General features: G+C 40.6%; 2 protein-coding genes and 1 non-coding gene across 3 annotated transcripts; all 3 read right to left on the bottom strand.

The window, feature by feature from the left end:
- Positions 1-7646: 7646 nt before the first annotated feature.
- FAM170B (family with sequence similarity 170 member B) lies at positions 7647-34141 on the bottom strand. The gene is given in 4 exon segments (XM_054572392.1): positions 7647-8086; positions 8089-8184; positions 9915-10034; positions 34024-34141. Coding segments are annotated over 4 exon segments (774 nt in total).
- Positions 27990-28096, bottom strand: LOC129069698 (U6 spliceosomal RNA). The gene has a single exon (XR_008529051.1). It is a non-coding gene; the product is annotated as a U6 spliceosomal RNA (small nuclear RNA).
- A 1879-nt stretch (positions 34142-36020) lies between the features above and the next one.
- Positions 36021-69119, bottom strand: TMEM273 (transmembrane protein 273). Its single transcript, XM_054572390.1, has 9 exons — positions 69100-69119; positions 67023-67158; positions 66651-66759; positions 44237-44314; positions 43237-43362; positions 42336-42347; positions 42008-42038; positions 40730-40753; positions 36021-36045 (listed from the first exon to the last, which is right to left on the bottom strand). The coding sequence occupies exons 1-9, from the start codon at positions 69117-69119 to the stop codon at positions 36021-36023; spliced, it is 561 nt and encodes a 186-aa protein (XP_054428365.1).
- Between the last annotated feature and the right edge of the window lie 54671 nt (positions 69120-123790).

The raw sequence follows: 123790 nt of genomic DNA, 5'->3' as shown, positions 1-123790 counted from the left end.
ACCTAAAATGACATATGGTGTGCTCAAATGTGATATTATTATGTTACAGAATTACATGCTTATGATTTTGTAATAAAAAAGAGGCATTATTTGTGCTGGACCCTGTATTCCTTCTCCATCTCTTTATCTTTCCTTCTTCTCCTTGTATGGCTGTTTCCATTCCCAGCTTCACTGTCTTTCAACTGAGCTTCCACCACATTGTCTCTCACGATCTTCCTCTTGCTTACAGGTTTCAACCTGCATGAGAAATAAAGAGATACCACAAAAAGAGCTTTGTAATTTAACTAGCTTGAGTTGACTTTGTCCCCATCCACTATAAAGTACATTTAAAATCAAAGTTAATTTAATCCAAAGGACAAAGATTAAGGTATTAAGTAAAAGCTGGGGTTATCAAAGCGTTGTTTATAAACCACAAATGTGGATAGGGAAGGCCCCTAAAGTCATTTCTAACCTGAGGTAACGTTTGATTTAATGTTTTATTGCAAATTAAAGAAAAATCAAAATTTATCAAGTTATCAACTAGAGCTAATCATTTTGACAGTTAATTGTATATGCAGTATTTCTGTGAATACCAGTTTCTCTAGTGAATGGAATACTTTCCATGTTATTTCCTAATTAGTAACATCTAATATACAAGAAAGCTTTTAATATCCATCTTACATCTCAATCCTTTGATTGCCTCTCTTTTCAATAATTTTTAGTTAATTCATTTGAGCTTTCAAATTGCCTGTTTCTGTAAAATCATAATTTTATATGTACTATATATAAAATTTCTGTGTTCTGATTTTATTGAACTGGTTGTAATTTCCAGAACAATGTTAAATAAAAATTGTAATCAATGACATATTTTACCTAATTTCAGTGGAAACACCTGTAGGGTTTCTTTTTTTCTTTATTTTTTCTTTTTTTCTATTTGGTTTGAGATTAATACTCCACAGCATCTGAAAAAATTTCTATTCTTTGTTTCTAAAAATTTATAATACAAATGATTGTTGTTTTATTGCATGCATTTTTAAATTGAGATATATTTGCATAGCATAAAATTCAGCTTTTTAAAACACACAATTCAGTGGTTTAGTTTATCCACAAAATTATGTAACCATCCCTGTTATCTAATTCTAGGATATTTTTATCACCCCAAGAAGAAACCCTATATCCATTAGCAGTCACTCTTCATTACTTTCTTTCCCTGAATCTTTGGCAACCACTAACCTGCTTTCTGTCTATTCAAATTTGCCTATTTTAATATTTCATATAAATAAAATCATACATTCTGTAGCTTTTTGTGTCTGGCTTCTTTCAATTACCATAATATTTTCAAGGTTTATCCATGTTGTACATGAATCAGTACTTCATTTCTTTTTATAGCTGGATGACATTCCATGCTATGGATATACCACTTTAGTTTATCCATTCACTTTTTGTTAGACAAGTAGGTTGCTTTTACTTTTTTATATTTTGAATAATGTTGCTAAGAATATCCATGTACAAGTTTTTGTGTGGACATATGTTTTCAATTATGAGAATTGCTGGGTCGTATGATAGCTCTATGCTTAACTGTTTGAGAAACTGCCAGAATGTTTTTTGGAAGTGACTGTATCATTTTACATTTCCTCCAACAATGTATGAGGGTTCAAATTTCTCCATTTCCTCACCAACCCTTGTTATTATGTTACCTTTATTCTAGCCATCCTAGTGGGTGTGAAATGTTTTCTCATTATGGTGTTGACTTGAATTTTCCTAAAGACTAATGATGTTAAGCATCTTTTTATGTTTATCATACATTTGCAAATCTTCTCTGAACTAATCTCTATTCAAATCTTTTGCCCTTTTTTAACTTACTTATGTTTTATTGTTGAGTTATTTATATATTTTGGATACAAGACCCTTATCAAATATATGATGTGCAGGTATTTTTTCCAGTTTTGTGGATTGTTTTTTACTTTCTTGTTAATGTCCTTTTAACAAAAAAGTTTTTAATTTTGATAAAGTTCAATTTTATATATTTTTCTGTTTCCTTGTGTTTTTGGTGTCACATCTAAAAAAATTACATAATCCATGGTCATGAGGATTCATATGTGTTTCCTTCTAAGAGTCTTAAAATTTTAACTGTTACATTTAGGTATTCTTCATTTTAATTTTTATATATGATGTCAGTTAGGAATCCAGCTTTATTCTTTTGCATAAAGATATCTAGTTCCAGCACAATATGCTGAAAAAATTATTCCTTCACCCCCAACATTGAGTTATCTGGGCATCCCTGTTGAAAAAACAAATGACCATAAATGTGTGGGTTTATTTTTGAAATAATTATTGTTGAGATAATTATAAGATTTGTCTTTCAATATGAAGTATTGTTACATTTAATAATTTTTGTCTTCATAGTCATGAGATGGCCCAAACTCAATCATGGTAAATTGCTCTTTTCATACTCTATTGAATTTGACTAGCTATTATTTTGTATTTATAAGTGAGATTAATATATTTTTTACTTTTTAAATGCTATCTCTGTTAGGCTTTGTTATCAGGTTTGTATAATTTTCATAAAATGAGTTACATCTTTTTTTATGGTTCAGGAAAACAAGGGTCTAAAGTGGTTCAAGATCTGGAACATTTGATGTCCCTTGAACCCTCTGGAAGGGTTCCCCTTACTTACCCTGACACTTGTCTTTTTTGGTGGAGGTCTCCAATCTCTGCAAAATGATGTGTTTAAACCATAAATAAATACTTAAGTCAGCTGAGTTTAAGTTATGTTTGAAGAACAAGTCACTATCTTAATAACAATTTATTCTCTTCCTCCCCCATCCACATCAGCTAAAGTTATTCTCGAAATTAAATTTTTTCCTACACAATGTTCTTGTTATCTTTCATTTGTCTTGAAGGCCCATCATTTTTCCTGATTTCCAGATGTTGCTACTTAATCTAAAGAAAATACAGCCTGTGGAGTTAACATGTTTGATTTTCTAAATACTTTGCATCTGTCTTTACATTAAAATTTTGCTTCTCTGTATGATGATTAGAGCATAGGCTCTGGAACCAGGAAAGCGACTCCAGTTTATGCTAGCTGAATGACCTTGGCAAAGTCTTAGCTTACTCACCTGTAACACAGAGCTAATCATAGGGACCATCTCATTGGATTGTGGAGAGTATAACATGACTCAACATTCGTAAAGTGTTCAAAGCCATGTTTGATCCTTAGAATACCAGAGTTTAACACATAAATACACTTGTCTTTCAAAAGCCAAAATTCTAGAGTTTCGATGCTATGCCTCATTTTACTTCCCTTGCACACCTATTTCTTAATAGAAATGCCTCCTTCTCACTAGTGCTGTTTGTGGTTCAGCTGCCTCCCCACCCATCCTTAGACTGTTCTTGGATTTTACCTGCCCACTGAGGTCCCTCAAACACTAGATAATGCTTCTAAGAAGAGATTGACAAAGTTTGGGTCATTGTCTTATCCTTTTTCTCTTCCTGAAGATGCCCCAGCCCCTTTCACAGTAAATTTAGAAAGACTGTGACTCTGCTGCTTCTTGAAAATGGCGGTAAGATATCATCCCCATGGCTAATGTTCCTTCTAAGATGATCTCATGGCTTCCTTTGGCACCAGGACCAGCGAGAGAAAGCATCCAGTGAGGCCCATGGAATGCACATGGGCTTAATCAAACACACAGATACAAGCAATTGCAAATCTACCTCCATCCCATTTAACATTCTTCTAAACCCCATATCCTTCTGACTGGCTCCTTCTGAATGTTTTTATCACAAATTGAGATTATTCAAAAGGTGACTCATTGGCGTCTAGCAAATCTTTGCTTCTGGTGTTCCACATCTGTGAATGGCATCAACATTCACTAGCAACCCAGGTAAAAACCTGAAAGCCATTCTGATCACTTTCCTCTCACCATCCTCATCAAACACCAGCCAAAATCTATGACTTCCATTTCTTCAATGGCTCTTGAACTCACCCTGCCTCCAACTGCTTAACTGTACTCCCTGTCACCAGTGATGCTCTCTCATTCACTCATACCCCTGCTCACAAGCAAACCTGACTTACTTAAAATTCTTCAAGACCTCCTTGAAGTTTTCAGGGGGAAATTCATTTCCATAATTTTGGCTTCAAAGCCCTACTTAATCTCAATACCTATGTGAGTATAACAGAGGCGCTATGTGACAACCAAAAGGTGCTGTTGTCAATCACCAGCTTCTCCCATATCTGCTCAGGATTCAGCCCTCTCTCACCTGCTGACTCCTCAGATCTTTCCACTCTTTTCTTGCATTCTCAGTACCCTCATCTACACTGCCTCATTCCCATTAGCCTATAAACTCACTTTCTCCTCGTCTTTGTCTGTTTTTAGTTTTTTTAATCTAGCTTGTCCAACTAGAGCCATTGTTGGTTTCCTTTGTGAACAAGTTTGCCTGCAGAGTTGTCTGATGTTTGCGTCCAGTGGTTTGTTTGTGTTCACTCTGCCCAACTCAGAGCCACCAGCAGCCTCTCTATGCCAAATTAACATGGTTCATTGCCGGGTCACTCTTACTCTCCTCAGTCAACACTGCTTGTTCCTCCCAGAAACAATCTTTCTTAGTTTTGTTGACTTTGAAGAAAACTCTTAAAAAATACATCCCCCACCCCATTTCTCCTTTCTTCCTAGACCACACTAGCTTTACTCCAGCACCCGAGTTAACCTTATTGACCCCCTATTGTGGTCTTAAATATGGTTCCACCCACATGCTCTTAACTTCCTAATTTACCTGCATTTTTTTTGTATAATGTGCACGTTTTTGCCCAAATTTTTGAGAGAAAAATAAGGATGCACATTATACATGGGAATTAGTACAGAAATATGGGTGTGCATTATACACAGGAGCACATTACACATGGAAAAATACGGTACATTTACAATCTAGACTTGTCTTCTGAGTTCTGATCATAAGCCACTCACCACTCAACATCTCTATTTGGATGTGCTGTTAGCATTTAGCATTGATCATATTCTAACTGACTTCTATCACTCTGCACTCACAGCACTGAGGCCAGTCCGTCCACACTCAGACATAGACACATGTGAGTACACACACATGTATATTCACACGCATAAACATATGTGCACACACATATCTGATCTTCCTCCAATTACCCTATGTCAGTTACTATACACCCACCCACCATTTGCTCCTGCTAGGAACCTGGGAGTTCACCTTGACAAGCCCTTTCCTCCACCCCTCATTCACACATCACTAAGCCCTGTTGGATCTATTCCCCAGATATATTTTTAATGTATCTGCCCTTCTCCCTCTTGGCTTGTGACCAGCTTTATCCAAACCACATTGTCCCTAGTCTGGACTTCTGCAACATCCTCTTACATGACTTTCTTACTTCTTTTTTCTCTTGCTATTGTATGAATCCATACTTCACATGCAACCAGAATGAGCTTTTTGAAACATAAATTGGATCATGCCTCTCCTCATCTTAAAACCTCTTATACCTAGAAGAAGGCATATACTAAGGCAGCATGATTTGAAAAAGCAACAAAGCTAAAACTTCAAAGATAAACAAGGTGGTCAGCCAGAAGAGTGACGGAGATGTATTGTGCTCTAATTAGAGGACAGAGCAAGTGCACAAGGCCATGAGGTATGAAATCTTGGAGCATTTAAGAACCCCAGTGGGACTGAAATGAGGCAGCAAGTGCTATTACATGGTGATGGAGCAGTTAGCAAAGGCTGTGCCATGCAGGGCATTATGTCATGAAATTGTTTCTAATTTTACATATATAACATATATATTACATACTCACACACACACACATTCTATTATTGCCCACTGGCCGTAAGTTCCATGGAGAAACATCCATGCCTGTTTTGTTCATTTTATTCCCATGACCAGTATAGTGTCTGTCACATAGTGGGTGCTAAATTTAATGGAGTATGGAACCGGAGAGCATTACGCTAAGTGAAATAGACCAGGGGGCAAAAGACAAATACCATATGATCTCACCTATGAGCGGAACCTAACCAACAATACAAAGATGCAAGGAGACTAAGACCAGCAACACTGAAAGGAAAAGAAATCAACAGAGACAAGAGGGAAGGAGGGAGCGGGGGCAGGGAAAAGGAAGGGAAGGGGAAAGTCAAGGAACATATAGCAAGGACTCATGGACAAAACCAAAGGGGAAGAGCTGAGGGAGGGAAGGAGGAAGAGGGCAAGGGAAAGTGGTAGGGGGGAGGCAGAGACAAATGTATTTGAAAAAATAAATTAAAATAAAATTAAAAAAATAAAATAAAAATAAATAAAGTAGAAAAAAAAGTCTAAAAAAAAAAAACCAAAGAAAGAAAAGAATTATCTCCAGGATTCTAGCCAGGCTAAGTGGCTGGCAATTGCCCAAATATATTGTGCCATTTCCTCTTCTAAGAACCTTATTTTTATCTAGCTCAATGATTCTCAACCAAGGGGCAATTTTGCCTCCAGGGGACATTTGTTAATATTTGAAGGCATATTTGATTGTCACAATAGTAGGGGAGGAGGTTTCACTGGCATCTAGTAGTTAGGTGCCAGAGATGCTGCTAGATATCCTATAGCAGACAGAACAGTCCCCTGACTCTGACAAACAATTAATTATTCAGCCTAAAATATCAACAGTGCTAAGGTTGAGAACCCCTGGTCTTGCTAATCCTACCTGTCTTCCAAGCCTATGTGAAAGTTTTATTTCCTCATTTACCAGCAAGAGGTTGTCCTCTGCTGTGCTCCCCCAAATTCCTTCATATCATTCATCCTTTTGCCTTTCAATTGCCTGTTATATTTGCCTCTTGCTAGAAGGTTAGGGTATATGTTTCACCAGCTTGCCTAGCACAGTGGGCCATCCATGCATTTTCTTAAATGAATGCAGTCCCCTTAACTAGTACTGAATAAGAAAGTGAAGACAAATTTTGTAGCAACATTTTAAAACATGTATTTGACATACCTGAACTCATGGGTCTGTAGGACTCAGCCAGCCCCCATTTCTGCCTATTATAAGCTACCTGTCTCTAGGTGTCTGTGGTAGTGTGTGACTGACAGAAATAGCAATTTCCTATAGGTCTAACCCATTAACATGGTGCACTCAATTAACCATTGCCTTAAATTTTGAGTTATTCAGGTTTAATCTAACTAAAATAAGGCATAGAACTAGCACATAAGATGGGCTCCTAGCAATGAAAAAAATAGAGCCAAATCTTCTTTAGTAGTTGTCTCTCCTGTGAGTCATGACCCGCTTGATCCACCAGCAAAAATAGAAATCCCCATGGCCACACACTTGTGACCTTCAAATCTTGCTCCTTCCATCAGAAACAACTGAAGCCCTCTCTTCTTTGGATTCAGGCTATGAAATGCTATGTTGGAAGGTTCCACTCCCCTCTCTTCTCATGGCTCCTGCAATCTATGCTCAGCTGGTTTCCTTCCCTTCTATGCTCATCCTCTCTCCCTGCCCTGGTGGCCCTGATCTTACTGGCTGAGCTACAGGAGGTGAGGGCAGGGCTGGGCACACCATATCAAGCTCACTGCTTCTGTGGCTGTCATGAAAGCACCTACTGTGGGGCCTTGGACATCTGCTGCTGTTCCTCTTCCTCCTGCTCTTGGCCCTGCACTCAGCTTCACTCCAGGGTCTCCTCAAAAACTATCTGCAGCTGAAGCTTTCTTGGCTGCCATACTGAGCATGCTTCAGCAGCACCTCTAGCATGAGGAAGCCCTGGCAACAGGCCACACAGCTCCTGTAGGCAGCTCTCTGAAGGCCCAGTAACTTCATGTCATCCTGTTTGCGACAGCAGTTGTTCTTGCTGGCTTCCAGCTCCCAGCACAGGATGGTGTTGGAAGTCATCTCAAAGGAGAATCTTTTCCTGCTCTGCTTCTTGATGAACTTGGCTACCTGAATGCAGGGCTTCCTGCTGACCAGCTGGAAGATGGCCTCTGTCTCCCAGACCATGGCTACACTCTGCACAGTCTGGAAGTGAGTGTAGAAGGCACTCATGCTTTGCTGGGCAGAGTCCTTGTCACCATACAGGCAGGAGTTGCAGCACTGATACTGGGAGTAGGACTGGGATGATGGAGAGCTGCTCTGCCCAGCATTCCCTGGGCCATGGAGGCAAAACAGATGTCCTTTTGGTAGGGGATGGCTGGCTCTGGTTGTGGAGATGACGCCTCCCTCTTTACAGTCCCTGAGAGGTGGAAGGAGATTTTCATCAGTGTCCCCAAGGGATCAGTGCCAAACCTACATTCAAGACTCTGAAAGGGTGCTGGCTCCAGGGGCCCTTGGGAAGGTCCCATCACCTCCCTGTTCGCATTTCCTCATAAAATTGGAATAATAACAATGCTGACCTGATGGGGCAATGATAGGGATCAAATAATGTAGAGACAGATGTACATATAAGTTGTATAATGATAAAGATCAAATACTGTATGAATGGGATCACCGAAAATAACCAAATTCCAAAAGGCCATCCACTGGTAAATAAACAGATTGTGGTACATCCATACAATTCAACCTTATTCACCGATAAAAAGGAATGAACTACTGATAAACTCAAAACATCAGTGAATCAGTAGTTCATTCTTTTTATCAATGAATAAGATTGCATGGTATAGATGTACCACAATTCTGCTCAATGAAAGCAGCCAGAATGAAAAGTCCATATACTATATGATTCCATTGAGATGACATTCTAGAAAAGGTAAAACTGCAAGGAGAAAGAACAGATCAGGTGTTACCAGTAGCTGGGGACAGCAGGGGAACTGACTACAAAGTGTCACAAGGGAACTTTAGGGAGCCATGAAAATGTTCTGTATCATGATTGTGGTACTGGTTACACAAATGTACATGTGTCAAAATTCTTCAAATTGTGTACTTAAAATTGATGAGATGTGCATATGTAAATTATAGCTCAATAAAGCCAGTCTAAAAAGCCAGGCATGGGAAATGTTTTGGCCAGGTCATCAAGCCCCAACTTCCCCTTTGGCATTGGTGATGTGCCTCCATCTTATCCCAGGGGGCATCTTGCCTTTGCCTTGAACACTCATTGTATCCCCATTACCATGTAAGTATTTGCCATGTGTTTAACTCCTTTAATACTAAAATATCCTAAGAAATTGCATTGTTAGATTCCCCCCGACAGATTAGGAAACTGAGGCACAGTGCATCTATCTATATATTTATTTATTTTTTATTGAAATTATTGGTGAGGCTTTGGTTCACAAAACCATACAGGTTTCAAGTGTACAATTCAATAAAACTATTGTCTGCACACTGAAGCATGTGCTCACCGCCCCAAGCAGTCTCTCCATCCCAGTTTTTCCCCTCTTTGTCCACCTCCATCCACCTCCCTGTTCTTCCCTCTGGCTAACACCACAATGTTGTCTATGTCTATCTCTGTGTGTGTGTGTATGCATGTACACACACACACACACACACACACACACATTTCTACATTTTTTTTTTTTGCTTAATCCCTTTGAAGCACAGAGCATTTAAATGACTGATGGTGCTAGAACTGTTGCCAGGCACTCTGCCCCGAGAGCTGTATGTTACCCTTGGGTGCTGCCCATTTCATGGTGGTCTTCAAATTGATGTTCCAGATTAACTTTGACCAATTTATCGTAAAGGTATTTTTATATCCCTCCTGTAATCAGAGGACTGACATGTCAACAGTTTTTCCCAATGCACATTGATTGACAATAATGATTGACATTTTATATCTTTATCCTCATATATTCTGAAATCACCTCACGAACTTACAACATTGGCCTCAGTCATACCCACCATCCATTTTTATGGCCAATACAATTCTGTGGCAACTCCAAGGGGTGACCTGGTGCCCACGCTTCCCCCTTCAGGACCTCCCTCCCAGGGAACATACCTGGCTACAATCTCCAGCTCTTTCATTCAACCTACCTGGCTAGCGTACTTCTATACTCTCCTCTGTGGACTCGGGGTTGGCCGAGCTGAGAGTGGCCCTATCTGTTGGTGACTGTTTTTCCCTATGGTCTGTGAAGTAACATTTCACACTTGACACTGGGCCCAGGGTGTTCAGTGTTCCAGCTGTTTACTGAGAGTCCACTTGGGCTATGCTTAGCCCTCCACTGGCCCCAGCGTGAGTGGCTGCTGGGGTTTTAGTGGTCACTAGGATACTGGCTTTATTCTTTGACCCATAGCAAAGACAGAGACCTAGCTGGGATGCCAGGAGAGGTTTCTTACCAGGATCTCATTTCCGTTTTGGACATACAACACATAAAGATGCAAACACATATGCATATATATACCCACCTAGAAAATTATACATATATAAACATTCATATATTCATACCAACACATACATACATAATCAGACACATATTCAAACATGCATAAATATACACAGTTAAACACACACACATATTCCTTCAACCACTCACATACATTTATACACATATGTGTACAAATCACACCAGATTCACATACACTCTATACATACTCTCATAACCCAATATCAAAATGGGCTTACTTTGCACTGGTGAAACAGAGTGTAACCAAAAATCTTCCCTATTATTCCAAAGTTCCTACCTCAGCCTCATTTAAGCCTCTTGGCTCTCAATAGCCTGGGTCTCCAGGCCCTCTGTCAGGTTGCCTCCCTGGACACTCACCCTCACTCAGCTTCTAGGACTCAAACAAACCAGGAATGCTCCCACCTGGGGCTTTGCAGTTGCCCTTCCTTCTGCCAGGAGCACCCTCCCCTAGGGCCCCTGGGATTCACTCTCTCCCTCCACTCTCTATTGATACAGCACTTTATCAGAGCAGCCTGCTTGGACACTGTGAACAAGCTAGCACTCTTTAGCCCTCCATCTCCCTCTGTTACCCTATCCTGCTTTATTTCTACTGTAGCATGTAATACCTTTGGGTGTGTATATCTGCAAAATGGGCTTATCAATTTAAGTTCCATGTGGAGACTTCATTCGTTTTCTCAGTTACATCCTTAACATCTAGAATAGCATTCGACACATTAACAAGCACTCAAGAAATAATTGTCAAATTAATGAACAAATATATGACAAACACTTTTGGAGCTGCTGAGAAAGGTGTGCTTACCTAGCTGCATTGTCTTCCCTCTGAACCTCAGATCTCAGCAGACCCTGGTAGGCTGGTTCTCACCCAACTCTGAGATTCCCCTCCTGTTTCTCTACCTGCCCAAACCTCACTCCAGGCACATCCCTCTGGCACACCTTCCTACTGGCCCATCTCTCTCTACTCCAGGATATCCCAGTGTTGAAACAGTTCAAAAAAGTGATGGAGTACAAGTTATCCAAAAGGTAACCCCCAGAACACCTACAGGAAACACCTAGGAATATACTCCTCTCCAGAATGAGAGGCCAGTATGTGGAGATAAACCCCAGAGAGCTTTACAGTGTAATGAAATTCACAGTTGCACCAACAAAGACAGTGTTCCTTTGTGGGAAGAGAACATCCTGCAAATATGTTCTTTCTTACCAAATAAATCCAGAGACTTGCTTTATAAAAACAAGAGGGTAACAACCAAAAGTAAATAGATCAATGGAAGATAAAGGTAGCTCAGAAAAAAAAATCATATTATCTATTCAAGTTTTTAAGGGATATAGTAAATAAAAGTCTGGAGGAAAAGAAAACCCAGTCAATAAACAACAGTGAAAAAATTTATTCACTATTTTTTAAAAATCAACTTTGTTCTCACATCATGTGAAACAACTAAGAATACTTTTATACTGTTCACAATTAAGTTTTAATTAAAAATGTTTACAAAGGTGGAAACATTATTATAAACATGGCATTTTAAAATGGAACCAGAACTGCCATCCCAGAGGAACTGCCTTGCACTTCTCAGGCCCCAAAACTTAGAATGTTTGGGGGCCTAAGAAGTGCAAAACAGGGCAAAATAAACTTTGTACCAGAACTAAAGCCACATTGTGTCTCAAAAGAACTACTTGCAAAAATTGCAATAGAGCACACATTATGACTATTGGACTGATGACTACTAGACTGAATATTAAAAGCATTGTTTTAGAATTAGCATTACTACACTATCCTGCACCAATAGAAGTGTCTTTTTCCCTTCCCTTTCCCTTCTCTTTCTCATAAATATCCACCGCCTTTGTCTCCTAATCAGAACATTATTTGGGCTTCTTCCTGAATTAATGATTCTAAAAGTTATTCTTATTGATCTCACATATGCTCAATTGGCTCACTTAGAAAGGTCTTTTTATTTTTAAGTTAGCAAAGAAAATATAAGTTAACATTTGTAATTAAAGAGTGGTTTTTTCCTAAACTTAAGTAATATCAGTTTTCATAAACATCTTTGAATCTTTATCATTTTTTTGAACTTTATTGCTTTAAAACAATCTCACTGTTTCAATTTGCATGTCCCTGCTTTTTAGTGAAACTGAAATGAACAAGTCAGGAAAGAAAATAAATGGGCAATCCCCAGAAGAAGAAATGCAGAAAGCTGTTAAATATATGAGATATTCAACATACTAGAATAAGAAAACTACAAATTAAAAAAAAATCATGATATACACGATATCATTTCGCCCCATAAAATAAGTGAGAGTTTAAAATGTTGACAGTACTAAGTCTTGGTGAGGAAAGACATGAGGAAATAAATACTTCTATACTCTTTTGGTAACAGTGTACCTTGCTGTTCTCAAGGGGAATTTGTTAGTACCCATTAAAATTTAAAGTGGGCAATGTTATTCTTTTTTTTTTTTAAATAAAGTACAGAAGTTCATTGAGTAAAATTCACAGCACAGGTAATCACCCACTATTACCTATATTTGTGGTTCACTTTCTTAGTCCATTCACCTCTTTTTCTTCTGGCAGGATCCTGATTTTCCACTGGGGTATTTGCCCTCTCAACCACTCAAGGAATATTGAGCTAAATCCCAGCTCCGGAGACAAACCCAGATTGGTTTGAAATCAATCTTATTTTCCTGGCTACAATTATGGTTCAGAGTTGGGCACAAGCTTCAATCTGGGTGTTAGGTATAAGACGAGGACTTAAGCAAGAACAATAGGGAGATACCCTTTTCTTTCTCTGAATGGGCACAGGAATGTTGAAACATATGGCTTTATGAGGGTACCCCTAAGGGCCAAGGGGCCCCTTGTGTGGGCAGAAGACGAAGAGGACCCTGGAGAAGGGCACTTTACTTGTCATCTTTTTCCTGAGAAAAATTCACATTTTGTGCTATATGGGTAAAATGGCATGTAGAGAAATATTTATTGTAGATATTCAGTATTTATTGAAATATTTATTGTTCATAATAGAAAAAAGGAAACATTTTAAAGATTGAGCAAAATAAATAAATAGTTAAATTACCACATAACCAAATTGTGGAATACTATGCTGTAATAAAGAGGAGATCTGCATGTACTAATAAATGAATTTATAGTAAGTGAAAAAAGATGCAAAGTAATCCTATTTATGTAAAAATTAAAAATGTTAACTTCTCCCCGCAAAAGCCCCAAACCAAGTTCTAGAGTATCTACATATGTAAAGGCGCAGAGCAGATCTGAAGAAATAGGAACAGTGGTGACCTCAGGAAAGGGAAGAAAGATTAGGTGGGAGATTGTATTTTCCAAAGGTGGCCACACCAGTGTATCTCTCACTCCATGTGCTCTTTTTCAGTGTGAAGTTGACGCTCCTCTATTGAGAATGACAAAGTGGACTTGCCTCAACTAATAGGATGCAAAAAATGCTTGGAGATGATCAATGATAGTTCATAAAAAACACTATGTCTGCTTGGTTCTCTATCTATCCATTATCTATCTATCTATCTATCTATCTATCTATCTATCTATCTATCTATCATCTCCTTTCTCTCTCTAACATTATCCACTCTCCTTTGGACTCAGCCACCATGTTGTGAGTAAGCCCAGCCACTTGGAGAGGGTGATACTGGTGTGGTGCCCCGAGTGAGGAAGGGGCCACAAGAAGCAGTGCACATGAAGCTAGGCTGCCTGGGTAAACAAGCTAACACTGTGCATGATGACAGATTTCCCCACATCCAGGGAGAGACATGGCAGGAAGAAGCCTTGCACAGAATGTGCAGAGGCTAGTGGAGTGTGTGGATAAGGGAAAGTCCTCCTACCCCACTTCCGGTACCTGGGTGTGGGTGGGACTAGGGGATACAACAGCACTTGTACCATGAAAATCAACATGGCAGCAGGGGGAGATCCTGTCTTATCAGTCTAGTCTAAGAAAAGGACAGGATTGGCTGGGGGTAGGAGGCAAACTATTCTGGAATGCACGGAAGTTTGGGCTAGGAGATTTAAACCAAGAGAGGGAGAAACATGTGCCTCTTTCCTCTGGGACCCACCAGCACGGATGTGTAGGCTAGACCATTTGTGAAACAAGCTAGGCCCTGGAATCCATGGGACAATGACAGTGTTGGCCCCATTCATGGACCTCAGGAGGGAGCGTGAAGCCAGAGAGCTGTCCACTTAGCAGCCTTGGGCTCCAAAGGACAGGTAAGGATGGAGTGGGATTTCTGGGCACTGTTTCTGGTTCTAGAGACAGCTGGGTTTTGTCTCGGTCTTGAGGAAAAGATGAGCCTGGAGCTGGGGGGTTCCTCATCCTCCCAAATTGTACAACATTTTAATAAAGACCTCTTTCCTTCTCCACCCACCTTTGTCTTTTGCATTTGCCTGTGGGTGACAGTGGGCAACTGAACCCTACTTTTGTTCAGTAACAAGGCCACATGGAGGTGTTCCAGCCAACAGTTTCAGCAGAAGTCCCAGCCAACCGCCATAGGTATGAGTGAACAAGCTTTCAGATAACTCTGCCTTCCAGACTTTGAGTCTTCCAGCTGGGACCCCAGACATCCCAGAGCAGAGACTAGCCATCCTTGTAGAATTCAGCTATCTGTCCTCCCTGAGTTTCTGATCCTCAGAAACTGTGAACATAGTAAAAGGTGTTTTACACACTAGGTTTGGGGTCAATTTGTTATGCAACCATAGTAACTCAATGGACTGATTGTCCTTGTTCTAGTGAGGCAGCTTATTGATCAGCATCTGTATTGTAGTGAGCCTTCTGGGCCCAGCTGAGTATTGTGGCTCCCCACCACCCATTATGCATGTACTTACATGTTCAATCCTATTATGCATGTGTAGCAGTTACAAAATTGTTAACCTGCACCCTATGGGAGACTAATTTACAGTGTTTACATTTTTGTCTTTAGCCTGAACTTTTTTAGTCAAAATATCATTTTCCAAATTACCTGGGTCATCCCTTTTTTCCCCAAGACTCTACATAATTTTTCCTCAATCCTCTCAACATTCCTACCAGGTAGGTAGTGATAACCCTACTTTAAAGAGGGAAGTTGAGGCCCTGAAGGTTAGGGAAGGTGAAGGGGGAAGGATGAGAGACAGGGCTGCTCTGCCAGGCTGTCTTATGCTGTCCCTGTGGCTACTTCCTGGGGGTGGCTTACAGCAAAACCCCATCAAAATATGTAATGTCCATCACCATCATGTGGCCTCTTAGCTGCTTCTGGCCAGGGCCATAAGAAGATCTTCTGTCCTCTCCTCTTGCTCATACAAACATTTAGCTGAGGCCATCCATACAGGGTTCTTGCCCTCCAGGGGAAGTGAGGAGAGGATGGCTATGGCCAGGTGGCCCAGACCACTGTATCTGAGCCCCGTAGTTTTCCAGCTGGTCCACAAACCATGCCAAGAACCTTAAGGCTTCACTGCCACAGCCAGCAGGGCTGGTGTGCAAAACCCCGAAAGGACCAACACAGCACTTTCTTGGAGCACTGACTCCTGGCCAACTCATCTCACATATAGCATGTAAGCACTAAACCTCATCAAGAAGGCTGGAGTATTTTCTAGTCTCAACTCTTCTTCCAAAACTCTTCCAGAGTTGCCATCTCTTGCTTCCTTTCCCTTCTGATTCCAAAGATTGGCTTATGCTACAGTCGAGGCTACAGGGAGAATCAAATCATCCCAGAGCCAATAAAGGTCCAGAAATAGCCTGTCTACTTGGCCAAGGAGCCTGATGTTACCTGGGGGGCATATTTATGGCTGAGCCACTGTTGTGAAGTGTTTTAAATGGGCAACACTCTTCTCTTCAAACTGGAAAGGGGAGAACCATCTACCCTACCATCCCTCCCCCTGAAGAACTCTTATTGTCAAACTTAATAACACGGGAGGGAGGGGGAGAAGTGGTGAGCTGCCCAGATGATGCCAGCTCAGTATAGGGAGGGTTATGGAGTGCAGAGCTTCTCCCAGTGAAGGCCAATTTTCAGGACTCATTCATGACCTCAGCCTTTGTGCTAAATCTACAAAGAAAGTGCCAGAAGCTGTCAGACACATTGAGGATTACAGTAGGAAAGTATTTTTTGTGTGTTTATTTTTGTTGCTTCTTGTACCTATTTAAAAAGAAGTGAGTCAGTGGGCCATATAAGGAAAAGCTCAGCCACAGAGAAATGTAATACAAAGAGCTCTTCCTCAGCCCCCCAAGCAAATGGGAAAGGGATTTTGCTTTTGTTTGCCTTCTGACTTAATAACAGGCTGCTTCTTCTCTGTGGTTTGCTTGGAGCTGTCTCAGAGTTTTGACCTTAACCTCAGGACACCCACACAAATAGCCCAGGCCTTCTCTGTCACCAAGGAGGAGGATGGTGGGGGCATCCCTCAGCCTGTGCCACAAGGCTCATCAGTGGCTGTGCTCCAAGCCTCAGAGTCCCTCGTTGGCCCAGAGCCTGGCTTCCTCCTGCTCAGTTCGCCTCATGGACCAGGAATGTTAAATGAGAGTTCTAGAGGCAGAAGCACCTTTTTCCAACATGGGCTTCCTTGGGAGGGTGATCTCAGCTGGGAAGGACTTCTGGCTGGAGGCCATGCACGTGACCCAGGATCTCCAGGATCCCAGCAGCTGGCCACACCCCTTGTATGTTCTTAGAGAGCCACGCTAGGAAGATTCTGTTTAAATGTGCTGTTTAAAATGTGCTGGCCACAGGCCACCTTGGACACAACTCTCAGGCCACAGGTTGTTAACTCATCCTGAGAGAGCCTCTGGATGCATTGGCTTCACCTTGGAAGGTGAGATCCCAGAAACTCCAAGGCCAACAGTGAGTTACCAGAATTTCTAAGTGTGCTGAACTTGGTAACACCCAGCCCTCCGTTCACATTCAAGGCATTTTCAACGCTCACTGGAAAGCAGCATATGTGCTCACATTTAACCAGGGCAGGACTAGGATGATTTCATTTTATCCCCACAATTAGAATGGCTGTCACAGACCCTCACCTTCAGACTTGCTTCTTCCTATTTAGTCATCAGAGAAAGTGTCTCTTTTGTGAGATGATGCAGTCCCTTAATTTATGGTAGAGGGAGAAAGAGGCCAGCTACTGTCCCTTCCCCAGCACACCACTCAAAGCCTTGTAGTTGATTCCAGGCCCTCCAGGAATGAAGCAGGGGTGACGTGGGGATTTCTGGGAAGGCTGGATAATGCTTTGTGAATTCCCCCAGGAAATTTCTCAAGAAAGGAATTTGAGGCCAAAACTGAGAGGCCAGAATGTGAGGCAATCCACCCAGACACGCAGTGCAGAGAGACTGGCTCCAGCTCCCCTGCACACCTGGGTTGGGGGGTATAGTTTTCATGTACAAAGCTTGCCCTTCCTTGGTGAATTTTATTCCTAAACATTTCATCCTTTTTGATGCCATGTAAATGAAACTGTTTTTAAATATCTTTTTTGGACTATTTATTACTGTTGTTCAGACATACAACTAATGCTGAATATTCTTATTAATTCTTACAGCTTTTTGTCATCTGCAAATATAGTTTTACTTCTTTTTCATTCTGGATGCTTTTTGTTTGCTAATTGCTCTGATAAGAATGTCAGTAAAACATTGAAATAAAGTAGCAAAAGACTGGCTTCCTCTTCTTATCTCTTAGGAAAGCTTTCAACCTTTTGCCATTGGGTATTTTGCTAGCCTTGGATTTTTATATATGGCCTTTTTTATATTGAGGAAATTCCTTTCTAATTCTAGTATATTGAGTGCTTTTATTATAAAAAGGATGCTGGATTTTTTTGAATGCTTTTTCTGCATCAGTTGAGATAATTATGTATATGGGACTTTTTCTCTTCAGTCTGTTCACCCGGTACATTACGTTGCTTGATTTTCAAATGGTGAGGCAGTCCTGCCTGCGTTCCCAGTATAAATATCACTTGGCTTTGCTTGAGTAGGGCAGTCTGGTTCCAAAGACCACTCTTGCTCCATGTGATCAGGTCGATGAGATGGGAGGAGCTCATGGTGAGGAAATTTACTTCCGTGAGACACAACTGGGCTCTGGCACACCACAGTGCACAGGGAACAGGCAGAAAGTGGCTGGAGCAGTGTTCCTCTCCCACCGCCTGGCACCTAAACCAGACAGCATCGTGGACACCCACTTCTGGGGAGGACAGAGAAGTTCTGGCAGTACTGGTGAGAAGGAGATTAGCTTTACCTAATTCACTTCATAGGGGAAATATAACTCTCCTCTAAAGATGTTCCCAGTGCACATGCCAGTCAGAAATTCACCAAATACAGCAGTCCCCCATCTCCATGGCTTCACTTTCTACAGTTTCAGTTACCAGCAGTCAACCACAGTTAGAAAACATTAAATGGGAAATTCCAGAACTAAATAAATTAGAAGTGTTAAGTTGCATTCCATTTTGAGTAGCAAGATGAAAGTTTGAACCATCTTGCTCTGCCATGCCTGAGGCATGAAACACCCATTTGTCCCGTGTATCAGTGGTGTATATATTACTACCTCTTAGTCACTTAGTAGCCTTCTTGGTTATCAGATCACCCGTTTTCATATTGCTGTGCTTGTGTTTATGAAACTCTTATTTTATTTAATAATGGCCTACAAACACAAGAATAGTGATGCTGATAACTCAGATATGCCACAGAGAAGCTGTAAATGGCTTCCTTTAAGTAAAAAGGTATGTATGTATGTATAAAAAAAACAGAGTGTATATAGGGTTCAGAAGTATGTTCAGTTTCAGGTATCCACTGAGGATCTTGGAACATATCCCCCATAAATAAGGAGGAGACTACTGTGTGATAAAATCAGAGGCAAGCACATAAGATTAATTTATTATTTATAGGAGAAGACTATAAGCATCTGCATTTTGTAAAAATTTTAATTGAAGTATAACTTACTGTAAAGTGCACAAATTTTAATGGCATATAACTCAGTAGTAAATTTTTTACTTATATAATATAAAGCCATATAACTATCAACAAGACCAAATATAAAAATTTCCAGCACTCCAGAATGCTCCCCCCATTAATACTGCCCAAATTTATATTACTTAAATTTTGATTTAAGTTTTAAAACAGTTTCCAAAACTTGAAGATAACCCAGCAAATTCATTTTTACTTTATTGGATAAAACACAGAATAGGCTATTTACATAGCACAAATTCATAGGCAGTGGTATGTTTCAGTGAAATACCACTGTAAAAGCCAAAACATTTTTTCACATTATTTGCACGCCTTAGTGAGAAAGGTATGATTGGCTCTTAATTGAACCACAGCACAAACACAAATTCAAGTCAGCTTATTGGAAAATTACAGCCTACAAACATTAGTAATGTGATAAGGAGCAGTCACACTGTAGGATTCACCACCCAACCCACAACAAATTAAATTGATCATAATAAAACCAAACTAAGAAAATTAAAAGGCAAGAATAGCAGCAATTGAAAACTGATCTCTCAAGACCTCACTGATGAGGTTCTGGAAACAAAGCATGCTTCCCCAAATTGCCAGATTTCTCTCTGCACGAGTCATGTGCAGGGGAATTTGGCTTCACTGCATGAGAGCCAGATGTCCTAGCAGGACCCCACGTTTCAGTTCTTGGAAAGCCTAATACTGGACTATTTTATTATACAAATGCCAAACATCTGGAACCAAAATAATTCAGATTGCCAATGTACCACCCTCAGCTGAATGTAAAAAATGAAATTAGTGTAACCATGCATTATTCCTTTATGAGGATGGAAAAGTGACATTAATGAGTTCATGACCAAGAGAGGCCCCCAGTGGTGTGCTGGGGCCAGTGAGAGCGAATTATTGAGTCCTTCAATAATTTTTTGCAAGCCAGTTGTTTAATACAGTCATTATCAAAATTAAAATCTTATGTACTTATAATTAAATAAATTAAACACAAAAGTAATAAATACTTAAATCTCATCAATTCCTAATTATTTTTACTACATTTTTTAACACACTGGCAGCTCATAAGAAGGAATAGAGGGAGAATAGGCAAAGGCTAAAATCAAGGCTTTTTGACCCACCCCCATCCTGGCAGGGAGCGGGTTGTGACACATTCAGCATCACACTGCTCCCCTGGGGCTCCCGCACTTCAGGAGTCACTGAGCCCACAGTTCAGGCTGTAAGACAAGCCCTTTAGGTAACTTTCTTCCCAAAACTCTACTTTCTGTAAGTTTCCACAGTACAGGCTGTATCTTACTCCTTTGGAGTTCATAGGACCCTCCCAACTACATGTGGGTAACAATTTAGGAAGGCCACTCCCATCCATCATTTTGTAATTTCACAGCAACCTAGAAATGAGAGCAAGGAAGCATTCTTTCCCTTTTAATAGGCGAAGAAACTGAGTCTTAGAAAGGTGAAAGAGGTTTCCTGGGTTCACACACCCTGTAGGATGGGAACTTAGCTTTCTTGACTATATTAGATGAGGTAGGCACAGTTTTGTTTTGTTTTTTTAATTTAAATAAGCACAAGGTTCAGAACTGGTATTCTTTGGTAGAAAACTAAATTGAGGCAAATTCTCTGGCAATATATATCAATCACCTTAAAACTAAAATACCATCTGTCTTGGTAATCCAGCTTCTAGAAATTCATTCCTAAGGAATTAGGGGCATGCCAAAGATTTTACTGGCCCTTTTTCAGCAGTGTTATTGATACCCTTGAACTCAGAAGCAACCTGTGTTCCAAAGCAGGAAGTTGGGCTAAATTGACTGGATTGTATCAGCCTTGCCTGGAAATTTATTAGTAATGTAAATTATTAGGCTCCCAGTGTGAACAAGCAATCCATGTTTAAATAAGTCTTCCCTGGGATTGATTCAATGCCTGCTAGAGTTTGAGAATCCCTAGGTTAAATAAATTATGGGACAACTAAACAATAGAATATAACACAGTTCATGAAGAACATGGGAAAATATGTTCACAGTGTAATATGTAAAAACATGTATCATGTAAACCCAGTTTTGTAAACTTACTACATGTATATATTCATGCTCACACCAAAGGATACATACCAAAATGTGAACAACATTTATCTTTGGAAAAGGGGATTCCCCATTCTTTTGTTTACCTTTATTTCCTAATTTTTTTACAATAAATTTAAGAAAATGTTTTAAGAGCAATAAATTACTTTTAGTTTTATTTACATACTAATAATTTTTTTAAGTAAAACATAAGCTCACTTTACAAAGCTCAGTGACCCCTGCCCATCCATCTTTAGGATGCTGCACACCAGGTCCTGTGAGTACTCCTTCAGCCCAAGGTGTTAGTCTCTGGGTCAGAGGGCAGCACTGGCTCGCTGGGTGCAGAAGACAGGGCTGGGGTGAAGAGGGCTGCACCTGTCCACACAGGGTTAAAATAAACCAGCTAGAAAGAAACTCTGTGGGAAAGACATGACATTTGTTTGCAAGGAAACATGAACAAGGACAAATGAGAATGGAGGAATGTGGTTCCGTGAGAGCCTGATTGAGGCCAGCTGGGCAAACAGGGCTAGGGGCAGGGAAGAGAGGCACATGGAAGGAAGATCCCATTGTGGGCCAGGTGGATCCAGGAACAGGGCCAGCTGTCTTTCTATCTAGTGTGGGGGGGCTGCTTAAGAGAGTGTGGCCTAGGACACAAACATAGCTTGAGAAAGTTGGGTACGATTGGGCTTCCTGTACTTTGAGACATGAAGGAGCTGTTCCAGTTGCCAGGATGGGAGGAAGGCCCACCCAGATTCTGTCTTTTTAGCCCCAAGTTTGTAGAACGAAAAGAGTCAGCATTTATCTGCCATTAACTCTGTGCCAGGCAGAGCAGAGTGCTTCATTATGTCAGTTAATTCCTCTGATGGTCCTAGAGGAGACCACTGCTGTGACCCCAATTTTCTAGGCTAACTTGCTCAAAATCAAAAGCTGCTGTGTTCAAGCTGGGGCCCGGGTCTACCTACAAAGCACAGGCTTTCCTCATCACAGCAAGCTGGATTGTTATCAGTGCCTGCCAGCGTCCTCCAAATGCCTTCCCATGTCCCTTCCACCCTGCTCTGGACACCTGCCCGAGGCCATAGCTTCTCCACCTACTGCTATCTACCAGTCCTGAGCAACTGAACTCCTGAAAGAGCCAGCAAGAGCCCCAGCTTTGGCATTACTTCAATCTTGTAAAGGTGAAGGAAGTTTTACAATGTTTATGTAAAATTGTGGTACATTTACACAATGGAATACTACTCAGCTGTAAAAAGAAGGAAATCTTACCTTTTGCAACAGCATGGATGGAACTGGAGACCATAAGGCTAAGCGAAATAAGGCATCAGAGAAAGACAAATACCATACGATCTCACTTAGATGTGGAATCTAACTAACAAAACAAACTGAGGAACAAAATAGAACCAGAGGCATAGAAACATGGAATAGACTGACAGGTGTCAGAAGGGGGGAGTTCTGAGAGACTGGATGAGAAAAGATGAAGGAATTAAGCACGCGCGCGCGCGCGCACACACACACACACGAGATCTGTCCAGAAGATATCCAGCCATGTAATAAGAAAAATAGAGACATTTATTGAAGAAGATACAAGATACAACAAACATTGCACATAGGGCAATGATACCTCAGTCCCCTTCCAAACAGGCACCTTGAGACCTCACACAGTTCTCCCAATCACCATAAGTTTCCCTGTTGTATTTTCTTGAATTTCATCAATGGTCTGAAATCTCTTCCTTTTCAAAGATGATTTTAGTTTTGGGAAAAGCCAGAAGTCTCAGGGCACCAAATCTGAGCTGTCGGGGGGCTGAGTGTCCTGGGTGATTTGAGTTTTGACAAAAAACTCTGCATGAGACATGATGCATGAGCAGGTGCCTTGTCATAATGAAGCTTTCAATCACCAATTGCCCACAGCTGCAGTCTTCCAAATGATCTGAATAGTTTCTGCAGAGGAATATTCAAGCTTAACACAACATTTGATGCAGATTTGTTGTTCTACTCATTCATTTTCAATGCGATGGCCACAGAGTATACATGCTCCCTCAAGGGTGTCTACCATCCTCACTAACTAGTACAGTGAAGTCATCATTGTTCATGTATGCACATTCCAGTCCACTCTCCTTGGCTGCCAGGTTACACTGATGTTGTGCAAACCATTCTCCTTATATTATCAACGGTTAGACTTTTTTCAGACAGACCTCATATGTGTGTGTGTGAGTGTGTGTGTGTGCATGACCCACAGATTTGAACAAGTGTGATAGCCAAGGGGAAGGGGAAGAGTGGAGGGGAAAAGTGGAAGTGGGCAAAGAGGAATAAATGGGGATGGAAATAGACTTGATTTGGGGTCATGAGCACCTGATGCAGTATGCAGATTGTGTTTTTTTGAGTTGTACACTTGAAACCTGCATGGTTTTATTAACCAATGCCACCCCAATAAATTCAATAAAAAATAAATAAATAAAATAGAATTGTGCCAGAAAAATGCTAAGTGCATATTGTAATTTATCATTAATATGAAGAGATGTTCCCCTCTGGGAGGCAACCACCTCACTAATTTCATGAATAATAGCTGAAGCTTAGAAGTTACACTATCTTTGAGTTTTCTCAATTGGTCTTGGCCTAAATACAACTTTTGTTACTTTCATTCATTATTTTTAGAGCACAGATACAGGCTCCCTTCTCAGAACAGGAGAGAGGGTAGAGGAGTTCCTGTCAGGACCTCGGTGACATCTGAAAGCCTGACTACCCCACCTAGTCCGAGGTGTCAGTCACCTCCTGTCACCACCCTGGGATTGTACAGGTTCCTTCTCTCCCTTCTCACAGTCACTTTCCTCATCTTGTGAGTCACTACCATCTTCCCGTTGGAAGTCAACAGGAGGAGATGATTTTAGCCTGCCTGAGCCCAAGTCATGCCCATACTGACTAGCACTCATCTTTCCTGATGGTAACATCAATGGTTTTACATGGCTAAACTTCCAAAAAATCTTCTTTCAATGTTATTTTCTCTCTAAAGAATTTCACTGTAATGGAAAAACTTCTCTTTGAAGGCAAATTCCATTCCTACCTTTCTGCTTTCCTGACCAACAACGCCCCCTTGGGGAAGTGGAGTCAGCCCCTCAACCTGGACCTCATTGGGATGGGAGGGACAGAGCCTTAGGTATTTGCCAGGGCAGGGCAAACCATGTCGCTGGGTTTGACGCTGTCTGTGGGAGAGGGGTCCCAGAGGGAACAATGCCATTTGCTCAGCTCTTGGCTGGCTTTCAGTCACTTTCCCCACTACCCACAAGCAAATTGGGCCCTTCTAGTGCTGATTCTCAGGTGGGTGGGTTTGTGTATGTTCTAGGACCCCGTGAGTCTCTCCAGTGGATTCTCCTGTGAGGCTAGGGGTTTTTCCTGCCACTGCAATCCCCACAAGATTTTGCAGCCAGAGTTCTGAGGCTTTCTTTTCCCACACTGGAATCCTGAATTATGCAGTCTGCCTCACTCCCCAGCTGTTCCACCAGTTTATCTGAATGCAAATGTGGGACTGCCTGGTCCTCCAGCTGCCACCTTGCCACATGTCCTCTCCGCCCCAGCTGCCCATCTCTGCCCCTCCTACTGGTCTGGATAAATTGTTTCTTCTTTAACTCCTTGGTGGTCAGACTTCCATGCAGTTTGATCTTCTGGAATTTCTGGGTATTTTTTGTACTTAAATTTGTTGTCCTTTTGGTTGTGCGAGGAGGCAAATTGTGCCTACTTATGCCTACATCTTGACTGCAAATTTTCATTAAGTGTGGTTTACAGTAACAAAAATTAGAAAATTAGAAATGCCACACACTTAAAAACTGAGTATAACATTGGAAATAATGTCAATCAATAAAAAAAGAGAAAATGTTTGAAAGACAAAGAACACTGGTGAGAGTATGGAGAAAGAACACTGTGTACTCTTAGTGGGAAAGTGAATTGAGAGAGACTAATTAAAGGACATTTAAGCAGTAACAACTACAACTTTCATTTTTAACTCACCCATGGTAATTAGCCTATTCAGTTTTTAATTTCTTTTTGAGTCACATGTATTTATTTACATTTTCTGGGAAAACAATCCTTTTTATGTAGATGTTCAGATTTACTGCTATAAAAGTGTTCTTTGTTATACTCCTTTAATATCTTCAACATCTGTACATCAATAAAAATAAATGTTTATTAAACACTTATTTTCTGCATGTCACTGTTTTAGTCTCTGGGATACAACAGTGAAAAAAACAGAGAAAACCCTTGTCCCCAAGAAGTCAGCATACCCATGAGAGATAAATAGCAGATAGATAAAGCATTTTCTTGGTATACTTCTTGTTTGTTTTGTTTAAGAGTCACGTATTCTTGCTACTTTGAATACGTGGTATTGTTCCATTAAATAATGAACATTTTGGATGGCACATAATGGAGACCCTGAATTCTGTTACCTTACTCTGAAGAGTGTTTTATTTTATTTTATTTTATTTTATTTATTTACTTTTTAAATACATTTGTCTCTGCCTCCCCCCCACCTCTTTCCCTTGCCCCCTCCCACCTTCCCTCCCTCAGCTCTTCCCCTTTGTTTTTGTCCATGAGTCCTTGCTATATGTTCCTTGACTTTCCCCTTCCCTTCCTTTTCCCCTGCCCCCCGCCCCTTCCCTCATGTCTCTGTTGATTTCTTTTCCTTTCAGTGTTGCTGGTCATATTTTCCTTGCATCTTTGCATTGTTGGTTAGGTTCCGCTTATAGGTGAGATCATATGGTATTTGTCTTTCGCCCCCTGGCTTATTTCGCTTAGCATGATGCTCTCCAGTTCCATCCATGCTGTCGCAAAGTTTTGTACTTCTTTTTTTCTTTCTGCTGCGTAGTATTCCATTGTGTATATGTACCATTATTTTTTGATCCAATCATCTACTAATGGGCATTTAGGTTGCTTCCAAGACTTGGCTATTTTAAATTGTGCTGCTATGAACATTGGGGTGCATAGGTTCTTTTGCATTGGCGTTTTGGTGTTCTCAGGGTATAGTCCCAGCAGGGGAATTGCTGGATCAAAAGGCAGTTTCATTTTCAGCTTTCTGAGGAAAATCCACACTGCTTTCCACAGTGGCTACACCAGTCTGCATTCCCACCAACAGTGGACTAGGGTTCCCTTTTCTCCACAGTCTCGCCAGCACCTGTTGTTTGTGGATCTGTTTATGATGGCCATTCTGACCGGTGTGAGGTGGCACCTCATGGTGGTTTTGATCTGCATTTCTCTGATGGCTAGTGATGCCGAGCATCCTTTCAAATGCCTCTGGGCCCTCTGTATCTCCTCCTTGGAAAAGCGTCTGCCCAGGTCCTTTGCCCATTTTTTGATTGGATCGTTTGTCTTCTTGGAGGGGAGTTGTGTGAGTTCTTTATATATCTTGGAGATCAAACCTCTATCTGATGTATCATTAGCGAATATATTTTCCCATAAGGTTGGCTCCCTTTTCATTTTACTGATGTTTTCTTTCGCCGTGCAGAAGCTTCTTATTTTTATGAGGTCCCACTTGTTTATTCTTTCCTTTATGTCCCTTGCTTTAGGAGACATATCAGTGAAAAAATTGCTGCTTGGGATATCTGAGAGTGTCCTGCCAATGTTCTCCTCTAGGACTTTGATGGTGTTGCGACTTATATTTAAGTCTTTTATCCATCCTGAGTTTATTTTTGTGTATTGTGTCAGCTGATGATCCAATTTCAATTTTTTGCATGTAGCCGTCCAGCTCTCCCAACACCATTTGTTGAAGAGGCTATTATGGCTCCATTTTATGCTTCTGCCCCCTTTGTCAAATATTAGATGCCCATAGAGACCTGGGCTTATTTCTGGGCTTTCTATTCTGTTCCACTGGTCTATGGGTCTGTTCTTGTGCCAGTACCAGATGGTTTTGAATATAGTGGCTTTGTAGTAGAGTTTGATGTCCAGTATTGTGATCCCTCCTACTTTGTGTTTCTTTCTCAAAATTGCTGTGGCTATTCGGGGTCGTTTATGGTTCCATATAAATTTTTGAAATGTCTGTTCTATTTCTGTGAAATACGTCATTGGTATCTTAATAGGGATTGCATTGAATCTATAAATTGCTTTGGGTAGTATGGACATTTTGAGGATATTAATTCTTCCAATCCATGAGCACGGTATATGCTTCCATTTATTTGTGTCTTCCTTAATTTCTTTTTTCAATGTTGTATAGTTTTCTGCATACAGGTCTTTTGTGTCTTTGGTTAAATTTATCCCTAGGTACTTTATCTTTTTTCGTGCTGTATCGAATGGTATATTTTTCCTGATTTCTTCTTCTTCTATTGCATTGCTGGTGTACAAAAACGCTTTGATTTCTGAATGTTGACTTTGTATCCTGCTGTTTACAATGTTGATGTCTTCTTGATAGATTCTTCCTTTAAATATTATAAAGTGCCCCTCTGGGTCTCTCTTTATAGTCTTTGTTTTGAAATCTACTTTGTCTGATACAAGTATGGCAACCCCGGCCTGTTTCTCATGGCCATTTTGGTATATTTTTTTCCATCCCTTTACTTTCAATCTGTGTAGGTCTTTTGCTCTGAGGTGGGTCTCTTGTAGGCAGCATATGTGTGGGTCATGTTTTCTTATCCATTCAGCTACCCTGTGTCTTTTGATTGGGGCATTTAGTCCATTCACATTGAGAGATATTACTGATAGAAACTTACTCATCTTTTCTCTTTGTACCTGTGTTCCTCTCTGTTTCATTCTTTTCCTTCATCTGCTTAATCCAGTCCCCTTAAAAATATGGAACGCTTCACGAATTTGCATGTCATCCTTGTGCAGGGGCCATGCTAGTCTTCTTTGTATCGTTCCAATTTTTGTATATGTGTTGCCGAAGCAAGCACCACCTTCCGTTTAATGGAGAGCAGTCTTTCAGGGTTGAGCAGTCTTGGTTGTAGGCCTTTGCTTTTCATTACTTGGAATATTTATTGCCATTCACTTCTGGCTTGTAGTGTTTCTGTTGAGAAGTCAGCTGCTAGCTTTACCAGGGCTCTCTTGTATGTTACTACCTGTTTCTCCCTTGCTTGCTTTAGGATTCTCTCCTTGTCTTTGATAGTTGACATTTTAATGATGATGTGTCTTGGAGTGGACCTCCTTGGGTCCCTCTTGAATGGGGCCCTTTGTGCCTCCTGGATCCATGAGACCTTTTCTCTCCTCAAATTGGGGAAATTTTCCATCATTACTTTTTTGAGGAGGTTCTCTATCCCTTGCTCCTCTTCTTCTCCTTCTGGTATCTCTATTATGAGGATATTATTGCATTTCAGGTTGTCCTGCATTTCCCTAAATGCCTCTTCATTCTTTTTGAGTCTTTTTTCCATTATTTGCTCTTTTTGGGAGCTTTTTCCTACTTTGTCCTCCAGCTAGCTGATTTGATATCTGCTTCATCTAGCCTGCTTTTGATTCCGTCTACTTGTTCTTCAATTTGGAAATTGTATTCTTCATTTCCTCTTGTCTCTTTTTGATAGTTTCTATGTCCTTTTTCATGCTGATATAGTTTGCAGTAAGTTCCTCATAGTGTCCCTGTAGTTTTTCATAATCCTCTTTGAACTCACTGAACTTGTTGACCTTCCTTAGACCCATTGTTTTGAATTTAATGTCTGATAGTTTACCTGCCTCTATTTATTTATTTCTCTCTGTGGGGATTTCTCCTTTCCCTTCGAGTGGGGCATATTTCTTTGTGTTCCCATTATTTGTGAGACTCTTCTCTTTCACTTCTGCTTCTTAAGTTGATCTATCTTGATCTCGTGACTTTGCGGTGTGAACTTCTATGGTAGTAGATGGGTCTTTTTTTTTTCCTTTTATTTCTAGGTCTGCCTCTGATGGTGTCAGATGACCTCCTCTGACCTTTGGTAGTCTGTTTGAGACTTCCAGGAATCTACTATCTGTGTCTGTCTCCTGCAATTGTTAATCTAGACACTCTGCCCTTAGCTATCAGGCTTAGACACCACAGGGTGGGGCATTGCCTCCTGAGGGTGGGGCTATTGTTTTGTTTTGGACTGCTGCTTCTCTTGGACGTGGCCTGTCTGAGCAAGACGGAGACTGTGGATTGGGAGAGGAGTCAGCACCAGGATCCCCAGCGTCTCCTCTTCCCGGCTACTCCCTCAGTTCTCTTCCCAGTGCCTCTGTCTCCAGTCTCTCCTCAAGTGTCTCTAGGAAGCTCTGTGTCCCCTTTAGCCAGGGATCCACTTTCTATGCCGGGTGCTCTGCACTCAGTACCCAGGCCTGCGTGCCACTCCTGGCTGTGGCAGAGCCTCCTGAGGGTGAGGTTATTGTGTCCTTTATGCCTGAGCGGGACAGAAGCTGCGGAGTGGGAGGTGAGTCATCACCAGGGCCCCAGTGGCTACTGTCTCAGTGTCTCAGTTCTCTCTCCAGAGCTTCTCTCACCAATCTCTCCTCAGGCGGCTCCAGCCCACCTGCCCCCACCTCTGCCCAGAGACCGAGGTAGGTGGCTGCCACTGCAAATTTTTGCGTTGGCTCTTTACATGGCTCTTTGCGTCTCCAGCCACCTGTCTCTGGCAGTGAGCACCACTACATTTTTCGCAGCTGTCTTTTGTTTGTATGCTTTTTTGGGTTCTGGTGCTGTAGGCTAGAGGTTCCCATTTATGATTCAGACCCTGTTCTTCTTAAGGGGATCCAAATGGTCATTTCAATATCCCTCTGGTGCTGGCGCCTGTGGGAGCCCAGCCCACCCTCTCGATTCTCCACCCCACTTCTAACCTGTTAGGCTGAGCAAAAGCCGATTCCACTGTCTGTCCGAGGTTTCAAGGCTCCTCTCTCACTATTGTTCCGTTGTTTTCCAGGTGATTTCTCCACGATTTAGTTGCAATTCCAGTTTGGTCCTGGGAGGAGGTCAGTGTGTCTTCCACTCACTCACTCCACCATATTCTGATACCTTACATTCTCATATTTTTATAGGTCATTCCCTTTTCTGTGTTCTTGGTCTTCTCAAACTATACTTTGATTTCTTTGGGTATAGTTGGCTTTGCATTTATCTCACTAAATCCTTCCTTTTAAACTGGATTTTGGTATCTTTCTGCAGCTCAGGTAATTTATGCTCTTTTTTGATATGTCTTTTCCTTGTTCTTCTGTCTGCTCATTTCTTCTAGATTACCTTTTAAATGGGTACTAAAAAATCTGGATCTTTTCTCTATGTCTCTGAACTTCTACATCATATGTTTACTTATTGTCTTTCTGCAACTAACTTTGTGAAAGACTAAACAGATTTCACAAAATCCAGACAAAGAAGTGGCTGAACATGTTAGTACCTTGCTTGTGTCACAGGCCTACTGACCCTCCCTCCCTGCAGCCTAAGCCTTGGGTGCAGTGGCTCTCTTGACCTTCCTTTATGACATTCTTCTATACTCCTTGGTTCCGGCCTATTAGGTTCCAGAATGTTCTGCCCTCTTCTCTGACTAGAAACTCCTCATGTCCAGGGTGAGACATCCCTCTCTGCTAGTAGTTATGATTTTCTTTTATTTTTTCCTGGGCTCTAAAAATACTCTGTTCATACCTCTAAAATAACATGTGCTTACCCTGCTTGCCTGCAGTTTCCTCTATTTAAGGATCACACTTCTCTGTTTTTCCGTAGAGGCTAATGTCATACCTCATAATGGATAACATGTATAGAGCATTTACGAGTTCTGGACACTGTTCAAACTGTTTTACATACAATAATTCACTGGAAAATCACAACAATCCTCTGTAGCCATTGTCCTCAGTTGACAAATAAGGAAACTAACACAAAGTCAAGGGACTGGTCAAAGTCATGCAGAGTAAGTGGCAGATGAATTAGTCCCACTTTGTCCATCTAGGTTAGAGCCTCAACCACGCTGAGTGAATTATTCTGTCAATGAAGGAGCACATGGTTTGTCATGGTGAGTGCAACTATGTCTAAAAAAGTTTGACTTGGAGGTACAGACAATTTCAATAAGTAAAGTATCCATAAGGTCTAGAAGGAGGTGGCTAGTGCCTCAGCAAGTTTTCTCTAGTTCTGTCATCTCTTATTTTCCTTCAGAGACCAGCCATTTTCTTATGGACATCAGCCCCCCTTATTCCCAACCTGAATAAACCTAGATCAAGGCCTGATGGGGGAGTACGAGTTGTTCATGTAACCTGACTTCAGAAGGGCAAGGAAGCTAAGAGAATGGAGCATCATCTACCTCAGCAGTAGGTAAGGTCTTCTGGATGATGTGGGCAGAGTTCACATAAACTATCTCCTTGGAGGGAATCTACTGGTGTCAGGAAGCACAGCTCTACTACTGGCTGAAAATGTCCCCCTAGAATACATTTGGGGTGATTTTTAGACCTGGTTTTAAGTCCTTTTTGGTCAGTCAGTAGTTGTGTGTAATTCACAATATGTTGCCAATATATAAGAACCACCTCTTGATTTAAATTCAAGAAAGGACAAAAAAAAATCAAAACTGCATTGTAAGGCTTCTTTATGGGTCATTATTTTTGCTAAGAAAAATAGTGGGAAGCTCTGAGATGCTTCTCTGGAGAGCTCAGGCCATACGACCAAGGGCTCCCACTAGTCCACAGAGTGAGCAAAGGCAGGATTGTTTTATGTAGGGTAGTGGGGAGAATGGTGTCAAATCTTCACTTGCATTAATAGGGCCCCAGCATTTTCTTGGTCTCTGCTGTGGATCTAACATGCACAATGGTTACATGATGCTAATCTCAGCAGCTGCTCACTAATTAGAAATACTTGCTTTGTTTCATTTTTAAAAAAAAGTTTTCCTTTATACTGAGCCTACCCAGTTCTAGCTTCAGTAAGATTTGTCAGCTATCTGGCTAATTTTATTTATATGAGTAAATATTAGATTTTATTATGAAGATTAAATTTTATTATAAATACTTTATATATAGCAGTAAAGATTAGTAAAGTCTTGGTTTATTGTTTGATTATAATCAATTTTATGTTACTCAAAAGAAATTTATCATCATTAGAAAATCATCAGACAAATCCAATGTTGAGGGACAGCCTACAAAAACCTGACAAGGGCTCCTTAAAAATGGCAAAGTCATCAAAAACAAGGACAGTCTGAAAAACCATCATGCCAAGAGTAGTCTCAGAATTTATGATGTAATGTGATGTCCTGGGTGGGGTCTTAGCACAAAGAAGAGATATTAGGTAAAAACTAAAGAACTACAAATATAGTATGGACTTTAGTTGATAATAATGTAATTATATTGGCTCATTAATTGTGACATATAAACCATACTAGTGTGAGATATTACTTTAGAGTGGGGCTTATGGGAACTCTTCAAACTACCCTCACAGCTTTAAGGAACAGCTAAAACTGTTCTAAAATAAAATTTATTTTAAAAATATATAAAGAAATTATATGGTTCTCCTGAAATTTCACTAAGAATAAAAACTTCCTTAATCTCAAAGCCTGAGTTTTGGAATGGGGTAAAAATTGACCAAATTTTAGGTAATAGATCATATTTTATGAGTGTCAATTACATGCCTTATTTAATGGTGACAAAGACCCATGGTAAGGAGAATTAATTCATTTTACGAATGAGGGAACTGAGGCACAGAAAGGTTAAATAGTTAGTCCAGCTCACAAAGAAGCATTCGGCAGTAGAACCTACATGCCCTACCATTATTCTGTACTGCTTCAAGTGGACCTCAAGTGAAAAGTAAACCTAGGTCAGGTGAAATTCAAGGACTATGAACACTCAGATATAAAATACACTGAGAAGTGAGTCTGGAATGGTGACCTGAGTAACATCCCGGCACTTTGCCTAGGAAAAGCACCACTTATTTGTCATCCAGTGAGAATGTACATTTCAAAATCATATGCTTTGAAGGATGGTTAATTTCTAGAACACATCTGTGATTATGACAAATCACCCAGGAGGGAAAGAATCTGTCAGCAGGATGGGCCCAAAGCAGAGCCTGGCCTGGCCTTTTAAGATTCACATCACAGGCATCAGCCCTTCTGCTGGCAGCCTTTTCCCCACCTAGCTCAGCTTTCATCTTTCTAAGCCACCCCTCTGCACACCCTGTATCATGGGAGAGGAGCCTTACAACTCCTCCAGGTAATTCTCCCCTGCTTTCTCTCATGGATTCTGTAGCACATGTATGAGAGATCTCTAATATGTGTATTTTTAACAACAGTTCACAAGCTTGAACACTTGCAGGAATGTGGGTTCACTCTCTCTCCAAATGCAGCCCATTCTCTGGCTCCTTAATAGTTGCTATAACAGATCCAAGACAAGCTGTCGAACTTTCCCAAGACCAGGACTCCTGTGCCCTCCACTTTCTGGGTAATGACACCAAACTCCAGGAGTGATGATGCTGAGTTTGCCTTTCCCTCACCTCCAAATCTATCTGTCTACAAGTCCTGCATCTCCACCTCCAAGCTGCATTACAAACTCATCTGTCTTTTGCACCTTTGCTGCCATCACTCCAACCCAAACCACTCTTACCTCTTGTTTGAATTGGGGTTGGGACACCCAGCAGAACCCTAGGGCTGTAGAGCAATAGTGACATGTCATGCTTCATTTGAAAATCACAACTCAGATATTTTTCATCTCTATCTGCTTAATTTGTCTCTTAACTATTTGTAAATCTGGGTTATGAAGAAAGCTGTCATTTACTTACTTAATCAAACCCCATATATTCTAGTATAGAATATATCACATATATTAATTTTTATATATTAATTTTAATTTCTACATTAACACATGTTAAATTTGTAGATATAGAGATTAATACATACTTAATTTGTTGATCTTGTCAGATAACCCTTTCCCAGCTCACCTTGTTCTCCTTCAGGTACTAAATCCTGGAACCAACAATCCTCGGCAGTAGCCAGCCAGTATCTGGAGTGCTGCACTCCAGATTCTGGCTGGCTACTGCCATCTGCAGCCTGCTTCATCTATGTAGTGAGAGTTCTTCCTCTGGTGTTTTAGTGTCATCTGCTCCTTTGCTTTGGGCAGGAGTCCTGTCCACCCAGATAGATTGTCTGGGACTTGCGTGTGTTCTGGAGTTCCCAGGGTTCCTATGGTTTATTTCAGCCCCTGGCCTCTGCTAGCATGCTCCCAAACCACAGCTTGAGGCAGTTGACATGGCCTTCACTGAAGACATTTCACCCACAGACACAATGACTTCTTGTGGCTGTTTCCAAACATGTCCAAGAAGATCTGCCCACCGGAAGCTCCATCCCCAAGAGCTGGTCTTATGGAGAAGGGCTGTTAAAAAGGGTATGATAGAGCTCCTGGGAAAATTACAACACGAGGATGTCACTGAGCTTGAATTTGTATATAAGCCAAGGAGACCCATTGCAAAGCATCCCCAGCCTCTTTTTTATCCTGGGCATATTAGCCTTTATAACCTAAGAAGACAGCATTGACCTTCACTGTAATTCTCTCTGTTTTTCATACAGGAGAACCTGTGTGGTGATCAAACAAAACGGGAGCCCAGAAGTGGTCCTAGGAAAATATGTCATGATGTGGGGGTGGGGGAGAGAACCCTATGGTTCTGTTGTGTCTATAGAAAATAAAATGATTACTGAAAATCCAGAAGCATTTACCTTCAGTTCACAAGTGTCTCTGCCATTCACAAACCAGATGTCTTAATTAAAATGCTGCTAAAAGAAACAAATCAATTAACAGATAGCTTACATGATGGTTTATTCTATCTTACACACAGAAAATTACTTATGAGTATTGCATTACTGCTTTAGGTTATCAGTTAACAAAGGCTGCTAATGAACTGCATTATTATCAAGTCAGATGAAAGATGCCCTGGGAATCCAGGCAAATTATTGTAACATAACACTTTGTTTTGAAATATAGCTCATTGTTCATTACACACAAGGAGAATAACTGAACCCAAAGAGAACCAGTCCATATAACCATCTGGTTCTGTTGAATGGAGAGGCAAAGAGTACTCCAAATGCAGCCCCATAAATACAAGGTTGATATAATAGGGCAGAGAAATGTTAACAGGGGCTGTGCCACAGAACCTTAGGTTTATGAGAATATTAAAAATATGTAGATTTCCTATGCCTCTCCATGACAAGGTATACACATTGTTATAATAACCACAAAATAATTCTATAAGCATAACAATACCCACTTACATTTGTATAGCTTTCAACAAGGCACAGCATCTGCTTTCCCATTTAGTCCTTTGTTGGCCCCATCATTTTAAGAGCTGCAGAACTGCAGGCCCAGTCCATGGCTATGAGACCCCCTCCTCTCACTCTAGCTCAGCATGTCATTTCTTCTATGGAAGATCAGTGTTTCATCTATAGGAATAGAGACTACCCCATGGCCTCCATGTATCAGGACTCCCAAATGTTCACAGGTGGACTCTTCTGGCAGCTATGAAGGTGAAGCCAACAGTTCTGGAAAATGCTGCTTACCTGTTGTAAGATGGTGGTGCTAAAGAGGCTGTGTTCTGAGTTTGGTTCTCATTCCATGAGCATTGCTGTGGTGGAAGCAATGCCATCACAGAAGCATAACAGCTCTGACATGGGGACCAGGATAGGCAGTGAGAATTTAGTGGCTTCACCCTAACTACTGGATTAAGTGCTCATGCCTCCTTCTATAGAGCAAGCTTCTTGCAGAAGAGAAGTGATATTTTCCTTCAGGACAGAAGCACCATAGATTCTGTTCATTCTGTTATTTGCCCTGGATATTGAATTCCATGTGAAGGTCCATCACCAGATTTTGATATTCAAATTCAAGACATCTCCAAAACTGTAGTGGGCAGTTGTCTCAACTGCAAACCCCTCCAGAGTGGCTGCTCACTTAGAGTTCAATCACTTGTGCATCTCTGGAAAGGAAGAGAACCACCTGGGAGACTTATTGACAGAATGACTATGCTCTAACCATGACACACAATTAAACAGGTGTGAAAAAGTTCACCAGCAAATGTTAGCAAGGTAGGACATTTCCTCATGCAACATAGAAAAGAACTTGAAGACCACTGGCTTCTAGGTAAAGAGGAGTTTTTAATGTAGAGTTCAAGCTGAAAGTTGTTATCTGCCTGCCAAACAAATGCCACAATACTTCATGCACTTTGATGACAAAAAGGGAAGAAGTCATTCCCCAAGGTTAACAGGCACACCTAAGGGAATAGTGCCACTTTGTATACTTGAAAAATTTGCCCAGATCTTGGCATATGCTAAGAGAAACAAGGTAGACAGATCTATGGGACTGTAACTGGAAACTGATACCTTCAAGTTTGAATCACACACTGTTAAAGAAAGTGAAACTTTGCTGTACTTAGGGTATCAGCTCTGACAGGGAGGATGGCAGCATAGGTATATATTAAAAAACAGGAACAGAGAAGAAAGATGAGGTTACCAAACCAGATCTCAATACAGGAGAGCTTGGGCTGAAAGTATGGCAGAGACCCTGCTGCGGGTCCTCTCGGCTAAGGACTTCACCAGCACGCTGCATGCTGAGGCTGAACTCACACCAACACTTTACTTCAGCTTCATATAAACATCTATAGTTATAATGGAATGACATATTTGTGCCTACACTGCATACTTGTTTATACCATTCCATTGTGTATATTCACTCTTAACATCTTGATATTTAATTAACAGCTCCTCTTGGGAGAAGGTGCAGCAATAGCAGAGAGATAGAGCAGAGTAAAACATCAATGGACAAGCCAAGTCAACGGCCATAAAAGGGACAACACATAACTTATCTACCCATGTGTGGAAAACCAAGAGCACAGGTTGAGGTTGGGGTTACACAGCTTAATGGTAGCAGAGTTGACATGGAAAACAAGCAGGTTGGAAACAAGCAAGGATAATAAGAAAAATAAGTGGAGAAAGGGATTCCAAAAGAGCGCCTAAATGTGCTTCTTTTTTAAAGTATGATAGGGCCAGGAGAAGATCAAGTTTAAGTTGGTCTAGAGGTTTACTCTTCTATTGCTTTTAACAAATCTTGAATTCAAAGAGCACCTTCAAAGGTGAATTAGGCTGCAGACCTGGATGGTGTATCAAGAGAAAGAGTATTTTGGAGACTGTTAGATTATGGTGGCTGCCTAAACCTAAATCTTCCACCACATCCTACAAAAAATTATATGGGCCAAAAAGAAAAAAAAGAAAAACAAAACAAAACTAATAATAAAGGTGCCTGACTATACCTCTTGATTTGCTTAGGATGTTCCCAGGGTATATCTGCCAAGGATAAGTTAATGCCTGCTAATGTTGAAAAGTCTTTTGTCCAAATCCAACACACATTTCTGATTTTAAAAAATCAATAAATAAGAATTGATGAATACTTTCTCAATGTGATAAAATATACATACTGCAGTCCTAAAGCCAGCTTCTTACCTGACAGAAAGCACTAGTGTATTCCCCACCAAGATCAGGCACAAAACAAGTCTACACACTGTTTCTACTATTGTTTAGCATAGATGGTCTTAGCTGATGCAATCAGACAGGGAAAAACTATTATAGGTATAAGAATTGGAAGGAAGATCTACAGTTTGGCAGATGATATGATATCATAAAATTTAGAACATGATAAAGGTGGCAAGTAAAAGATCAGGAAGAAAACTAACACAAACAATAAAAGAATTTAAGAAGGCAGCTGCTATACTGTTAACATGCAAAAAAAAAAAATCCATAAACAATCAATGACCAAGTAGGAGACAAGCTAGATAACTCCATTTACAAAGCAACAAAATCACAAAATATTTAGAAGTAAACTTAACGAGAAATGTGAAAAACCCATGAGAGTAAATTTCTGAAAATTCTTCTGAGACACACAAAAACAGACATGTAAAAAATAAATCTCTTTTCTGTGAATGACTGCTTAATATTTCCAAGACATCGTCAATTGAATACATGAATACAAAGCAATCCTCCCAAAATACCAACATGTCTGTATCTCTAGATAGATTCTGAAATTGATTCTAAAGTTCTGGAAATATGCAAGAATAGCTAGGAGAGAAGAGCCAGAGTATGCCCCTAAAAAGGAAACACAATGAATGGAGGACCAGTCCCTCCCACAAAGCCTCCACAGAACCTATATTAGCACCTGAATAACCTCCAGTACCATCAGAGAGCAAGATAAAGTCTAGAAACTGTCCAAGGACATATGGAAGTTGAGAATATGATAAGGGTGGCAAATAAAACACTGGGAACAATAGCAGGGGTTAAAAACGATATTGAAATAACTGGATTGTCATTTGAGAAAAGACACAATTAAGTCTCCATCTTATACTACACTCTACAATAAATGCCAAGTGATCAGATTAAAAACAGAAAACCCACACAAGGACTAGGAAAAATTTATATTTATGTGCATATATGCATATAAAAACTTTTCTTTAATTTTATAAAATATTGTATATATGTAAAATTTTTCAATTAAATATATTTTTTAAAATGAACACAGAAAGGATAAAGCAGAAACTATTGGAAAGATCGTTAGCTCAAAGTACGGTGGAGTGAACACATTTGTCTCTGAGTTTACATACTTACATATTTTATCCGAACCATAAAAACTATATACATGTTTTACATACTCAAAAAGTAAAATTAAACTAAGTAGTATGAAAGAACACATGAAAACAGCAGACTGAAACAAATGTTTCTAACTATATCAAACTGATAGCATAACCACACAAAGAAAATAAATTCAATTTAAAAACAATGCTCTACACACAGAGAAGGCTCAATTCTAAGAACAAAAAGAACTGTAAAGAAATATTCAAGTTACTAAGTAAGTTTGTTGTTGTAATCCTGGAAGTACTCTGTATGTATAATATGATAGAACAAACAAAAAAAACCTTCATATAATTGAGAAACAGTGTTTTCACTTTGGAGTAGGCCAAATAAAAATACAGAATAAGAAAAGCTTAAGAACATTAAGGTATTGAGTTTGTGGTTTTAATATAAATTTCCTGACTGTCCCTTGAGGGATGTAGAAGCAATAATGCCCCAGTAGTTATGAGCACACATTGTGCCCAGATTTTAGTTTCTAAAAACTATTTCACATCAAGAAAAGGAAGCAAGGAGGGAGAGAGGAAGGGAGAGAAGAAGAAGAAAGGGAGGGATGGAAGAAAACAAGGAACCTAGGGAAAATGGATAATTCCAGGTCTGAGCAGGAACAATGCAAGGTGAACCTGGGATATTGTGTTGTGTTGAAGCCTAGGAAATGCTCAGTGAGTAATGGGGTGCTGTCAAAAACCACCAAGAAGTGACTTGTACTGGACAAACTTGGGGCAATTAGAACATTAAAAATTTCACGATGGTGATGGATTAAAATGCATTTAAGTTCATAGGAATAATATTCAACAAGGAAAAGAAGAAAAGTGGGGGAAGAAAAAGTATTTTTTCTAGAAGAATGTCAGCTATTAAATGGAGAAGGAATACTGGAATTAGAAACTCAATATTTTGTAATTCCCAATGCAATAACTGATTCAAATATAAATCATAAAGGGATATTAAATCATTGGGTGAAGAATAGTTGAGGGTCAAGATGTTCACATGGTCTCAAAGTTTTACCCCTACCCCCCAGATTAATTACTGGTTACAAAGGGGAAATTTTATCTCAACAATGCAGAGATGAGCAGTCACTTTCTTGACCAAGTGATCAAACACAGCCTCTATGTCAGCGAGAAAGCCTGACACCACGTGCTTCCTGGTGCAATGCAAGAAAAAAGAAACACCTTGACAAAATTCTCCATCTGAATTTATTCAAGAGGACACCATCAGACAAATCCAAGAAATGGGACATCATACAAGACAACAGGTTTAGTTACCTCAGAAATGACAATGTCATAGGACAGCAATTTTCACCCAGTGTTCCACGGGAATTTTTAAGACATGCAATACCTGATTGTTTATTCGGGGGTACTGACCTCTCTTCCCTATGATTGCCAAATAAAAAATTGACAACAGCCAACACAACAATAGCTGTCCAGTGTGAATGAAGCAAAATTATACCTATTTTTTTGTCAGGTTGGCAAAAAATATGATATACTTTTTGGTGTGCAGCAGAATTTTAGTAATTAGTTTATGTGTGCCGCGAGATGAGCAAGATTGAAAATTGCTGCCATAGGGGAAAAAAGCAGATGCTTAGCCAAACCGATAGCTTGATAGCACAAAGAAAAGTTATGAAATTTTTTTTCATCAAATGGAGTAAACTGGCTAACTGTTTGATTGGCCTCTGTCAAGACAAGATCTTGGTAAATTAAAAAAATTTAACTATCTTGCTGTTAAAACCCAATTTTCTAACCTCTAATTGGGCAAATGTCCCACAGTTTCATTTCACACCTTGCCAAAGTACTGCCTACCAGGATTTTCTGCAAATGTCTAAAGAAGATGCTGATTCCTGGTCTCATATCCATCCTGCACATGGACTTTTGGCCCATTGCTAGCAGCTGCCTCCACTTCTGCGTGGGGGCACACAAGAGAACCACCAGCCACTGCAGAGGAGAGACTGTCTCTCCTCCTTTGGATAACTAATGACTCTTACAACTGACTCACCTTTCAGAGAGGTTGGGGATTAACCTGCAAAACAGAAGAACGGGAAAACATCATTTATCCTATTTATGAGCACACGTAATACTTTATGAAATTATTCCTAGATGACAGAAAGTACATGCAAAGTTTTGCTACAAGAGAACAACTTGCTCATCCTTTGCCTTTTCTTTTGGGTCTAAACTTCTTCCTGACCCAGCTTGACCCCATCTAGAGTTAGTTTCAGAAACTTGAATTGTGTCTCCCTTCTCTTCAAAAATCCTTGCATTTGTAGAGGAGCTCTGATATGATCCATGTCAAGAGCAGTTCCCTATGCCTGGTGAGGGAATATATCTTGGGGGGAAGGTCCTGCTGGCCAATAAGGCCTAGCCACCCACCTCTCCCCGTCTCTCATTTCTTCCTTCCCTTCCCACCTGTCTTCCTCCTGCTCTCTTCACACGTCTTTTCCTGTACTCCACTTTCACAGTGTTTATTGTTGAATGACAACAGTAGCCACCTTGCCTGGATTGTGGAAATGGCTGCCTATGGCTCTGATGTGTCAGAATAATCCAGAATTCAGACACACAAAACTGAAGCTCCTCTGACACGATCATACATAGCAACACAAAACCACAACAACTACTCATTTGTGTTGTTCTGTTCATAGCAGCATCTTCACAGACACAAACATATGTGTGTCAGTCATTCGTTATATATCATCACAGCTTCTCCCAGCCGCTCATCCTGCTAGTACACCACATGCATAGATACACGCACCAGAATTAAGAATCAGGGTTTATGAAATCTTACATTTTTGAGAATTCCAGTACTAAGACACCCCTGAAACAAAGTCTACAACAAGCTCTGGAGACTTTCAGAGGCACTGGAGTTTCCAAAACCAAGTACCTTAACTCAGAGAGTACCTCTCAGAGTGTGTGGGTGGTTTGGCTGGCCAGGGGAGCATTGCTTACCCATGGGTGACAGTAAGACCACTACGCTAGAATTTCCATCTGGACACTCGATCATCCTGACAAAGGGCCAGAACTGGCCACATAGTCTGTAGCCACGTGCCCAGGATACATAGAGGCAAGCTCAAACTCTTTTGGCTACTATACTTTATGCTGTACCCTCTCCTCTCATGACTCCCACCCACTGGCCCAAAGGAGCAGAGAGTGAGAGGAGGGGGCCATTGGGTGCATCTTAGTCCCCTAAGAAGCATTTCAGAGTGGAGAAAAGGCTAGGATGACAGGAGGGGAGGAGAATAGATAAAACAGTAGGGAAAAGGTACGGCAGCAGTGACCTTACCTTGGGCTTGTCCTCTTTAGTGCAATGGAATCTAAACAGAGAAAGCAGGGCATTAGGAGGGAAGCAGCGATCAGTGTGCAACTCACACTCAGTGCCAGGCAATGAGGATGGGGTCAGAGCCAACTAGACTTAGGCAGGGCTGAAAGGTGCCCTGGGCTGGGGCCACTGGAGGTGGTGGTCTTGGGCTAAGTGCCCTGCCCCCACCTTTAACACTGTCTGCATTTCTCTATTCAGATCCTGTCAATGAGAACTCTTAGTTTAGCATGCAGATGAGACTGAGCCTTCCCTGGAACACCCCTTCCTGCCTCATTCCTCACCTCTTCTCCACTTGCAGCTCCTGCTAGCTTCTGTCCTCAGGTCTGTCATGTGCTTGGCTATGTGATAAGGCAGTTACTTGCTCTCCCTCCTTCTTTGTTATTAGGGATATAGAATCAAAGGTAAACAATCTGTTATGACTAATTAAGCCTCTCGTGCCCTTGCACATGCTAGCATCCCGGGAAGCCCTCCGAGTGCTGCTGCTCCCCCTCCTCCTGGCCCAGACACCACCCCACCCAAGCCTTCTGCATATCTTCACAGATATCATCAGATCTTCCAGAGATGCAGTAAGGTGCCTTCCTCCTCATTCTCAGCAAAACGTCATGGAAAACTGTATCATCATTCCATTATGCTTTATATGGGGGTCATTTTTGCAGGTCCCACCTTGAGAAAAAGGGGTATGAATCACTGTTGCATTTTGACCTCAAAACTGACAAACAGGCAGCTTAGCATCTTGTGTGCGATATGCCACCCTGAAGATGCCATGGGACACTGAGAACCATGCGGGGTTCATGAAAGCCCAATTCTCCTTGGATCAATAGGACTTTCCCAATTTATTTTTAAAAATGCAATTTGGTCCACATGATCTGTGCTGGCAGCACCTTCCACACCCCCACACCCATGGTAGGACAAGCCTCATTACCTCCAGGGATCAATTTTATCTTTCTCACCCTTCTCCAGGAAACCTGATTCTTATGAACATCAGAAGCAACTAAATAGAAAAAGCAGAGAGATAGAGAGACAGAGACATGGGATGGGGGTGGGCAGTTACTGTATTTCTTTTTGGCTCATGGTTTTTTATTCTTTCCCTACCAAGTGTTCTAGAGTGGCTCTCAGTGCCTTGTGCTGGGCAGCTGTCAGGAACATGTCCTTGTCAGAGACAGAGCCTGGGCTGAGTGTCACTGTTTGCTTACCATTGAATCTCAGGTCTGAGGAATCAATATCAAACAAGTGCTTCTTGATCATGCAGATCTTCAGGGCCAGGAAGCCAGCTAATATGGCAACACCAAGGGCCATCCCAATGATGGCGTATTTGATATCTGAAGTGCAAAGAGGAATTGAACAATGGCTTCAGTGGATCTCTACCTTGCAAAGGTCTTCTATTGCTCCCTTTCCATTCTGGATGAAGTCTAAAATCATGCATGTGGACCATAAAATTCTACACTTGGACCCTTTGAGGCCAATGTAATTTTCCACTCTTCAGAGGGAACATTTGCACCCCTGCTCCTTTACCACACTCCCTCCTCTCTTCCTGGAACTCTGCCCTTCAGTTATGGAACTCACTTCCACATAGCTCATTGTCCACTTTTCTGGACTCCTATATCTCTTCCCCACATATACTTTCATGAATTCTTGTTATCAAATATGTGTTAATTTTCAGCTATGCGATAAGCGCTGAAGGCAAAGTAATGAGATCTGCTCCATCTTGGGGAACTTGGAGTCAGATGGGGACTATAGGGCTCACTCCAATGCCAGGGGACAGGGTTGGGCTGGCTGACATGGAGTCAGCAGCTATCCCAGAGGAGCTTACAATGCAGATTGCACCTTGCCCTTCTAGATGAGCTCTGAGGTGGAAAAGAGCTGGGACTGTGCAGGCAAGGAGAGAGAATGGGTGAGGTCACAGAGAGTGGGTAAGGGCACAGAGCATGGCAGAGGCTGATGTCTGGGGATCAAGGACACAGTGCAGGGCACTCTGGGTGCTGGAGCTTCTCATCTCACCAAGTGTGGACAAAAGTGGCCCTGAAGACTCACATTTCCTTTGAGGACAGGCTCTTGGACAGGACAGTAACCCCGGGATAAAGGGAAGGCCTAGAGGTGAGTGCTTCCCTTCCTTATTCTGTGATGACTGGCCTTTTGGAGTGCCTTTTTCTTGCCCCTTGCCTCCCATGCAGAATCAACTGGACACTGACCTACCAGCTTCAACCCCAGCAGACTTGCCCGTTGCCAACACTCGAGCTCCTCCAACATCTGCAAGGAAAGAAAACCCGGAATCTGGTTAAAATAGAACTGTTGGCCAAGGCCCTGTCCCCAAGAACCCCTCCCATACCTCTGGGAAAGCTCTGCCATACATGCCCCTCCTGCTTGGCCATCAGCCTTAGGAGTGCAGAGAATGTTTAGGTTGCCACAGAATGTTTTGGAGCCTTGCTGGGATGTTGGAGCCCTCCTCAAAACCCAGACAAGAAGAGAAGGCTCTGTTGAGTTCAGTAAAGCCATCTCTTTGACATGGTTTCCCAGACCCACACTCTGACCTTGCCTGCTTCTTCAGCCACCTCCATCTCTCCCATGAGCCCCCATTCCAGTCAGATTGAACTGCTTCTAGTTTCTTGCACAAGCCAGAGATCTGCTGCCCCTTGGCCCTCTGCCCAGACCCACCTTCTCTCTTTTATTCCTGTATCTTGTCTCAGTTCCATGTAACTTCCACCTGGCTAAGCCAACCCCCTGTGTGCTCCACAGCAACAGTACTCACCTATCACAGCTGACCACATCATTTATTGAACAACTTACATAGCACAGCTGTGTGCCAGATGCCCTTCTAAGAGCTTCTTAGCTATTAACCCACTGACCGCATCTTCTGGCTGGTCTCCCACTGGTCTGTGCACTGCCCTGTGGGGTGTTCTACCCGCAACGTTTGACACAGTGCCTGGCACATAGGAGATACTGATACATATTTGATGAGTGAATGAATGAATGAATGAATGAAACAGAGCATGTTGCAGGGATATCTCACTCTTCTAACCAGGGCTTGAACAGTTAAGACAGGAGGTGTGTCTCACAGGTGGAGCCGAAGTCCCTGCAGACAGACCCTAGGAGAGTTAAGGCAGGGCTGCGGGCTTCAAGAGGAAGGCACACATTAATTGACCATTTACTTTGAGGCAGGTATTGGTGCAGCACTTGCATTAATACATTTAATACTTGTGGCAACAACTCTGTAAAATACATGCTATTATCATTGTCACCTGATGAATGAGGAACCAGAGGCATTGAGAATGCAATGATGTGCTCAAGAGCCAGAAGTAGAAAGTGTCAGGGCCCAGGTCTGAACTCCAGAGAGGCCTTCCAAACACAAGTCCCAGGGAGCTAAAAGAATGATGCCAAAACATTAAGGCCAAGGGCTGAAGGGGCTTAGGCAGGGAGTGAGTGGATGGTGAGGCCCAATCCTGATACTCAGGTTCAAGCTTTCAAGCAAAGTCGGAAGCAAAAAGTACAATAAACCTTGCTCCTCCTTAAAGGGGGCAGGTGACTTTGTTGGGAGGAACCAGATCATCCCAAGCTTAGTTTGAAGAGACGTTTGCTTCCCTACTCCTGACCTCCTGGAGGTTGAACAATGGCTGAGGCACTTGTTCCCTAAACCAGAGCTGACCACCTGTGCTTATCATGCTCAGTGCTGCCCAGGGAGATGTGCTGGGTTGACACGCCACAGAAGGCATCATCTTCACTTTATGTGATTTTAGTGGGGAAGGGACCATCATAATAAAGTTTAGGATTTGTCTGGTGGCCTCACTTGGTAAGTGAATAAAGCTGGGGGATTCTGAAGTAAGAGTACACAGCTAATTCTATTCACAAATCTGCTTGGAAATTTAGTGACTCCTCAGTGCTTGAGAAGGCTTGCCACACTGCCCCCCAAACCTATGGGGCCTGTCCACTTACACACACACTGTAGACATTCCTGTGTACCACATGACCCTGGTTTTGCCATTTCTCTGAAACCCCCACTGAGCTTTCTTGTTTCTTTACATAATTCTTTACATTAATCCTGCTGCTCCAGCAAGGATGAAAACCAATGGAACAAAGCCTTGTATTTTGCACATAGCCAAACTGAGTTTACTAAACCAAGTGGCCATGGCTGGGAGCTGACCTGCAGACCACTGCCCAAGATCAGAGCTGTATGTGCTGCATGTCCACCCTATCTCCTTTCCCAGCACCAGCCTGGCTGTGCTCTGCCTCCACTGGACCAAAGGCAGGGTATTGGTGAGTGGTCCAGGCTCACTAAGAGACAGACTTTCCCATGCCCCCTCACAAGCACATACACACCTTTCCTGGTCTTCACCATCACTCTCCATATGAAAGATGCAGCATAAAACTTCATACAAGCTCAAGATGAAACTTGGACAGAGAAAGAAGAAAGGATACAGAACAGAGTAAGTGAGACAAAAAGAACCAGAGAGCTAGAGAGAGAAACACATAAAGATACTCCAGGAAGCATGCACACACAGGCATATACACGGGCAGTGCCAAAGAAGCTCAGCCTGCTATCAGAAAGGTCAAGAAAGGAAGAGGGGAAAAAAAATATCTAGTCAAATAAGGGCTTGCTGCCCAGCATCCTTCCTCAGCCTTGCCCACCAAATAATAGTCCTAAACTCTCAGCTCCTGTCTCTCTCTGGCCGGGAGTCCATGGCAGGGGCTCAGTGCAGTCCGACTCCTTCCCCAACTCAGGGTCAGGGCCCTAAATCATCACCATCTGTGCTCCATCCTGTGTCCACCCGTATTCCTGACCCCAAAATGGCTCTCCAGGCTCAGCTGCTTCAGGTCCAGGGTCAGAGACTGAGGAATGAGTGATCCTCAGGAGGGAGTCCATGGGACCTCTGCTCTGACAGCCGCAGGCAAACAAAACCTGGTGTAAGATCACCCTGTGCACTCAAACAGGACACATCCTCTCCCAGGAATCCCTGCTAGCTAGCCCATGGCTACTTGGAAGCAGTGGCAGGTTTTTCCCTTCTAGGAGAGGGAAGTACCTCCATACAACCCAGCCTCTTCCCTATACTCTGCCTCTCTGCCTTGAGCTCTACTAAGCCCTTGGATGAGGATCCCTTATGAACACACCAGCCCAACCACCCTACCCCTGCATCTTGCCAAGATCATGAGCTGTGGATTCCTTCCTGGGCCATAGATCTCCTGAAAGCCCCCAGGTGCTGCTTTTCCTTGGCTCTGCAAAGTGGCTGGAGGATGGGTGGTCCTGGCAGGGCTGTTCTGTGAGCACAACCAGAGGACTCTAAGTGCTCCCAGGTTCAAATCTGTGAGAGACCCAGGAAAAAGCCAGAAACCACTGCACTTGGAATTCTCTGGGTTCTCTTGCAAACAGAGCAGGGCAGAGCTTTGTATTCAGAAGACAGGCTCTCAAACCCAGGGGAAAGTTGAAATGGGCTGAGCAGGATCCGCTGTCCCAAGGCTGGCTTCCAGGGACTCTGCTAGAGGTAGATGCACAGGGCAGTAGTTGGCACAGTGCTGGCCAAATCTGACTTCACTGCTGGCTCTCCTTGGACTATCCATGCTGAGCTGGGTGTAGAGAGCAGGAGCAGAAGCCCCTGAGTGCTGCCATTGCTCCTGCCTAGAGCAGAGAGCTGGGGGTTGCCTCAAGATGGGCCTGCTAAGGTTCCAGGGTGGCTTCACCCACACAGTGTCTGCATGTATCCAGGTTGGTCCCTGAACCTAGGAGCTCTCACTAAGCACATGTTGGAGGCTATACCTGTCCAGAAGCTGGTTTCTTTTTCTAAGGTGCACAAGGCACTTACACCTCTGAGTCTAGGGTCTCTGCTTGCCTCTCATGCCCATGTGGACATTCTGTTGTCAGATGACATGATACTCTACCTCCCTTGCCAGCCCCTCTCTGTACCTCAATCGTACAGTGTGCAACCTGCTTTCTGCAAGTGGTTTCCCAGCAGGAAAGAGCTTCCTGCAAGAGTAAATGTCCCTACGGCTAGGCAGCTCCCTGGATCCGGTGCCCCTAGGATAGAGAGCAGAGGAGAGCAGCAGGCAGGACTCTTTGGGAGAGTGAGCTGAAGGTACAATGTGTCTTTGGCCTGTCTCAGCTGAAATCTGACCCTCTGAGAGCCCATTCCTGACATTCAGACCTCCCATGTTATACGCATCTGTTGGGCCCACACTTAGTGGGAGCTGGAAGTCTTCAGCACCCTTATTTGGGCACAATCAGGCTATGTGGTTCCAACGTAGGGCAGTGGGAGTACACGGCACTCAGATGTCGTTCTATATGTATCTGAACTAAAAATAGGGAAAGGCTACCCTGAGTGTTTGTCAACTGATGCATGGCCATTTTCATCTTGGAACTTAAATATTGCAGAATGGCTTCTAATTTTAAATTTCATGAATTCCAACAATCTCAGCTAGAGGAAAAAGTTTCAAATATCTAGGAGAGGCATCCATCATCTTCTAACAGAGTTCACACACAGAAATGAAGTACCTGAAGTGTGCTCTGAAAGGCCCTGGTCCCCAGGGGGACCCCAAGAGCAACTCAAGACCCCTGTCTCCCATGAAGGAGCCCATAGGATGACAGGAAAGACCAGGTTTACACTAAAGAAAAGATCGGCATGTCATTGGTGATGTCCAGCACCTTGCAAACCTTGATCTCCACAAGCTGAAGGAAATCTGAATGGCTATGTGGGGTATACACTTGTGTGTGTGGCTTGCCCACCTCCCTTGACCCCTCAGCTGCTGGCAGCGCTTAGATTTTCCTTTAGGGAGTCACCTGCATGTGAGTCCCTCAGGGCTGTCTCCAGGATGGACCTGTGACCCATATATAAGAAATTAACACATTCCTTCTTCCTGTCAGCCATAGTTGGTCAAGGGGGCAAGGCAAGTGATCCAATTCAAGTCAGTAAGACTCAACTCTGGGACTTCAGGGAAAATATTGAGAACCAGAAGTGTTTTATAAAATTGGAAATTGTGGAGCTGAGGGAGGCCCAGTGCATGGAGATAGGCCCCCTGGGTGGAGGGAAGCATTCCCAGAAGAAGGTCAGGCTGAGACCAAGTCCTAAAGATAGTTTTTATGCTCCTGAATGCAGCTGTGCCTAAAACACCTATGAAAGGACAGAAAAGGGCCTTTCAGGTTCTTTTTACCAGTGCTAGCGCTCTCTCTTTTCTTAAGTCTGTCGGGCATAATTAACTGTTGTTTCTCTGAGCCTCTGTTCTCAGGACTGGGAAGATTACTAAAATCATTCCCTCATGTAGGTGTTTTAAAACTCATACAAACAGGACATACCAAACCGGAGCACCCGGACCCTGAACCCAGAGATAACAGCAAAACAAACTGAAGCCTGCACTATTGACCTGAAACCTCCTGATTTACAACTAATTGCCATGACTACCCAGCTACAACCTTCTTCCCCTTTTTGGATCCAATAACTCACAAAAGCTCACAGCCCCTACCCCTCAGGGGTTGTACATTTCTCTACACCTAGCCCTTTACCTCTCTTGGGAAAGCAAAAATAAAACTTTGCTCTCTGCATTTTCTCTTGTTTGTGAATTCTTTCACAGCCCATGTCACTGACCACACTAACAACCTCTTCTTGACTTTTCAGTTGCCTCAGTAAGAAAACACCTTTATCTTAATTTTATCTGAGCCAAGCAGCAGTCATCTGCAATCTGAAGAGCACTGATGACTTAGAAGGCAGGTCCTTCATAGGTTATCAGGTAGAAATCAGGTAGGCAAGGCAAGAATGGGAGAGAAAATGTTGGCTGTAAAAAAGGAGCTCAGAGCAAAGCCCCAATAATCTGACTAGGATCTGCAAGGTAAGCAACTCATGCTCCTCCATGCCTTTGTATGTGCTGCTCTCTTTGATGCAAAACCTTCCTTGTCCTTGTGGAAAGCTCTTACCTATCCTTGAAGACTCATTACAGAGCAGTCTCCTCTAAAAACCCCCTTGCTCTCTGTTGGTCCAGAATCACCCCTACCACCTCTTTACACATTTGTCCCTGTCCATTTGCACTGCCCCATAATGTATTTTGTGGCTCTAGAGAGCCCAGGGTGAACCGTTTCTCCCGGGACCAGGATGACATGTGAGACTCCTTGGAACTTAGTTTCTCCTCTTGAGAGGTGCAAGGAGAAGGTGGAAGGGAAGAACCCTGAATTGATCTAAAGTTTACCCCTAAACAACTGAGCATTACACCAGAAGTGGTTTGAAGTGATAAAATCAAGGTTTTAGTATAGAGAGATAAAGGAGCTCAGGAGGGAAGTAAAGTTTAGCCACAAAGAAATGAATTGAGTGACAACATTTCTCCTGAAACTCTGAGTGGAAGCACTCATACAATACTCATGCAATCATGTGGAACACACATGGAACACTCACACAACTGTGTGGAACACACACAACACACCCATGCAACCACATAGAACGCACATAGAACACCCATGCAAACACATGGAGCACCCATGCAACTGCGTGGGACACACATTAATGCCCATGTAACCGTGTGGAACACACATGGAACACTCATGACTGCCACTGCTGTGGATGCCTCTGTCTTCTCCGCTTGAGGCCACAGACTAAGCACCACCACCAGAACCCCAATGGGAGTGAGAACTGGGAAGGGAATTGGAGTGCAGAGTAAAAAGGGACAGTCCAATTATGCTTCATGCCATGGTTTAATCCTGGGCCTCACTTTTTTCATCTGAAAATGGGGATGTAAGACTCTGACATATAGAAAGCACTCTCACCAAGATAATTCCTTTCTTTCTGCTCATTTGTTCTTATCTTCTCCATAACCTAAGCTGACCTGGGATGTGGGGTTGGTCTCAGAGGAGCACAAGGACTGTTTCTCTCATTTGTGCTGGTTTGGGTGCTGTGAGTGCTGACAGCCCTGTTTCTTCCTCAGAGCTCATGGATGGGTCCACCTCTCAGAAAAGCAATGTCAGAGGCCCTGTCCACCCCTATGCTCCATTGGGCTCTTTGATGTGGAAAACTGAGTATACAAAGTCCAAATGTGGAAGGGAGACTATAATCTACTCCAGGGCAGAATGCTAAGCAGGCCTAGGTTCTGCAGAGCTCCTGCTCCCAGCAGCTGCTGGGTTTGCACTGAGGTCTAGAGTCTCCCTTTGACTCAGCTAGGACTTGCAGAAACCACAGCCTCCCTCTTTGCAAGCATAGAAACAACCTGCAGTTGTTCTTTCTCAATATCCTCTTCCAGTTTCATTAAAGAGACTGCAACTGCCAAACTTCAAACAACCAGATCCCCAGTCAACCACTGGTGTTCCTTTCTTCTTTTAAAAACACCTAGACTTGAGGCAGAACCCACAGAAACTGCCAGAGCTGTACAGTTTTGAGAGGTAGAAAACAAAGGAGAGAGGAGAGCACAGCAGAGATGCTCCAAGAGGAACATGGGGGTCTTGGGACACGTCCTTGGTTGCCATGGATCCCCACCCAGGGCGAAGAGGGCACACTGAATCAGCCAGAGCACATCCTCTCCATCTTTCTCCATGCTACCTGGCCCTGGCCAGCAGTGGCTGGAATGTCCAGAAGATGGGCAGCTAGTAAGGAATGCCATGCATGGGACCCCTGTTAACACATTGAAGTACATAGTCATTATGAGGAGGGCCAAGGGGGACATAACCCAGCCTGAGGGAGTCAGAGAAGGTCATCTGGAGTATTATTTAAATTAAAAATAAAAGGATAACTAGAATCTGGTGAAAACAGTGAGGGAAGGATGAGAATGGAGACAGGCAGTATAGGTACCCAGGTAGAGGCCAGGAGGCCTGAGGGAACACTAGGGCTTCAGAATAAAGAAAGTAGCTCAGTGGGTCAGAGAAGCTAGGGGACACGGGTAAATTGAGGCTCTCGGGGCTTTTCAGAGAAGAAAGGGGACTGCCAGTCAGGAAATGGCCACTCTGGGGAGGAACTGAACACAGGAAGCTAGAGAGAGCCACCAGGAAGATAGAGAGGCTGAGCTGAGGTTATGAAACATAAGTGGAAATGCCTCCAGCTTCCAGAAATAGCATCATAATTAATATGAAAACATTAATGGTGGGTGACCAGACAGTATCAAAACGTGTGCCTACTTTGTTTTTCCTGAACAATCTTTGCTAATTAATTCTTAAAGATTCACACCCTAGAATTAAAATACTCAGCTATAGAAGCCAAACTGATCAATACTTTCCCAGGATAATGGAGGGACTTGGGGCAGGGAGCTGGCTTCAGCTTCAGGTGGAATCAGAGCACTCCAGACTCGGGGAGTGTTCCCAAAAGGGGGTGTGCACAGTGTTCCAGGTCCCTGTTGGCTAGGACCAGGAGGTAGTGACATGCAAATGTTGTCACACCTGGCAGAAGAGCTCACATGTCAAACCTGTCCAGAGAGCTGCTAAGCACTCGAAGGAGGCAGAGGTGTGGAAGCTTGAGACTGCCTTGGTGGGAGGGGAGGTAGTACAGGGATCACTGGATCAGCAGGCCGACAGCAGAACACACAGATAACCCTGCTTCATCTTGATTATATCTGTGGGGACATGAAACCTTCCTATGAGCCCACTGTGGGTGGGAAGGACTGAATCTTGCAATCAGAACATCTGAGTTCTCATCTGCTACTGTCCAGCCAGATGTGATGTGGCTTCTATCTCTGCGGCCCCCATCTCTGCGGCCCCTCTGCAATGGGCTGATCACAAGAAGCCTGCCCAGCCACACACACAGTGTGGCTGTGAACCCCCTAAATGTATATGGGCACGGATTCAGGTGACCTCCACAAGCACTCACACACCTGCTTGAAATGGTGTCCTAGGATTTCCTGGGGTCATAGGAGATCTGGAGAGCAGAGCATACCAGAGGGCAACTCTCAGGAGGTGGTTATATCAGAAAAGAGATAGGCCTCCTTATCAAGGGCTCAGGTCTCCAATGTTGGGACAAGCTGCAGAGCCAAGCAGAGGCCTCTGCAAAGCTGCATGATTCCAGGAGGGGGCTACCCAGCCACCTAACATCAGGGCTTTAGACCAGAAAAGGCCTGTTTTCAAGAGCGAGACTTTGCAGAGGGAGCAGGGACAGGGATGCTGGAAACAGTGCAGAATAGCTAATTAATGCTGCTGAAGCATTGTGGATGGGGGAAGGCAGTGCATAACCGCTAAGTGGTGGGGTTATTATTATTCATGCAATATTCATACTGTGCTATTCAGCCTCTGGGAACCTTCGTTCAGTGGTCCCCCACCCCTGCCGGGCCTGGCAAGAAGCATGTGCCCAGGGGCGGGGCTGTGAGAAGACAGCTGGCATGGCCCACAAAGAAGAGACTATGATGTTGCAGAGGAAGCAGCGACATGAGCCAACACAAGAGCCCTAGACTTTGGCAACTCAGAGCCACTGCCTTCATCTACCAGGAGAGGTTCTCTGAGCTCTACTGTAGGCCAGGGTATACCTGGTGTTCCCATCGTAGTTACCTGCTCTAAGGCAGTTTCTAACAGTTGCAGAGCCCAGGGCATGCCACATGTCTAAATATTTAAAAGTTGTAAATCAAACCATACACAGGGCCCTGCTCACTGCCCTCCTGGGGTCCTGCAGTCCACACTCTAGGGTCACATTTCTCAAGGAGAAGCTCAGCTCTGCCAAAGCCTCAAGAACTGGCAGGGTCTCCTGGACAGAGCAGGAGGACACTGGGTCTAGCTGGGCCTCCTGGAATGAATAGGCCCTCCAAAATTGGGAATGGGACCTGGCCCAGTCAGACTACCAGCAGGCCCTCTTACCCAACAACTACTTACCTGGAAAATGGGTCCGCCTAGGAATGCTTGTGGATCATTGAAATGACAGCTCTTCTTCACTCACTCTCATTTCCTTGGCCCCGAGCAGACGGTGGTTCTCTTTCCGGGAGACACCATTCTCATGTTCAGCTGCCCAGTACACATGCAAGTCCCTTTTTCTTATACCCATGTGCTGGTGCAGTTCCTGAACTCCTTAAAGGTTTTCTGGCAAGACCCACAAGAAAAAACATCTTCGTGTTTGGAAGTGTGTGTGTGTGATATGGAGGCCTCGAAGGGCAGGGCAGGGCAGGGACAGTGGCTCTCTGCTGGGGACCAGAATCCACATTTCACCAGCAGACAATGTGCCCTCTCAGGATCACATACCTGAATCGGAGGACTCTGGGGTTTGAACCTGGGTTAGCCTCGCTCCATATAGGTATCTCATGCCAGCACATGAGGCAGACTGTGGCTGCAAGCTGACTGCAGTTTCATGATGTGTCATGTGTGACTCATCTGATGTTTAAGAAAGAGTCTGTTCTTTGTCCACCGAGGTCACCTCAGAGACCCTCTCTGAGTGTCTCCAGAGCCTTCCTTGGGTCAGCTTAACTGCCCTGTTCAACACTGTCTTCTGTGGGGCTGAGGATGGGGCTGGCCAGACACTGTGACAGACATCTCAGCCACATCCCTGGACCTCAGGACACATGCTGCTTCCAATGGGATAGCTGGAGGGAGCTATGCCCTCCAGCCTCAGAAGCCAGCATAGGCCCTGTTGGCATGGCCTTCAGCAAATTTAGCCTGCCTTCTACCTACAAAACCTCCTTGGTGCTGGCTACCCTTCTACTTGCAGCTGGGGAGCCTCCATCCACAGCTGCTTAATGGCCCTTCAAGGTAAGACCTACCCTCCTCCACATGGCTCACCAAGCCCTCCTCCACTAGCTCTTGCTACCTCTCAGCCCCATGTCCCATTCACCTCTACTCCATGCTTCCCTCACCTCCATCTCTTCTGTCCCAACTAGATTTGCTCCTGCAGACTGGCTTCTGGAGGCTGAGGTTCCCCTTTGTGCACTAATCAACTCACAAACAAGTCCAGTTACTGGATATTGCTGAAGCGGTGGCTTAGCAAGACCAGATTCCTGCCAACAGAGACAACAATACCGGGGGAACAAGACTCCAAACAAACATGCATGAGAATAGAGCTGCTACTAATATTGTGAGGAGCACTGTCAGGTAGCATCTCTGGGGCCCTGGCAAAAGGCAGCACATATTACACACAGGGGACATGACATGAAGAGGTCTTGAGTTTGGACAAGAATTTGGAGATTGGTGGAGTTGGGGAGCTGGAACACTAAGTAGGCCACTTGACAGGCTGGGGGAACCTGTGTACAAAGTAAACACTTTGGTCTGTCCTGGCAGCGGCAGGAAGCTGCTGAAGGATTGCAAGTAGGCAGAGGTATAATCAGTTCAATCTTAACAAAATTTCTCTTTCTCTTCTGGGTGGAAGCCCTCCCAGATACCTTAATTTGGATTAAGGACTCCTCTGTTTCTTTCTGTGTTTCATTCATCTAAGCACTTAACAGGTGTGTTAAGTGCCACATTGCAACTGTCCTCCTGCAACTCTTTCAGCTTGGGGCTTGACTCACTTATTTCTGTGTCTCAGAAACACCTTGTGAAAATCAGTATTTGCTTAAGGTAGGAGGAAGCCTCTGTATCCATGTATCCCAATCCTGTTGGATAGCCCCCAGCTCTAGACCCTTCACCACTACCCCTGGACACCGACTCCTTAAAAATGTGGTCCGAGGGTTTGTACCGGCTCACCCAGGTCTCTGAGCTGGGAACAGGTAAGTTCTAGACAGAGATTCCCTAGCTGCTCATCTGTTTCATTCAGACAAGCAGGGGAGAGTGAACCTTGTTCATCTTACTGAGAACGATTAGCTTATTATTTTGTGAAATCAAATTTAATAAAAGAAGCAGTTCAAGCAATTCTGGTGTATTAATGAGGGTCTTGGTGTGACAGAAATGCTTATAGTGACTTTAAAGAAGCACATGTGGTCTAATTTGGAAGTGAGTGAGAATTCTTTACAGGCCTCTCAGCCGTGGCTCTATCCAGGGTGTGAGGACCACAGGGAGTTCCTGGTAGGTACTCTGACCAAGTTCCTCCTCCGTCCTTCACCTCATGGGGCATTTTCTCCCCTTCTGGAGCCTTAGGATCAAGTATGTATGTCTAAGAAATATTAGGTAGCCCAAACCTGTCCCCAAAGAACACTCCCCAAATCACCCATGCCCCCAGGCTGTTAACAATTCATTTAGAGGAAGATTGGAATAAGCTTACTTTTCTCTAACCCTCTCACTAAGTATAGCTAAAACCCTTATTATTATATTAAAAAGCAGAATAAGAAGCTCCTGAAAGGTGGGGAGACAAAGTAAACTGACTGAGGATATTGAGAGCTCTGCTGGAGACAACAGTGTCCTGAGATCAGGGTGTGGTTTAGTACTTGATGTCTATCACAGCTCATAAAAATATGAGTCAATAAATAAACTTTCATTCTCCTCTAAGATTTCTAAATTGTGTGTTACAGTTAAAGTTAAGAAATGATAATATGTGTGATCTAGTTCCCAATATATATTGAAGAAATATTTTAAGAGAGTAAAGTGACATAGGGGCACAATTTCCATATTTCCCTTGAATGGTTAAAATGTTGACATCAATAGGTTGTGATACATTATGTGTACACAATGTGATATAGCAACCACTATAAAAGCTATGAAAAGCAATACACTGAAAAATGCTGCAGACAAATCAAAATGAAATTCTAAAAATAGTTCTAGTAATGCACAGGAAAGTAGGAAAAAAAGAAATGACAAAGAACAAACAGAAATCAAAATAGAAATTGGTAGACTGAAAGCTCTATTATATCAATAACTACATTAAATGTACGTTACATAAATTTGCCAAATAAAAAACAAATTTTCAAAGTCAGTTTGAAAAATGACTGAACTATATGCTGTTTACAAGAAACTCATTCTAAATATAACACAGGTAGATTAAAAGAAGAAGTATAGAAAAAGAAATGTTATGCAAACACTAATTTAAAAAAAGAGTGGCTATACTAATATCAATAAATTTCAAAGCAAATGAAGTTATCAGAGCCAGTGATATTATATAACATTATATTATATTACATAATGATGTCAACTCACTGAATAGACATAGTAATTTTAAATGTCTATATATCAAACAATAGCTGCAAAGTATGTAAAGCAAAAACTGATAAAAAAATAGACAAATGTATGATTATAGTTGAAGGCTTCAACAACCTTCTCAATAATTAGTGGAACACTAGATAGAAAATCAGTAAGGATATTACAAAATTCAACCATGCTATCAAACAACAGGACTCGACACTCGCAGAATACACATTCTCTTTAAACACTAATATAAGATATATTAAGAAAGACTACTCTGGGTCAAACCTGAACAAATTTGGAAGAATTTAAATCATACAAAGTATGTTCTCTGATCAAAATGGACTCAAATGGAAATAAATAATAGAAAGATAACAGGAAAATGTCCAAACACTTGGAAACTAACAATATTCCTGAACAACCCATGGGTCAAGGAGGAAGTCCCCTTGGAAATCAAAACTGAATAAAAATGAAAACATACATATGAAAACTTGTGAGACAGAGCATAAAGCAGTGCTGAGAGGGCAATTAATAACACTAAAATACCTTTATTTTACATTAGAAAAGAGGAAAATCTTAAATTAATAATCTAATCTCCCATGTGAAGAAACCAGAAGAATATCAAAATAAAGCCAGAGGAAGTAGGAGAAAGTAAATAATAAAAAAAAGAACAGAAATCAATGAGATTGAAGACAAAATCAGTGAAACAAAAAATTTGTTCTTTGAAACAAAAAATTTGTTCTTTGAAAAGATTGATCAAATTGACAGACCTCTAGTGAGACTGACAAAGGGAAAAGAGAGAAGAAACCAATTACCAATATTAGAAATAAAATAGGGACTGACAAATTTTAAATGTCTGACAAAGGGAAAAGAGAGAAGAAACCAATTACCAATATTAGAAATAAAATAGGGACATCACCACAGACCCTGCAGACATCCACAATGAAAAAAAAGAAATACTATAAACAACTCTAAATATAAAAACATGATGATTTAGATAAAATGAACCAATTTCTCAAAAAGTACAAACTATCACAACTCACCCAGTATGAAATAGATACTTTGAATTAAGAAGATTGAATTTATAATCTACAAACTCTCTAAAAAGAAATCTGAAGTCCCAGAGAATTTCATGGGAGAATTCTAAAGTTAGCACCAATACTATATAATCCCATCCAGGAAAAAAAGATGAGGGAACACTCCCTCATTCACTTTATGAAGCCAGTATTACCATGATCTTAAAACCAGACAAAAACAATGCAAAAAAGGAAACTGCAGACCAATATCTTTCATGAATATAGATTCAAAACCTTTATCATAATTTACCAGATAGAATTCAACAAGATAAAAGAATTACATATCATGATCAAATAGAGTCTATTCAAGGATACGAGCCTGGTTCAATATTCAAAAATCCATCAATGTAATCTACCATAAAACAAGCTAAAAAAGGCTAAGTGAAACAAGCCAGGGGGCAAAAGACAAATACCATATGATCTCACCTATAAGTGGGACCTAACCAACAATACAAAGATGCAAGGAAAATAAGACCAGCAATACTGAAAGGAAAAGAAACCAACAGAGACAAGAAGGAAGGTGGGGGGGCGGGGGAAAAGGAAGGGAAGGGGAAAGTCAAGGAACATATAACAAGGACTCATGGACAAAACCAAAAGGGAAGAGTTGAGGGAGGGAGGGATGGAGGGAGGGAGGGAGGGGGCAAGGGAAAGTGGGGGGGGGGGGGGTAGGCAGAGACAAATGTATTTGAAAAAATAAATTAATTTAAAAAAATAAAATAAAAGCAAATAGCAAAAAAACCCAAAAAACTATTAACAAAATGAAAATGGAACACACTGAATGGTAGAACATATTTTCCAATGATATATCTAATAGTGGAATAATTTTCTCTTTTAAAAAAAGATTTTATTTATTTATTTTTAGAGAGGGAAAGAGGGAGAGAGGGAAATATACTGTATAATACAGTAATTTAAGGACCCATTCAGTGGCCACCACTCTCCCAAGTCTAGATTATACAATACAGAAGCCAAACAGTAAAAAATGACCGAAGTAGAGGAGATTGGAAGTGTAGGACTTGGTAAGTGGAGCAGGATTGACAAAGGGAGGAGCGCCTGCACAGGTCAAATAAATTCGTGAATCTAGGGTATTTCATTCACCCCACTTGCCTATTGCGCTGACAAAAGTGAAGGTCAGTGCGAATTTTTGGGTCAAAGGATCCGTTTACAGGCCAGACAGAACCATTGTCTAATTTATTGCGGCCAGACAGAACCATTGTCTAATTTATTGCGGCCAGACAGAACTGCAGTGAAAAGCCTTTTGGAATGGATCTCAGATGCAAGATCTAGTCATTTGAGATTACAGACAAGGCACCCCAGCGGGGTGTGTAGGGTACCTGGAGGCAGTCTGGCTTCCTCACCTAGAGGCATGGGTAACCGAGGAAGCAACTCCTCACAACCTTGGAGGAGTCTGATAAAGCAGTGTTCCCACAGGCTTTTGCCTGAGTCTCAGGGCCTTGAGCCTCTGATGTGATAAACTGCCCTGTAGCCTTGAGTAGGACCGCATGTGCAGCTCGTGATAGTTACTTCACCTTCTGGCCTGAATGCCCTTCTTTGTTTAGGGCCAGTATAAAAGGTGTAGGAGCTTTAGACTGGGTGGGGAGTTGGGGCGCCAACTTGGACATGGGCTTTAGGGTCTGTGTGGCTCCTTCCACACGGGCTGGTGGCCTGTGTGCAGCGCGGACAAAGGTTTTGTGGCCTGTGTGATTTCCCCCGGACTGGGCTTGTGCTTGTGTCACTCTCCCGAATAAAGGCATGTCAAGCAAAAAAAATTAATAAATAAATAAAAATAAAATAAAATAAAAAATAAAAAAGGAAAAAAAATCACACGATCATATTAAGTGCAGTAGAAAAAACATTTGACAAAATTCTATATCCATTCATGACAAAAACTCCCAGAAAACTAGGACAAGAGACAAATTTCAACTTCTACAAAAAAAAAAAAAAAATCCTACAGCTAGCATCAGAGTCAATAGTCAGAAACACAATGCTTTCTCACTAAGATGAAGAACAAGGCAAAGATACCTGCCATCACCATGCCTCTTCAACATAATACTGTAATTTCCTGCCAACCCAAAAGTTAGGAAAAGGAAATAAAAGGCTTATCATTTATAAATGAAGAAATACAACTATTCTTAGTTGCAGATGACATCATAGTCCACGTAGAAAATCCCAAGGCATCTAAAACATAACTTAAAACTAAAAACTCTACAAGGCTGATAATAAAAATTTAAAAGAAGCTTAATAAATGGAAACACATACTAAATTCATGGAAAACTCAATTTCATAAATATGTGAAATCTCCCCAAATTAGTTTAAAGAATTAATGTAATTTCTATCAAAATATCCCAGCAAAAAAAAAATTGATAAGTTTATTGAAAGGTTAAATGGACTAGAATTGTTAAAATCTTTTTTAAAAGGAAGACTAGAGTAGGAAGTGTTGGCAGATGTAGAGAAAAAGGAACCCTAGTGCCCTGTTGGTGGGAATGCAGATTGGAGCTGCCACTGTGGAAAACAGTATGGAATTTCCTCAAAAAATTAAAAGTAGAACTACCTTTTGACCCAGCGATTCTACTGTTGGTAATATACCCTAAGAATCCCAAAACATCTATTCAAAAAAACCTACGCACCCCTTACAATCATAGCAGCACTATTTACAATAGCCAAGACTTGGAAACAGCCTAAGTGCCCATCAATAGATAAGTGGATTAAAAAACTGTGGTACATTTACACGACGGAATACTACTCAGCAGGAAAAAAAAGAAGGAATTTCTGCCTTTTGCAGCAACATGGATAGAAAGAGATTATTATGCTAATTGAAATAAGCCAGTCAGTGAAAGACAAATACCATATGATCTTATTTTTAACAGGAATCTAATGAACAAAATAAACTAATGAGCAAAATGGAACCAGAGGCATAGAATTATGGAACAGACTGACAGCAGTTATGAGGGGAGGGGAATTGGAGACAGTATGAAAGAAGGTGAAGGGATTAGTCAAAGAACATATATGAAGGACCCATGGACATGGACAACAGTGTCGGGGCTGACTATGTTAGTAGGGGGCAGGCTGGATTAAGAGAGGCAAAAGGGGAAAATTGGGATAGTGGTAACAACATAAACAATAATAAAAAATAAATAAAGTAGGAATTACTCTATCATTTTGAAACCTATACCTACAGAAATCAAGACTGTGTGGTATTGGCAAATGAAAAAAAAAGATACATACATCAATGAAAAAGCAAAGATAACCCAGAAATAGTCCACACAAGTATGACCAACTCTTTTTTGAGCAGGGAGCAAAGACAATTTAAAAGAGCAAGGAGAGTTTTCAACTAATCCTGCTGGAGCAATTGGATATTTATAGAGTAAAAAAAGTAACTTGACCTAAATTCACAAAGGAACTTAAGGTGGATGATAGACTTAAATGCAAAATATAAATCTATACAACTTTTAGAAAAAAAATAAGATAAAATCTTGGAGACTTGAGGCTTGGTGAAAATTTCTCAGATATGATATCAAAAGCATGATCCATAAAATATCATTAATTTAGACTGAATTAAAATTAAATACTTTCGTTCTTTGAAAGACACTGTACAGAGAAAAAGAAGACAAGCTAAGAGATGGGAGAGGATATTTGCAGGTTACATATTTGACTAACAACTCATGCAGAATATATTAAGAACTCTTAAAATTCAATAGCAAGAGGAAAAAACAAGTAATCTAATTAGAAAATGAGCAAAAACCATAAGAGAATTTCTTGCTCTATCAGGAAACTTCTCTTGCCTTCCTGGGGTCCAGGTTATTTTCCCTACCTTCTGCTGAGTTTCTGCAAAACCCTGGTGCAGTAGTTTTCTTTGGTTATGTGGTGATTTGTCACACAGGAAAAAAAAAACAAAAACCCTAATTCATCAAGAATACTTTCTCACTGGAATCCACACCCCACAGGATTCTGAACCATTGTCTTGGCAGGGATCAGAAGCAGGGGAAAAGCTGTCAGGAAAGATTTTTACAAAGATCTCAGGGACCAAGAGTCAAGGAATAAAGTGATGGCTTTGACCTGTAACATAAAGACAAATTTGATTCTCTTTACCCTGACCTCTGCTGTCTTTTCATTATAAATTAAGGGGAGGTATGAGACTCTGTCCTCTTCAATAACTCTGGCTTCTTTAATGAAGAATGTTTTAGGCAACTGGAGTGTAATTAAAGTGATATTATATTACTTTTATTAACATGATTATAGTAAAACATAGATTTCAGCTGGTGCTTTCCAGTGGAATTAAAATGGAAACAGATGGCTGACATTTTGGTTGGAATTAGGAATATTTTATATGTCAGCTTCTTTTTTAAAAAAAAGAAAGGTGCAAACCTCTCATAAGATGTCTAGAAACTTTACCAGGTATTTTCAATAATTATTTTTAGAGCAATATTTTAGCAAAATTTAAAACTATTGATTGGTCGATAGTTAAGTGGTAAAATATTTATTTAGAATTGTGACAACCATAGTCCAAAACCTAGCTGTGAGCCTTTATTATTATTATTATTATTATTATTATTATTATTTCAAAAGTCATCAGTCTAAGATATCTTATGTCTCCAAATGTGCAACCTTGAGAAGGACACGGGGTCAGTTATGTAGTTTTCTGGTAGGGAATGGATAACCAGAATCTAATCATTAGCATATCATGCAAACCACCAAACATTTTATAAAAAATGTTCTGTGAAAGAAAGAGGATGGAAGCCGCTAAAATATCAATATCATAAAAGACAAAGGCTGTGGAGATATTCCAGATTAAAGAAGGCTAGAGACAGGGTTACCAAATGCAATACTTCGTCCTACTCTGGCTTTTTTGTTAAGGTATAGTCAGAGCTGCAAAAGGCATTGTTGTGTCAACTCTGAAAATATTGGACAATAGTAGATTATGTAAATGTAACTTGTCAATCTGAAATTTCCTGCAGTTGATAACAGTACTGTGGTTGTATGAGAGGTTATCTCTAGAGAAATACACACAAATGTATTTAGGGGTTTAAGAAAAACCATGCAGTGTACAATTTACTTTCAAATGGCTCTGAAAAAAAGATATCTCTTTCTCTGATAAATTTGATTGCATCACATCTAGAGACTTCTGCAGAGCAAATACCACGAAGATAAAAGACATAGTGAGAGAAAATATTTGCAACACATTGACACAGAAAAATAATTACTATACAGAAAAAAATATACAAAATACCTACAACCAAATAAAACTAACATGAAATTTATAGAAAAAGAAATCCGGCTGTCTGATAAATGTAGGAAAAATGGTTATTCTCATTATAATCAAGAACACATACGCTAAAATCCTGACACTAATATTTTATAATCTCCACTTGGCAAAACATGAGAAGTTGGATAATATCAAGAGTCACTGAATCTGTAGAGGGACAGATATGTCTGGACCTCACTGGTGGAAAGCAATTTGGTAATGTTCAATAAAAGTAGATCATGCACACCCATGACACAGCAACTTTTCTTCCAGGTGTGTTCCCTGGAAACATAGCTGCACCTTAGTTCCAGGAGGTAGGGCCAAGAAGTTCCATTGCAGCAGCACTGGCAGTCACGAGAAAAGTTAGAAACAACCTAAATTCCGCTAGTACTGGAAAAGATAACTAAATTGTAAATAGTGTTTTAACAGAAGATCTATAGGCAGTTGCAAATGAATACATCTGATTCATATTATCAGAATGGGTAGGTGGGTAATACAGCATGTTGAGTGTGTGATAGTGGCATTCAGGCCAAGTCTTTAACACCTAGAAAGTGACACAGGAAGGGAGTGCGGCCAAAGCCAGCACTGTTTCCTCGGGGAAAAGGAGGGAGGAGAACAAGACAGAGGAGGGAAGCCAAAGGGCTTCAGCTCCATCTCTAATGTTGTTTGTGAATATGTCAATTTATCACCTAGATACTTTTAAATACATTTATCTTTAAAACAACCAAATTTTTAAAAGTGTTTATTTATGGTGTTGGGTCCATGAATGTTAGTTACATTAATCTCATTTTAAAAAAAATATTTTTAGAATTTTCAAAAGCTGGTTTTTCAAAACTCCCCAATTACTTGGTATATGGGGTCCCATGAGAATCTGGATGTCATTGCAGTGACAGACAGGCATGTTCCTCTCCGTGCTGTGTCTCCAAAAGCCCTCTTACACACAGCTCTCACATATACCCAGGAGCGACCGGCCTGGCCACCTGCCTTCACAGGTTGTTCATTAATAAGTTGTACTAGATAATCCTCTAGGTCCCTTTCACTGGCCCATAAAAGGAAAACCCTTTTTCTTACTGCTTTCAAAAGGCTGTCATGTTATTTTTTTTTGTTCATAAAAATTTACTTATTGGGACTACAAATATATATGATCATTATGGAAAATTTCAATACAGAGAAACTAAAGAATGCCTCATAGCCCTATTTCCTAAAGAGAATAAAGGATACTATTAACCATTTGATAAGTTTTTGTCCAGTCAATTTTTGGGTAGGTAAGCAAACATATGCAAAATATAACTACATAATTACAACTTAATAACTATCACTTTGTTACTTCTCCTCTGTCCATGTTTGTTCTGAGAAAGTTGTGCCTTTCATTTAAACATACTGGATATTGTTTGAAACCTTAGAGCATAATTAATATAGACAGGTTCTTATCGGTAATTGCTTGTTTCTGGTAATCACTTGTTTCTTGTTTTCACTGTGGTCAGCAGTGCTGAATAGCATTCTATGAAAGAGTTTGGGTAGCTTTTATCCCCAAAATTGTTTCATTAAGATAAATCCTGAAGTTGGAATTTCTGGGTAGAACCTTGTGAAAAGCTCATACTTTGATATATATTACCAAACTGCCTTCTGGGAAGATTGGGTCAATGGATTCCCTTAATATCCTATAGTAACTGTTCACTCCATGTTAGATATTGGCTGCCTGCTTTAAACATGGGGACAAATTCTCTTACCAGCCCTGTGAGGTGGGTACTATTATTATCTCCAAGTTACAGAGGAGGAAACTGCACACAAAGAAGATGAATAATTGGCCCCATTCTCAGAGCTGGTAATAGTAGAGCAAGGGTTATCGTTTAGGGCAGAGGTTCAGTCCTAACCAATACTATTTCTACTAATAATTTCTGAAAGTACTAACTAGCTGGAATACCTTGGCTAAGTCTTAAAACCTCATCCATAAAATGCAGGTAAGAGTAGGACCTCTTCCACAGAGTTGTTGTAGAGACTGAATGAGCTCATGTAAAGTATTTGACAGGGAATACAGTTTAGCAGACTACAGAAGCACTCACAAACTTTAGGTGTTATTATTTCTTCTATTATTTGTGAGCCTGAGCATTTTAAAGTTTTATTGTTTGTAATTCTCCAATAAAGTGCTTGTTCATATAATCTGTACATTTTTCATTGTGTTTCTTAGATGTAACTCCCTTTTTTCCCCCCGGGGACAGATATCTAAATAGATCAAAAGCAGAAACAAGTGTTAGAACTTCTGCTACTTTCTGCCACTTTGCTGAGCACACTGCATGAGCTGCCCTGCTCTCTGGTTCTCACCATTTCCTCGTTGCCACTGTGAGGGACTACTTCTATGTGTAAACTGATATATACCATGTCCGTCTGTCTGTCTTTGCCTTCTCCTGGGCTTGTTGCAGGCTTCAGACTCCTGCCAATGGGAGTAACTTTGCTATATCCAGGATACAGGCTATTACTCCAGGGACAGAGGATTAAATCTAGACACCGACTGTTTGCCTTTGAATCTTGACCCAGTGCAAGTTCTGGAAAAGATCATCTTTGTGTATCTGAGGGATATCCATTGCCTTTCAAGAAATAACAGTTAATGTCAAAGGTAATTTTGCAAAGTTATGTGGCTTTTTCATTCTCTGACCATCTCTATCAACTCATTTTCCTTTTCTTTTCTTTTTTTTTAATGAATGTTTCTAACCATTACTCTGTGCCTCCTCCATCTCTATCACTCTTGGTGTCTTTCTCTCTGTTTCTCTGACCTTATATTTCTCCCATTACATCTGAGTGTGATTTTTCATTAACCCCTGCCTCTTTCTCTTGTACCTTCTTTTGATGCACAGAATTAAAGATAACTTTAAAAAACAAAGATACCTCTGGATTAAATAGGGGCCTACTTTATAAGACTGATTCACCATTAACTGCAGAGAAGCACCTCCATACCTATATTTTCTCATTTTATGTAATTATTTTGATTTCACTTAATTTTCTCACTGTCCTAAAATGTAAACATAATTATCACCCATTTTATTGGTTCAGAGAGTGACACTCGGAGAATCTAAGAAGTTTGCTGCAGTATGTTAGCAAAGGAGCCAGGTTTAAAGCTACCTGCGTCTAGGTCCCAAGGCCAAAGCTCTTTCTGCCACATGCCCCTTTCCTGTTCTCCCTGGCCCAGAGCATTTGTAAGTTGCAGTGGAAATGAAATGACAAGAGCATTGCTCACTGTCCAGTCAAAGTGAGAAAAGCCATCTGTCCTCAGGGACACAGCAGTACTTTAGGGACTGAGCTCCCACGGGCAAGCACTCACCCAGTTTTCCACTAATGGTGACACCCCAGCCACATAGGAGTAATGTCCAGCCCTGTATCACACTCCTCACTTACCCAGGAGAAAGAAGAGGGCTCTCAGCATGCTGGTTGCCGAGCCCATGCTGTCTCTCTGCTCCTGGCTCTTCACAGAACAGGCACTGGCAAGCTGTGTGACCCACGGCTCCTGGGGACAGGCACAAGCCCCACGTGATGGGAGGGGAAGAAGCCACTGCCACAACCTCATGACTCTTAGTTCCTGTCAACCCTGACAGAACGCAGGGCTGAAGGAAGGCCCTGTCATCCTTGTCTCTGCCACGTGGCGGAAGGTTGTGGCCCACAATTAGGACTCACTGTGACATGCTGGGGTGCTAGTGTCTACCCAGCACTGTCTCCTGCAATCCTCCCACACAACACAGAAGAGAAGCATGGCTGGATGCAGATTCTCACCTGAAGACCCAGGCCAGTAAGTTCAGAAGGGATGGGGTAACACTGCTTGTCTGGATCTCCAGCTCCTTCTGTGGTCCCACAACATGAGGCAGGGTCAGAAAGCTCCCCTCCCTGGTCCACAAAAACAGCCCAGTCACTGTTTTTGTACCATGAACCCCTTAGAGTCTGGGGACACCTATGACTTAAGACTCTTTTCTCAGAATAATATTTTTAAATGCCCAAAATAAAGTATGTAAGGATTATAAAAGAAACCAGTTAATATTGAAATGCAGTTATCAAAATATTTAGAAAACAGACTTATGATATAGAAATATATATGCTTCTTTATTCAAATAGTAAATAGAAAGAATACAGTGGCAGGCAAAGTAACTACCACAATCCTGACATTGTGAGGAATGTGAAACATATTTAGAGAGACGTATAACAGCTACAGTGTAGATGAAAATATTCACAATACCTACTACCAGTAATAATAAAGTCACCCAGATGGTAATGTCATTGTGATTAGGCTACACTAGTAGCATCAGAAGAAAACGCTTTCTATTAGAGGTTAGAGGACAGAGAAGTGACTTTTTTGATCCAAGTCCACAGATCCCAGGCCAAGCACCCAGCCCTGGGGTACCTTTGATTCTCAACACAGGCTCAACCCACACATTTGGGGCCACGTGTTTCTGTACTTCTTTTGACACCTGTCTGACTGTGAAACCATCGACTCAAATGTGCAAGGAATGTCACTTTTTAAAGTGTAAATCAACTTAGTGATAATTGTTGAGCCCCATCCAACTGAGCTGGCAGAAATTAAAGTCTTTTCATTCTTAGGCTCCCTCAGCCAGTTCCCTGGGCACTCCCCATTATGCCCGGCATATTTAGAGCTATTCTAAATATGATATCTTTTTTACCTTCATCATAGGCCTACGAGTTAGGTGTGGGGCACCCCCAAAGTTATTCAGTGGGGAGTATGAGGGATGGGCTTTGAACCCGGCTGTCCGTAGACAGCCTGTGCTCTCCATACTGTGCTGTGCTTTCCTTGCAGGGGCACCACCAGTGCCGAGCGCCAGAGGCGGTCAGGTTGCCCTGGTGGCAACTGACACCCAGTGGGTCCCTATAGCACAGCCTATGCTCCTTCTGAGTCTCACATGAATGATGACATGAGTGGAGCAGGCTGTTCATGAAAAGAGAAGTTTGCTTCATTTCGGTGCCTTAACAAACACTTTGGATCAGACTTCATCTGCACCAGGAAAAATACTCCCTCTTGCTTCTCCTGAAACACATGCCCTTTTAACATTTTAATCCTACTTAATGAAGACAATCATGAGAAAATTGCTTCCTGCTAGGGGAACTTAAGAAAGTGCCAGTGCAGATGCGCTAATCTACAGGCAGCGCCTGGGGACCGCGGGAAGGGCACCAGGCGAACTGCAAACCGCCCGGGGCTTTCAGGTGTGCAAAGAAGTCTCCTGTTTACATGAAATTACTGATTTTCAAATGTTGGCAACTAATTTTAAATGTTTTTCCATGTGGCAGACCAAACCAAACACCGGTGATTAACTTTTGTTCTAGAATACTTCTTGAGAACTCTTTCAGGGCTCAGCCTTTCATACGTAAACCAGGACAGGAAGTTTCTGCAGAAACTTCTGCTTTTCCCCCTGCCGCAACCGCCTGAAGCTGGAAAAGTACAGCATCTGCTGCCTACTTGAAAGGAGAAGGTAGAAATGCAGAGGGCCACATGTCCCGTTAGCTAGAATCTGAAAGGTGACCTAGCCAGTGCACCTGGTGTGATGGTTCACTTGTTATTTTAGTGTGATATTATGCCCCCCCAAGCAGAATGGGAATCCAGCCCCGTGCTCCAGTAATGAACTGGTTCTTAACCTGACGTTTCTCCTGTCACAGAGATGGGATGACTCCCACTGAACTGGGAGCCAGTGAGGGCAGTGCCAGAGCCCCAGCCTATTGTGGCGCAATACATGGTCTCAACAGCATTTGTTGAATAAAAGAATCAATTCACTTACTTAGCTTACACCCAGTCCAAGCCAGCCCAGTCTCTAATTTACTAGTGGGAAGATTGTGGACCTCAGCTTACCTGTTGTCGGGAGGTGACATGTTCCGCCAGTCAGAGAAGAACCAGCCAAAAGCTCTGCTATTCTGCAGGTTGCTGTCCCTCCCTCAGTGAGGACATGGTCACTGTAAGGAAGCATGTGTCCTCCCCCAGCCCCTTAGCACCAAACACAGGGCACGTGAATTCACATCTGATGTGCCTGAGGTGCAAGTTGGGAGATGATGTCAAATCCATCATCTTCACAGGATATTTTTTTAATTAAAGATAGAGAAGATTTTAAACACACATTGATTAATTAGACTTAAATAGAACTCTGCCCCACCAAAGTTAGAAAATAGCCATTCTTTTGAAGCTTATATGCACTATTTATCAAAAAAAATTACTACATATGGGTCATGAAGTAACTCTCAGGTCTCAATTTCAAAAATGGATGACATTTCTTACCACAGTGCAACTGAATCAGATGTCAATTAAAAAAAACATTGTTTCCATGTGTTTGATTTTTTTTAAAAAACTTCTAAGTAACTCAAAGATCAAGACAATTATAGTGAAAATTAAAAATAGACTGAATGATAATAAAAATGTTTTATATCAGATAATGTGTAATGTAAGTAAAGTAATAATTAGAAAGGAATGCATACAGGTAAATATCTAGAAAAGAAGAACAGAAAAAGGATTGAGCTAAAAAAAAATCTAAAAAATTCTGGGAAAGAATAAACCTAAAAAAAAAAAAAATCAGATGAACATACTAAGAAATGTGAGAGCACAAAATAATTACTAGAAACCAAAGATGCAATAGAAAGACTCAACATCTTAAAATTTGTTTGTAAAAAGCTAATTATATAACAAACTTCTCACAGACTAAATAAGAAAACAGAAGAAGGCAAAAATAATATTACTAAAAGAAGATATAATATGACTTTATTTAAAATTAAAAAAACATAAAATTGTCTAAATAGACATAGAAAAGTACTTGATAAAATCCATTAAGCATTCATGATATAAAACATCCAATAAACTAAGAATTGATAAGGAAGTACTTAATAAAAGGTACTTACTGCAAAACCAACAAATATTATTATTATGGTGAGCCACATGGATGCAATCCTTTTAAAATTAAGGACAAGAAAGACTGTTCTCATCACAATTTCTATTCAGTATTGTCTGGAGATCTAGTTAGTACAAGTGTTTTTTTTAAAGGGGGGAATGAAAAGAATAAAAATTGGGAAGAAAGAAAAAAACTATATTCTCAGGTGATTTGTTTATCTATCTAGAAAACCTATAAGACTCAAAGACTATTTGTTAAAAATAACAATATGGATGAATACTAGGTGAATATTTTAAAAATTAATTAGATTTGTACACACTAGTAACAAACACAAAACACATTTTTAAAAAAAATTACTGCCAACAAAAATATATATTTTTGGCACATATGTATGGAGTATAATAGATGAATAGAATAGAATAGAATAGAATAGACCTAACAAAAGTTACTTAACACTCACATGGAGAAAACTTTAGTTCACAGAATTAAAGGACAAAACAAACAAAAATTGTGTCATTGCATTTAGAAAAAGTCAAAAATCTTGAAGATATAACATCTTCTCAAATTGATCTATAGTGTCAGTGAGCTTTGTACTCAACCACATTAATAATTAGGATCAAAGTGTCATGTTCCACATTTTAGATTGGTAACAATAAAATTACTGGGTAATACATTTGTGGCACATGAATGAACATAGGGGACATTATGCCAAGTAAAATAAGCCAAAGAAAGAAAGAAAACACTGCATGATCTCACTTGTATATAGAATCTAAAATACTGAAACTTAAGAAGCAGAGAGTAGATTGGTGATTGCCAGGGACTAAGGGGAGAGGAAAATGGGGAGAGATGGTCAATGTTATAATGGTCATAACAAAGGTTCAGTTATGCAGGATGATTAAGTTCGGGATATCTACTATACAGCATGGTGACTATAGTTAATAATACTGTATCATTTACCTAAAATTTGTTAAAAAAGGAGGAGATCTTGTATTCTCATCACACACATAAAGAAGAAAATGGTAATTAAATGAGGTTATAGACATATTAATAAACATGATTGTGGTGATTATTTTGCTATGTATAGCTATATCAAAACATCACTTTGTATAACTTAAACATCCAGGGTGGGGGAAAATTAGATTTATAGTTATGAGTATGTGAAACACAGAGTTTATTCTTGTATTATTATTAATCATTATAATGTTTTCCGCATGAACAACTGTAAACCTACTTTTCCCCCTTCCGGTATTTTCTCTTCAATTATACCTCAGTAAAAATGAAAAAACCTTAGGTAATGGTAAGGTTAATTGGAGAATGTGAAAATGTAAGGCACAGCATCTTTGAAAGCAATTTTCTGTTCTCTGGTAAAGCTGAAGATGCCTGTATCATGTAATCCAACAGTTCTGCTCCTGGAGAGATAACCAGGGACACGCTTAGACATATACATTCAGAGATACAGAAAAGAATATTTATAGGACGTGATTTGTAAAGCTAAAATACCTTGAAAGAACCATGAAACCCATTAATAGGAGAAAGAATAAATAATTGATGATACATATTACTTAGTTATAAAAATGAATAAACTACAGCAATATAAACAAGTTTTCTAAGATAAATCTTAGAAAAATAATATGTGTAAAAAATCAAATTGTAAAAGATAACAAACAGAATGATATCATTTTCATGAAGCACAGAAACAAGCCAAACAAAACAATAAAAACTATAGAGAACACTTACATATTTTTCATTGAATAACATTTTAAAAAATCATTAGAATAATATACAACATTCAGGAGAGTGAAGGGAGAGGATAAGAACAGGCAGATACAATGCAGAGGTAATGTTTTAGTTCTTTAATTGTGAGATTGGTGCATAGGTATTTGTGTTATTACCATGCTTCATTAGTAGGAAGAGCATATGCTGAGTTTTTTCCAGATAAGTCCTGATTTATGCTCATTAACTTAGTGCAATTATAATGGCATCCCCTTTTACTCTCAAAGTTTTGACAAAGGCCAAAAGGTTTCAATCACAAATTATATAGTCTCCTAATTTATAACCCACATATGATATGAAGATTTAATATTTATTAAAGATTACATAATTAAAATGTAATTTAAACAAATAGTAATACCAGCAAGGTTGTGTTAATAGAAATTTAAATTGTTTCAATCATTCTAGTCATAACTATCAACAGTTTTAAAGGCTTACACAAGCTTTGACCTATTAACTGCATTTTAAGGAATATAGTTTAAGAAAATCATTGAACAGATTTATAAGGATATCTACATGAGGATGTTCATCATACAATTATTAAAAATTAAAAATCAAAACAACATATAAAAATCATGAACCAGGCTGAATTGAACTAATAAGCAGACAAAAGAACACACACAAGTGAATGTATACTTTTACCTTTATCACTTTGCTTGAGTTTCACTAAGAAAATTGGTGTAGATACCTGTTTCCAGGGACAGAAGTTAAAGTGGTAGGCAAATGTGGTCAGTGGTGCAGCCCACTTGTCTCAAACCTCTTGCAATTAAAGGACAGTGCAACCTTGAACTATGGTTAGCAGAAGTAATAAGGTAAAGTAAGAATAAGTGTACATTTAGGGGTGGGCCATAGGGAATCACATAGATAAATGTAATCCAATCTCACCATAAATACACACACACACACACACACACATATACACACATATATATGAATACATATATATGTATATGGCGTTGTTTTAATATTTCCTCATTATAAAAATTATACTTATGCTTTTACATATGGCTTAATTTCTTTCCTTATCTCTGCATGACTGCACACAGTTCTGTTGCTGACCCAAGAATAACACTGTGATTCTAAATTTTCTCAAATATGGCCAGGTCATGATAAAAAACATAAAATCCACTAAGGTACTAATGCAAATTTCATTATTAAAGCAATTAATCTTGAAATAATGAAACCACCAAAACCCAAAAGCAACTTTAATTTTCAATTTTTTCCCAATGCCTCATGGGGGCTAAGGAACTAGGTACTTGTTGATGTGACTTTGGGAAGCCATGGATTAAAGCTATGCTCAACATCTTAAAGCTCCTTTGGCTCAGGGGCTCCTCACCGAAGAAACCTATGCGTGCTTGCTAAGAACCCAGTTCAAAGGGAATTCAGGGGTGTAAAGCATCTTTCTCAAGCTGGGCCTTCAATTTTATTCACACTTGGCCAACTGCAGGCTGTGTAAGAATTAGGAAACTGTGAGGTATGCAATATTTCCCTCACTATTGAAAAGAGGAACTTCATTCTCAGCCCATATTTCTTAGAAGGTTGTACAAGTTAGCATTTATCAAGTTTAAAAATCAGCATAAACGTAAACCACCCATATGCCCCGTTTCTTGACTTCAACCCTGAGTAATGGCTTTTCTGTTACTTGGGCATCTTAGGTGATGCAGGAAGCTTCTTACAAAAGGTTGCCAATGTTGAGGGTCTCACATTCTACCTCATTTTGTCAGGAGGAATTAAAATTTTTCCTGGTTCTTCTGCCTAGGATGTGAGGCTTGAGTCATTTACAAATTCTCAATTTGCAGATGGGATTCTGCCCAGGAATCACAAGAATTTAGTACAAATACTAATTTCCTTTGTATTAATAAATGTTATTGAAATGAAGATTCTAAAAATGGACTTATCTGAAGAATGTCTTCTTACCTAAACAAACCCCAAAATTTAACTGCTTGGGTAATACACCCACCAGGATATTGCTTACTAAAACAGAAAAAAAATAAGGCAAAAATGCTGGAGAGAGAAGTAGTGTTGGGATTGAGTCAGGTTTTTTAAAAAGAAATTTAGAGTCTGTTATAATGTAATGATTAAGAGCCTAGACTTGAGGACCAGATTGTCTTGACCCTAAACTTAACTTCTCTGCTTCTTAGTTTCTTTATTTGTAAAAGGGAAATTAAAAAAAGTATTCATAGGGTTTTTATGAGGAGTATGTGAATTAACATGTCTGCCTCCTGAAACAATGATGGGAACATTATAAATGTGTGTGTAAGTGGTTGATGTTGTAATTTTTTGTGATGTTAATTTATAAATGAACCCAATTTTGAATGACCTATAAAATGAATACTAGAAATCTGTACTGAGAGATACAGTGGATGATTTACCACATGTTCCCTCATAGACTGGCATAAGATCCCTTGTAGACCAGCACAGGGCTTCTCACAGAAAAGTGAGGAGAAAACTGGTTAATCCCTAAGCTCTACACTGAAAACTGTGAGAAATCATAGTGGAAACAGGTGGCTGGGTCTCATTACGTGCATGTGGAAAATGGTGGCCTGGAGCTGAAAAACCCAGGCACCACACACTAGGTTTAGGCTCACAGAATCTCTCTGCTTGACATTTCCTCATATAAATTGCTTGAGTGAAGCAAAAATAGAGTTGATTTGGCTTGTCCCTGAGCACATTCTAACACTGCCTCCACCCCTTCCCTACTCTCCATACCCATACACCTACAGCATGATGCCAGTTGATACATAGAACAGAGAGGAGGGCCAAATTACCAAGCAATCTCATAAAGGCTCCAAAGCTATATGGCTTAGGAGTAGAGGAAGCATGCACATAAGCAGTGCTTGAACCCAGATCATAAAGCCTGAGGGGGTCCCCAAACCTTTTAGTAAGGCAAAAATGGAGCTAGGACTTTGCCTCTCCTCCATCCCATATTACTGACCAAGGCAGCTGATCATCCTAAAATAATATGAGTTCACAGGGAAAAATAAGAGATATCTGAAAAGCTCAAGTGCTGAGTATGAAAATTAGAAAAGCCAAACATTTGATGACAGAAGAATTAGAGTTAACAAAGCAGAAAAAAAAACACAATAATTTAACATAAACATAAAAAAATGTATTCAGAGAAGAGAGGATAGTGGAAAACAGGAACAAGCAGTAATGAAAAACAATAAAAATAGAACACTGGGTATAAAGTATGTAAATATGAAACACTATGGAGAAAATGAACAAAAGAAAAAGACAGAAGAAAAATTAATTAGTACACTTTGAAAAGTTTAGGAACTCCCTCTGAAAACATCATAAAGGAGAAAAAAGAATAATAAATAAATGTTTAGAAGCTTGCTTGGGGGGGTAGAACTTAAAGGGTCAACATCAATATAATTGGAGCATTGGAAGAAGAAATTGAGGAGTATTTGAGAAATAATGTATTAAATTTCTCAGAAATAAAGATTAATGATTTCAGACTGAAATGGCTCTGGGTTGTTAAGAAGCATATGTCAGGATAGGGGTAGTATATTTTACCTAAGTGCATTTTATTAAAATTGAATAATATCATAGAAAAAGAAGATATTCTTAGAGCTTCAAGAAAGAAAAGATACTATATTTGGCTGTGTATAATGTGCATTTTTTGCCCAAATTTCTGAGGGAAAAACAAGAATGTGCATGGGTAGTACTAACGCCATATCTATGTAAATGTTTTTAATTCTTTTATCCATGCTTGATGTGCTGAAAGTGTAACTCTACAAAGCAATAATATCCATATGCAAAATAATACTCTGGAATATGATAATCGGTTTTGTTTTTAAATATAAGTCAATAAAAAATTGAATTAAAAAATTAAAATTCGTTTCCTGAAACTTCTGGCCAAAAATGTGGGTGAGCATTATACATGTGAGCACATTATACACAGAAAAATATGGTATATCATTGACAAAAGAAAGAGGTTCAGGTAATATCCTATATCTCAACAAATAAAATGGAGGCAACCATTAAATGGAATAAATACTGGATGAAAAGGAATATAAACCAAAAATTTATGTCCAGCTAAACTTTTATTTAAATGCATAGAAAGATATTCTCAGTCATGCAAAATTTCAGAATCTCTTTCAAAACATAAGAGAAATTTTACAAGCCAATGAAAGATCATGGAAGTCAGTGTTAAAAAAATTTTTTTTTGAAAAAAGATGGCAGAGGAGTGAATGGGAGTCACGCTGACGTCCTCCTCCCAAGACCAAACTAGAATTGCAACTAAATAGTGGAGTAATCACCTGGAAAACAATGGAACTATAGTGGAAGAGGAGCCCTGGAGCCACAGACAGACAGTGGATTCAACTCTCACACATCCCAACAGAAGAGAAGTGCGGTTGAGGCTCGAGTGGGTGGGCTGAGTGCCCACGGGCACTACCTCCAGAGGGACATTGAAACGGCCAGTTAGCTCCCTGCAAGAAGAACGGGGTCTGAATCATAAACAGGGACCTCTAAACTACAGCAGCTAAAACCAGGAAAATACAGACAAAACACAACCCCGAAAAGCTTAGGGGCGCTCTCTGCCAGAGACAGGTGGCTGGGGATGCAAAAAGACATTTAAAGGGCCAACGCAAAAATTACAGTGGCAGCCACCCTCCTTGATCTCTCAGCAGAGGCGGCAGCAGGGTGGGCTGGTGCCTGGGAAAAGACTGGTGAGGAAAACTTTGTGAAGAGAACTGACGCGGTGGCCGGTGGAGCCCGGGTGATAACACACCTCCCACTCTGCAGCTACCATCTCGCTCAGGCATAAGGGAATCAATTAACCTGCCTTTTGTGTGCTCTGCACATAGCTTGTGCACGTGTGAGCTGTGGGGCTGAGTGCAGACTGGCTGGGAGAGCCTTGAGGAGAGACTGGAGACGGGGGCATTGGGGAAAGAACGGGAGGAGGAACCGGGGAGTCCAGACTCCCTCCCCTTTATGTAGTCTCCGTTTTGGGCAGGCAAAGTGTGCCCCCAAAGAGGCAGAAGCAGGGCACCCACGAACCAGACTGCCCGCGATTGAAATGCAGTAGCACACGTGGTGGATCCTTGGCCGAAGGGGTCACAGAAGTGCCCAGAGACCCCTGAGGAGAGACTGGAAATGCAGGCGTTGGGGAAAGAACGGGGGGAGGAACGGGGGAGTCCCGACTCCTTCTCCTTTCCCTAGTCTCCATTGCCCGGGAAGAGGACACACCCCAAAGAGCCAAAAGCCGAAAAGCACACAATAGACACCCCAAAACCACCCAGTGCAGGCGCGCACACTTGCACCAAGTGGACGGTGAGGGTTGGCGAGCGCGTGTGTGGACCCGCGCGGGCTGGCAAGGCCTCTCGCAGGTTGGCACCAATGGGGCCTGCGAGGGAGCGCGCATATCAGCGAAGGCAGGTGTAAATCTACCTGCGCGGGCCGTGAGTGCAGAGCAGGCCTCAGAAATAGTGGATCCCCAACCAAAGGGGTCACAGAGCTGCCAAGAGTCCCTGAAGGAGAGACTGGAGACAGGATTAACCGGAGAGTCCTAGAGCTGACTGCCTCCCATTTCCATAGTCTCCATTTGGCGAGGGTAGGCAACACATCCAAAGAGCCAAAAGCAAGGAAAGCACACAATAGAAGACCCTAAACGGACCAGTGCGGGGGGTGCCCACTGGCCTGGGGGGCCAGAGGAGTACAGGAGGTTGTGAATAAGCCCCCTGGGCTGGGGCAAGCACCCGCGAGCCCAGGTGGGCGGGGCACCTGCTGGGCCGCGGACCACACTCAAGGACCCGGCAGGAAAGTGCAGAGCGATCCACAGAAATAGTGGATCCCTGGCTAAGGGGGTCACAGAGCTGCCCAAAGCAGAAGTCAGACACAGACAATAGACTCCTGGCAGGCTCAAACAAACGACCCAAGGTCATATAGGGTCAACAACTGACATCATCAGAGGCAGGCCCAGAAAGAAAAGTAAAGGAAAAAATAAATAAATAAATATATATAAATATAAAAAGACCTGCCTATTACAATAGAAGTTTAATCCACAAAGTCAGGAAATCTAGATGGTCCAATTGAGGAAGAAGCAAAAATAAATAAATAAATGAATGAATGAATAAATTAATTAATTAATTACTTAACAGACTCTCACAAAAATGAGAAGAAAAAGAAGTTTCCCCCAAATGAGTGGAAAAGGGGACTCCCCACAGAGAGAGCTAAATGAAACAGAGGAAAGGGAACTATCAGATATTGAATTCAAAACAATGGTTCTAAGAAGTTCAATGAGCCCAGCCAGCTCAAAGATAACTATGAGAAACTGCAGAGAAACTATCAGAATCTTACAGTAAATTATATAAGCCTGGAAAAGGACACAGAAACTATCAAGAAGACACAAGAGGATATGAACAATACCATTTCTGAATTGAAGAGCACAGTAGAAGGAATCCAAAGCAGGCTGGATGAAGCCGAGGATCGAATCAGTGAGATGGAAGACAAGGTAGAATAAAGCTCCCAGAAAGAACAAGAAATGGAAAAAAGACTCAAAAAGAATGAAGAGGCGTTTAGGGAAATGGAGGACAACCTGAAACACAATAACATCCGCATAATAGGGATACCAGAAGGAGAAGAAGAGGAGCAAGGGATAGAGAACATCCTTGAAAAAGTAATGATGGAAAATTTCCCTAATTTGAGGAGAGAAAAGGTCTCGTGGATACAGGAGGCACAGAGGACCCCTCTCAAGAGGGACTCAAGGAGGTCCACTCCAAGACACATCATCATTAAAATGGCAACTATCAAAGACAAAGAGAATCCTCAAGGTAGCAAGGGAGAAGGAGAAAGTAACATACAACGGGACCCTGATACACCTAGGAGCTGACTTCTCCACAGAAACTCTACAAGCCAGAGGGAATGGCAACAAATATTCCAAGTCATGGAAAGCAAGGGCCTACAACCAAGGCTGCTCTACCCAGCAAGGCTCTCCATTAAAATAGAAGGGGAAATATGGAGGTTCCCAGACAAAAGAAGGCTAAAAGAATACAACTCTACCAAACCAGCACTCCAAGATATGCTAAGGGGACTGGTTTAAGATGAACCAAAAGAGTGAGAGAGAAAAACACAGGTACAAAGAGAAAAAATGAGTAAGTTTCTATCAGTAATAACTCTCAATGTAAATGGACTAAATGCCCCAATCAAAAGACACAGGGTAGCTGAATGGATAAGAAAACATGACCCACATATATGCTGCCTACAAGAGACCTACCTCAGAGCAAAAGACCTACACAGATTGAAAGTAAAGGGATGGAAAAAAATATTCCAAGCAAATGGGCAAGAGAAAAAGGCCGGGGTTGCCATACTTGTATCAGACAAAGTAGATTTCAAAACAAAGGCCATAAAGAGAGACCCAGAGGGGCACTTTATAATACTTAAAGGAAGAATCTATCAAGAAGACATCAACATTGTAAACTTATATGCTCCCAATATAAGAGCCCCCACGTTTATAAGGAAATTGTTGGATGACTTCAAAAAAAATATACACAGCAACACACTGATAGTAGAGGATTCAACACCCCACTGTCAAAACTGGACAGGTCTTCCAAACAAAACATTAATAAACATATTGTGGCGCTGAATGACACACTGAATCAAAGAGACTTAACTGACATATATAGAACCTTACATCCCAAAGAAGAAAAATACACATTCTTTCCAAATGCTAATTGCAGTTTTTCAAAGATAGACCCCATGATAGGACACAAAGCAAACCTCAGCAAATTCAGGAAAATTGAAATAATACCAAACTTTTTCTTGGACCACAAGGGCTTGAAACTGGAAATCGACCTCAAAGAGAAACTTCAAAAACTTGCAAACTCATGGAGACTGAACAGTAGACTATTAAACAATGAATGGGTCAATAATGAAATAAGAGAAGAAATAAAAAAATTTGTGGAAACAAATGAAAATGAACAGACAACAGTCCAAAACCTATGGGACACAGCAAAGGCGGTCCTGAGAGGGAAGTTCATAGCAATACAGGCTTACCTAAAAAAGATAGAAACATTTCAAATAAAAGACCTAACACTACAACTTCAAGAACTGGAGAAACAACAACAAATAAATCCCAGAGCAAGTAGAAGGAAGGAAATAGTCAAGATTAGAGCAGAACTGAATGACATAGAGACAAAAAGAACAATTCAGAGGATCAACCAATCCAGAAGCTGGTTCTTTGAAAAGATAAATAAAATTGACAAGCCTTTAAGCAGACTCATCAAGAAAAAAAGGGAGAGGACCCAAATTAATAATATCAGAAATGAAAGAAGAGAAATGACAACTGATACCGCAGAAATACAAAGGATTATAAGAAACTATTATGAACAATTATATGCCAAGAAATTTGAAAACCTGGATGAAATGGACAAATTTTTAGAAAAGTATAATCTTCCAACACTGAAGGAGGAAGAAACAGGAAGCTTGAACAGACCGATAACAGCTGGGGAAATTAAAGCAGTCATCAAGAAACTCCTGGCACACAAAAGACCAGGGCTGGATGGTTTCACAGGAGAACTTTACAAAACATTTAAGGAAGAGCTAACCACTGTCCTTCTCAGACTATTCCAAAAAATCCAAGAGGAGGGAAGACTCCCACACTCTTTTTATGAGGCCAGCATCACCCTAATCCCAAAACCAGATAAAGACCCTACAAAGAAAACCACAGGCCAATTTCACTGATGAACATAGATGGTAAAATCCTCAAGAATATATTGGCAAACCACATCCAGCAATACATTAAAAAGATTATCCACCACGATCAAGTGGGATTCATCCCAGGGATGCAAGGATGGTTCAATATACGCAAATCAATAAACATACATAAAAAAAGGAAAGACAAAACTACATGATCACCTCGATACATGCAGAAGAAGCATTTGATAAGGTACAGCACCCATTCATGATCAAAACACTCAGCAAAATGAGAATAAATGGGTCATTCCTCAATGTAATAAAGTCCATATATGAAAAACCTACAGCCAACATCATCCTCAAAGGGCAAAAACTGAGAGCTTTCCCACTAAGATTGGGAACACCAGAAGGATGTCCACTTTCACCGCTTCTTTTCAACATCGTATTGGAGGTCCTAGCCACAGCGGTCAGACAAGAAAAAGAAATAAAAGGCATCCAAATAGGAAAGGAGGAAGGAAAGCTCTCATTGTTTGCAGATGACATGATAGAGTACATAGAGAACCCTGTAGACTCTATAAAAAAACTCCTCAACCTAATAAGTGAATTTGGCAAAAGAGCAGGATACAAAGTCAATATTCAGAAATCAAAGGCATTTTTGTATACCAGCAATGAAATAGAAGAAGAAGAAATCAGAAAAAAATACCATTCGATATAGCAAGAAGAAAAAAAAGTATCTAGGAATAAATTTAACCAAAGAGGTAAAGACCCTGTATTCAGAAAACTATAAAACATTGAAGAAAGAAATTAAGGAAGACTCAAATAAATGGAAGCATATACCGTGCTCATGGATTGGAAGAATTAATATCCTCAAAATGTCCATACTACCCAAAACAATGTATAGGTTCAATGCAATCCCTATTAAGATACCAATAACATATTTCACAGAAATAGAACAGACATTTCAAAAATTTATATGGAACCATAAAAGACCCCAAATAGCCACAGCAATTCTGAGAAAGAAACACAAAGTAGGAGGGATCACAATACCGGACATCAAACTATACTACAAACCCACTATACTCAAAACAATCTGGTACTGGCACAAGAACAGACCCATAGACCAGTGGAACAGAATAGAAAGCCCAGAAATAAGCCCAGGTCTCTATGGGCATCTAATATTTGACAAAGGGGGCAGAAGCATAAAATGGAGCAATAATAACCTCTTCAACAAATGGTGTTGGGAGAGCTGGACGGCTACATGCAAAGAATTGAAATTGGATCATCAGCTGACACCATACACAAAACTACACTCAAGATGGATAAAAGACTTAAATAGAAGTTGCAACACCATCAAAGTCCTAGAAGAGAACATTGGCAGGAAACTCTCAGATATCCCATGCAGCAATTTTTTCACTGATGTGTCTCCTAAAGCAAGGGACATAAAGGAAAGAATAAACAAGTGGGACCTCATAAAAATAAGAAGCTTCTGCACGGCTAAAGAAAACATCAGCAAAATTAAAAGGGAGCCAACCGTATGGGAAAATATATTCGCTAATGATACATCAGATAGAGGTTTGATCTCCAAGATATATAAAGAACTCACTCGACTCCACTCCAAGAAGACAAAAGATCCAATCAAAAAATGGGCAAAGGACCTGAGCAGATGCTTTTCCAAGGAGGAGATACAGAGGGCCCAGAGGCATTTGAAAGGATGCTCGGCATCACTAGCCATCAGAGAAATGCAGATCAAAACCACCATGAGGTACCACCTCACACCGGTCAGAATGGCCATCATAAACAGATCCACAAACAACAGGTGCTGGTGAGGCTGTGGAGAAAAGGAAACACTAGTACACTGTTGGTGGAAATGCAGACTGGTGCAGCCATTGCGGAAAGCAGTGTGGAATTTCCTCAAAAAGCTGAAAATGAAACTGCCTTTTGATCCAGTGATTCCTCTGTTGGGACTATACCCTAAGAATCCCAAAACACCAATTCAAAAGAACCTATGCACCCTAATGTTCATAGCAGCACAATTTACAATAGCCAAGTGCTGGGAGCAACCTAAATGCCCATCAGTAGATGACTGGATCAAAAAAATACGGTACATTTACACAGTGGAATACTATGCAGCAGAAAGAGAGAAAGAACTACTAAAGTTCGCCACAGCATGGATGGAACTGGAGAGCATTATGCTAAGCGAAATAAGCCAGGGGGCGAAAGACAAATACCACATGATCTCACCTATAAGCGGAACCTAACCAACAACACAAAGATACAAGGAAAATAAGACCAGCAACACTGAAAGGAAAAGAATCCAACAGAGACTAGAGGGAAGGAGGGAGCGGGGGGCAGGGGAAAAGGAAGGGAAGGGGAAAGTTAAGGAACATATAGCAAGGACTCATGGACAAAACCAAAGGGGAAGAGTTGAGGGAGGGGGCAAGGGAAAATGGTGGGGGGTAGGCAGAGACAAATGTATTTGAAAAAATAAATTAATTAATTAAAAAAATTTTTAAGTGTATTACCCAAATGTGGAGTTATCCAGAAAATAAAGAGAAATATATTTCTTTTTTAAAATTCCTGCTATCTCCATTCTTTATTTTCTCTCCTTTTTGATTTTTAAAATAAGTCTGGATACACAAAGAAACAGTTTCAGAACTAAAATTCTAGATAAACTACAGTACAATGGGGTGTGGGATGAGTGCAAATACTGGAGGGACATCCAATGGAAGGAAACACATGTTAAAGCCTTGTCCCAAGGAAGACATATGCATTGATAAGCCCACCAAATAGTAGGGATAAAATCATAGGAGTGGATTATGAGAGGTTAGGGGTAAAAATCAGACAAAGAAAATGAGGCTGTTTAAATTTTAAATAAACAGAAGAAAAATTAGTTTGTCCAAAGGAACTTAAGAAAGGAAAAAAACAATAAACAATAAGTAAAAGTATAGCAAAAGGAAAAGGTAAAAGAATACAAGGGAAATAAATTGTTACAAAATAATTATGAAATAAGTAAATGTAAGTGAAAAAATATTGTAATTTTGGCATAAACAAAGATTTCTTACACAAGAAATTATAATAGGTAATATCAATAATTATACTTCATTAAAATTAAAAACTGTGCAACAAAAGACATTTAACTGTGAATACACAACTCATAAAATAGAAGATACTGATAATATATGTATTTGACCCAGCCCTCATTTCTAGGTCTTCATGTTTCTATGAATTTAATAAAACAAGACAACTCTCAATAGAAAAATGGGCAAAAGACTTAAAGAAGCACTTCACCAAAAAAAGATATATAAATGGTGAGAAATATATGAAAAGATGCTCAATTATATTTGTTAACAGAGAAACACAGATTAAAATTCCACTATATACCCACCAAAATGGCTAAAATGATAAAAAACATAAAATACCAACAGTCCATAAAAATGTAGAGCTACCAGATTCCGTATGTACCGCTAAGAGTGTAAATCAGTACAACTAAAAAATGCTTGGTGCCCTCCACTAAGGTTAAACATATACACTCACAATGACCCAGCAATTTCACTTCTAAGTGTATACCCAAGAGAAATGTATATATGTGGAAACATGTACACCAGTATGTAGGCACTGTAAAATAGCCTTAGCAGCCCAAAATGTAATAACAAAAATTAGGAAATCATCAAATGCCCAACAACTAAGTAGATGAATAAACTGTATGTTTATACAACAGGATTTTATACTGTAATGAACATAAACAATCAGCATCTTCACACCACAATATAGATTGATCTCACAAACATAAGCAGAAAAAGTCAGATACATTTATATAAAGCATAAAAATAGGCCAAAGTAATCTATGTTCTTAAAAGTTAAGAGTGGCTTCCTCTGAAGAGTAGTAACCAAGAGGGGACACAGGGAAATTTCAGAGGTGCTGGTGATAAACTAGATGCTTTAGATGGGTGCTTTCTTTTTGTGAAAATTCTTTTAGCGCTCTATTTTAATATACATGTTTTCTGTATATATACTGAACTTAAAAATTAAATATGTAAATAGGGATAACTTACTAATATAAGACAGAAATGCAAATATTGGATTTCTCAAAATTCTGCATATGTTGTCTATATGTTGTTATACAGACATATTTTAAAAGAAGTTTATAAAAGTTGAAAATAGGAAACAAAAAATAGCAAATATAAAAGACAGGGTAGTCATTTTCATATTGAATAAAACAGAATTTAAGGTGCAAAATAACACAAAGAGAAAAGGTTGATGTTCTATTGCTAAAAAAATAAAGAAAAGATAATAATAATATATAGTAGGCACCTAAAGATAAAGTCTCAAAATACAAAAAGCAACAACTGAAATAATTACAGGGAGAAATAGATAATTATAGTTGAAGAAAGACTTACATCTATTTTGGAAACAGATATTAAATAGACAAAATTAAGCAAGAAGGAGACCAGTTGAAGAGTATCATAAATAAGCTCATACTGAAATATTTAAGGTCAACAGAAAGAGAATACAAATTTTGTGACACATAATTTCCTTTCGTATCTCATTGACAAATCTTAATCATGTTTTGACCAGACTTAACTGCAAAGAGGCTGAAAATAGTTTTTCCTCCACATGTCTTTCATAAAATTAAGGTTATGTTACAAATGACTAACAAACACCTGTTCAAATATTATACAATAGAACTCTGGCAAGGGTGGAAAGAGAAATATATAAATAACATACTGCGACATAGTTGCATTTTTAAAAACAATTTTATTAATATTTACATAAATAAAACTAAAAACCTCAAAGAATGGACAGAAATTGGTAAAAATATAAAATGCCAAACTTAGCATAAGAATAAATAAACAAAGTTACCAATAACCATCAAGAAAAATTAAAAGGATAATTAAAGACATTCCTCTTTTTAAAAGTCCATGTTTACATGGCAATATAAGAGAGTTCCACCTAATTTTATAGGAGCAAATAATTCTTTTACAAAGTTTTACAAAATAAATTGAATTAAATTAATAAAAGCCTGTATTTTTGGATGCCAAAACCTAATAAGGGCAGTAGAAAATATATATAACTATAGATACAGATATTAAAATTTTACATAAAATATTAATAAGTCAAATTTAACTGCTTACTTAAAAATACCTAATAAACTGTGACCAAATAAGGCTATTCAAAAATGATTTAAAATAAAAAAATTCTAGCAATATAATTTACTATATTTGTGAATCAAAGGAGAAAAATTACATGATCATCTGATCCATAAAAGCATTTAATGAAGTTCAACACCTGGCTATGGTTTTTAAAAACAAAAAAAAAAATTTGGTTGGTGTTAAATAGGAAGAAACAAAACTATAACTACTTCTAAATGAAATGATTATCCGAATAAAAACCTTGACTGAATATACAACTGTGAAAATTAATAAAGCAAGTATTTGAATACAAAGCAACTATATAAAGCAATAGCTTTCTTTTACAACAGCAAAAATAAATTTAAAAATATATTCAAATATTAAATAACATACCATTCACAATGGCAACATAAATTATAAATTATCTAGAAATATACTCAATGAAAAATGGACAAATAGTTTTTGAGGTAAGTCTCTGGTAAAAGACATTAAATAAGACAATAAATGCAGAAGACACTACATTTATATAGGGAACAAGTTACCATTATAAAAATGACAGTTGTCTGCAAATTAATGTATAGATTCAGAATAATGACAAAAACTCCAGATGAATGTTTAGGAGCTTCACATACTTATGTGGAAAATAGAAAACTGAGAACAATTAAGAAGATTTTGAAAAAGCAGAGCATGTGGACAGAACAGGGATGATGATTTATGGTGGAGAGGAACTCTCTCTAGCAGATACTAATACTTACAAGTGACAGTGATAGTAATAAAAAGATGATGATGTTGACAATGACAATGATGAGGATTTTGTTATACAAATATCCTTGTCATTGTTCTTCATTTCTTAATGAATCTCTCACTTTCATCTGGGATCATCTTCCTCCTTCTTGAAGAACATCTGTTTATTTTCCAATGTGAGTCTGCTGATAAAAAATGCTCTCATTTTTTTTGACAAAGTTTTTCTTTTACTTTCATTTTATTGTTTGTCTATTTGTTTTGCTGGATATTGCTGGAATTTAAAATGAGTAATAATCTCCTTGCCATTTAAAGATATTATTTCACTGACTTTCATTATTTTTGTTTAAAGGACAGCTTTATCAGAAGATCCAAGTTTTATGTAGTTTGAAACTTATAAAATTTAGTAATGTTTCTCTAAAAAAGAATACAATGTTATAAACATAAAATGGGTTCAAAAATGACAAATTTATAAAAAGTAAAAATACGACAAAATTAAAAACCTAAAATAAAATTTTTATTACCTGCCAGACAAAGCTCTGTAATACTTACTCATTTAGCAAATGGAGACAAGTATACTTGAACAACAATAAAAAGTAATAATAAGAATAATAAATAAAAATAAAACAAAAGAATATTTTTTGCTATATATATTTTGATTACTTTTCATATATCAACTATTTTTATGAATAAAGAGAGAGTTTTCTCTAATTTTTTTGGAATTTTTTTTATTAGTTGTTTATAAAAATTCCTTTAGCATCACTTTTATGAGTAATGCATTTTTTAAAAATTATGATTGTTGTCAAAATTGGGGAAATTCATATCAAGTGTCTTTTGTATATAAGCTATAAGATTTGGAAGAATTTTCTATGGACTTGCTTCCAGCTTCTGTATGTTTCAAACCTTTTGTTTGTTTTCTTGCTGCTTATTTTTCTATCCTGCCCACATACTTCCAGCATGGTTGCCATAAACACTCTTATACTAAGATGCAACCTTTAGTGCGTTTGAAAATTTTTTTTTCTTTTTCTTGCTACTTATAAGTGTTTCTTCGTCTTTCATTTCCACCAATTTTACTCTGTTTTCTTTTGGTTTATTTTGCTTCAAGTTTTTAGAACTTCTTAAATATGTGACTTAGTGTTTTTCGTTAGTTTTAGAAAAACATCAGCCATTATCTCTTCAAATACTGTTTTTATTTCATTCTCTCCTTCTGGTACTGTAGTTACACATGTGTTAGAGTATATCACTTTATCCTCTGTGTCTATTATATCTTCTTTGTTTTTCACCTTGTTGTCTTCCTATGCTTTAGTATAGATATTTTTTCAACCTATCTTCCAGTTTACTAATTCTCCCTCTTCAGCTACATGTAATCTGATGTTTAATCACTATTGAGTTAATTTTGGTTGTTGTAGTTTTCAGTTCTACAATTTTTATTTGAATCTGTTTATATACTTTCTCATCCTCTGCCAAAATAATGTTTTTTTATATCTTTGAACAGGGTAAGTATAATTCTTTTAATGTTTATATTCTAATAGCTCAATTTCCTTGGTCCAATATGGGCTTGTTTCTATTGTCTATTATTTCTCTTACATTTTTCCTTCCAATGTGTTTTTTAATCTTCTCATATACCTCATTTTATTGAGTCATTGATATTGTATATAAAGAATCAGAGAAACAAAATAACTTAAAGCCTAGGATAATGTTATCTTTCTTCAGGTGGATTTATATTGCTTTTGACAGTCTTCTAGGTTTCAGTAGTAAAAACTGCAACACCTAAGTGTAATGACAGAGATAAGGATGAAACAAAACTGGACTTCAGTCCTTTTGAGAGCTGGCTTAACTTTGGTTCAGCATTTTTCATAGGAATTAGGAGGTCTGAGTTCTATCTACCCAAATATATTGACAGCTTTCTTAATTTCTCAGCCTCTCAGCCACACCTTCTAGGATTAGAAGATAATTCTATGAGAAAAACTTCAAATTCCAAGCTCATTTGGAATTTCTTCTTCCAGATCTTGTTCTTATGTTTCTTCATTGCCTTATTAGCTTTCTGATAACTTTAAACAGATGTTTAAAAATAGATTTTGTCTAGCTTTTTCCTTTATTTTTATTGAGAAGAAAGATCCAAATTATTTAGTCTGTATTCCTGGAAGTCCAGGTCCTCATAGCCAAATTTGGTGCAATGCAAGACAACACTTATGAATATGGAGACACCCTAAAAGCTCTCTAATTACAGCAATTAAAGATTTTGAGCAGATGGCTTTCACGAAATTGTTAAACATATGCTAAAGACTCCAAAGATTCTGAGTATTTATATTAGCATTGCTTGATCAAGTTACTGAATCCTTTAAAAATAAAATATGAGATCAGTATCCCTAAGCAAACTTCTGGTGGACAGGTCTTATCTTACCTACAGAAAAATGAATGTAGATTCTCAGAGACAAATGAAATCTGGAAGGAACATCCTACACCCTGAGCTCATATCATCTAAAGCTTTGCCCTCTCTTTCCCTTGTGCTGTACTTCTGCTCCCAAGAGATTGCAGACTCGGAGAGCATCTTTCAGTGAGAAGAAATCCAGTGTCAGTCTTGACTCACCCCATCCCAGAATCTCTCGCACAGGTAATATCAGCCCACATGCTTTCTCCCTCTCCACCTATATGTTGCAGTTCAGAATATATACATTTAATTAATTCAGCATTACCTATAACTTGTAAATAGTGGAGAAATGTCAGATTTAAATGGTGGATAAATAACAAGGGTTTCCCCAGGAGACTCCATCATGGTGAAAGAGGGTAACTGTAATTTTCAGCTGTGAGTAATTGTACATAATATAACCCTAAATGATTTTTCTTCTGTAATTTCATTAGAGTTTAGAAATTTAATTAGATTTTGAATCACTCTGAAATAAAGTAGCAAAACACCGAGAGACTAAGAGCGGTGGTTATTTTGTCCTTTGAGGCCACATTCTTGGTCTCAAATTGGCATGTCTTCATTAGGAGGAAGTTTGCAGAACTTCTTGATATATTATTGTCTTTCAGAATGGACTCTGAATAGGTCTTTAGAGAGTATTAGAAGAGTACACAATTATTATGCACACTCTTCTTGAGGTTTAAGATCATCTGCCTTGCATATACTTAATAAAAATATGTCTCTAAAGTTGTTTAAGAAACTATGAAGATAGGAAAGATGTTCCTTGAATGCCCCAATGCTGTTCCTGGATTATTAGCAACTACCTGTACATTATGATGCAGTGAGGAGCTGTTTGCTTAACTTTAATGATTATGTAAGGTTTATGGTTATTTTTATTGCTACAACATATGAACTGTCATGGTGGCTGTAATTAGAGGCAAGCTAAAGTGTTACTGTTATAGTCCTCTGGGACTGGGGAGAAACTACTTCCTTCTTATCAACTTTGCCTCTGTGAAAGAGTTGGGGAAAAATGGAATCAAACCAAATGAACAATTTTTACCTCAAAACAGGGTGTGAGACAGAAAACAAAATAAAAAAATTTGAAATTTCAGGCCAACAGCTTCCACCTAACAAAGCTGCAAAGAAAAAATCTTCTCATCCCTGAAATATCTGCATTTATTTAATTCTCTAAAAAGCCATTGCCCTCATCTTTTCCCCAAGTCCACTGTCCAAATGGCATGATGTTGGCAGAAATGCTCCAAGGGGCGTCCGTATATCTCTGCCACACTGCTGCTGCCTCTACCAAAATATCCTCTCTTCACCCCAGTCTGGGTGCTCAGAAACTCACGATAGACTGAAGTATATAGAGAAAACAGCCCAGAGGCTCCAGGAAGCCCTGTGCTCCAGAGAAAGCCAGAAGTACCAAAACATAGAATGGGTTAGACAATTTGACTCCACAGTCAGTGTGAATAAAGTAGGATGGCTTGAATAGGAAGCTGAAGGCACACTTATGGACTCAGAAAAACTGAGAGCTCTTTGGCCTGAATATGAGAGTCAGAGGGGGCACTGGGAAAGAGAGAAGAGAGGGATTCTAGGGAAAGGAGAGGCATGGGAGGAACTCCAGTGGACACTGGGACCAGGGAGTGGGAACCCAGGCCTGGTGAGAGCAGAGCTGAAGATGTCTCCACAAGGGCTGCTCAGCTGTGAAAGACTCTGAGCAGTAGCAGACAGAAGAGCATGACTTCTGGCTCCACCTTCAACCACACAAACTACACTGGTTCATTACCCACCTTCTCTTCTGGATTGCGAGTTCTCCGAGCAGCCAGGATATATTAGATTCATATTGTTTCCACTATACATACAGCAATTCCTGGTACACAAGAAGGGTTCAATGACTGTTGAATGAATGAATAAATGAATGAATTAGTGAATGAATGAATTAGTGAATGAATGAAAGAATGAATGAAAGAAAGAACAAATGAATGAATGAACAGGATCAGAATGTAGCAAAGAAAAGGAAGCCAAAACCACTGCTACAAAGTGGGATCTGTAGTGGGGGCCTCCTTGAGAAGGTCAATTGGTAATTTTTAACAAAATTTTCTAAAATGGGTGTGTTTTTTTTATTTTGACATGCAAACTATATTGCTGGGGATTTTTTCTTAGAAAATAACCCCAGAGATGGAAAATAGCCCTATGCACAAATATACTTATAATGATGAAAAATTAGAAATAACCCAAATGTTCAATGAGGAACATACTAAATCAGTACACACACACTTGCTGGGATACAGTGCAACTTAATAACAATAATTTTTACAAAGTGATAACATAGCTCATTTGAGGAGAAAACAATATAAAAAATTTGCACAGAATCATCACAAAAAATACATGGAAGAAAAGACTGTAATGAAACATACAAAAATAAAAAGAATAGCTGTATTTGGGCTATTTGCGTATGGGAGAATCAATGTCTACTCCTCTCAATATTTCTGTATTGTTCAAACTTTTATTAATGCCAGAGCAGTGGTTCCACTTCTAAAACTGCCCACAGCTCAAGCCATATCAGTCACTACAAAATGCCTGCCAACCCACCTCCTAGCAAGCAGGCTTTGCAGTGAGACTTTACCAGGAAATTTTTAGTGAGTTTTTCACAGGTGAACCGTTTCCTGTGGTCAGCCCATGGGTGACTTCTGCTCACAAAAACCTAAATCCAACCTTGTTAAAAATGTACAGCAACTCTAAGTCACGGGGCTGAAGGAAGCTTTATGTATTTTCCCCTTGCTTTTAAGATTTTGTTCCATTCTATTTTACCACTGTGGCTTCATTTGCATCAGACTCTGCCTTAGGTCCCAGTTGGGACAATTATCTACCACTTATCTGCATCCTTCTGTCATTTCCAGTAGAATTTAGTGTTCTCACCACATCCTGCTCTGAGCTTTGCCTGCTTCTCTGAGCAATTGAGAAGAGTTTTCTCCAGCATCAGACAGCTTCTAGGTGGCTCCTATGGTTCCTGGGTGAACTTATCCTTCCCTGTTCCTAGAGGTCATCTTGGTTATCGTGACAATCACTTGAGTTCTCAGCCATGGGCCTAGCCTCAGGCCACTTTGTCTGGGAGGAGCCAGGAGGCAGGAGTAATCAGTGCCAGAGGAGCCTGCTGAGGGAACAAGATAGTGAGTCAGTCGTGAGCTCTAATTAAAGTTGGGGGTTGGGGGGGTCCAAGGGAGGAAGCAGAGCCCACAATCAGAAAGTCTGGACAGGCAGGAAGAAGTGAATGGTGTTGGACTGGAGAAAGAGCTCTCTGGAAAAACAGAGAAAACTGAACAATGTCCTAAGTTTCTGGGGCTGAGATCTGGGGGATCCAGGCCATTCTTGAAGCCTGAAAAGGGTTCTAGGACTTTTGATCCAGAAAGTACTTGTTCTGAGTTCTAGCTCTGTTCTTACAGGCTGTACCTGAGAGTAGGATGCAGAGTGACACAGTGGGAGCCATGGCTGTCCCACAGGGCTGTCAGCCCAAGAAGGGAAGCTCCATTGTATATGTTCAGAAGTTCTGCTTTAGAGTTCAGCTGCCTGGGTCCCAGTCTCCTCATCTTCACTCCTACAGTGTCAACTAAGGTAGGTCACATCACCTACCCAGCCCTCAGTTTTTTCATGTATAAGAGCAAGATGCTGATCCCAGTAAGATCTGCCTAACACTGAGTGAACTGACACACTAAGATGGTCATAACTGTTCTTGGCACACACCGATGTTCACTCTTTGACCAAGTACAGTGTCTGGCACATGGTAAGAATGCTTCACACTGATACTCCCTGACTTTAGTCCTCATTGACTTCCCAGCTGCCTCAGAAGAACCTATGCTTCTGTCCTCCTGGTTCTTACTGGCCCAAGTCCATCTGTGCCTGGTGTGACCCATTCTTTTGCTTTCACCTTTTAAACCTTGGCAGCTTTAGCTCCTGGTGGCCACCTTCAGCCATCTGGCCTGGCTTTCATTGACTATAAACAGGGAATTCACAGACACTCTGCATCAGGGCTGGCTCAGCCTTGGAACCAATAGCCTCTTCTCCAGACATAGATAGCTACATGTTGGTGACAAAGACCCTGGGCCCAGTTACTCCACATCCTCCCTGACACCTTTTCCCTCCAGGGCCCCCACAAGGCCTACAGTCACAGCAGCACAGGAGGCTTGCATGTGGCTCTCCGTGTCCACCCCCAACCCCATCCCAAGGCTGCATGGGAACCAAGTTTCTCGCTGGCCTTTCCTCTTCTCTCTCAGAAGAGCCAAAGTCAGGCCTCCTTCTCATCCATCTTTGTTCTTGGTGTCAGCACCAGGCACAGAGCAGGACCCCAGCACACCTTTAGGTACTCCACCAAGTTCTGCACATGTAGGCCCTGAGCCGGACCGAGGTACCTTCTCTCACCCTCCACACAATTCTCATGGAGGGAAGTCTCCTCTAATCTACTAGGCCTGAACACAGTCCAGGTCATCAGCAATGGAAAATACTGGGAGGGGTGATGCTGGGGGACACAACTCCTACAGCAATTCCTCTGATCCCCTGTATACGCCACAGGGCCTGAAGCCATTTACCTGCAGCATGGGGCCTGTGGCAGGAGTTTTCAGGGTGTACTTGCTTTGTCTTCCTCCGGGAGAAAGTGTGGTGAAGAAGCAAGGGCTGTGAATCTATTTTCTAATGGGGAGGATGGTGAGTATTAGTTGAATTTGCCATATAATTGTCTCAGTTATCATTTTACCACTGGACTTGGTGTCAGGTGTACAGAAGCTGCTTTCGATTTCAAAGGCAGAAGATGGCTTGTAGGTTTATAGTCAGTTATCTCAGACTAGGCAGGAAGGTGTCTGAGCAAGAAACCTAGAGACCTGAGCTCACCTCTCAGCACCAAGAACAGATGTTGGGCTCAGCCTCACTCATCCTTCCTGAGAATCAACTTTCTCCATTGGAAGGAAATTGATAACAGTTCCAGGATGGACTTAATATAAGCCTCTGCTTAAATAATTTTATTCAATCATATTTTTTTCAGAATATAAAAAATTATACAAAAGAAAAAATATGTATGTACATTTCTCTATTAAAAAGGCTTACTGCTTGGGTCAAGTTTTACTGCTTTGCTCAATGATCTTTGTGTGTCTTCCCAGCCCCGTTTCAATAATGTGTGTGTGACTGGGTTCTCTAAAGCTCAGTCCCAACTTTGTTATACGTGGAAGGGCCCCAACCCCAAGGAGGTCAGGGCCCCAGGCAAAGTAGTTAAAAAGATTCAAAGCCCTGGTAAATTGGAATCTGGACCCCTGAGAGGTTTTCCCAGAAGGTATGATTGGGTAGAAGCCATTCTGCCCAGGGTCGGAAGGACAATAAGTACCTTTTCTCCACACAACACTGATGAATTCTTTTCAATAATTCTGGGACTCACAGATAGAAGATCTCAAGTGTGGGTTAGAACGGGCTGGGGGATTTGTCCACATCAACACAAAGAGGAACTGAAATCCAAATCTGGACATGTCTGTCTTCAAAACTTGTGCCCTTCACAATACCATCATGCTTCACAGGAAAAACATTGTTTAAAAAAATCAACAAAAAGGTTAAACTGAGGATAACATCTGTTTCCTGGGTGTTTCATAAAGGGCAGCTTCCTTGAAATAAAGCATTAATTCTATGTTGTATTTCCAGACGCAACTTGGAACAATTTGGCCATTTTGAGAGGCTCTTTGTGTTCCTGGAAATAGCTCTAGATGTCTCCTCTATTAATTGGTAGAGGGGAAAAATGAGAGTTTGTAGCATCTGGTGAATATAGAAATGAGAGTCTACTAGTGTTGAAATAGTGAGTAGCTCATACCTCTGGTCCCATCTCATTTGGACAACAGAATTCTCATTCCTTGAAAGTGCATCACCACATGCCTGAGAAGCTGGATTAGGAGCCTAGTTTTCCACATATGTTACATGCATATGTGATCTGGAGGGCTCAAACCTTGCCTTTGGATTCAGGTCACAGGGAACCCAGGAATGCTCCAGTTTTCACCTTTGCCACTAGACTCCTTGCATTGTCTGTCACTATACTTATTCACCAGCTCTGGTGACAGTGTGTACCCTGAAAGCAGGGACAGGGTGTCACACATAATAAATGGTTATTTTGGTATTAACTGATTTTCTACTTCAAGAGAAAAAAAAACATTATGATATGTACTGCCACTGTGAGCTGGCACTGTTATTGTTCTCTATTTACAGGAAGGAAACTGGGCAACAGAGATTTTACATTCCCAAGGTCACACAGTTAGTCGGGGAAAGGGTGGCAGAGTTGGGATGTAAACCCAAGTGATCTGATCTAGAAGTCAGATCTTAATCATTATTTTAGACTATCTCTAAAAAAGACTAGGGGTACCATATCTGATATCATTACACCCATCCTGAGCACAATGATGGTCTAGAAAAATATTTCTCAACCCAAACTGTTCTATATTTAATAAACTGTTTACATTATCTACTAAAAACTTTTGGAGATAATAGGTAAGATAGAGAGATTAAAGCTCATTTAGAAGGTGTGAAGGAAGGTTTAATGTTGCCAGTTGGTAAATACTGATCCAAATGATCCAGAAGGCTAAGTTATCATCAACCATCCTTTATCCTTACTCTGGCTCAATTTTCCAGTCTCTAAAGTGGAACAATAAAGATGGACTCAAGGAGAAGAAGTTAGTTTGAACAGCATAAATACCAATAAGCCTACACCTACACACATCAAAGTAAAACAATAGTAAATAAAATACGCATAGAAAGCATACGAAGAAGCCAGAGGGAGAAATAAAGACTCATCACATTAAGGGCTACAGCAACAGTAAGACTAACAGTGACTTCTCAGTAGAAATGATGGAGCCAAAGGACAATGTAATTCTATCCTCAAAGTCTGAAGGAAAATCAAATGCAGACGTATAATTCTATAGACAGCAAAACTATCTTTCAAAAATAAAAGCAAAATAAAGATATTTACAGGCAAACTAAAACAGAGAATTGGTCACTAGCAGACTGAACACTTAAAGAAATACTGAAATGTTTTCTTTTGACAGAGGGAAATGATTCCAGATAGAAGCAGAGAGATGAAAAAACAAATGAACAACAGAAAAAGAAAATACAAATAAATATAGATGACTCTTGACTCCGTAAAACAATAATAATAATGCCTTGTGGGATTTAAATAGGTATACAATTGAAATGCATGCAATAAAACACCTAAGGCAGGAGGAGTAAATATAATTAAAGAGCAACATCCTTACATTTACAGGAAGTGATAAGGCTTTAATCTAAATTAGACATTAATAAATCAGTGATGCATATTACAGTCTCCAGAATAACCATCAAAATAAGCAAAATAGCATGCAACAAACTTTCTAGTAAAGAGGAAAGAAAGAAATAATTTAAAAATACTTAGTAAAAAAGAAGGCGAGAAGGAGCGGTAAAGGAAGCATGTAACAAGCAGAACAAGTTGAAAAGAGTGGGAAAGGAGAGTAATAAACCTAAAATTTGGCTAATGCAATAAGTGGAAATATAAAAATATTTCAATTAAATGACAGATTATCAGACTGGAAACAAAGACCACATTACTTACAAAATATATACTTTGTATGGTACAGAACAGTTAAAAGTAAAAGGATAGGAAATATGTCATGCAAACACAAATCAAAAGAAAGCTGAGGTAGCTGTGTTAATATCAGATTCTGAGACAAGAATCATTATTAGAAACAAAGAGAACTTGATCAAGTGGTTTGCTGGGTTTCAGGGCCCATTTCTTTAAGACTACTTTTTGGGTACTTGTTAACTTTTTAACATGTCCCTCAAATATTAATAGTTGGTTGTCTTTTTTTGAGATGTTAGCCACTCCTGATAAACTGTTTGCTTGGGGGTTCAAAATGCTAATTGTCCTTCCTTCTTCACTAATTATGTAGATTACTTCTATAAAGACAAGTCTACTTCATATTCTCTTCCAGCATCCTGAAGCAGAGCCTGTATAGGAGAGGCAGGATAAATGCTGGACTGTTTCCCTTTATTTATCTGTCATACTTTCAGGCTTTTTTATGTTTTGTATTTATTCACAGGATGGTTTAAAATATAATTTTCTAGAAAGTGGTATATTTTACCTAACATTTCAAAATCTATTGGCATAATTTTTTCCTTGTATTTATTCATGTTTTTAAAAAATCTCTGGTATATCTATAGCTACATTGCTTTTTATATTTCTTATATTATTTTCTCTGTTTTCTCTCTTTTTTCTTTGAGTAATCTTGCCAAAAGTTTACTTTATTAATCTTTTCAAACAATAACTTCAGGCATTGATCTTCTGTGCTATATCTTTACTTTCTAAATTTATTTACTTATCTCTATGTTGTTCTTAATTCTTTTTTTTTATTGTTCAAATACATATATCTCCATTTACCAACCACCACTTTCCCCTGCCCCAACCACCCCCACCTCCCACTCTCAATCCTTCCCCACATTGGCTTTGTCCATGTGTCCTTTACACATGTTCTTGGGCCCAACCCTTCCCCACTGCTCCCCACCAACCTCCTTCCTCCTTCCCTCTCATTTCTGTTGTTTTCTTTTTTCTTTTACTGTTGCTGGTCATATTTTCCTTGTTTGATTGTTTTGTTGATTAGGTTCTACTTATAGGTGAGATCATGTGGTATCTGTCTTTCACCCCCTGGCTTATTTCGCTTAGCATAATGCTCTCCAGCTCCATCCATGTTGTTGCGAAGTGTAGCAGCTCTTTCTTTCTGCTGCCTAGTATTCCATTGTATAAATGTACCACAGTTTTTGATCCACTCATTTACTGATGGTAACTTAGGTTGCTTCCAGCACTTGGTTATTGTAAATTGGGCCTCTATGAACATTGGGGTGCATAGGTTCCTTTGAATTGGTGTTTTGGAATTCTTAGGGTATAATCCCAGCAGTGGAATGGCTGGGTCAAAAGACAGTTCCATTTTTACCTTTTTGAGGAAATTCCACACTGTTTTCCACAGTGGCTGCACAAGTCTGCATTCCCACCAACAGTATACTTGGGTTCCCTTTTCTCCACAGCCTCGCCAGCACAGTTTGTTGATCTGCTTATGATGGCCATTCTGACTGGTGTGAAGTTGTATCTCATTGTGATTTTAATTTGCATTTCTCTTTGCTAGTGACGATGAGCATCCTTTCATATGTCTCTGATTCCTGTGTATACCCTCCTTGGAGAGGTGTCTGTTAAGGTCCTTATCTGCACGTGATATTTAATTGTAAGCTATGATAGAGGAGTTTATAATGTGTAAGATTCACAAAAGTTACATGTGTCAAAGAATGGCTCCTGCAAAGGACTGAACTGAGTCCTGGAGGCTGACTCTGCATTAGCCAAGTACAGGCAGTGGAATACAAAACCTGCAGAGGAGAAAGGCATGAGGCAAGACCAATGCTTGGTGGGTAGTAGAAAGAGCTGGAGGGGAGTTGTGTGTCCAGCTGAGCAATTTGTTTTTTTTTTCTATTAATAAATGGTAAAAAAAAAAAGAAAGAAAGAAAGAAAGAAAAAGAAAAGAAAGAAAAAAAGAAACAAAGAGAAACAACTCAAAATTTAAAAAAAGTTTCACCAGGAACATATAGTAATCCTAAAATTTTACATCCAACAAATAGCCTCAAAATATATAGAAGAATAATTGACAGAACTAAAATAGAAATAAGCAAACCCACAGTCATAAACATCTCACTCAGTGACCAATTGGCTAATACAGAATATGGCACCCAGTACTTCAAGATTGTTAAAAACACTAGGTTTGAAGGGGGGTTGGGGGGGAGGGAGTAGTTATAAGAATCCAAAAGGAGACAGACACGTAGAGAGAGGATTTGTGACCCTCGGCCAATACACAAAGATGAGGACAACTGAAAAGAGGTATCTGAGGCAATAAACTCTCCAACCTCACTCTCTTCCCTCTAATCCCTCTGATCTTCCAGAGCTTCCCATTAGCCAAGTGCAACTGAAAATCATCAATCAGGTCCTTAAAGATCAGCCTCCCTGGGCAGAGAGTTGGATGGAGAGGGTGAACAGCATAGCTGGGGGTGGGGGATAAAGAAAGATATCTAGCACAAGTGTGCAAAAATGAAACTTTTACTTTCTAAAACCCAATTTAATTTTGACTGCATATTCTCACTCTATCTTTTACTGACTTTAATCTACTTGTTTTTCTATAAACTCAGCATACATTCAATGTCTCATCACTTAAGTAAAAATTTAGTCATCTCAGAACATTTTCCTTTTCAGGATTACCTCCCCCTTTTATGGTTTCTCATTGCTTTAGGGCTTGATGCTGAAGTTTGGGTTCTACAAGTCACAGTAGTAAAAGGAGGATGATACCCTCTTATTGGTGTCATACTCTGAGGTGTCCTCTTGCTTTCCATAGTGCTCATCTCACTAGGTCCATGACATGTCCTGTCTATTATGCTCCCTTCAGTAATGGCTTGCCTCGTCTGCAGCACTGATGTATTGCCCGTGAAGCTCCCTGGGGATGGAGACTGCTGACATGTAGCCCTATTTCCAGCTAGTCCCCAGGGGGCACTGTCCTAGCTACACTATTTTATGTGTATTCTCTTATCTCAGCCATTAGATTCTGTATAGACCCACCATAGTGTTTCAGTGTTTCTGCTCAACTTCCATGTTCTACCTAGAGACTCACTGAAAAATATGAGATGCTATCATGAACCTTGAGAAACTAAGGGATATGTTGAAAAAGGGAACTAACCCTGGCCCTTTCAAATCTAATTATGCCACACCTACACTTCTCTATTACCCCCAGGATAGCACAGGTGACTTCACTAGCTCACTCCTGAGCTATACTGAAGCAAGTATAGTACAAGCCCTCTCTCCTTCCTAGTCCCAGACTTTCTCAAGGGATGCATAGGGTGAAACATTTCCAACATGCCCTGCTTCCATCTACTCCAAACTCTCTTCCTCACCTCACTTACACTACAAAAAATCACCTACACTAGTTCTCTACTCTCTATCACCTGCTCTGGACTCTTCAACTCACCCCAAATGAACATAAATGTTATTACTTTATTGGAATCACTCTTGTCAAGGTTACCAATGAGCAGCCTACAGATAAGTCCCAAGATAGTATCTTCCTCCTCTTCATGTTGACTTCTCAACACCCCTCTTGGCACTAGTGTCTCTTTTTGCTCCCGTACACCCCTTTCTTCTTGCTCCTCTGCTCTCCCAGTTGGCTCTCCTTCTCAGGCTCATTGGCTGATCCCTCTGTCATACCCAATCTATGAATGTTAGCACCTTAGAACTTTTCTGGTCTTTCTTCTCTGAGCTTTACCTACACTCTCATCCTAATGGTAATGTTTCTCATATTTACTCTCCAACCAAGTTTCCTTTCCAACCTGCACACTCCCTTATTCAACTGCCTTACTGACTTCTCTATGAGCATTTGCAGCTAGTATCTGAAATGTAGCAGGATGGAAATAGAACTCTTGGCTCATCCTTCCCTGCAGATTGCCTCTAGGTCTCATCCAACCACTCAATTTCTCCACCCCTTACTATGGGGTGTGTTGATTCCCTCCCCTTAGCATAGCACATCCAAGCATCACAACAAATTTCAGGGCTATCCCTGCTCTCCTCCATTGTGACCACCTTGCTTCAAGTCATCATCACCCCCTGCTGGGGCTATTTCAATACTTCACCTGGTCTCTTGATTCCATCTCTTCTCCACCCAGCAACCACAGTGATATATAAACACTTCAAAAATATAACACAACTCTTGTGACTTCCCATGTAAATCCTTTTACTATATCCACTCCACCTTTGCATAAAATTCAAACTTGATTTTTCCCCCAGATTTATGGACATATAATATACACATAACATTGTGCAAGTGTAAGTTATACATAATAATTTGATACACATATACTGTGTATTGAGAGATGATTACCTTGACTCTATATCAGGTCTTCATTATGATACCTTTTTTCACTGACATTTGAAACTTAAACTCTTGTGTTATTCCCCATCTCAGGAACCAAAATTAAATGAACAAATAAATACATAAATCTAAACATACTTATAATGAATCTAAAATCAGAAAGCTTCATTGATGAGCTTGAATGAGTATTTCCAAACACATGTGGCAAATGTGGTTAATTTATTATTTTGATTTTAGTTAGCCAACCTTACCTAATATTAACATTAGCACCCAGTTTCACAAAATTAAGAATAAAGGTGGTATTTTAAATATGTATTCATATCTACCCTCAAAATTTCTCTTAAGTAGCAGAATGTCTATGAAAGGGAGCTATTTATTTGAATACTATTAAATGCCATATTAGAAAGTTGAGGCTGTGAGGGAAAGTGACTTGCCCAAGGACACATGGCTAACACATATTGGCTGGGATACAACCCCAGGTATACTGGAGTCTAAAGCCCCTTGCCCTTCACCATGTAATTGTCTGTGAGTGTTTGAAGACTGTAGTGATGATTACTGCAGTCACTGAGTTCTGTGTTCTGTAGCTGGCACAGTGCCATGGGCTTCCTATTCATCTTCCCATTTAGTCCTCATATCAGTCCCATGTAGTATATACAATAATTATCACAATTTCCACACGGGGGAACCTAAGGTTAGGACTTTTACAATCGTCCAAATCAAACAGCAATATACAGCAGAGCAAGGATTTAAACCCAAGTCATGTGAGACTATAACCCAGACTCAGAGTCATCCCACTATCCTGCCTCCAACCCATATATACACACAGAAGTCCTCAAAAGCAACAAACTTTGCTCCCTCAGAGGAAGAGAGGGTGTCAGGCAAGCAGATAGACTGGTGCCCAGGAGAGAGTCTTACAGTAGCCAGCCTAAGGAAGGGCTGCAACTTCTACATTCGCACCCACTCCTACCAGCGCAACTTTGGAGAGACCCAGGTGGGAAGCCAGGACAAGAACCTCAATGGTTCAGGGATTTCCATCCCATAGCTTAAGGCTCTGAAAGTCTTCCAAAGCATCTTGATCACTTCAATGAAACATTAGGTCACAAGTTCTCAGCCCTCCCCTGAGTGAGATAGGCATCTATTCTTACCTAGGCCTGTGTGCTGCTGGAGCTGCTACAGGGCCTCCTATCACTCCTATGAGAGTCACATAATGATACAAAATCCCTCTGGATCCAATGCTCCATGTTTTCCCTGCAGTAAAGGAACATCTGTCTGCTCTCATTCAACATGTATGCCCAAGAGGCTGAGTGTCAGTCTCAGAGCTGCCAGTGAGGGCAGATCCTAAAGGTTAGACCATCATGGTCAGGGTCAGGTAGATATAGACTTACAGAAGTGGGCAATATGAGACAGCCTAACTCAGAACTGTCCAGAGCATATGAGCAGGTCCCCATCGTTCCCCAGTCCTGGTGCCTACCCTGGCCCTGACATGCTGTTTCTCACATTCAAGGAAAGAATGTCCTCTACACAAAATGTTAGTACACTATTACCTGACATGTTTTGTGCATCCAGCAGTCACAGCTTTTCCCTGTGTCCTCCTTGGTAAAATGAAAGGGATGGCCAATTTTCCCCTCCAGTCTTTCCAGTCACATCTGACATCACATACACTCCTGAAGCCCATGCACTTTGTTTTTGGAGAGTCACGACAAACAGCAGACATGTTAATTAATAGAAGAGCAATGAACTAATGCCAGAGGACCCAAGACTGGGATCAAAATCATCCCTGTCTGCTGAGTAGCTCTGGCAGACTGATCTCCCTCTTTGGGCCTCAATGTGATGAAGTAATTTCTAAAAGAAGGCTCACCCAGTGTTAAGATTAGGTGAACAGTGAACTATTACTTAGAACACCTAATAGTCAAGGAACTTTAGGCACCAGACTTAAAAGATTTCCCTGTTTGCTTGCAGTCTTTCCCACCTGTGGGCCACAACAGTCTCCCCAGGAGGCTGGAAGGCTTCTTGAGGCCAGCTCCCAGGCAGATAACCGGGGAAAATTCCAGGCAGCCCATTCTGTAATTGTAGTTTTGTGATAATACCACGTGGATCTCAAAATAGTTCTCAAGTAGATGCAGTGACCCTCAAATGTGTCAAGGTGAAGGGTAACAAGAGTGATGTAATTAAACCCTCGGGGCATCCTTTTATATCCTGCCCTCTCAAGAAAAGACCTGTGCTGTGAGGGTCAGTAAAGAGAAATCCAGGCAGCAGACTGCCCCTGTAGCCAGAAAGGAAGCAAGCTCAGAGAGGCCATGAGGCAATGAAAGCTGCCAGGGCCCAGTTAGCATTCCTGCCCTGCAGCAAACACAGTGCACGGACATGGCTGACTTATACACCCAGCAGCTGAGGCACAGCCAGTGCACTGCTTTGTCATCTGCAGCCTCGCCAGCAGGCTCAGTGTGACCTCAGAGCACAGTCAAGCTCTCTTTAAGAGAGTCCCTCTCTGTCCCTACACAGCATCTCACCAGCTCTGTCCAGGCCTTCCTCTCTAGAGGCTGAGAGAGTAACAGATCTGTAGAGTCCCTTTCTCTTCCTCAGCCCTGCATCTCCTGCTGCCTTGCTGACCAAGACACATTCTTCCTGCTGACTGAAATGTGTCTGTGGAAGCTCACTGATTTCTGCTGCTTCATTGCATTTTATTTCTACCAACTCACTGTATATGCAAGATACTTTCAAACATCCATGACTACATACAGAACCTCTTACAAGATTTTCTGAACATATTCTTTAACCTAACAAGGCAACTCTCTTTATTTTTAGTACTGGACATTGCAATCTAGGTAATATTTTGTCTACTATCCCCTGGGCTGCAGAAGAAAGTTGGTGGGGCTTAAACTTAGCATGAGCAAGTAACCAGTGTAACCTGCCTTTATGGATGTGTGAAATTAATGACAAAGTTCTGTGACACTCTGTGGTTTAGAGAAAACACACAGAGCCCACTTCACAAGTACGTGAGCAGGGGCTCAGCAGCTGGCCCGGGACAGTGGTGGGTCGGCTTCTGAGTGCAGGACTTTACGCCAATCTCCATCTTTTGTTTTACCTGAGAGTATCCTAGATTAGAAAATACCTTGTAGAGTATTTAGGGTGAAGTGTTGAGTATTTAAATACTTATTTTCAAATAACATAAGAAATATATATATGAGGGAGAGGGAGAGAATGAATCTGCAATGGGAATTAAATCAATTGTGTGTGTGATGCTGAGCTAGGAGAGTGAGGCCTGACCTATGGTATACCAGCAAGAAAAGTAAGGAAGGGACTGAGCACAGAGCTTTAAAAAGGAAGGGCACTGGCCTGAGTAAGTGGACAATCATGAGGCCATTTATTTTGGAAAGAAGCACAGGAAGAGAAATGGTAGAGGGAAGAGGCCATTCTCTGTTTAATGCCCTCTGTGCCTGTGGGACACCCAGGCAGAGCTCAGAAGCCAGTTCCAGGCCCCCAACGCAGACTCAGGGGCCATCAGACCATCACTAGTAAAGATGCTGGGATGGGTTTCCGAAAAGCATGAAAAGCAAATATGGGGAGAGGGATGATCAGAGGACCAGCATTAAAGAGGCAGTTGGCAAGAGGTCAATGATCAGTCAGGGCAGCAGTGATGAGCATGAGATGGACAGGCAAACAGATAGGATGAAGGTGCTAGACAGTTCCTGGGGAGGAAAGAGGAGTGTTACGCAGTCAGTGCTGAATGCAGTGGAAAGGTCAAGTAACCAAAAATGTGGCCTCAGTAGTTGAAATAATTCCCTAAGGAGATCTGTTTCCTTAGTAAGAACAGGTTAAGTGAAGTGAGGAGATGGAAGCCAGATGAGAGGGAGGAGAAAAGGAGATGGGAAGATAAAAAATGTACACAACCTTCTTAAGAATCTAACTGTGAAACCAGAGAAGGAAAAGAATCTGATAGGAGGTCAGTAAGATAGCAGGGATCACGTCACACTTCTGTTGAAAGAATGGACTCATCCTCCTGCCAATGGAATAGGATCTTGCCAGCTCAGTCTTGCCAACCAGACTGAGTTTATGATGCTTGGATGAAAAAAAACTTCCCTCACTTCTCAACTCCATTCCTTTCTGCCTGTGGCTCCCTCTGTTTGGAATGTCATCCTTGAAAGCCAATGTGTCGTGGTGTAACTGTATCCAACCTTTAAGGTCTTAAATGCCACATCTTTCTTGAAGGTTTCACTGATCCTCCCTAATGGATATGATACCTCCTTAGACTACCTTCTATCCATCATATGCGCTTACCTTATTGAGTCTGGTGGTCTTAGGTAATTATCCTCTAGTCAGCTCTCTTAACTAGAATTGCAGGTTCCATATAGGCGGAATCTGGGCTTCATTCTTTTCTGAATTTGCCACTGGGTCTTGACAGACCTGACCCCTGGAAAATGCCCCGTGAGTCTGTGTAATGGAATAGAGAGATAAATGGAGAGAGGGTTGGGCCTGGGGAGGGGAACGAACCTGAAGTTCTGGTAGACCTTCTCACAGCTTGAATCAGCCCTGGCCTCTGCTGAGCGGGGTACAGGTGTGGAGCCAGGTCCCACAGGAGACCTGTGCTCAGCTCTGTTTCCATTCAGATGCATAGCCCTTAGCATGGTCCCCACATGCCCACAGCACAGGGTGTGGCCAGCTCTCTGCTGCAGAGAAAATGCCCAGAGCTGGAACTACCAAGTCAGAGAAGCTTCTCCTCTAGAAAAACATGGATACTTAAGGCCCCATCTGTAAGAATGATGGCATCTCTGGCCCTGGGACTGGGTGCAGTCCTCTGGGACCCCCTCATGCTCATCACATGGGTGTCCCTGGGTGTGGTGTGGTTGCTCAGGCCACCAGGGCATATTAAACAAGGCACAGAGAGAGACCCAAGTGAAAGCCACTTTAGAAACCTGAGAAAGTTCTTGGCAAACAAGCCTGGGCTTAGGACCCTGTGCCTCAAGAGAAGGTACTGAAAGCCCAGCAGCTGAATTTTGAGGTAAAAAAGCAAGGTGTGCACCACTGGTTGATGAGGAATACTGTAATGCAGAGGGGAGGGCAGGTATTTGCCACCAACTGGCACCGAGAGAGCCAGTCTGGTGATCTACAGCAGGCTGGGTGCTGAGACCCACTCCTGACCTATCGAATCATGTCCTAGGGCCCTTTCCTGGGTCTTCCCACTTTTTTTTCCTCTGGAAATACCTCTCCCGGGGGCCAAATAATCATTTTCCAAAAGGTCTGAAGCACCAGGTAGCATAAAGCAAGTTGCTGCGCTTCTGGGGAAGCAACGCCTTCAGTTACAGGAGCCAAGCTATTTAGTTTAAAATCCCCATAAAAGCAGCAATGCTCATTTCCTTTATTGGGTTGTATTTCCTAATTACTGTCCCAAAGGGAAGCCTAGAGAGAAGGAGCGAGAAGGCAGCCTGTGGTCTTCTGGACATTCAAAGAAGGTGTGATTAAAATGCACACTCTGAGTATTTCCCAGGAACACACCTTTCTTTAGTGGACATTTCTGATAAACACAAAATGGAATCACTTGAAAAAAAATGATTAGTTCTACTTGAAAGTAATTGCCACTTATTGTTTATAAGGCAAGCTCTGCTCGTGACATCAGACTAGACTTAACTGCATCCTGTTTTGATGCTAACTAATATTTGCCCTAATACTAAGCATAAATAAGTAGGAATTTCTCCCGAGGCACCACAGATATTACATCTTTAATGGGACCTAATAGTCAGAGGCAGTCAATTGCCCTGCTGTGGGATTATAATATGTGCACTCCTTTTCCCCCTTTTAAATTTCATGAACAGAGAGGAGCACTCCAAGCCATTAGGCTTTCTCCAGAAACACGGGGTAAAAATAAAACTATCCATGTGCAAACTCCACGTCATCCATTCCGGAAGGAGATGGGGTTCTGAATGTTCTCTAAAATGCACTGTCTTTCCCAAGGCTTGCTGGTAAGTAGTTGGTACCACCAGCTGCTTGCAGGAGGCTGGGCATTTGGACAATGGCGCAGCCCTGCTGAGGCCAGGAGTCTTATCTCCAGGTGGCCCCTGCCATCCAAGACATGCTCCTGCAGCCTCCTGGATACCTCTGGCTTTCTTCCACTGGTCTATACAGGAAGAGAAATCCTCTGGTTTTATCTGGAAATTATGCAGTTGCTTTTTTTCAGTGAGGGTGTTTGGCAGTGAGGACACAAAGCTCTTTGTTAAAGGACACCTGGGCCACCTAGACAAATAGGCAGAGCCCTAAATAAGAGTTCATTCAGGCCTCTAGCCCATGGCCTTGCCAAACTGCTGAGACGAAGGCTTTAAGACCAAAACCATGGTGGCCACTTGCATAACAGGACTACAGATAACCTCAAGAAGATGGAGACAGAAGAAGGTCTGTAGGTTCTGTACAGAGAGAATGTTGGAATCTGGACTGTTGGAGGATTTCACCCCCACACACTTGGAACAATAGACTAAGAAGCAATGTGCCTGAAAGACAGGAAGCTAAAGGGGCAATCCAACCCAGAACTGGGGCAGGAGGGGTCAGAACAAAGCAGCCAGGCTCCAGGGCCCTTTGTTTTCCAGAACCTGCCCTGAGGGCAGAATAAGGAAACCAGGGGGAGAGACAGTGGTGATGCTGGCATCTGCTCCTGTCTCCCTGTCACTGGAGTCCTGGACCCTCGCAGGGTCAGAATGGACATGGTCCTCAAGAGGGTCATTTTGACAGCTAACAAGCATAGTCCAAACCTGCCCTTTTCTAGACATTTGAACATGACCACTTTCTGTATTCCCCACATTGACTCCTCAAATGACCTCCAGTAGAACCTCTTCTATTTGGCTCTCTGGAGCCAGGTGAATTACCCACATCAAGGAAATCCATCTCCAGGCATGGCCTGTGGCTTGCACCCTGCCAACTCTTTCCAGTCTTTCCATCTCTCTGCCCTTGGTTAATAAGTCCATGTGCACCTGACATCAAGGTACTCAGTAAGCAGTAGTTATTACTTTATTATTATTTTACAATAAGTATGGAAGAAATGTGTGGGACATGGATAATACATGATGCAAGAACTCAGCGGGAAGGCAGATTTACTGAGAGCAGTGGGGGCTTGCAGAGGAGCCAATAGGAGCTGGGAGAGTAGGGAGGCCGATCCAGCCCAATGTTCATCCAGGAGACACTGTGGACCATTTGGTTCTAACAAGAGGTTCTTAGAAGAATGGGAGGGGGAGTGTGGCAAGGAATGGGAAGAAAAAGAAGTTAGGGCTTATATTAGAAAGGACCACAAATGTTAGGCTAAGCTATTTAGATTTTGTCCAACCCTCAATAAGTGACTATAGAGAATCTTCATATCTGGGAGTGACAGATGTGCCATGGCATTTAGGAAGGCCAGTCTAAATTCTTATACAACATGGACTGGAGAGAGAGAGAGAGAGAGAGAAAAGTCAGGGTGGGGCAGTGATGAAGAAAGGTGGGACTAACTACAGCACTCAGGGCCTGTCTGTCTAGGGGGAAGGAGGGGAAAAAGAGAGAATCTAGAAATACAGTGTTTTGCTATTTGGAAAAGGGCAGACAAGTTTGTATCAGACTAGGCCTCAAAATGTCCTCAGACTGTAGGAGCCGGTCAGCAAGACACCCCCCTTGCCAGGGCTGGTATCTTACCTCTTGGTCCCCACCACTCAGCTCTTTTGGGGCAAGTTTTTCCTGTGGCTGAGCAAAGTCCTGCCCTTATTTCATCATTTTTGGAAATTAAAAAAAACAAAACAAAAACAGAACTATGCAAAGGAAAGAAAACAGTGACATATTTTAGAGCCCTAAAATTAACCATTGTGACTGTTGTGGTATATTTCCTCTCTATCTTTTTTTGTGTTTATATACTTGAAAAAATTGCTCAAGTACTATATTAATTCTTTTTTTAAACCAATGTTAGAATACTTCACCTAAAATTAAGACCCTTTACCATGACCTTAACTTACTGGTGAGATTTATAAGAATTTCATGTTGCCTTCAATTTATTTTTATAGTTTTATTTAGATAGGTACACATACATTCATAAAAATAAATAATGTTACTTGACATGTTATTTTCATAACAGACATGAAAATAGATTTTCCTATACATTGGTTTGTTTTTGCTGACTCCACATCAGGTTTTTGAAATTTATATATGTTGATTCACATAGTTCAAATTTATGCCTTTTCCTTTTCTACAGTGTTCATATGTTTACATGGGTTACATTTATTTTATCCTGTCCCCATTCATCCCACATTTAGATTGTTACAGTTAGTTATTCCAAACATTGCTGCAATTAACATGCCTGTACAGCTCTCCTGGTCCCTAACTTTGAACTGATATCCCGAATCACTCTGTGAAACTACAAAAGCCATTACCCAAGAAAGATAGTTATTTCACTTGAGCTGATACCAAATTGAAATTGGTGAGTGATGGAGTTGTGTGCATTTTAATTCCCTTCTCCTCTATGAAGGGACTTAACTGGCCACACATATTTCCAAAACAAAGCTCTCACCTCTGGAAACATCAGTGTGATCTCAGGAGGAATAATCAAAAGGTTACCTGGGAAACTAGGTTAAAATTTTTTCATCTGGATAATGCTATGTGGTCCCAGCTTACTACTGATATCGGTAAAAAGTTTTATTCTTACATATTTATATTTTTAATTACTAGTACATTGTGACATTACATAAATTTTTGGAAGAGATGTATCATCCACATAGATTAGCAAATTACACTTTTGTCATCTCCAGATAATGAATCTAGGCAGTATTCATCAATGGCCCAAGTCCATGAAGTAAAAGGTTAACAGGAACTTCATAATAATAAAAGCTGACATCACCTATCAGTGGGGACTGAACAGTCAACATGCATATGGTTTCATCAAACATGATGCTCCTTATGATATGATACAATAGGGAGAACACAACGCCACCTAGCAAGGGTTCTTTCCCAAACAGGATGGAAAAAAAAATGGATATAAGCATCAGCAAGTATCTAGGTCTAATTGCTGATTAAAGGACATCTGAGGGGTGGAGAAATATGTTGAATGACATCTTTAAGATAAAATATCCAAATTCAGACCATGGAAGATCCACAGGACAGGTGATCAGTTCCTCCAAAAATAAATTACATGAAAACCAGTGTTATTACAAATTATTTAAATAGCTTTTAAAAGCTAATAACTAAACAAAAGTGTGAAAATTTTTTGGACCCTGATTAGAACAAAGACAACTATAAAAAGACACTTTATAGAAAATCCAGGGAAATCAGTTACTAACAGGGTATTATATAATGTTAAGAAATTATTTTTAGTAGCCAAGAAGATGGTAGTTATTAAATCAAATCTCCCAACATTACCTGCAATAGGAAGGAAGAAAAGAAGGAGCAAAGGAGGGGTAAAAGGAAGGGAAGAAGAGAAGGAGCAAGGGAGAAAAAGAGGGAGGAAATGACAGAAAGAAAAGTAAAACTACGCAAAATCCATATTCTCCATATAATTAGAAGACAAAAGAAAATCCAAACTTGAAATTACTTGATTGAGCAAATAAACATATTATGAGTAATGTTAGCTCAATTTATTATTATGGTTAGAGAGAGGAGAGTGAGGATAAATGAAATTTGTGGTGTTGTATTGGAATTAAAGGAAAGAGTAAACTGATGTAAACTTATGTATGTTGTAGTGTGAATGTTTGTGTGGGACTGTGTGTGTGTATAAAACAGATACGTAAATGTATAGACATGAATGTTGTGTAAGTGGGTGTGTGGGTGTGGGTTTGTGTACATACATATATTATCTAGCCTGTCCACTGTGAGAGCCTAGAAGCTATGAGCATACCTGGCACCCATATCTTAGTTTCTAACAATCTCTAATAAAAGAAGCCAGTTTTCCTTGGTAAAATGGGTGATTCCAGGGCTTGAGTATGGAAAGTACCAAATGAAATTGAATATCTTGCTGTGCTAGAAAATTAGAAAGTGCTCAGAATATTATGGAGACATATCAAAAGGACACAGGATTTAGCATGAAGAGCTTTCACTGGACAAACTTAGGATAATTAGAACATCAAAATAAATAATGTCATAATAAATAATAGCCCATTAAATAAAATATGAATACATGAGTTCATGCTGATGCCAATCAATCAACCAACAGGAAGAAAATCTCTTCCTTACAGCAGAAAATCAAATCAAAAGAAGAAATTTTGAAATTAGAAAAGTGGAAATCATTATACAGGTCACATGCCCACAATTTTGTGTTAACTTCCTGGTTGTAATCACTGGATTACATACCCACAATTTTGTGTTAATTTCCTGGTTGTAATCACTGGACTCCATTTATGCAAGAGGATGTCTTTGTTTTTAGGAAATACACATTGTGGTATTTAGGAATAAAGGGGCATCATGTCTACAACTTATTCTCAGCTGGTACTATAGACTGAATGTCTGTGTCCTCCCCTACCCAATTCATATGTTGAAACCTAGCAGCCAATGAGACCGTATCTGGAGGTGGGGCCTTTTAGAGGGGATTAGGTCTTGAGGGTGGAACTTTCATGAATGAGATTATTGTCTTTTTAAAGGGGAACCCAAGTAGTTCCCTCAGCCCTTACATTACATGAAAATACAAAAAGAACTTGACTCTATATGAACCAGGAAGCACTGAATCCTTAGACACTGAATCTGCTAGCACCTTGATCTTGAACTTTCCAGCCTCAGAACTGTGATAAATAATTGTTTCAACCACCCAGTCCATGGTATTTTTGTTATAGCAGCCAGAACAGACTAAGACAAATGGTTTTGAAAAAAAAAGTGTGTGTGTTTATGGGGGGGGGGGGCAAGAATGAATAGGACAAATGAGGTAGAACATTAATATTTGGAGACTCTAAAATAAAAGTATACAGAATTTTTTTGTGTTATTCTTCTAGCTTTTCTGTAAGTCTAAAATTATGTCCAAATTATTGAAACGACAACACACAAAATAAAGTACTTACTTTGTTCATTGTGATGATGGCATGTTGGTTACAGTTTTTTTAAAAAAAATACTGTCTATTAGATATTTTTATGAAGGAGAAATTGCAAAAAATTACTAATTGGGAAATTTAGGTGGTAGCTTTATGAAAGTGTATTACCTTCTCTGTCCCCATGTGTGTTTGAAATTTTTAATAATTAAGAGTACTTTTGAAAAAGTCATTCTTAACTTCATACTTATCACTCCAGCAATTGAAAAAGAATATTAATTTATCTATTATTCCATTTTAGTCTTTGAAATGATATATGCACCATTTAAATCCTGTCCATTTTGCTTTTCATGTTACCAAAGTCTTCATAATTGGCTCTTTGATAGCTGCATATTAGTTCATAAGCCAGATAATACACTAGATCATCCCCCTGTTGTTGAACTTATAGCTTGTACTCAGTGCACTTACATATGTAATGCTTTTCCCAATTTGGGTTCTTTTTTTAGGAAATAGTTTCAGAAGTGGAATTTATGGATCAGAGATATGATCATGTTTATGAATCTTGAATCATTTTGCCAAATTGCTTTCCAAAAAGTAGTACACCATATGAGACTCAATTTACACCACGTGAGACTAACCATTAAGAGTTAGCATTAATTTTTTAACTGGTGCTGGGGTTGTGTCATTTGCATCTTCCTGATTCTTCCTTTGTGAGCTATTCTGTCTCTGTGCCTCTGATGAGGTCTTAATATTCTTCAAAATCTGCATGAGGTCTTTGAGTAATAAAGATATTACCTTTCATATCATGTTTGCCTCAAATGTTTTTCCTGAAAAATTCACTTTAAATGGAAGGAGAATGTGTGGCCATAGCAACTAGACAGCCATTATGACACCAGCCCTCACATTCTTCCTAAGAAGAGCTCCATGTCCTGGTGAAGCAACCATTTGTTTAGAAAATAAATAGTTATATTTATCCAGAACAGAAAGTATTATGAAATGACTTTCTCTTGAGATACTTTGCCAAAGACTACAAAACAGACCAAAGGTCTTGGCTTTGTCTTCATGATCAAAATAACTAGCTTTAAAAATGGCTGATGTGGTATTTGTACTGTTTTCTTAGCAACCAAGTCAGACAGTCTCATGACTAGTAAAAGTAGGCTATAATAGCAGCCAAATGAAGCTAATTCATAGAGAAAAATGACACAACGTTTATTTTGACAGGAAAAAATGTCTATTTCTCCAGGAATGCATTTCTAAATAAATCAGCATGAAACTGTGATAGAAAAGAATGCCAAGGTCTGAGAGCCACATTGTCCCAGTAAGCAGTCTATGTTGGTCAAGTAGGTGATGTATGGTTAGGCCACAACACCAGCCATAGGGTGGCCCTCCCCACTCTGGCATGTAGGTCTGCTACCCCAGGGGCCATCTGTCTTGGTCTTTCTTTTTCCTCCCCAGTTCTCATCTATGTAGTACTTTCTAGGCAATCATCCACTAACATGTGATGAGGTTAGTTCTGACAGGGAAACCAGAGTTTTCATCTGAAAGGGTATCTCTAACAAAGTTCTGTGACAGGCTGATGGAGGAGGCTTCCTAAGTCAAACACTCCACAACAACCAGGTCTTCCACAGTCAGAGAGATACTGCTGCCATTTGGATCACAATGTTCCTTCCAGTCAGAGTGAGCTGAACATTATAATAATTTTCCCTGAGCACCAAGAGCTGGATTGTGCACCACTTTTTGCTAATAACCCTTATGTTGGGTGCCCCAGGTGCAGCTTTTGTCCACACTAGAAGCATCTTGTGAGGTGCATGGAACAAAAGTTGAAAATTTTCTTATAGTCATATCTCTTTTCCTAAGTGTCAAATTTTAGCTGCTAGTTAGGTCTCTCTCTCTCTCCTCTCTCTCTCTCTCTCTCTCTCTCTCTCTTTCTCTATCTCCCCCCTCACACCTCTTTCTCAATCTCCCCTTCCTACTTCCTTTCCTCTTTCTCCTTTTCCTCCTCCTCCTCCTCCTCCTCCTCCTCCTCCTTCTTTCTCTTGCTCTCACTCTCCACTGATTCTTTCAATTCTCCCAGGATCAGGAGACTACAGTCATTTGCTTTGTTGGAACAGCCAAACCACCCATTTCCATCTCATATAGGACTACTGTTGCGCTACAGTGCCAGAGTTGAATAACTGGGACAGACAGAACAGGCTACAAAGCCTAAAATATTTACTATCTGGTCCTTAAGAAAGCATATGTCAACCTCTGGTCAAAATCTCCCCTACAGTAATACCTCACACCCCTAGATTTCCCCCAGAACCACTCAATTTGCCACTCCTTTCTCATTAAGAACAATTTACTATTTTCTAGTTTTTGCCTTTAAACTTACACACCCAAATCAATACTGCATTCAAGTCTAAGCAAGCTATTACACAGAGTGTGGTAATTGTTTACACTCAGCAAACAAAATAACTTCCAGTTAGCATACCCCATGTTTCTTAGAAGGCAGCAAGGAGGTATATAAAAGAAAGATCACTTTGATTTGCTGCAGCATACATTGTTTCATATAATATGCTTTTAGGAATGATTGGCCCTTACTGGAATGACATTCAAAGCCTAACACAGTGGGAAGGAATCCCTGAACTCCCTTTGGCCCTCCTGATATCAGCCATAGGCTCTGGGTGTCCTGAGATATGGAAAGAGGCCTCAGTAGGACAGGCTAGGGTGCAGGAGAAGAAATAGCTCAAGAAAGATGGAGGAGAGGACCAGGGAAGAGAACCAGGCTATCACCCCGTTGCAAATTCAGGCAACTCTAACTCAACCTAGCTAGGGGAGTTAAGGTTTTAGACAAATAATCAATATTGGGGAATAAAATAAAGGGAAAAATTGTCTCTGATAGTCAAGCCAGCCCTTCAACTACAGATACTACTGGTACTCAACTTATCTAGCAAAGCTTAGCAGAATTTGGCAGCAGCCAGATATTCCAACCCACATTTTATCAAGAAAATATGCTTAGCATCATTAATCATCATGAAAACACAAGTCAAAAACCACAGTGAGATACTACTTCATTCCCACTAGGATGGCTAAAAGCAAAAAGTCAGATAATAATAACTGTTGTCAAGGATGTAGAGAAATTGGAATCCTCATAGACTGCTGGTAGAAATGTAAAATGATGCAGTCACTTCTGAAAACAGTTTCTCAAATGATTAAATACAAAGTTAGCATATGACCCAACAATTTCTCTCCTACTCATATACCCAAGAAAAATTAAAACAAATGTTCACACAAAAACTTACACACAAATGTTCATAGCAACATTATTCATAATACCCAAAAGGTGAAAACAACATAAGTGTTCAACTGATGAATGAATAAATAAAATGCGGTATGTGCATACAGTGGAATATTATTAAGCCATAAAAATGAATGAAATACTGCTATTGCTACAACATGGATAGACTGTGAAAACATTATGTTAATTTAAAGAAGTCAGTCAGAAAAGACCACATATTATATGATTCCATTAATATGAAAGTGCAGAACAGGAAGATCTATAGAGATAGGGTGGAGAATGAAGATGGGTGTAGAAGAGTAACAACTAAAGAGGATTGGTTTCTTTTAAAGATTGTGAAAACGTTCTAAAACTGATTATGGTGATAGCTGCACATATCTGCAAATATACACTTATGTGTGTGACATATAAATTATATCTAATAAAGCTGTATAAATAAAAGATAGATATAGACACAGATATGGATGTAATCAAGAGGGGAAGAGTGAGAGAAGAAAGGAAAGAGAAAGAGAATATATGTCATTTAAAATTTTAAAAAGCTATAAACCATCTATAATTGTTATTATTGGGAAATTATATAAGGAGGACATTTGTTTCATTTTTACTATAATTTGTTTTATTGACCCCAAATTTGTGACTGTGGACAAAAGCCAGGGATGAAGGATGTTGAGGGTCCTACATTCTGAAGAGTCACAAGGACTTGCAAAGGAGTGGCCAGCAAGCAAACCCAGTCAATTACTCTAACTGTGACAGTTAATTTTATGTTTCAACTTGGCTGGGCCATAGATTCCAGATATTTTGTCAAATATTACTCTTGATATTTCTGTAAGGTTGTTTCTGGATGATATTTACATTTAAATCAGTGGACAATGAGATTGCTCCCCATATGGTGGGTGAATCTCATCCAATCAGTTGCAAGTCAGAATAGAACGAAAGACTGACTTCCCCTGAGCAAGAGAAAATTTTGCAGGAGATGACCTTCAAACTTGAGCTTCAGTGCTGGCTCTTCCTGAGTCTCCAATATAACAACCTCCAGACTTGACCTGCAGCATCAGCACTTCCCTACCAGCCCAACCCTGCAGATTTTAGACTTGCCAGCTTCCATAATCATATGAGCCAATCTCTTATAATAAATAAACAATATATGTTTACACACACACATCCCATTGGTTCTGTTTCTCTGGAGAACCTAACTAATACACACACTCTCACTCCAGCCCACCTTAACCTCATTAAATTCAATAGAAGCAGAAGACCAGGACTAGGGAGGAGGAAGGGACGTGTCATGAGCCTCAGAAGGGATCACCCCCATCTTGTTGGTGAAGGTTTCCTCCTCACCACACCCCCCAAGCCAAGAAAGAGAGGGGGTGCCAAGGGATTTAGGTGCCTACAAAAAGAACAGAGTGGTCCATCATTTCATGGTTGAATATCTAGTTAGTATTATTCATCTCTGACACCTGTGTGAACCAGAGATCATGGAATGAAAAAAAGATATGGCCAAGAAGAGGGAGACAGCCAATCATCCCACACTCATGCAATCTGAATAGTAAGAATATGAGTTATCTGTGTGTCAAACAGTGCTCTAGAAGGTGGTCAAGCTTGAGCTATCTTGTTGATGTGCCATCCAAAAATTTGGCCCATCATGATACAGGTGCCAGCAAAAAGAACCTGCTGTGGGAGCTGAAGGACAAGGATGAAGAAGATTGTGTTAAAATTGGGTTTCCCGTCTCAGAAGAGGCCCTGCAGAGGGGTCCCTGAAGAACTTACACACACCAGGGTGTGGACACCAATCACACCAAAAACATCAACAGGGATTCAACCCTGGCCAGAGAAGCAAAGTCATTTATGTAGACTCTGCCTTTTTTCTTAGCCTTCCTTCCTTGCTCTAATCCTAAAGAAACTAGAACCAAAAGATGGTGGTAGAAGAGAGGTGAAAGATAGCAGATCATGCCTTCACACCAAGATAAAATCTGGACACGTAATGGCCTCATGTAACCTCAAAGCAGCAGGAAAGAACAGTCCTTGGACCTCGCTGAGTCCTCACTGACCTCCACTGCTGCTTGGATGATCAGGTCTCTCCCTGGGGATGCTGTTCACTGGACAGCTGTTCACCTCATTTGGCCCCATTTGAGCTCTGGATTACACTTGACCATGGAGTCCCTGCACATTACATCTCCTCAAACCCTCCAACCTTGTGTTGTGCCCTGCCCCTCAGAACCTGTGTCCTCTCTCCAAAACACACACTCCTGTGTGCCTGGCCTGGAACAGAAACACTTCTATGCACTTTTCCTCCCAGGTACGCAGCCAGACTACATTGTCCAGTCTCTACTGTAATTTGGGTGGGGAGTCAATTGATCAAGTTATAGTTAGATGCGGGTGAAAGTTTTTGTGCATACCTCTTGCCAGACAGGCCTCTGAAATTTCTTGTGGATTCTCCTCTTTACTTGTTTATTTTGGCTCATCAACAGAGAGGATATAGGAGAGAACTCTGAGCTAAGGGTCCCCAAAGCCACTAAACAGAAGAGTGTGGGTCTCTAAATGACTTTGTGGAACCCCCTGGCCATGAACCCTTCCTCTGACACATCTACCCAACTACCTCTTCTACCAGTGGCCCACAATTGCTCCACAATTGCACCACAGGCAAACTGTGGTTATGAATTGTCACTTATCTTCTCTGAAAGTCCACAGCCTCCAAGGAGAGCACATAGGAGGGTGAGCTTGGAATTCCTGATATTTTGGGGGTTGATAAATGTTTCTAAGCACCCCAACACCTCAGGTTGTATTGCCAAGATAGGGAAGTTAAAGACTCTGCATTTGACCAGTTTGTCTTCTCTCTTCCTCTCCTTTCTTGCTACAGCCCTCCAGAGTGGACAGGGTGAGCTTTTTACTTCTTTGTCTTATATATCAGGGTCTATGATTATATTATATCATGAGTTTCTCTTCCCCATGTGTTTTTTTAACCTTGATGTTCATATTGGCTGAGCCTGGCATCTAACATTATAATGGTGTCTTCAAGAACTTATAAGAAGCTTTCTTTCTCTACAAATCCTGGCTCTTAAGACTATTGTCCTTGTTACAGAGTCAAAAAGCATCTAATCTGAAAAGTCAGAGCCGAGTAGTGACATGGTTTTCTAGCTAATATCTGCTTTCTGCAGGAAGCACTGAAGCCTATTGTTACAATAGGGATGTAGCAGATTCTGTAAGTTAGTCCCCCAGGCAACTAACTCCCTTTGCATTTGACTTCCTATCCTGTAGAGATGGGCTAGAGACTTCATTTCCAAAATAGAGTTCCACATAGATCTAGCATCTGCCAAGCTGACACTCTGACTCAAGACCTGGAAAATGAACTGAATGACAAGAGGCTCTGGCCACACAACCAGACATACTATCTTCCAGAGCTTGATTGCAGAAGCCACTGGCTCTTTTCAGCAGCTGAAATGGAATCCTGAGTACCTGGTGTCATAAGTGTTAAGCAGTGGGTGGTGGCAGCAGTGGAATTTAGCTAGGATAGTCCTATGTATGCTTGTGCAATTTCCCTTGCTGTGCAGCAGCCAAGTTTATCTCCCAGTTTCCTGGAAGATCCTGTAAGGAAACTAACATGATTTTTAGATCTGCTTTCTGATTAAACTAACGTGTATGGATTTAGTTGTCTGCTGGTAAGAATTCTGTCCAACGCAGGTGATAAGCCCAGGGCATGAAGAGTACTGCATATGAAAACATTTCACAGATATTATCCCCTTTAAACATGTTCTTTGAATGTAAGCCAAGTGAATTTTCAAGAATCTTGCTGAAATTGTGAGGAAGGGATATCAAAAGTTTCTAGAGAGGAAAGGACAGATGATAAATGGAAATTAATTATAAACTTCCTGTTATTATTGATATACAATGTGTAAGAGGTCAATACTTTTGTCTTTATTTAACATCTGGCCTTTGTCTTATTGTATGGAATGTAAAAAGAATATATATGTGCCTCATGTGTTCATTTATGACCTTGGACCTCAGCCCCATTTTCCTCAAAAGCTTTTCAACAATGGATTCCCCTGCTACTGAGGTTTCAGGGAAACTCACCATTAGGCCAAGCACAAACTCCTAGTTCACACATTATCAGAATGATGTGTCTGGTAATTAGGTATGGCCCAGTGATTGCAGCCATTATCCTGTGCTGCCAGAAGATGGTAAGGTTTTTTCCATCTATGGTATTTTATACCTCCATAAACAACATTTCTAAGGCACTGAAGTCTTGTTTATTCAACCAGACAGCATGGACACTCTTCTTAGCAAGACACATGATTCCCAAACAGATTGTCCGACATGTGTAGTCTATGTCAGCACCTCAGGAGAGGATCTGGGGCCCACAGATGTCTGTCTGAACTCTGAGATGAGGGAGTACTTTGTTAAGTAGCATGGTTTCCCCAAACTGCCAGAAAAAGGAAAAAGATGAACTAGCCCTCCATAGCCAGTCTGTAGGAAAATCACATGATGGGAGACAAGAGAGGACAACTGAGTGCAGTGGGAAGAGCCAGTGTTGTGATGCAGTCAGCCTGAGCACCAGTGCTTAGAAACTGTGGAGTCCATGTGAGTGCTTCATTCCACTGAGCCTGTTCCATTTCCCTGAGAATTAACAGGAAATTGTGGATATGAGGGCATTGCAAAGGCCATCCTGAAGCAATGGTTATTGCTTGGTGGCAAAATACTTGGGTAACGAGTAGCCCATCTGCAGGGTTTTCTTCATTGGGCTCTGTGTTTCAGACATGCTTTAGGTGGCTCAATCTGTTCAGACTGGGAAGTTTATAAACAACACTCATTTCATATAGTTCTGGATGATGGGAAATCCAAGATAAAAACATCAGCAGATTTTATGTCTGCTGAAGCTCTGCTTCCTGGTTTATAGACAATCATGTTCTTGCTGTGTCCACAAAGGCAGAAGGAGCAAGGCAGCTCCCAGCATCTTTTAGAAGGGCACTAATCCCTTTCATGAGGGCTCCACCATCATGACCTAACCATCCCCCTAAAGCTCAACCTCCAAATACATTGAGGATGAGATTTCAACATATGCATTTTGGGTTACTCTATATCACTAAAAAAGTACACTGTAGACTTCCTGCAGCTGAGAAATTGATAATCTGACAGAGCTGAGCTCTCAGATCCTTGCCTAATAAAGGTATGATAAAGTACACTGCAACCTGAAAGACCACACCACCCCCTGGCTACAGCCCTTCAGGAATGTTGTATGGAGGCTAAAATCTCAGCCCCTCACTTGGTTCAGGGCTTGGTGTGAGCAGCTGCTATCATCCTTGCCAAGGTCACCTCACAATTTTCTCCCTTACTCCAGCCACAGTGGTGTTCTCTCAGTTCTTTGGGCATTCCAAAGGCTTCCCTTCTCCACGGCATTGCACCTACCATTCTCTCCTTCTAATACAATACATGCTTGCCCGATCCATTGTCTGATTAACTGTCCCTTTAGTCTTTGCCTCTCTTGTTCACTTACCGAGTCTTTCACTGCTGAAACTGTGCCTGGTTCATAGTATGTGCTTAATAAACATTTGTTAATTAATGAAAAAAACGTACTGAAGTGCAGTATGTGTCCTATCTAGCATGATTTATTGTGTATAATGAAAAAAGTTGTCTTTTCATCTTTTTCCTTTTTGTTACCTTTGTACTCGTAGGCTCCTAAGCTAAAGGCAGAAACTAGATAGAGTCCCAGTGGGTTTTCTTGAGTCATAGCTTCCTTTTCTATCATTTCCCATGGGTTTGTCTGTGTCCTCTCTAAAGCAGAATTCTGGCTGTGCTATGACAGTAATTAGAGGTTTGGGACTAAGAAGTATTAAGCCTTTATTTTATGCCATGTTCTCTCCATTTAACACTTCTTGTCTTCACAACGGACTCATTGGTTTTTCTATCTTTAATTGATAATCAAGGACCTCAACCTTCAGGGTTATTAAAAAATTTTCTCACAGTCATACTTCTTATAAGTTGTACAGCCTTATTTTGACTTTGAAGCCAGAGTTCTTCCCTTCACAGTGCAGTAGGTCGTAAGTCGAGAGTGTCACTGGGAGGATCACTGAGGTCATAAATTAGAGCAATCCTTTGCAGGCACCTCATTGACCTCATTGGTGGACTGGGGTGGGTTGATGACACAGTTTTAAGAAATGAAAACTGCAGCTACTTCATGGGTCAAAGGGAGAGCCACTGTGTTGGGTAACTCTGGGCAGGGTAACAGGCCAGCATCTTCTGACCTCAGCAACCTCTTCTAAGGCAGGAGAAGATGGCAACTGAAGTCTACTGACAGCTATGGAGTACTGGGAGAATTAACTAATAAATGATTGGGCAGCACTTGGCAAATGTAAGTGCTATATAAATGCTTAATAGTAACAACCACCCTGTCAGGCATCCAGCACTACCTTTAAGCCCTGTGGGCCCTGTGCAATGATCCTGAACCCTACAAAGTGTTTCACAAATAATAAATAATTTATTCTCAGGGCACCCCAGGGAAGGGAGAGAGTATTCCTCTTACTTGAGAAGAATTGAGATCCAACATTGGCTGGGGCTGCTCAGCCAGCAGCTCTTTACAGAGCTAAGTTTGGATCACCATGGTCCTCTGGGTTGGGCCAGGTTAGGTCCAACTGGTCAAGGCTGAGGCGAACTTGTGTTCCCAAGGCTCGGGTACTTGTTTGTCAGGCTCTGGAGCTGAAGGTTGTGGCCTGTAGGAATGAGAGGCACAGGGAAATTAATAAACATAGCTTGAAGTGGAAAATACACAGTGGCTTCTTGCTGCTGGGGTTTTTGGCCTTGGGGTAGACTGGACATTTCCAGAACGTCAGAGATATGGAGCAGACAAGGAGGTGAGATTGCAGTACAAGGTGGCTAGAGGGAGAGGATACCCAGTTCAGCCACCTCCACGTAAGGTCCAGGGACTTCCTCCCCCTCAGGGATTGTCCTGCATCCAGCAGGTCTTGAAGGGGTCCCTCTTCAGGTCAGTCTCATAATCTGACCTTGGCCATGGAGGCAGAGCATGGGAAAATAAAGGCCTAACTTCCCAGTGTCAGGCAAGAGCCCATTCTTCAAAGAGGCTGCTGCACTGGGCTCATCCAGGGGCCTGAAGTCATGATATCCAGGACAGAAGTGGTCAGGCCAAGAGAGACTGGGAGTTAGAACACCTCTTAGTATAGGGGCCTGACCGAGGGGTCCTAGAAAAGGACCTCCAGGTCTCTTCATCTCAGTTTTGACCCTGTCTTCCTCCTCTAATACCCCAGAGGGATCAGGAATGCTGCCTGGGTTTCTGTACCCCAAGAAGGGAGACCAAAAGGTCTTTCCATTGTTTTCTCAGAAAACATGAGTGTCAGATGTGACTCACGTTCCCTTTACTGTTTGAGATGTTGCAGATGCCTGTAAAAAATCTTAGGCAAGTTGAGAGGACTCTTAGCTTCTCCAAAGTATGGCCCTGTATTATGGAAGATAGTAACTGCAGCTCCCCACGGAAACACTGGCACTGGATGAACCTCTTAACCACATTCCCAATGATAAACTGCAGATAGCTACTGCTTTGCCCCCCATGTGGAGGGCAGATGCTTTATAGGCTAATGCGCTCATGCCTCATGGTTCTCCAGTATCGGTCACTCCTGGATGCTAGCACCACACTCCTATCCCTCCCTCCAGGCCCACAAGCAGCACTATCACATCCATCAGACAACAGATCCACCTTCTGGGTCTGTTAGCAACCTTCTGGCAGGTGACATCTTTATTATTTTTCCCTAAAAAATGTCACTGGAAGGTGGCAAAAGGAGTGCCAATTTTGTTCAAGGGCAGTGTCTTATACACATTATCTTACTTATCCTCACAGCAGATGAGAAATTCTGCTGAGATTCAGAGAGTTAAACAGTGCCCTCAAGGATGCTCAGCTGGCCAAGCTTCGTTCATGATCTGATCACTATGCCAAGTCCCACACTCTTTGTGCTATGGCCTTCTGCATACAGGGATACACAGTGGAAAGCCAATAGACCAGTAGGATCAAATGGGGGTAGAAAATGGGGCTCTTTTCCAGGGGACAGCTGCAGTAACAAGAGTAAGGGGTACCAGATGAACCCACTCTTCTACCTGGAATGGGGGAGAGAGAGAAAAGAAAGAACAGGACTGATCAGATTATTTCTAGGTAAAATAAAATTTGAGGTAAAAAAACGATTTAACATGTCAAAGAGTCATTTGTTATCCACTCCTTGACTACATATTTATTGAGTGTATTGCATGTGCCAGGACACAGGGAGAAGGGGGTGAAGTGTCAGTCAGGCCCTGCTCACAGGACCTGTAAGAAATAAGGGCAGATGGACAACTTAAGAACTAAACCAGGGACAAATTAATGGATCATAACTGAGGAGTATTCTGAAAAAAAGAGAAGATTGCATACCTTAGAAAAAGCCTCTTTAGAAGGGAATGGTAAAGCTCACAAAAGAAACCAGAGTAAATATTTAACATTCAGTGAAATATTACCTTCAGAATAACACAGCACAGCAGATATAAAGCACTGAAAAAAAATATGGAAATAAAGGACTGACTGGAAAACCTTTGCTATAGACTTTTAACATACATCTTTTAACCTTCAACAAACCAAGTAGTTAAAAATAAAGGCCATAGAAGTGAGAATTATAATTAATAAGGTTGTATTATGGGTAGAATTTTAGACTATGCCCTACAGAGAACCCCCACTAATCAAGCATCCTGGAACACTTAAAGAAGACACAAAAACCTTGAAAAGTAGAAATTATAGATATAGCAGTCTAAAACAAAGTACAACAAAATTAGAAGTTGATAACAAAGTTTAAATGCACAA

This window comes from Pteronotus mesoamericanus, unplaced genomic scaffold (assembly GCF_021234165.1).
Source record: "Pteronotus mesoamericanus isolate MK-2021 breed Mesoamerican mustached bat unplaced genomic scaffold, CSHL_Meso_final contig_230, whole genome shotgun sequence".
Classification (NCBI taxonomy): Eukaryota; Metazoa; Chordata; class Mammalia; order Chiroptera; family Mormoopidae; genus Pteronotus; species Pteronotus mesoamericanus.
This window is presented reverse-complemented; position numbering and strand designations above follow the sequence as displayed.

Bases quoted from the DNA above. Each gene is read 5' to 3' on its own strand.
- TMEM273 (XM_054572390.1), bottom strand. From the start codon at position 69,119: ATGTCACCTCCCGACAACAG. The intron at 44,315-66,650 runs GTAAGTGAGGAG...TATTTTAACCAG, and splicing joins AGCCCTCTTCTTTCTCCTGG to ATTCCGGGTTTTCTTTCCTT. The intron at 43,363-44,236 runs GTAGGTCAGTGT...TTTGCACTTCAG, and splicing joins GTCTGCTGGGGTTGAAGCTG to ATATCAAATACGCCATCATT.